This window comes from Alligator mississippiensis, chromosome 11 (assembly GCF_030867095.1).
Source record: "Alligator mississippiensis isolate rAllMis1 chromosome 11, rAllMis1, whole genome shotgun sequence".
NCBI lineage: Eukaryota > Metazoa > Chordata > Crocodylia > Alligatoridae > Alligator > Alligator mississippiensis.
In genome coordinates, this window is record NC_081834.1 from 6323895 (window position 1) to 6445790 (window position 121896).

General features: G+C 49.0%; 5 protein-coding genes and 1 long non-coding RNA gene across 10 annotated transcripts; 3 read left to right on the forward strand and 3 right to left on the reverse strand.

Annotated features, from left to right (window-relative positions):
- The first annotated feature begins 6239 nt into the window (after positions 1–6239).
- On the forward strand, positions 6240–26837 carry CILP (cartilage intermediate layer protein). Of its 3 annotated transcripts, XM_019477896.2 has the most exons (9): positions 6240–6459; positions 9384–9531; positions 14314–14397; positions 16634–16903; positions 18980–19165; positions 20347–20661; positions 20825–20933; positions 21428–21585; positions 22248–26837. In XM_019477896.2, exons 2-9 carry the CDS (start codon positions 9471–9473, stop codon positions 24608–24610), a joined length of 3546 nt encoding a protein of 1181 aa, XP_019333441.1. In that variant the 5' UTR covers positions 6240–6459; positions 9384–9470; the 3' UTR covers positions 24611–26837. The 3 variants fall into 3 exon arrangements, with proteins under 3 accessions (XP_019333441.1, XP_059570536.1, XP_059570538.1); XM_059714553.1 differs by lacking the exon at positions 16634–16903 and having other exon boundaries at positions 6241–6459; XM_059714555.1 differs by lacking the exons at positions 16634–16903; positions 18980–19165 and having other exon boundaries at positions 6241–6459.
- A 12787-nt stretch (positions 26838–39624) lies between these two features.
- Positions 39625–48777, reverse strand: MTFMT (mitochondrial methionyl-tRNA formyltransferase). The gene is made up of 9 exons (XM_006275664.4): positions 48624–48777; positions 48331–48543; positions 46695–46817; positions 45007–45109; positions 44262–44337; positions 43699–43790; positions 42952–43033; positions 42061–42143; positions 39625–40910 (listed from the first exon to the last, which is right to left on the reverse strand). Exons 1-9 carry the CDS (start codon positions 48755–48757, stop codon positions 40710–40712), a joined length of 1107 nt encoding a protein of 368 aa, XP_006275726.1. The 5' UTR covers positions 48758–48777; the 3' UTR covers positions 39625–40709.
- Positions 48778–49456: 679 nt separating this feature from the next.
- On the reverse strand, positions 49457–56239 carry LOC109280683 (uncharacterized). The gene is made up of 3 exons (XR_002087087.2): positions 56150–56239; positions 55663–55756; positions 49457–50686 (listed from the first exon to the last, which is right to left on the reverse strand). It is a non-coding gene; the product is annotated as an uncharacterized LOC109280683 (long non-coding RNA).
- A 2-nt stretch (positions 56240–56241) lies between these two features.
- Positions 56242–70112, forward strand: SLC51B (SLC51 subunit beta). Of its 3 annotated transcripts, none has more exons than XM_014606080.3 (6): positions 56242–56331; positions 61688–61786; positions 65483–65854; positions 66549–66683; positions 66949–67039; positions 69295–70112. In XM_014606080.3, exons 1-6 carry the CDS (start codon positions 56325–56327, stop codon positions 69509–69511), a joined length of 921 nt encoding a protein of 306 aa, XP_014461566.2. In that variant the 5' UTR covers positions 56242–56324; the 3' UTR covers positions 69512–70112. The 3 variants fall into 3 exon arrangements, with proteins under 3 accessions (XP_014461566.2, XP_019333239.2, XP_014461567.2); XM_019477694.2 differs by lacking the exon at positions 56242–56331 and adding an exon at positions 60830–61018; XM_014606081.2 differs by lacking the exon at positions 56242–56331 and adding an exon at positions 60830–60949.
- Positions 70113–70324: 212 nt separating this feature from the next.
- RASL12 (RAS like family 12) lies at positions 70325–97242 on the reverse strand. The gene is made up of 6 exons (XM_006275657.4): positions 96690–97242; positions 95943–96068; positions 91381–91437; positions 83967–84040; positions 80438–80628; positions 70325–72578 (listed from the first exon to the last, which is right to left on the reverse strand). Exons 2-6 carry the CDS (start codon positions 96058–96060, stop codon positions 72194–72196), a joined length of 825 nt encoding a protein of 274 aa, XP_006275719.1. The 5' UTR covers positions 96061–96068; positions 96690–97242; the 3' UTR covers positions 70325–72193.
- A 10460-nt stretch (positions 97243–107702) lies between these two features.
- On the forward strand, positions 107703–112884 carry KBTBD13 (kelch repeat and BTB domain containing 13). The gene has a single exon (XM_019477770.2). It carries the CDS (start codon positions 110845–110847, stop codon positions 112282–112284), a length of 1440 nt encoding a protein of 479 aa, XP_019333315.1. The 5' UTR covers positions 107703–110844; the 3' UTR covers positions 112285–112884.
- Positions 112885–121896: the final 9012 nt, after the last annotated feature.

Consider the following 121896-nt stretch of genomic DNA (forward strand, 5'->3'; position numbering starts at 1 on the left):
AGGTTCGCTGCCGAGCACATGTCCTCCCCCGCCCGTGCTCCTGTGGGGCGCTCCACCTGCCCCAGCATCGCTGCATTCACGAGCCACGCCTGGTACCTCGAGGTATATACAAAAAGCATTTAAAGCTGTGTCTATGGCCAAATTGGGGATTCTCTGAATCAGCATCAAATCTTCAGATTCAGATTCGGCCGAATAGAATTGGGACAGTGATCTGAATCAATTAATTGAATCATTGTCCCCGATTTGGGCTGAATCTAAATCTGAATCGAATACAGCCCACTTCATACACCCCTAATGAAGAGTCATGAGGAGAGGAAAAGAATACAAAAGCAAAGACTTCAGAGCAACGAAGGGTCCCTGTCCCTAAGAGAGGTCCCCGAGAGGGATTCCCCTGAGAGGGGGGCCCCAGGCATGTGGACTGAGGGCATACCACCCCTGCCCATCTCATCCACCCCACTGTGGGAAGGACAGGCCTTGGCCTCTGACTTCTGACATTCAAGAGATAACCTCAGAGTGAAGCTCACGTCCTGGCCAGATGCATCTCGACTCTGATGACAGCCCTAGGACTGGCAGCTATAGAAGTGCTTGTATTATTCTTTTCTGTTATCACTGTGTAAATAAACCTGCCTATTATCGAATGGAAAGGTCATGGTCGGTCTGAGGGTTTGGGGTTTCCCTGGAACAAGGCACCTGGGTCATAATCCAGTGGCAGCGTTAGTGGGCCAGGAGAATGGAGCCAGGAGCACGAGAGCAGATGAGATTCTTTGGTAGTTGTTTGCACTAGAAAGACCTGCACAGAAAATAATAAGTTGTTGGTTAGCCGTGAGTTGAAACCCCATGGACTGAATCCTTTCTTCCTCCTGGGAGCTCTCACGTGTCCTAGCTGGGCCCTGTCCTGTGGTGCTCGTTGCAGAACTGCTATCTTGTTCCCTGTCCTATATCTCTGACAGATACTAACAGAACAACGAAGAATTATACCATCCTAATGGTCATGGTGAAGGAACAGGGAGCATTAGGGTTCAAATGTAAGTCTTTCAAACCAGAACATCGCAGTCCTTTATAAAAGAATATTTCCACTTTACTGTATTTACAATGTTTCCGATGCACTTATATTATAAGAAGGTACTGCTCATGGCAAAATTCAGATAAACAGGCGACTGTTTTCTGATTAATCATAGGCCACATATCAAATCATTGAAGCAATTATGGAAGGAACCATGCAGCCTCCTGAGGGACAATCCACGGTCACAAACAGGATGAGGAATGGATAAGAGCAGGTGACTTGGCATGGGGGCAACTCAGCAAGACAAAGCCTTAAGCCCTGAACGGTCCCTGCGGAGCTCTAGATGCATCATCACTTTGGCTGTAGGAGGATGCCGGCTTTGGACCAAGTGCTGAGTCAGGGTGGGATTACATTTCAATTAACTCCAGCTAGGCGCTTAAAGACTGACAGGTGAAAAGCCTTAAGCAGATTAAAGGGGACAGTAATAAGAACATCCATTACTTTCTGACACATTCCTCCACCTCCTCCATGATCTGAACTTGCCCAGCGTGCCAGGCCTGCCCTGATTTGGGGTTCTTTTCTCAACCGATTGTATGCAGACCCAGTGCAACGTTTGGCTCTGATCAGAGCCCAGCAGCCGGGGTAGCTGGGCTGTCGGCTCCCTCTCTGTTACAGACATAGGAGAAATGCCACAGTGGAGCTCATGCAAAGGAACATGCGTTTGATCTCCCAAGACTTCAGCGAGATGAGTTGAACTGGGGACTGAACCAGCATGCTTGAGGTGCCCTGCTTGCTGACCAGCCTGGCCTTCCTCCCAGGCTGGAGTCTCTAGGTGGTTGGATCCTTGTGCACAGCTCTCTCCAAAGGTACCACTCTCCTCCCTAGTTTCCTCGCCTGGATAGGTAGCTCTTGTGCCACTTTACCGTGTAACAACTGAGCTCCCCTGCCAAACCCACCAGCCCCGATCTTGCAAGCCTTTTTATTCTCCATCCCCCAGGCCTGGCACTGGTTGCAGGGGCTAGAGCAAGGCTAGTCTACAGGCTATCTTTAACCCCTTTCTCACTATGGCAACTCCTGCCCCACTATGGGTCTTTTTGCCCAAATTTGTTCCACTTACATGCACCGTGTTCGGTGCTTCCTCACAAGAACAAAGCAAGCAGAGAGCGATACTTCTCACTTTTATCAAATTTAGAATGAGATTACCAGCTGCTTCGTGTGCAATGGCTTCAGAGCGAATGTTGCCTATGTGAAGAATAAAGGATCAATGCCAGGAGGTCTGAGCAGCAAGGCACCGAGTGCTACCTGCAAAGACCTGAACGCTCTTTTCTGCATCTTGCAAAACCAAGTTCTCTCAATAGTTAAAAATCCCACTAAAGAGCACAGAACACTATAGTTCACCCCAACTTGGCAAGTCACCGAGTCTCTCGGGCTGTCTGTACCAAAGGAACAGACTGAGAGGGGATTTGATAGCAGCCTTCATAGATTCATAGATTGCTAGGGGCTGGAAGGGACCTTGCAGATCATCGGGTCCAGCCCCCTGCTCTAGGCAGGAAGACAACTGGGGTTAGGTGACCCTAGCAAGGTGACTGTCCAGTCTCCTCTTGAAAACCTCCAGGGCAAGTGACTGCACCACCTCTGAAAGGAGTTTATTCCACAGTTTTTCTTGGTATTAAGCCTGAAGCAGCCTTCCAGGAGTTTGTGTCCATTGGTCCTGGTCTTCTCCAGGGGTGCCCTAGTGAACAGCTGTTCACCGAGCTCCTGATGCACTCCTCTGATGTAGCAGTAAACCACTACCAAGTCCCCTCTCAACCTTTTCTTCTTTAGGCTAAAGAGGCCCAGATCCCTCAGCCTCTCCTCATATGGCTTGCCTTGCAAATCCCTGATCATACAGGTGGCTCTTCTCTGGACCCTCTCAAGGTTTTCCACGTCCTTGTTGAAGTGCGGCGCCCAGAACTGGACGCAGTGATCCAGCTGTGGTCTCACCAGTGCTTCACCTCCCTGCTGGGGCTGCAAAGAGGATGGAGCTGGGCTGTTCTCCGTGGGGGCAGACGACAGAACAAGGAGCAATGGGCTCAAGTTGCAGCAAGGGAGGTTTAGGTTGGATATTAGGAAAAACGCTCTCTTTGGGAGGGTGGTGAAGCACTGCAATGTATTACCCAGAGAGGTGGTGGAAGCTCCATCCTTGGAGGTTTTTAAGTCCTCGCTCAACAAAGCCTTGGCTGGGATGATCTAGTTGGGGACGGTCCTGCTTTGATCAGGAGACTGGACTAGATGTGACCTCCTGAGGTCCCTCCCAGCCCTCATTTTCTATGAGTCTATGACCAGCGTACAAAAACCTTCTTAAACCTGGCCAGGCCACCCAACCAAGATGTAGAGTCAAAAATCAGAGCCAAAGTGACCAAAACTTAAAAAGCATTTTCACTCAACTGCCTCTCCTGAGCAAGCCACGTCAGAAAGAGCTTAACAGGCCACAAATGCGGGTAAGAGGAAAGCAGGCTGTAAACATCAATCTCACTGCCACTTTTCCTGGGAAATCTGATCTGCAGTAAGTCTCTCCAGGTACTTACCTTATTTTCCATGCCCTTTTCTGCTCTCCAAGCATCGCAAGGCAAGACACAAGCAGCAGAACAGAAGCCAAGAACAGGAGCTGCTGCTCCGCCACAATTCATCGACTTAGAAACCTTTGGGTGGCTCGTCTGGAACCAAGAAAATACACGTGCTTCCTAGTCTGACTTCCAAAAGAGCTGGCAGCAATACATACGCATATACTATGTACACATCCTGATACCTCAGTTTTATTTCTCCTCACTCAGAGTCTATCTACGCTGCAGTCTAGTGAGGCAACCCCCCCAAACACATATTCTACTAGCTAGTTTTACATTCAGCAGCACCGGGTACAGTGCGAGCAGCCAAATCCAGCTGGGAACCAGGCAATTAGCTCCAGGCTGTGGCAATCTGTTCCTGCTCTGACCCAGGAAGTTGCTAAACACATCCAGAAAGGAGCTCAGCATCCTCTCTCCTTGTCAGCTTCAAACACCAAAGCATCTGGGATCCAAGTGTTGGTTCATTCTGTTGGAGGATGAGGGCTAGCCTTGGAGTTTGCATTTGCACTTCAAGTTCCCAAGACGCCAAGTTTCAGTGTTTTTGGACCCAGAGAGGCTTGTATATCCTTTGCAAACCCAGGCTGAATCATGAGCAAGCCTACAGCTGGATCGATTTATGATTTAGTGTAGGGTGGAAACCACACTAAACTCCACTGTTTGGGCTAAGGCTTCAGGGGACGAGGTCTATTAGACTGAAAACGGAGCCAAATTCACAGAAAAATCACATCGAACCAACCAGATAGAAGTGCTGTTTGCACCCTCACAGTAAAAGCATGGAGCTATATGACGTCCCAGGACCGATCTCTATGGTACGCTAGTGACATTTCAGCAATGATAGAGAGAGGGTGACTGTACGAAGAAAACGTCCGCGCCTGTATTTCAGGTTTGCCACTGAAATTTGGAAAACTAACTCCCCCCGTGGCTTCAAGTAGGCATAGGATAGCACCACACTCAGACACTGTAATGAAGGACATTTGAAAAACCAAACGGATAAGATACATAAAATAAATAGGTCTAAGTCCCTTGTGTGCCTGGCAATGACCAGGGCCTACGTATCACACGGTGCACTTTGCCAAGGGACCAACATTGTTCCTTTGTTATTGCAATAGCTTCTCGGTGATCTCATGTGTTTTTGTTCTTTTACACTGAAGACATAAATCCTGCATAAATGCAGCCTGAGACAGGTTGTTATTTATGTGACCATCCCACAAACATTTTCTCTTCCCTCTGGTCCATCTGGCAGCAGGAACTGGAAGGATTCGGTGAAGGGGCAGCGGTCAATTTAAAACCCCTGCCAAATCGCATGTTCTGCTTCACACTCAAATTAAAACATAGAGAATTAGCCTGTGCCCCAGCTACCACTTCCTGCAATTACAACGGCAATGCTGTATGAAATGATCCCCAGGAAGCTAACTGACAGGCACAGGTGAGGAAGGGGAGCAAGCACCACTTTTCTGGCCTGGCTTTAAACCGAGTGCATCTTGGACACCACCGGACAGTGAATGTCAAAGTCCATCATTGTTCCAATGGTCCAATTTGCCTCTGCTTTAAATAAGGCCTTCACTGAAGTCAGAGTCTGGCTTCAGTTTGCAAGGACTAGCCAAGGGACCACTGTATTTATGGATGTGTTGGAAAAACCATTCTGTTTAGGTCTGGCAATCCCTGGACTCGTTAGCGAGCCTTCCCCAAAGCTCTCCACTAGCTCACCCCAAGCTGCAATGGTCCTACAGCTCTCCGCTTTCCCCAATTATTTAGTAAGCCCTTTAAAGTGACACCAGCCTCAGCTCCCCCTTCATCTCACAGGTGTCTGCACGGACTGCCTTGCTAGATCCCGATAAGAGCATGAGAACAGGCATTTACCGAGTCAGGCCCTAGGTCCATCTAGCACACTGTTTCACGTGCTGGGAGAGTAGATGCTGACGGGGAGGGAGGGTGAGCAGGTCGTGTCCAGAATATGCAACTCCCCGCTCTGCAGCTCCCAGCATTCAGAGCCTACAGCCCTATGTCCGGGGCTCAAGACCTACCGATGGACTTTTTCTCCAAGTTTGTCCAATCCCCTTGTGAACGACACTAAATGAACACGCCTCGGCAGCACTCCAGCCCCCTCACCTCGCTCAGTTGCCTCCTGCAACCAAAGTCTAATTCAAAGAGGAGAAAGGAAGAAGAGAACAGGGTGAAGTAAAAAGAGGAGCAAAATGAAACCATTTCTCACCATTAACAACCAGAGAAGTTTGCACCCTGGGGAAAGCTTGGGAGCAATGAGTGGTGAGGTGGCTCTGGGGTTGCCTATATGGGGCGTACACCAACAGCTTTGAGTGTGAACCTGCCCGATCCCAGCACCTTGGTAACATGCAGAAATGTTAAAGCGTGTTTAAGTCGACAAGGCAGGGGCCTTTTCTATCTATTCACCCCGTTTCTGATTCAGCCCCACAAAGCATCTGAACATCTCCAGGCAGCAAAAGCAACACTGGTATCACTCCTTGTCAGCCAATCTGGTCCACGAGGCTCCTAGGACAGGGCACGAGCAATGAAGAACTCAGATCCCAGTACGTCCGTATTTTACAGGGCAATGTCTACGTCCTCCTTCAACTCCTCCGCTCTCTGGTTACTCCTCTGTGCAGGCGCTGCAGCTGTTCAGTCTGCTGTTGGCTTGCCTTGCGTGTGCCATCACCTTGCTGAGAGATTATTCCAACTACGGTTCCCTCACTCTCCAATCTGTTTTCCTCTGCGTCCTGTGGCTCGGTGCCACTTCTGAAGCTACATGCTGCGCTATATAAGAGACCCTAGCAGCTTCAAGCAGCTGGGAACGCTTGTACTGTGGTCCAACTCAGAAGCAGCGTACAGGAAACTTTGGTAAGCTGCAACTCTCTTTCTCCTTAGTAACGCGCTGTAAATTCCTTAATCCGTGGCTGCTCAGAGAGAAACGAACTTTTGCTTCACTTCTCGTGCCACGGCTTGGCTAACTGCTTTACAACATGCAAGAACGGAATTTTCCTTAATCATTTTAGAGGATTTTATGTAAGTAGTACCACCCCCCCCCCCTTTCTCTAGGGTTTTATCCCCCCTATGCTAAAAGTACTATATAACTTTTAACTTCTGATAAAGACTGAGTAATTGTACTTGACTAATTAAGGCAGAAAGAGCTATTAACTGTAAGAGGAAATCCATTAATGGCATGTAGAGGGAAATATTTCCGGGTGACTGATTTGCTCAAAGGCTCTGAACCTTGTGGAAGTGGGAATATAAGCAACACAACGTAATTTAATGCAAGCATGGGACAGAGCATTAGCCAAGGCAGAAATAAGAGCTGCTCATTTATAGTCTACCTGAATCTGTGCTTTGGAGAAAAGTCTGCTGACCTCTCTGCATGTGGATTTTCATGTTATACAGCCCTTCACATCCTTCAAAGCCCGGGTTTTCTTCTCTAGATTTCAGAAGTGGATGAAAAGCCCAACGTTTGGTAGGTTTCAAATCAGGAAGCCTTTTTTGTTTCTATTGGGCTGTTTGATCTAATGGAAGGGGAGTACGCTTCCGTATCACGAATAGCTCCCGCTTCTGAATCCTCTTTCCAGAAAAAAGGGGGGGGTTGGGATGTGTATTGTGCACAGAGAACTTAACCCTCTCTGGTTTGGTGGAAACTTCAGCTTGAAAACAATCGCTTCTTAACACCCTTCCAAAAACGTAAACTGGTTCCTGGGCTTTGGTCACCTTATGCCAAAGGGGAAAATGTCTTCATTTTTACTGCCTGGGATTTGCATGAAATCCCATTTTTTAACAAGCTACAGCACAGCTACAAAAATAGCCTCCAAATGGGAATAGACTTTTTAATTTGAAGTGATATTTTTCAGCTGCTGCTAGACCCACACTTCCATGTCCTTGCTATAAAGCCACACGGTTATCCCTGCCCTCATGCTTAAACCATGAGATAGGACATATATAATAAATATATTTCTTATCCCTCTATTGCTTTCTCACAGAGACCTCATGAATACTGCTTGCTAACAGCAAGTGATGGTCACTATGAGTTGGCCTCCCCATCCCCATCAGGTAAAGCTAATTCTTATTCTGTACGTGGTAAAGTTAGGCAAAGGGAGGTTAAGGCGACGTTTTCAAGTATGTCCACTAATTCTGAGCACCTAAGATGAGGCAGCTACGCTGCTAGGTGATTCCAATAGGAAACAGTGATGCTCAAATGGATAGCCAAAATCAATAGATGTATGGAAACATCAACCTAAGGGACCCAAAACAACCCAATAATTAGCAGAGCTGCAATTAGAACCCAAAGAGCCCTAATTCCCAATCCATGGGCTGTACCTACTAGTGCTGTTATAAATACTTGGCCAAGGAACAGGACATTATATTTTCAAACCAGTGAGCAAACAACAGCCCTCACAAGATCCCTGCCATGCTTGTGGCAGCATTGGGACTGGAAATCACATCACACCTTATGCTATTCCACTTTGCAAACACAAGACTGATGCCGATACCAGAGGCCCATGACCCACCCAGTGCCTATGTCTCTGGGAGCTTATCCCGATACATGATGCAGTTGCGTTCTGTTTCTGAACCATATTTACTACAGCAATAACTGCTCTCCGTAGTAATCCTGTGGCACTTCTGTCCCTCTTGGAGGAAGGTTTAAGTCTCAGCTGCAACATGGCACTGTGGAGCTTCGCTATTGCAGCAGCCCTGAAACTTCATCACTGTGGAGAAACTTAATCTATTTGAAAGCTCTTTCAGAACAGCATGGTCTGCAGAATAGATTTAGGGGCCTGGCTTGACTGGGCTAGGTGGAAAACTGCAAGGAGAATGTAAATATGATACAGCGTGTGATACACCACTCACAGCTGGATGCAAATCAGGAGGAACCTGGTGAGATGAATGGAAACATACTGGGATGGGAGGAAAATCAGCCCTAGTGTTTGCAATAAGAGGAAGAGGAAGAGCAAGAGCAGGGCAAGTTCCCAGACCTCTGTTAGGCAGAAAGCCAGCTGAACCCAGTTGTCTCCAACCTATGCCTTGCAGAAGACCCTCTGGCATCACCTGCAGGCACTTTTTTGCTTTCCCTCTATGCAGGTTTCTCCAGGTTGACAGGGAGAGCGAAGTCAGATGTTGCCTACCACATGTAACTTGCTCTGTAGTGTTGCCTGTAAACCAGTAAAGGGTGGGAGCTGCGCATCTAGTGGATCATGCTGGTCTTTACTGGTCCTGAAAGCTATGAACCGAGAAGTGATGCAAACAGTGATAAAAGCAACATGTCAGGTCTAAGTGGGTCAAAAACCAGGCGGGAGTAGGTGGGTATAGCAGGGCAGCATATTCTGCTTTAGCAATATTTACACCAAGCTATTGTACTGGGAAGGTCTTAACATTATCAGAGACTATAATATGCAGAGCCATTTACTCAGGGCTGCCTCTGGTCCCCCTCGTTAAAGCTTTGCTTCATGAAGATGGTATAGTCACCTGAAACACAGTCATCGTAACTCAGTCATGCATATTTCTAGCAGACAAGTCTTTATCAGCTACTTGGGGCCTGAGGCTACCACCTTGCATTATGTTAAATGGTAGCCTGTCCTGGGGCCAGCTTTACTGGAAGCAGCTGTGTGCTGGGGCCTGAAAGCAGTCTGCCTCTGCCTGGAGTAATATGCCGCCCAACATGAGCAAGACTGGTGCTCAATGAATTGTCCTCCACGGCTTCATCGAAAGAGCCATCTCCATCCAGGCCTCATTGAACAATGCTCATTGAACCAGGCCTATAACGACTGAAACTCTCTCCACAGGTGACTCCCTTCCAGGGAAGACGGTTATCTCCCCTGCAGGGCAGGGGCTCTGCAAGTGAAGGACAGCACCTGCTCCTGAACCAAACGATGATCCTAGCAGAAGGATGGATCTTTTCTCTTCTCCTCCTTGGAGCCACCTCTGTTTCAGGTGAAGTTGAAATCTTTCTACTTATGGTGGGGTAGGGACTAGAAGCTGCTGCCTTCTGATGGCTCTTTGTGACGTGACTTGTTGGCTTCAAGCCAGTTTCTGGCAGACAAGTGCCCACCTCACAGCAATAATCGGCACTTCCCGCAAACCTCACTGGCTGCCCACCTAGCTCTCCTTATCCGAGGTACTTACAGGGCTCCCTTTACCGCAGTCCCCTTACCACAGTCTTCCACATACAGCAGATCCTGAATTCCTCACCCCGTCACTTTTCTCAGCGTGGGACTGTGGTGGTGCCCCGCCAGTTTCCTGTGGCTGCGACCCCAAAGGGTGCCACTTCTCCGATCAGCTGTTGGGACCATAGCCGAGCACCGGAGAGGGGGTGCCCTTTGAAGTTAAGGCTGCAGCAAACAACGGAGCAGCTCATTCTTCACTGATCTGCAAATGAAGCCGGTTGTGAATCATCTCCACAAGGAAAAACCAGAATTCTACCGTATTTATCGTCATGATGCTTCGGTAAGATGGGGAAGAGCCGCTTTCCCCATTTCACAGATAGAAACACAAAGGGACAATGGTCCAGAGCCTCCACTACATAGGAACGGTGTGTCAAAACATGGAACTGACCCCAGGTCTCCAACATACCTTAGCCAACATCCCACTGAGCCTCCTCCTCCATCCCTTGATAAGGCTCCACAATTGTTACACCCATTGCATTCACCCCACTCAGCTTTAGGGCTAGTCCTACTGGCACTGTGAGCAATGGGCACAGCTCTTTGCCACCCAGCCATCTCTCAGCAGAAAGGCCAAGGAGCACTTTGGTGTGAGTACCCAATTACACCGTCACCCCACAGGCCTCATCTGTTCTGGGGATCTGCCCCCACATGAGCCATCAGCGTCAGGCCAAGCCTGAAGCCTGGTCCCTAGTGTGGACCAGCAAGGCTTTGATATGCACTGATGCAGGTTATGCCAGGTTCAAGCAGGGAGAAGCAGCACTGGAGCAAACTGCGGCTTATACGGTCTGCAATAGGGATTAGCAACAATGCAGTTAAACGAGTGGCCGGTCAGCACCTGGCGCAAGAAGCAACCTGCCTTAGAGATGGTGTCCTCAGAGCAGGGTCAACAGGCGAATGGGACAACCCGGGGAAGGGTTGCTTCTCGTGCAGTAAAGCACAGCAGGTTGCCCCTTTCTTTCAGTACAATGAAGATAGCACTTTCCAGACCTGTCAGTGGAGAGAGGCGGAAAACGAATGCAAATGTGACACTTTGCAGAAAGGGACAGAAATCAGATTTTTGTGAAAATGCCCTGCTTTTGGTTTTTGTTATGGCCAAAATCTTACATGGCACATGGGGTGCATCCCCACAAGCATGCATGTGCATTTCCCTGGGGACAAACAGCAGAGGCACATAGTTGTTCCGCTGCTATTTGTCCCTGGGGAACACCCCTGCAGGAAATTTCCTCGGGGTGGGGTAGGGGAAGCTGGGGCTAGCACCTGGGCCTTACCTAGGGTCCTGGGGGCCTCCTGGGGCTGCAGCAGCAGTGATTTGGGTGGGCAGAGCTTGGCCAGCAGCCGGAGTGTGGCTCTGGCCAGCCAGGCTCCCATTTCAGGCGCTGCACACTGTAGACCCGTGCGCCACCCTGGTTTTTTATTTAAGCATTTTTTTAGATGCTGGGATTTCCTGGTATCTAATTTTGGCCCTGCATTGCAAATATGTAGTGTGGATAACCTTTTCATGTGTGCTGCATGTGTTTTGAGGTGCCTCAAAATCCTTTGAGATGCCACAAAGTGCATGTTCCCACTCACCTGGCCTGGCACAGATGTTATGTTGCAAGCCATTGCTGCCTGCCATTCCTCCGCCTCCTTCTTGCCACACATTAACCAAGAGTCCTGAATTTCATTCCAAGCACAGCTGATCCCCTGTAGCACAACACGGGTAACTGCTCACTCGCTGGTTATCAATCACCTGTACTCAGGATAAACCACTCAGCCTTGAAACTCCTGGTTCATCCATCCAGAAGAGGAACGACTTTGCTGCTCCCTACAGCAGCACAGGACCAAGAATATCCCTTCATGACTGAAATCTCAAACAGGTTCAAATCAGGGCAATGCCAAGGAGTTGCTAACAAGGAGTCTTTCCACTCCCTTCGGTGGGCTTTGGGTAAGGCTGATAGAGAACTGGTGTTTATGGGGGTGTAAAATGGGGGTTTAATTTGCCCTAAATTGAAGTGGTGGGCCGTGTGTAGATTAAACAAGGGGAATGTGTGCACGACGCTTTAAAGCGGGTTAAATGCTTTTGAACCGCTTTAATGGTGTCGGTGTTTGCACGCGGCAGCAGCGTACTGTGCTAGTTACAGCCGCTGGAGCAAATTCGGCGGCGTAACGCGCCTTAAATGAATTGGGGCACAACAAAATAAAACACCTCTGAGGAGTTTTAATATGCTGCCCTACAGCCGCGGAGTGAAGCACCGGGCTGCAGGAAGCCCGTGCAGGCAGCCTGGCAGCAGCCCGGGAAGGCAGGCTCTTTCCAAGAAAAAAAAGCGGCAGTCTTTTTTTTCCCTGGAGCCTGCTTGCCTGCCTGAGCTGCGTGGGGGCCCGGTGCTTCCCTCCACAGCTGCGGTGCCCCCCAGGACCACTGGAGCCAGGTGCCGCTGGGGGGGGCACCACTGCCGCAGAGGGAAGCACCAGCCCCCTGCACAGCCCAGGGACTGCTCCGCCTGCCGGCAGCTCACCCTCTCTCCCCGCTGGAGAGACAGGTGGCTATTCCTACCTTCTTCACTCAGAATGGGATGCCTATGGCCAGGTGCCGCCAGCTGCAGGGAAAGAGCGCAGGGCGCTGGAAGCAATCTGCAGCCTCGAGGGCAGGTTCCCCTTCGTCACATGCATTGGGTTAAGGACACAGGGTGTAATTCTGGCCCCAATGAAGTCACCAGGACATTTGCCTTCAGTGGAGCCAAGATTTCACCCTGAGGTTTAACTAACGTAACAAAACAGCGGTGTGAGCACTGAAAGGCACATGTCGTTTTTGGAGCGGCTTTTGAGCAAGTCGTGTGCGCTGGAAAAAGAGCATCGGGCTAAGCCTCTGGCCATGTTGAACTGGACTTTTGCTGTTGGCTTTGCCGAGAGCAGGTTTTGGCACCGGGGCTGCACAGCAGCTCATTTCATTTCGAATTTCCGCTGTTTTGCAGGCAGGAAGGAAGCAGAGAACATGGAGGGGCAGAGGTTTCATCACTAATGCCCGTGCCAGGTCTCAGATCATAAAGCCATTGTCCAGGCCAGCACCAAGCGAGTGGAGAGCAGGAGGGCTGCCACGACCCACACATACACTGGCAGTCTGTGCAAATGGAAAAAAGTGCACAGCCCACAAAGAAACCCCCTCTTCCAAACGCGCGGGGCAAGCTTCAGGTTTCATTATTCATAATGTAGATTTTATACGTTCCATTTCAATGATTTAGATAGTCCTTAAGGACACCAAGGGACTTTATCTTATGTGGTCCATCCCCAGAAAAATGCAGCGATCTCTGAGCTGGAACACAGCAGTTATGAGACACTGTAACATACCCCTGTACCCAGATGGCAGTGACCAGTGGGTCCCTATTTATCTAAGCACTTCAGCCATACTGTGCTATACTAGACTGTAAGTACAATTTCCCCGGCCATTTCTTCAGCATTCAGTATCATCACCTCCCAATATGACATTGAATCAGTAGCAAAGGCGTAGTCTCTCCATGAAACTGCCACATCTCCATTTGATCCAGTCACTAAACACTACTAGCCTCTTCTCTTGTACATAGCGAATGTGCAGCTTTAAGTAGCTGGTCCTGGTGCTAATAGCAGAACCAGCTCTGGAATAAAGCTGTGTTTTTGGGCTGCCCCATGTTCGCACAGAAGTGCACCATCTGACTCCCGGAAAAGCCGATCTTTGGAGACGCTGAAGCCTGCAGAATTTATAGCAGCTTTAAACTCCTACTCATGTCAAATGCATAAAGCTGGGATGGACACGGAGACCAGAAGCAAAAAAAAGTGTCGAGTAATAAGGCACGGCACACTGGGATATCTGTAGGACAAGCGCTGCCGGTCACTGCTGTGTTCTCCCCTTACGGGGGGTAGCAACATGCAGAGCCCAGCTGTCATCCAGGAAACCATGCTGCAGCCTGGGTCTATCTTAGGGAAGAGCCTGCTACCCTCCAGCTCTCCTGCTCCCCACGGAGACCAGCTATCTTAGGCTTTTGCAACCCGGTCACCTGAGAGTAGGTAGGTGGGATGGGAAGAAAGGATACTAATGATGTTGTTTGGCTGAGAAAGAGGCCAGAAAGCTGGTGAAAGAGGGTCTCGGGCCTGCTGCTTGTGGCCGCGAGGTCTGTGCATCTTTGTAAGCAATTTTGAAACAAAAAATATCCAGAGCCACAGGTTTTAATTTCACCGGGAGGTGCAGACCCTTGCATCTCGGCAGGGCCAAACGGGATCTACATCAGCCTCCCAACAGGCCGCTAAATCTTAGAGTGGCTGAATGCAAATGCAGGGAGCCCAATTCTGCCCTCAGTTACCAAGTTATTGATGGATGCACTTAAGTAACTAAGAGCCGTGCTGAACCCTGGCTCCATCCGCTTTAGAAGGATACCTTTAAAATAGTTATTTCTAGCTGAGCTATGTCAGGTTACCCATCCTTTGGACAGGGCCAGCAGTGCTAACATGGGAGCAGATTAAAGAGTGCCCTTTCTAGGAAGAGCTCTCCCCCTAAAGCGTTATTTTCTACTGTCTTTATTCATTTGGTACCCATCTCCCCCAGGTGAGAGGGCTCTGAAGCAATCCACCAGCAGGATCCGGATGGGTCGGAGACCCCCCAGTGCATTTGCAGGGCACGATGCAACGAGTAAGTCCTTTTCCACTTCTGGTAGCTTTGCCTCGCGGAGACGGAAGACATTTTGTGCCTGTATATTATTTTTTACCCCTTCATTTGTGACAGATCCAACATGTTTGACTAGCTGTGACACTTAGGCAATGGAATAAGCGTTAATCATCGCCACCTCCTGCAGGATTTGGCTATCATTTAAATACACGACTGGCGTCTCGCCTGGAATATTAAAAGGTTGGCTATAGGACCACAGCCCATATCTATCACTGGCGTGGAGCCTCACAGGCTCGACGTAGGCATGAAAGGTTCCTCAGAGAGGAGGGAGGAACAAGGGAGCCTGGACTGGGGAGCAGCTGCAGTAGACCCACTCCTTGCACAGGGAAATGACCTGAGATCAGCCCTGAAAGGGCCTTGATGGACATCGATCTCTTCTGTCTTCTTCCTCCACCTCTTCGACAGCAGTCTCCAAGGAGACAGTTCAGGCAGAAGGAAGGTGCCCTGGTAAAGCTGGGTTGGGCAGAAAAGCAAGTAGCCCCCCAGTCATTGAGGTCCTTTATAGCTTGGCCCCTATAGCCACCACAATGGAAATGCAACCCCCGTGTTCAACACCCAGGGCTGTATTTTCTAGCGTGTCACTGCAAATGCTGGATCAACCTATGTGTGCTCCTGCCATGGGGGCACGTCCAGGTTGCTGGAAGAGGGGAAGTGTAGCCCAGCAGCATCCCCCCATCCTTTCCCCCCCTTCAGTCAGTTTGAGCCCGGAGTCGATGTAATCCACGCTCGGGTCTGTGTGGGGAGGTGGTTGGAGGGCGAGGAGGTGAAGTGCAAAAACCATGTAGACTATAGGTCAGATCTTCAATTCACTGAGGTGAGTTGAACTGCACCAGTTCATACCAGCTGGGGACCTGCCCCCCCCCCAGATGAGCCTCTGAAGCCACAGAGCAAGGATAAGGACTGGTAGACTCCAACTCTTGCTCTCCCTAGCTGTGAGCAGGTATGCTAATAAGCACGCATGTGGAGCCCCTGTTGTGAATCTGGTCCTCTCAAAATGGTAGAAGAGCCAAGGCACTTAACAGATTAGGCTGCCAAACACCAGCCCACCAGAAAGGCCCCTCGGATACTAGCTGACACTGCATTGCCCTGCATACAGCCTCTCCGCTAACATATCCGTCTGCATTTCCAGCATATAGAGCAAGGGCACAGGGCATTTCTTGGGAACGAATGCCCATGCGGAGCTAACAACCCCTTGAGCCAACACTGCCCATCAGCTCTTCCCAGCTGTTTGTTAATCCTCAGGAAATACCCTGATGCCTCAAGCATTATGTTTAACGCTGGCCACCGTCAGCTAGGATTTCAATTCCAGCAGACCCTGAAAGGGATGAACAATTGTGCTGCTATGGCAAAGGGATTACCAGACTTTCACAGCCAGCACGCCGGCCTCCCCATCCCACCTGCACTTCGTTACCAGTTATTAGCAACCAACTTCCAAGGGAAGCGGTGCTTGCTCCTACCTTGGGGGTTTTCAGAAGGAGGCTAGATAATCACCCTAGCTGGGGTCGTTTGATCCCAGCATTCATTCTTGTCCATGGCAGGGGGTCGGACTTGATGATCTGCTCAGGTCCCTTCCGACCCCACCTACTATGAAACTATGAAGCAATGCCTGGCTGTAGGGTGGGGAAGAGCTGTTCACCTGTGATGAGCTAAAAGTCCAGGAAACAGGGACATAATGCCTGCGTTTCCAATAAAGGCATTGGTCTCCTCCATCTGTCAGGACAGTAGCTACTTGTTTCCCACCCCCAGCTAAGTTAAGCCTTTTTAACAAACTAAGGATAGTGATAGCACAGCCATCGGAGGTAACCTATGCTCCTTCAGGAGACGGAGAAAATACAATGCCCCAGATACCGACAAATTTTGAACCTGGGCTTCTAAATGTTATCCCAGACAGTGATGATTTCTTTTACCCAGGGATCCTAAAGCACAGTATAAACATTAAGTATTAAGCATCTCATGAATACCCCGCTCAGGGAGGTAGAATTATGCCCATGTTACAAACCCCGTGACTTACCCGTAGTAACACTGCGGAGCTGTGGGTGGTATCCAGGACCCGCTCTCCCGGCCACCTCCTCTGCCCACGAGTTCAGGCTCCATTCTGGGGAGAGATGGAAAGAAAAGCTATCCCGGCTGAAAGTAGGAAGTGACAGGAGTGACATTGCCTCCCCGCCATCAGTACTGCAGCATCCTTTCTGTTATCCAGATCATGGGGAGTGGACCGCATGGTTCAATGTTGATCATCCTGGTGGCGCCGGGGATTACGAGCGCTTAGAAGCCATCAGGTTTTACTTCAGGGAGAGGGTGTGTCAGAGACCCACGCGAATTGAAGCGCAAACCACAGACTGGGTTCCTGCAGAGCAGACGGGCCAAGTGGTCCACTCTAGCCCACGGGAGGGATTCTGGTGTTTGCATAAGGAGCAGCCTGCAGGAAAAGCCTGCTTGAATTATGCTGTACGCTTCCTGTGCCCTACAGGTAAGTGCGGCGGCCCTCCCCGGGGTGAGCAGTGATATTTGCTTCTTGAGCAGTACAGTTCAACGTGCCATCCAACAAGACTATGCAGATACCAGCCTTGCTTGCAAGACTCTGTATAATCTTGTGCCCTGCCTACATCTCTGCTATTGTTCATGCTCTTAGTTTTTAGGCTCTCACCCCTACCTACCGTACGCTTTCTGCATTTGCCGTGGCGGGACCTTCAACCTCTTCAGTGTAACCATGGGATCTCCCTCTCCACCTTCAAATCTCCCACAAGACCTGCCTACTTTCCTTTTTTCTCAACATCACCTTCATTGCTACCACTATGATGTAGTCCTAGTCCATCATTGCAGCCTCCTTGTCTCTACTTGTGCTTGAACCCACAACATTTTGATGCCTCTAGCCCCAACCCAGTGGAGCCCATGATTTCAATGGGACGACAGGTGTGTTTACAATTAAGTACACCCATAAGCATCTTTTTGGCTTGGGACCAGAGTGCTGCAGGGCTGAGGCCCTGTTATGCTACTTTTCTGGGTCTTGCCTTATGTCCTTATCCATAGAGCTTCTCTCATTGAAGTCAATGGGGGAACTCTCATTGGCTTCAAGAGTACAAAACTGGATGATACTTCTCTAGCTGGTTGTATACATATCATGTATTATATGAATAATGCTTGCTGACTTCCACAGGAGATCTGGGCCCCGTTGTGTTAGACACTGGATGAACACATAGTGACAGGCAGTCTGTCCTGAAGGGTTTCCGATAGGTACTACAGACATGAATAACAGGCACGTGCCTGAAGACAACCCCATTCTTCTAGTCCTGGTCCAAATGAAAAAGCACAGGTCTGCAGGACATGAGTAAAACTGGCCATACATTAGCTTTACATTTGAGGTTAAAGGCAGCTGGGCTGTTGTGAGGGCTCCTCCTTGGGAGATGCATCACCCAGGGCTCCCTAGTGATGGAGCTCTGCTCTGCCCCAGACGTAAAACAGCATCCACCACACAGCCCGCAGGAAAGGCTGTACCTTGTACAGTAGTCCTTCAGGACCATTGCATGTCGGACAAGAGCCCCTGATCAGACAATCAGAAAACAGGATCTGAGATGCCAGCTTGCCAGCAGTTTTAAATTGTCCATTTAAGCAGAGACACTACCTTTCAAAACAGACATTACAGTTCTGGGACTGCTATAATGTAGTTTGTAGTCCCCAACCATAAGAGTCCATTTAAAAGCATCTGTCTTTATAAGACAATTTCATTTTCCAGCACTGCTATTCAAAGTTAGCTGGATGTCTGTCTGCCTTGCTAGCAAATATTCTGATGGTCTGGCTGGTTTATAACAACTCAGATGGAAGACTGCATTTAAAAAACAACAGATTTGTCCATATTTAAGTTAAAAGAATGTTTAATACATATCATATAGTGCCTTTTTTTAAGTGCTCAGCGTTGACCCATGCTTTGTCATTTTGCCAGTCAGGAGTTCCAGTTAATTCCTTCTAATAAGTTTTTAGAGGAAGTCTTAAGTGCCTAATGACACATGAAACCATTACTGCAAACAAGTTGGCCCATGAAAAGCTTTATAAATGTACAAAGTAGTATTGTTCTGTTCTGCTCGCAGTAAAACAGGAGCAACTCTCACAATGAGGGATGTACCTGTTACAGAGAACAATACTCATTTAATTATGATCAGAATGATTAGACTAGGTTGTGCCAACTACCTTTTGTCCTTCCTAATTGGTTTAAATATAATTCTTTTGAAAAACAAAGGCAAGTACGGTACACATCGGCCCACATTTAAATGACAAGGTATGTTTGATCTAATAGGAAACAAAGACATGAGATAAAAACACAGTATGTTGCCTTGAATTTTACTTTAATGACTTTTAATTCATTAGTGCACACAGGTTTAAGGCAGAATCATTCTATGACAATTCTTCACGTGGTTTGTCTCACATCCTTTAACAGCTTTTGGGGGGTTTTAAAATCTAAAGAGTTTAAAAGATCTAAATTCGAGTGCATGAAGGAACATGCAGTATATGTCATGTGCATCTTAGTAACCCGGCAATGATGTTATTCAAGGTACTTTGCTGCAAGATTCAAAAAAGTATTGGTCTCCATGGTCGAAATGGAGTGAGTGCTCAGCAAAGTGTGGCCAAACCGGTGTTCAGAAGCGCGCCAGAACCTGCCTAGCTGAACGCCTCTGGGGCCTGCACTGTAATGACGCGACTGAGGAGGGGCGGCTCTGCATTGGACATGCTTGCTCAGGTGCTCACATAAACTCGATTACGGTGTCCCTGACCTATAGGAAATGATGGCATGGTCTTGTTCCAGCTCCTACTGACCAGGAACCTCCCCCGACCCCCCACCCATAAGTAAGCAGCCACTATGCCTGTGTGACACTCACCTGATGGTGGTCCTGGCGGGTCAGGTTTGAAGCACGGTGATGGGGCTGGATGGGGAGTCAATACTAGCAGCATTTGCTGGTGATCTGCTGGCCGGTTGCATGGTGCTAGCTCTTTCCTTTGCTCATTTGTGGCTGTTCGGTAGGACAGGACGGGACCCCTGGGTCATCAGTTCGAATCATCAGCTACCGTAGGCAACCTCATCAGATAAATTCCTAAACCTATATCAAGCTCTCTCTTAAAACGACTACTTCCCTACCCTTATCAGAGTCGTACTCTTTACTCTTCTCATAGTTGGAGACCATCTTCTGTTTTCCAGCTGACATTTCCAGTAGTCTGGTAATTAAAGTCTCCTAATATTACAAAAGTTGACACTCTGAATGGGGCAAGGACATGGCTTGAGTGACTGTGAATGGATAGAAGGTAGTCCCACAAAACACTTGCACTTTCTCGAACTGAATCACGGCCCATATTAAAGAGGATTGAGCATCACAATTTTGGAGATTGCTTAGGTCTTTCATTATGCATTGGTATCCCCTGATGGTGGCATCTCCTACTACTCCATTAAGGACAGAATTGGAATTAGGGAGTTCGTAGGAGCAGAACATCTTACAGACTGGCCTGGACTGTGACATTCGCACTTCGATCTGTAGCCAACTTTCCACAAAAATTAAGGCATTTGGGTTTGTAACTTCAACTTGTCCTGCTGTACTGCTAGGGCCTGGTTACAAAGTGAGCAGCCTGTTCTGGATCCCAGTTTCTCTGAAGTTTAATGGTAAAAGGGTTGGAGAGGAAATTTCCCTTATTTCGAGGCAGTTAGCTGTGGTTTCCATTGGCAATAATAAGTTTAAAAGCTCTCCAGCCCATCTGCTTCTAGGACACAGATGTTGACCATCAGTAAACATGTGTTTTGGATCAAATTTATTTTGCGTGCAGTATCTGCCTCATTAAATCTAAATGGCAAACAGACCTGGGAACTATAATGTAAGGACTGCCAGGCCAAGCCTCAGTGCTGCAGTTTAACCTGGAATGCTTCTTTTCCAGCCTGCAACATCACTTGCACCATGGGCCAGGTGAATGCTGACTGCGATGCCTGCATGTGTGAGGACCACGTGCTGCACGGGATGGTCTCCCTACCAGATGGTGCGCCGGCCACTGAAGCCACTATCTACCTGCAGTCCAAGAAGATGAAACTCTTAACCAGGTCGGACAGAAAAGGGAAGTTTTGGATTCCTGGAGTGTGCCCGGATGGCAAAAACATTCTTAAAATAAAACAGGCCAAATACGCAACTGCTACGATCACCGTGCCCAAAAGCTCCAAGAGACTCTCAACGATCAACGTGCACCTGAAAAGAGCAGGTAATGAACAACAAAGGCTGAATGCCTGAAAATCCTTCCTTTGGTCTAGCAAATGGCCCCAGTGATAAAGTTTACTGCTGGGATCCATTTGTTGCGAGTGTTCAGCAGTTATAAATGCAATTAAGAAACTGTAAAGAAGAATGGATTTCCTTATCTCCCGCAGGCAAACCATACGTTGTAAAGAATCCGGTGGACAAAGCAAGAAGAGTAGGGCAAAGTGTGGCACTCTGCTGTGACGCTGTTGGGGATCCTTCACCCAATCAATATATTTGGTAAGAAATTAAAGGCAGACCCAAAAGATAGATCCCACTGTAGCATCTGCTAGATTTTTATCTCATTTACCAAGTCATCCATCAATGGCAACACAGATGCAGGCAGATGTTAAAGCTGCAATGTGAATGCTTATTTTAGAAGTATGGAAATAACTAGCATATCATACAGGTCCCTAGCCAGTTGCCAGTGCATCCCTCAGTGCCAGATTTAAATAGCAGTAACATTACCTGGATAAACGCAATACTTTGTTCTACTTCGGTGCCTTTCATCTGGGGGTTTCAAAGTGCATCAGGAAGTTAAAAGTTTGCAAACAACCCAGGAGGTCCTAATATTAGTGCCATATTGCAAATGGAGAAACTGAGAAAGAGAGGTTCGGTGGCTCTTCCAAGGTCACGCTGCAAGCATGGGATAAAGACAGGAGCGTCACCAACAGCCAGCACAGCCTTCCTTTGTTCTATTAATTTGTTGGGTTTTTATGATTTGTTTCTTAAAGGTATCACAATGGGACTTTGCTGGATTCCTCTGTGTATAAATATGATAGTAAGCTGGTGTTAAAGAATGTGAAGGCAAACCAGGCAGGAGAGTATTTCTGCAAAGCTAGCAATGACGCAGGAGCTGTGAAATCCCAACCCGCCAAACTTTCTGTAATAGGTAAGAAAAGTTTCTGTAATAGGTAAGAAATGGATTAAGCAGCTCAGGAGCTGCTGGCACGTAAAAAAATTGCAGCAATTTTGAACAAATGTTGCAGAAATACTATTCATAGGGCATACTATTCCATTAGTAGCACGTTAATGCAAGATAAATTCACTATAAAAGTTGGGGTTTTTCAGGGAAAACTAAAACTTTGTTAGATCACTACCAACGCTAATTTAAACACCGATACAAAACAATTGCTCCGTTCACTTGTTGACATAACACTACAGTAGATCACTGCTTTTAAATACTGGGACACAGGCCCTGATTCAGCAGAACACGTAAGTGCATGCCATAAGTGAGGCATGTGCTAAAGTCCATCTCTGCTCAGCAACACAGCTAAGCAAGGAATGTATTTGATTTCAATGGATGGAAGTATCCATTTCTGCAGAGGAGGGCTGATATAAATCATGTGGTTTAAGTATGAGATTAGCCAAACCAGGGTTAGAGGCATTTAGCGAAACAGAAGCTTACAAGTCTTTTGTTTGGTGGGTTTGTTTTTCTTTTTTCTGAATTTAAAAATGTATTTCTATTGATACAACATTTACCAAACCCCGAGGCATTCACAGAGCACGGCAATGAAGCCGCTCTGTACTCATTAACAAAATCTGTTTTAACAGCAAAACATGAAGCGGCCTGCAATCCCAGACCCCACAGCTACCTCATTCGACTCCCACATGACTGCTTTCAAAACGCGACAAACTCTTTCTACTATGATGTTGGTAAATGTCCAGCAAAGACATGTGCCGGGAAGTTAGAGAAAGGACTCCGATGCAGAGACAGCGTTGCTTACTGCTGCGGGGTCTCTAAAATGGAAATGCGGGAGATTTTGTGCAGTGGCTACACACTTCCTACTAAAGTCGCCATGGAGTGCGACTGCAAAAAATGCACCGAAACCAAGGTGACTGTTCGGGGAAGAGCCATAGCTGCAGATAATGGTGAACCAATGAGATTTGGCCACATATACATGGGGAACACCAGACTCAGCATGACCGGCTACAAGGGAACTTTCTCCATCCACATCCCAGCAGACACTGAGAGACTGGTGCTCACTTTTGTTGACCGCCTCCAAAAATTTGTGAATACAACGAAGGTTCTGCCGTTCAAGGAAAAGGGAGGAGCTGTTTTCCATGAGATCAAGTTGCTCAGAAAGAAAGCCCCCGTTACTCTAGAGTCCGCTGCAACCAACATGATCCCCTTGGGGGACATGGTCGGAGATGATCCAATAGCTGAACTAGAAATTCCTCCCAACACATTTTACAGGCAGAACGGAGAACTCTACACGGGCAAAGTCAAGGCCAGCGTGACGTTCCTTGACCCAAGAAACGTCTCCACCGCCAGCGCGACACAAAGTGACCTGAGCTACATAAACGAGGAAGGTGACATGTTCCCACTGCGCACATATGGCATGTTCTCAGTGGACTTCACTGACGAAAGAGGCACGGAGTCTCTTAATGCAGGTGAAGTAAAGGTCCACCTTGATGCCGCTCAAGTCAAGATGCCAGGGCACCTAAAGAAGATGAAACTGTGGTCACTGAACCCAGAGACGGGATTATGGGAGGAAGAAGGGGACTTCAGACTTGAAAAAAGCAGGCGTCGCAAACGGGAGGAAAGAACATTTTTGGTTGGGAATATGGAAATCAAAGAGAGGCGGCTTTTCAACTTAGATGTGCCAGAGAGCAGGAGGTGCTACGTCAAAGTACGAGCCTATAGAAGTGAAAGGTTTCTGCCAAGTGAGCAGATTGAGGGGGTTGTGGTATCAGTGATCAACATGGAGCCACAGGCAGGTTTTGCAACCAACCCAAGAGCCTGGGGCCGTTTTGACAGTGTGGTCACTGGTCCCAATGGGGCTTGCCTACCAGCTTTCTGTGACGATCAAAACCCAGATGCCTACTCGGCTTACATCTTGGCAAACCTTGGAGGAGAAGAACTTGAAGCTGTGCCCTCTTCCCCTAAACTCAATCCAAATGCCATTGGTGTCCCACAGCCATATCTCAATAAGCTGAACTACCAAAGGACTGACCATGAGGATGCTAATGTTAAGAAAACGGCCTTCAGGATCAGCATGGCCAAACCACAACCAAACACCGCAGATGAGAGCAACGGCCCCATTTATGCCTACACAAACCTCAGAGAATGTGAGGAAGCTCCATATAGCGCAGCCCACTTTCGATTTTACCGAGTTGAAGGAGGCGAGTATGACTACAACACAGTTCCCTTCAATGAAGACGACCCTATGAGTTGGACTGAAGACTACCTGGCTTGGTGGCCTAAACCCACGGAGTTCAGGGCATGTTACATCAAAGTAAAAATAAATGGCCCCCAGGAAGTGAACATCCGATCTCGCAATATGGGCGGCACGCACCCATACACGGTTGGCCAGCTCTATGGCATCAGAGATGTACGCAGCATTCGCGATGTAGACCAGCCCAACCTTTCAACAGCCTGCCTGGAGTTTAAGTGCAGCGGCATGCTCTATGACCAAGACCGTGTGGACCGCACGCTTGTACGAATCAGTCCCCAAGGCAACTGTTACAGAGAAAGTGTCAACAGCATGCTCCACGAGTACCTAGTCAATCATCTTCCCATGGCTGTGAATAACGACTCAAGTGAGTACACCATGGTGGCTCCTCTTGACCCTCTTGGCCATAATTATGGGATCTACACAGTGACAGACCAGGACCCTAGGATAGCCAAGGAAATAGCTCTGGGAAGATGTTTTGATGGCACATCTGATGGCTCTTCTAGAGTGATGAAGAGCAACATAGGCATAGCATTAACTTTCAACTGTGCAGAAAGAAATGCTGCACAGCAAAGCTTATTCCAGTCTCTGAGGAATTCGGCCCAGCAGTCCCCACTAGGTTTGCAAAGAGACCGAGCGAGACTCAGAAGGCAACGAGGAAGCCGCATTGGTCGGGACACAGGGAGAGGAATTAGCCTAATCAGAAGTTCAACAAGAGCTCTGTATTCACCTACACATTAGAAACGCACCAAACCATCAATAAATAACCCATACCTGATACAATATATTCTAAAGATATTATCTACCTGCAAATACGCTCATATAAACATATAAGCTCTAAAGAAGCTAGGCAGCCTTACTGAATTTCTCAAGACATAATAAAGGTGCATACATTTCTGATTTTTACAGTGTGCCCCGAAGAAAAGGCATGAAGCAAAAAAACATTTGAGGCCAGTAGCACTAGAGGCTTAACATCCTTTACTAAATGCAACCATCATAAAATCCTTCTGTCTGATATGAAACAGCTTCACACACTTTAGAATAAAGGGGAAAAAATCCCAAGGTTAAATATTATACATAAAATATTGTCCTGTGTGCTAAAGACTTTGCCAGCCCAGTTCATGGACAGTAGTTGATGACAACTAAAGGACAAAACTGACTTCTTCATCCTGAATTCAACTGCAAGATTTTGTACTTGAAATGTAAATAAGATTTTTTATTTATTTCCCTGCTCATTTTAGACCTACTGTATGTATACATTACTAATCACACAGTGCATTTACTTTAATTCACATAATTTGCAGAATCTGGGAAAAATAAATCAATCACATGGGTTTTTCAGCTACACTTGGCCAAAGCTACAGTTCTATTTTGCTTCTTGCATTATTCAAGATGACTCCCCATTCCACACTAGAGCAGAGTAATAAAAAGATCATTTTTGTATCTCTGATTGTGCTGTTCTGCTTCTGTCTTTGGTGCACCTACATAAGCATTCAAATAGTAGAGCTGAGCAAATAACAAGCAAGGAATAATTTGCTGAATTTCATCTCCCCCCAGCATCAATTGACAAACGCTTCCAAAATTTTCCATTTGAGCCAGATTCTGGCTGTTCCAACAAGGTAGTGTCTAGCTGGGGAAGACTGATCCACGGAGAACATGCTATCTCTGAACTCCAGACAAGTGGCTACCAGCTGGCCCTGCACCCATCAAAAGCAATGGGGAAACACACAGATTCCAGTGAGAGCAAGATAGCACCACTCAGACCCATCAAGCATCCATCATCAAGGATACTACACAGAAAGAAGGGATTTTCTCATTCAATCATAACCCAAATTACTTGGGGCTTATGCAGCCTGACCTCCAGCTGAGCTCAGATCCTGCTGTGGAGTTTGGACTGAAGCACCTTAGGTCATTTATAAAATATTCTGCAGGAAATAGGAAAAAAAGTTATATTTTAAAAAATCCTGCTGTTTGAGCAGGAGTAGCTAAATGCTACAGTTACCAGTGCACTACAAAATGTCACGAGATCTCCTGCTCTGCATGGTACTGCTTTTACTTTCATTCATTAGTCTATAAGGTACAAATCTACCCTGCCTTCTGCCTGATCTCAGACTAACGCAGCTTATTACCTCGCACTGTCTTTACTTGAAATTCAAGATGAGCATGCACAGTCCACTTGCAACACCCCTCCAGAGTCCAAGTACTGCAGCTCCCCTAATGAACTGGCAACTTAGCCCTCAAACTAAGCCTCAGTGGAGGGTGAATGCATATGAGGTTTCTGCAATTTTCCCTGCCCTCTGAAAAGAGAAGAGCTGTTCTGCTTAGCCAGCACTGATTTCTGATTACTCAGGCTGCCTTACTTGACCTCGACACTAGGAACTGAATCATGCTAAGGTGCTTTAGTAAAACCCTGGCACTTTATTCCACACCTCATCAGCGAATGCCCCACTTCCACTGTGTGTGCTCTGCAAAAATAATCACTCCCTCAACACTTACTAGGTTACATCCCCATATACCGAAAGGCTTTCGAAGCACTGCTTTCCGAAACTTGGGCTGAGATCTTTAGAGGTGCCTGGAGAATACAGATACCCAATTCTCATTCATCTCAACCATCCTGCAAAAGACACTGGAGATCTTACAAATCCTCTTTTCTGCCATACAATTATTATAATAAAAGTGATATTTTTTTCTCAGCCAGTGTTGTACCGAGACACTCAACAACTGAGGATTTCCTAACCGTGGCTATAAAAATGTGTTTTTGCATGGGAGAATAATTTAGTAGCCTCGAGCAAAATGGTGTTGGTTAAAAACTAAAATAACAAGCAAAACTGAGTGACATTGGCTACAGCAAAGCTTAAACATTATTCCTGAATTACAATGGTGTATTGATTTATTGAATAGTTATGGTGAGTTTCAATAGAGGCTCAATTGGTCTTTATGTTTAAAAAATATATATTTTTTTTCTGCATCAAGGAGATTATGCTATTTATACACGGCATTAAGAGAGGCAAGGATCAGATGCAGACAGTGCCATCTGCTGGATCCTGAGTGATCTTGAATAACAATTAATGTCACAAGTAAGGAAACGTTTTTTGCTGTAGTTGGGACTGAAATTAGGGCACTTTGCAGGGTTTAATTGCAACAAATCTTAAACAAAGTGTAATCTGAAGGTTTTCTGCTTTACTCCAATACTAAATTCTTGACACAAAAAAATCCCTCTTCCAGGGCTTCACTTCTATGCTAATGCCCGATACAAATATTGTGTCTTCTTTCACAGAGCTATCAGCTGATACCAAACAAATAGCACTGATGCTCTCCGATCTGATGCTCATGCTGTTGTGTTCCTGCATATCACTCTAAAATGTGGCTCATGAAATGACAAGGGGCATGCTCCAATGACTGAGTGGTTCTGCTGGATGAATATTAATATACAGCCAAACACAATGGGATTCATGCTCAGGCTTTAGGGTTGGTACCAAGATGATCTTCTCCCTGCCTTAACCTGCTGAAGGCATCATCTTGCTGTAACGGCGACTTCATAGAGCTGCAGCCAGATCCAAAAGCAAAGACGTTTGAGTACTAAAACCAGGGACATAAGAGGAATTATTTTAAAATCACTTCTGTGACCGAGGCAGATGAACTATATAGGCTGAGGGCCAGAAAACCTTTAATCCCAAATCATCTGAGAGTTCAGCAGTTCATTAATTTAATGGAAGTTATATCTCACCAGGCCTTCTGGCCTATGCTGAACAAGCCCTGACCCATCTTTTTGATCCTTTGGGATCAAAAAACAAAAGTGGGGAAACGCTGGCACTACCCATTCTGTCTGTCTGGAGACTAGAGCGCTTCAGATGTTATCATTCAATCATAATCCCTAGACTACTTCTAAATTAAATCTGCCTCAGTATTCCTCATACTTCTCTCACACAGAGATTTCTATTACTACTTACTTCAAAAGACTCAATTATGACACTCCACCATTGATCAGCTTCTCAAGGATCCTGCAGTGGGCAACTGCTGGTGAAGGACAGCAGGAAAAAGCACTGAAAAACAATAGTCTTAATGGCTAAGCACACATCTTCCCACTGGGAGTGGTACTGAAAAGAAAAAGGAAAAAAAAAAGAGGTCAGAATTGCTGGCCCAATGCAAATTGATATTTTAATATTTTTTTCCAATCCCACATTGTGACTGGAAGAAAATGTCAAAATATTAGACTTTTTTGTGGAACAGAAGAGTTCCAAGAAATTTCAATGCAGAAATAGCAGTCAACCAAGCATGTAGCTTTGGTTTCACAGATCAACTGGAAACACTTCAATTCAGCGAAAAACTCCATGATCTGGCACGGTGACTTATTTATTTCAATTCTATAAGAGTTGTAGTCTCAGTTTCTCATAAACCCATTTTTTCCCTGTAGATTGGCCTCCCAGATAGATTACACTGATTATTTTTAATCTTACTGTAACTTAGAGCCCCTTGCCATGAACCAGGATCTCATGGTACTAGCTACCAGGCAATACACAGAAGAAAGAGATGCCTGACCCAAGGAGTTTACCATCTAACCATAAGACAAGGTGACAGATGGCTACATACAGGCAGTTGGAGAGTACAAAGAAATAAGATAATATTAGTGTATATGACAGGTGATGGTCTCAATATACCACCTACCTAACTGTTGTCAAGTGATTTGTAGGCTCTGTGGCAAAACAGAGGTTGAAGGAGCATTTGGAGGACAACAATGAGGATGTTCACTGTGGGACTTCCAAAGAGTGAAGGCAGCCTAGCAGAAAGCAAAGAGGGGCAATTTAATAATTGAATATTGAGGTTGGAATCATAGACCCTATAATACTGAGTGAGCAGTGATGGATAGGATATGGATAAGCCACAATGGGTCTTGAAAATAAAGACACTTGGTTACATTTGATACAATAGAGAAGGGCTAGAGTCACAAAGAGAGAGGGATATGGTCAGAAGCCATAGGGTAAAGACGATGTTTTTGAAGCAGCCCTTCTGGAAGGAGATGAGCTAGCAAGATGGCATGCATCAAGCCATAAGAGAAAAGTAGTGAAGTAACTAACACACAAGAAGACAAGAGCTAGGACAAATCTTCCAGCCATGCAGGTGAACAGGAAAGGTTGTAATTCAAAGCAGATTCTTTTATTAAGAATGCAAGACTTGGATGTAGTTTGGATCCAAGGTCCCAGGGAGAGATGCCCATTGTTACAAGCCAGAGTGATAGACAGGATGGAAGTGTTGTCCATCCAGAGTGACTGCAAAATAAAGGGAGCAGGGAGGCTTTGGTGTTGGTGGGTAAGGATTAAAAACACTGTTTTAGCCTTGCTGACTTTGAGCTAGACAGCCAGAAATGGGCAAGCTTTTGATTTGGACAGCAGGAGAAGTCTGGAGCAGGGGACAAGCTGGCTGTCTCTAAACACACACCCATGCACTCACGCACGCACGCACGCACGCACGCACGCACGCACACGAGTTATTGTTAATGTGCCATGAGTCCAGGCCCCGGGGTAGAAGAGGTAAATGAGAAAGAGTCACAAGTGAAAGTTCACAAATGAAGCCGTTTAGCTTCAACGAGCAGATGAAAAAAGTAAAGCAGCAGGCAGGACATCTATAATTTAAAACTGCTAAATATTTTCCACCATTTTAACACTTTTGCAATTCATAAGACCAGTCACTTACAGCCCTTGATGCAATGGAGCTATTTAAAGTTGACACAAATTTTCAGCAAGATCCAGGCTTTTACCTTAACATTGTTCCAGGTTTAGATTATGATTCAGAGGTCTGACCTTCTTGGAGGACTGTGTGTTTTGGCAAGCCAGTCAAAAGAGATTGATCGATTTAAAATAAAAATGCTGTGACAGCTACTTTAACAGATGCTTCTTTAAAAACATTTCTCTCCATTACCCAAAGCACTTTAACACATTTTGCTTTCCCTTACCCAATGCATCTCTCTCAGGTATTTCTCCTTCATACCCACACCACTCGGAATGAATTCAGGCATGGTGCTTAATGTTCAATGACATCCCATTCTCCTGCCCATCCTAAAATGTGCATACGCACTGCCCCTGGAAGATTTGAAAGTCGTCAATATGGCAGTCCTAGATGAGGCTACAAGGAACGCATCCAGATGAGCCCGCAGGTGCCTCTTGCAGCGTCTCAAACCCCTTTGAGATCCCTGCCCTGCCCAACCCCAGCCCCCCGCAGCCCGATCCCTGCCCTACCACAATAAAACAAAAAACAAATGGACCCCGGCACTTACCAGCAGTTCTAGCTGCCATGGGGGTCACTGGGGCTCTGCCTGCACAACAGGGCAGGGTGACAGCCCCCCTCTCTGTCACTAATTGCTCCTCCTTGTTCAGTAGGGTCCTATGCTGCTCTGCACCTTCCTTTTAACTCCCTACATACCTAAAAAAAGACTTTTTTGTGTCTTTAATTTGTGTTGCCAGCCTCAGCTCTGTATTTGCTTTGGCTTTTCTAACTGCCTCCCTGCAAGTGTGGGCCAAGTAGGTATACTCCTCTTTGGTAGCTCCCCCGTTTTCACCACCTATATGTCTTCTTTTTTGCCCTTAGGCTCCCCTGGATTTCCCTGTTTAGCCAAGGAAGTTTTTTGGCTCCTTTCCCTTTTCCCTCGTACTGGGATAGTCTCCCTCTGTGCCCAAAGGACCGCTTCCTTTAGGAACGACCACCCTTCCTGGACTCCTTCTCGACAATACTCCTATCCTGCGGTGAATCACTGACTAGACTCCTAAGCACACTGAAGTTAGCCTTCCTAAAGTCAAGCACTTCCACCCTACTAGTTATCTTACCCACCCCATGCAGTATGGTGAATTCAACTGATTGGTGGTCACTGTCCCCAAGGTGACCACGAATCTGCAGCTCCCCTACCAGGTCCTCCCCTCTAGCCAACACCAAGTCCAGTAAGGCATTTCCCCTAGTGGGACCAAATCCCTCCTGCGTTAGGTGAAGGTCCTGTACACAGGTTAAGAATCTACATGAACGGTTGCATCTGGCTGACTGCTCCTCCCAGATGTCCGGGTAGTTTAGGTCCCCCATGACAACCACGTCCCTAGACCATATGGCCTCTGAACGCTGCCTCAAGAACTCCAAGTCTAGCTTTTCCTCTTGGTGTGGTGGTCTGTAGCAGACCCTTACCACCAAGTCCCTTTCCCCTCAACCTTCATGTATCTTAACCCACAATGCCTCAACTCTCTCCTCCTCTGATCCCATTTTGATCAGGGTAGATGTATCCTTTACATAGAGAGCAACCACGTCTCCTTTCCTCCCTACTCTGTCCCTTCTATACAACCTGTAGCCGTCATTGTATACCGCCCAGTCATGGGTAGGGTCCCACCAGGTTTCTGTTAGCCCCACTAAATCGAAGTTATTATCTGCAAGCAAGAGTACGAGTTCTTCCTGCTTGTTGCCCATGCTCCCAGCATTAGTATAGAGGCATTTGAGCCCTCTGAATGGTACCTTTGGGGCCCCCCATTCTGATACCCAAAGGGCCCCTTGGTACTTACCTGGGGTGTACTGCTGCATGTCTCGCAGTCTGTAGGTTCTAGACTCTCTCCATCTCCTGCCTCCCTGACCCCCGTCGTACTTAGTTGAAAGCCCAACATAGGAGGTCAGTCAACCTGTAAGAAAAGAGACTCTTACCTTTTGTGGAGAGATGAAGCCCGTCGCATCCCAGGAGGTCCCTTGCATAGAAGTGCGGATCGTGGCCCAGGAAGCTAAAATCCACATGACAGCACCAACTCCGAAGCCGTGAGTTGACTTCTCTGACAGGCGACGTGATGCCTACTGTGACTGCTGTCCAGGAGGATCGATGAGAAGACCACCTGCGCCCCGTCTTCCTAAACCTGTTCCCCAGAGCCCTGTAGTCACTCATGATATGGTCTGGACTACTATGATGATAGAGACACTGCTAGGTGTCCAAATTGCTTTAACACTGTAGGTATATCAATAAAACATGCCCAACTGATCACTGTCTCTCTACCTCTTACTCTCCCTATATATATAGTGGTCTTTTGTTTTAATCATGGAAGAACATGGATTTCAGGGTATTTTACAGAATGACTTTGGGATTTTTTTTTAATCGGGGTTTTTCAGTTTTCCAATAGGGAACACCAGAATTCCTGCTAGGGAGTCCAGTGGCAGGACCCTGCCTACTTAGAGTTGGCATCTTGGACCTAGATGAAGGTGGCTGACCTCCTGGCCGCTTGGGGCCAGGACATGCTTTGACAGTTCAAAGCAGGCCACCACACTGGGAACATCTTCCAGGTGATAGCTACCTAGATGGCCAGGCAGGGGCACATGTGGCAGTAGTGCTGCACAAAGGCCAACCCTGCAGCCACAGCACACTGGCAGCTGGCCCAAAGGGACAGATGCCTCTACTCACTGTGCAGTCCCCCACTGGGTCTGGCAGGTGCACAGCAGGTCACAGCCAGGCAACAGCCCCCGCTGCCAGACTGCTGCAATGGGTAAAGGGTGTAGGGAAGTCTCATGGCTGCTGCAGCAGTCCAGCTGGCACAAGGGGTAGTGTCCCCAGGTACCAATTGGCCAGGCCCCAGAAGCTCCTGAGAGCAAGTAGCCTTGAGCTATTTGCCAGGGCAGCTTTTTGTACTGATGGAGCCAGGACAGAGCAGCTTTTTATACTGCTAGGAGCAGCACAGGTATTGGCCTTGGGCTCTAGCTCTCCCTGGCTGCAGATCCAGGAGGAGCCAGGCAGGTTTATTTTGCCCCAAGTGACACAATTCGCCCCACACCAAAGTGCATGTCTGGGCACATGCACCGAGGCAAAAAGCCCGAGCTCAAATTTGCACTGCTTCTATTCGAGCTGCTGCAAGCGCCCAAGAGGTTTAACCCTGACCTTCTGGCCTGAGCAGAGCTTGGAACATACCTACTAGGAAAAGAAACTGTACTGAGCGAGCAAGGGAACCCAAGCCATCTACTCCTGCAGAACATATGCAATCTTGTTATTAAAAATCAATTAGCCCTTAGGATTTCAGTAGTAACTTTGCAGATAGGAACTGAATGGAAACAGAAACTGTGTTATCTTTGTGAGCTCACAATGTCGTTCTGCCGTTACTCCAGGTTGCCCCCAAACAGAAGTAAACTGAAATCAAGCCCTCCTCTAGAAGGTTAACAGCTGTTTCCAGGAGCCTGCAGGCAACAGTGAAGCAATCGATCAGTCCATTTCGTGCTGCTTCTGAATGCACCAGCCCTGGGGGATTATTTGTCAGGAAAGTCCCTTTCCTCAGATCAGGCCAAGGAAAATGGTACGGAGTCATAAAGGCATTTTTTGCCTCTCACTAACAGACTTGGAAAGCTAAAGATCAACCCCTTTACAGCAGACTAAAGGCTCTGGGAGAGAGGTACAAAGACGGAAACTTCTGCCACTCCGCACCCAGGAGGTTGTGATGGGAAAAAGGTATGAAATCCTGCTCCCTGCCAGCAGCTTGAGGGTGCTGGACTTGTAGGTCTACTGAACCTCCACAAGCCAGAGGCTGCTCAGATCGATGCTGCACCCCTCATCACAGTAGATGAGGTGGGTTTCTAGACACTGCCCTTAGACCACCGACTGACAGACTGCCCTCCCCAAGATAAAAAATCCAGTACAGTCTTCAAGTCCAGTTGAATAGTCCATGTGCGCTTCTAAACTTTATAGCCATTTCCAGACTTGGATATCTATAAACACCAGAAGACAGTTACTGTATTTTCTCGGGGCCTGTGTGGTGGGCCAGTAGGGGTGCTCCTGCACTGAGCCACCCACCTCGCTGCCCGACCACCTTCCAAGCTACAAGTGCCTCCCTGGGGGTACTGCAAGTCCGGCCGGCCCCCTTCCTGGAGCACACCTGCAAGCCTGGGGGTAATGCCATCACCATCCAGGGTCTGGATTGATCTGTGCCCCCTGGGAAACACAGGCCTAGTAGTCCCTGAGGGGTATTTAACCCACTGCAAGAACTTGGGGTGCTTCCCTCAGTCTGAAGCACAAATAGTGGTCTCCCATAGTCAGCCAAACCAAGGGGACCCCAAGGCATAATCTGAACCCTCTCCCAGTAAGTCTCCTATGCTAGGTACAGAGGAGAACATTATTGGTTACAAGGAGCAGGTTTGGAATAGGGTACAGGGTAGAGCAATATCAGAGAAATACCTTAGAGCAAAGAATGGCATGGTAGCCTTTGATCATGCATCTGAGTTACTGCAAGCAATATATCTAGTTAGATTTCAAGTAGCTTACTCATGAGTATTATCCAGAGGCAGGTGGAGATTCCCCCCCGGAGGCAAGCAGTTCATTGAATAGGAGTTTCAAGAGAGAGAACAAGCTTCAGATGGTCCAGCTTCTGAAAAGCAACAGGATTATGACAACCCAGCTGGCTCCACTAAACAGCTTTAAAGTCACTTTTAGGGAATGAAATTAGTCAGAAACTTGAAAAGTAGCTTGACTTCATGTGTGAAATTTAAAATCGCAGGAAAAAAGGTAGAAAGACTGGCACGCTGAAGGATGACGCACAAAGCACCAAATATTGGTAGTTTGGTCATTACTCTATGATGAATAATGCTTTGCTGGTCTCAATTCTCTTTGCCTCTGGTCAAGAGAACTGCCCTTCTTTTCAAATATTGCCAGAATTGAAAATTGAAATTCATCTATTTTACGTGGCATAAATTTTTTCCTTCAAAGTTTAATTTTAACCTTATGTCAAGCACTAAATTTCTGAAGGAGTTACACAATTCACAAAATATTTGATTCATAACAAATCACTGGCTTCATGCAGTGGGAAATCACATGTCTATGGAAGAATAATGATTTCTACAGTCTTCCAAACATTTTGGAAAGAAGTACCATTTCCTATAATTGAATTGGCAAGTTATAGAGGACCAAGCTAAACACATCGTCAAGGTGTTTGAATGATTACAGAATGGTTCCTTTTTTCAATATAATATATTCCCCTGGCAAAATTTTACTGTAGTTTCTTCTATTACACATTTGCCTCTCCCTTAGATAGGTGTCATCCAGACACTGGCTACAATGGTGTACTAGCCTTGCAGAATACTTTAATCCTAGAATTGAAAAGGGGGCAATAAATAGCAACTAACATGAAAATTAATTCACAAAAAGTTAGTAAGAGTAGCTATAAGGTTCAGAAAAAAACAAACAAAAAATAACTCCAAAAAACCAAGATCTTTGGCTGGCACGGTGACGGTGAGATGTTAAAAATTGCTCCTCAGAAGCCAGAAGCATCCAATAAATATTTGTTTTCTGTATTTGAAAGGAAACAGGACGATGCACTTCTATCACTTAAGAATGGATTACTTCCCAGTCTTTTAAGTAACCAAGGAGGATGTCAAACATCATCTAACTATAAATATTTTTAAATCAGCCTACCCAGATATACGACAAAGAGCCCAAAAACGCTGTTTGAGGAGATCGCTGGCCACAGATGTTTATTTTTAAAAACAATCCTTGAATTCGAAGGAAATTCCAGAAAAGTGAAAGAGCACTAAGAGTGTTCCAACATTCAGAGCATTGCAAACAGGATGACTTGGGTAACTACAGGCCAGTTAGTCAGTCCATACAAAATGGTAGAAAAACTGACATGGGTTTTGATCAATAATATAATTGCTAGCATTCACCATAGCGTCATAGAAAATAGGCCTTGTCAAATAAACTTGATTTCATCCTCTAAGGCTACACGTTTGGATGAATAAAGGTAAATCACAGAGGCATAACCAAATTTGTGAGGTATTCTCCTTAATGTCACATGCCATTGTGATTATAAATCACCATGATATAATATCAATGTCAAATGGACTGAGAACTGATTGTCAGACCAAAAAGTACCCGTCAGCGTGGGATCATCTTTGCACAGGGGGAGTTGTAGGAGGGCTTGCACAGATCACTGCTAGACTTGGGAACATAGGAGAGCAGGGCTGGGAGGGACTTCACAAGGTTAGCAAGTTAACGTGCTTAAGGCAGGATCATCCCTAACTAAACCATGCCAGCCAAGTGTCCATCTAACCTGCTCTAGAAAATGTCCAGGGATGGAGACTCCACAACTTCTCTAGGCAGCTTGTTCCAATGCTTGACCACCCACACAGCCAGAAAGCTTCTTCTGATCTCCAACCTAAGTTTCCTCTGCTGCAGCTTGAGGCCGTTGCTCCTATTCCTATCTCCGACAGCCACAGACAAAAGCCCATCTCCATCCTCTAACTGTCCTTCAAGTCCCTTCTCAGTCTTCTCTCCTCCAGACTAAGTTACCCTAGCTCTTCCAGCCTTTCCTCATCTCATTCAGCCCCTTGCTCTAGGCCGGGTCATCCCTGGCTGGAGGTGTTTAGTCAGGGATGATCCTGCCTTGAGAAGGCTGGACTAGATGACCTTAAGTTCCTTCCAGCCCTACTTTCCTATGATCCTAGAAGTCAAATTTCCCAGGTTCCTAATAATTTTTGTTGTTCTGCACTGGACTTTTTCCAACCTGTCCACATCCTTCTTGAAGTGTGAGGCCCAAAACTGGACACAGGACTCCAGGTGAGGCCTCACTAGTGCAAAATAAGCAGAAGAGTCATTTCCCTGGATTTGCAAGTAACATGCATGTGTTAAAACAACGCAGTATGCCGTTGGCCCATATTCAGCTTATGGTCTATCACCAGGTCCTTCTGATTACTACTGCAGCACTTAGTCATTCCACATTCTGTATGTGTGCGTGCAATTATTTCATCCCAAGTACAAGACTTTGCATTTGTCCTTGCTGAGTTTCTTCTGGTCAATTAAGGCCATTTTCCCAGTGAATCCAGGTTATTTTGGATCCTACCCCTTCCTCAGGGGTCTGCAACTCCACCCAATTTGGTCTCTTTTGCAAATCTGATAAGTATACACTTGATTCCGTTGTCCATTTTGTTAATGAAGATACTAAACATCACCAGATGCAGGACAGATCCCTGGGGATCACCACCGGATACCTCCTCCCAGCTAAAACAGAACCAAGGAGGATTACTCATTGAGCATGATGATCCAACCAGTTATGTATCCACCTAACAGTACTTTTGTCTAGTATTTTCCTAGCTTGTTAATGAGAAGGTTGTGAGAGAGAATGTCAAAAGCCTTGCTCAAGGCAAGGTACATCACATCCACTGCCTTCTCCCCATTCACAGAGCCTGTCACCTTATCTTAGAAGGAAATCAGGTTGGTCAGGCATGACTTGCTCTTGGGGAATCCACCCAGCTGTCTGTGATCACCTTGCTACCTTGCTGTCCTTTGGGTGCTTCTCAATAGATTGCTTGGGGACCTGCTCCATGATCTTTCTGGGTATCAAGGTCACACAAACTGGTCTGTAAATCCCTGGATTCTCCTCCTTCTCTTTCTTAAAGACAGGAACTATATTTGTCCTTTTCTAAGTACCTGGAACTTTCCCAACCTCCACAAGTTCTCAAAGAGGATAGTTAATAGCTCTGGAATTTCCTCGGCCAATTCCTTCAGCACCCTAGGGCACATCCTATCTGGCCCTGCCAACTTGAGAGCATCTTAGATTCATAAATTCTACCTAATTCCTAGCCTGGTTCTGCTATAACCCTTGAAACTATTTTTTATCAATAATCCAGAAAACCCCCCATAAAATCTTCATGCAACTTAGACTGGCAGGATAGCAAATAACAAGGATAAGGTGGTCATACAGAAGAGTCTGGATTACTTGGTAACGTGGGACCATTTGAACAAAAAGCATTTTGATACCAAATGCAAGGTTATAATACTAGAAAAAAGGCACAGAGGCCGGAGGTACAAAAAGTACAACTGAATCCTGGAAAGCAGTCCCTCTGGAAAAGGTATGATTACAGACAATCAACTCCATATGAACTCCCACTGTGATGCCATATCCAGAAAGGGTACTGCAATCCTTGGCTTCAGAAGTAGAAGGAACAAGGTTGTGATTTTTTTTATCTCTTTATATATAGGGTCTGGTATCTACCAGGGCTGTGTGAAGCTTCAGTCCCTGATTCGATTCGGTGGAGATTTGACCTGATTTGGTGGTCAAACCTCTGCCCCAAATCAAATCAGAGGACCCTTTAATTTCTCCGAATCAAATCAGAATCCTCCAAATCGATCCAGAGAGATTCATCGATTCAGACATAGAGACAGCTTTAAATGTTTTTTCTGCATACCTCTAGGTAGCAGGTGGCTCATGGGTGCTGCGATGCTGAGGTGCATGGAGTGTCCCACAGATGCATACGCGGCATGACTGTCCCATAGAAGCATGGGGGGCTCCCCAGCGTGCTCAGCAGCAGACCCCAAAATGGATCAGAAACACTTCCAGTCCACTTCCGGGTCCGTCGGAGAGCACACTGGGGGGCCCCCTCATGCCCCCCCAGCTTGGCAACTGGTGCCTCCTGGGCCTGGGGTGCACTTGGGATTGCGCCGTGGCCGATTGCCGAGCTAGGGGGTGCGGACGGGGGGTGGAGGGGGAAGAAGCCCCACGCACTCCCCAGCAGATCCAGAAGTGTACCAGAAGTACCATCCCTATGGGACACTCCATGCACCCCAGCATCGCAGTGATCACAAGCTGCACATGCTACCTCGAGGCACGTAGAAAAAGTATTTAAAGCTGTGTCTATGTCCAAATTGCCGATTCTCTGAATCAGCATCGAATGTTCAGATTCGGATTCGGTCGAGTTGAATTGGGAACAGTGAACTGAATCAATGAATCGAATCACTGTCCCCAATTCAGGCCGAATCCGAACCCGAATCAAATAGGGCCCAATTCGCAAACCCCTAGTATCCACATTGCAAAAAGAACTTGGAAGATTTGAAGAGGGTACAAAAGAGCAACAGAAAAGTGATCCAAAGGCTGGGAAAAGTGCTTTACAATGAAAAGATGCAAGGGACCCTAGCTTGAGAAAGAGATGATCAAGGGATGACCTGGTTAGACTCAGAGGATTTAAACTTCTCCAGGGGAAGGGAGTAGGAGGTAGAAAGAGATCCTGGGTGTAAACAGACTCTTTAATGAATAAGATTTAAAGAAGAACGAGTGGCTGGAACTCAAACTGGAAATAAGGCATGAAGTTTGACCTTTTCCAAAGATTAAACAGCTTCACCTATGATAGCACTTGGGAGTGGGTTTCACCATCTTTACATGGCTTCAAAAGGCTAGGCATCTTTTTGATGATTTCCTAGCCAAATACAAGTTATTGGGCTCAAGACAGGGATAACAGACTAGAGTTTAAGGGTCATAAGGGGAAAGACTAAATGATCTAATGCTTTCTTTTGGCCTTAACCTCTAGGTCAGTGATTCTCAACTAGGGTGCCCCAGCACTGGTTAGTACTGTTAGGTTTACAAACATGATTCACAAGATAAACTCAGAGACTTCAAAAATAAATCAACGGCTGTGCCCTTTCTGAGTTCTTTGCAACAGAAAGATTGCTCTATTTTTTTTTGCCTACTGAAAAAGAGTGAAAACTAAGAGCTGACAAATTCCAAAGGGTGCCTCGAATCTAAAAAGGTTGAGAAACACTGCTCTAGGTACTATCCAGTTTTTGCTATATCTGAAGGCTGATCTATCCATCTATCTATCTATCTAAAGGGCTTAGTCCGTCTGTCTGTGTGTCTGTCTGTGCGTAACACTCTTTAAATATGAATGGCTTGAAAACTGTAAGAGAGAGAATATTTGTGTCTTCACATAAATGTCTTTGCTAAACTTTGCAGGGGTGTAGGTTGTAGCCGTGTTGGTCTAAGGACATAGGCAGACAAGGTTCCTTGGGTGAATTTGATATCTTTTATTAGACCAACCCAAAACTTTAGCATTTGTTTAGTGACCATGCCAGTATGATCCCAACTTCCAGAACTGAGACAAAAAAGTCAGGAGCCAGGGCTGTTTCTACCGAGCTCCTCCCAGGAGGACACCGGCAGCTCAGCGCAGTGGGGAGGGCAGAGGCGTGAGGCAATGGGCGAGTAGAGGCTGCCCTATCCCGAGCTCTAAGCAAGGCAGGAGGCGCTTGGGGGCAGCATGGAGGAAGCCGTGGGGCATAGGCGGCTGCTGCAAGGTGCGGCGCTTGCCTGCCCTTGCTCTTGGCCCAGCAAAGAGGTGCACAGGTGGCAGCTGCGCCTGCTGGACGAGACCAAGTGCAGGAAGGGATTGGTATCTTCAAACGTTCAGCCTATTTTGTTTAAGATCTATAAATATTTAATGTATTTAATAAATATGAAAAGTAAAACCTGTTTGTTTTTGTTACTGAAATTCATCTGTTGTTCTTGACGGACAATTCGCTAGTTTTAGATAATGGAGGATCATACTAACAATTTCAAGAGAATGGTCATGTACAGAATTTGCTAGCAAATGTCCTGCTAAAGAAATATTACAAAGCTCTGCCTGGTACCACATGGCTACCCTGCATCTTTGCACATATTAATACCTGAATCTAATGGGATTTTAGGAAAATTGGTTTGTTACATAGAAACAGGATCTTGCAACTGGAGGAGTAGTTCAACACCGTTTCCTGCGTGATTTAATGGAAAAATCTGCTCCAAGTATCTCAGAAAGGTGAAATTAACCAAACACCGATTTACCCTTTGAAGTCACGCTAAAAACCCCAAACTTCAACTTTAAAAATTATATATAAAAAGAATTTATTGTCCGAAAGTAAATAAAAAGATCAATTCATAGTCTTCACCATTTACAGACTTACGTTTCTTCTCTCAAGGAAGCAGTACTTTGGAAAACAGTTTCGAGGAAATCTTCACTGCTACCAAGATCAGCTATTCAGCTTCGCTTACAATAATGAAATAAAATATTTAATGTCTCTATTAATTTACAGGTGCCCTGCTCAACAGTTTTCATGCTGTTAGTGTGTTACAGTGTTCACCACCATTTCCTTTCTTTTTGAAGCTTTCGTTGTTGTGTTAAGCTTGAGCGTTTGAAATCTGCAATCCTCAAGAAGCTGTTTTGAATTCCGATGGAACCATGGGTGTAAGTATCCATTATAGAAGTCAATAGCTGTAAGCCTCTTGTTCTTTATGACAGTTTTGACTCCAACCCAGCCTTCCTATGAAGGGAAATAAAAGATGTACACTGTTTCTTCCAAACTACTAAAAGCCAACATATTTAGAAATTTACTAATCTAGGAATGCACTGATTTAAATGTTACAAAACACTGAAGTTGTTCAGTTTAAAAAGCGTACATTATCTGGATCAACCTTTCACTTGTAAATTAAAATCCTGTTACCAGGCACAGCAAAAGTACTTTAATCTACAACGTAAAAAAAGTTTATTTGGCTGTCACGAGGTGAGGTCCCTAGGGACAGCCGTGATGCCCCTAGGGCCCTGTGACCATGCCAGCTTCACCCTATGGGTGCCTTCTATTCTCAGCTGCCACGTCTCGATGGGTAAGATAATAGATGGTAGATAGGGAGGCTGCCCTCAAGGTGCTATGCAGTTACAGTCCAGGTGGACCCCACTAAACCATGTGGGTTCTTAGACCCCTTGCTGGGTCCCTCTCTAAGTAAGTGCCTTGTGGGACACCCCAAGCCTTATGGGCTACATGCGTGGCTCAAAAACCACCCCTTTATCATGCCCCATGCCTAGCAGATGGTATGCAGATGTTGTCTCATGATGAGGCCTCAGCTTAGTTCAGCCTCAGTAACTGCGCCCTCGGGCGCTGGGGTCTCCTCACCCCGTCGCTGGGCTCTCTGGTGCTGGGGCTCCGCACGGTAGTGTGCCCCAATGAGGTCTCCTCCTCCCCAACAGCCTCATCCCAGTCCACCAAATTAAAAGCAGCAACATAAATATGAGCTCCTGAGCTATAACATAACAGCAACCATAACCCTGGATATCTTAGTCTCACCAACAGCAGCACAGGCACCCAGCAGCTGCCAGGGCCCTAACTGCCTTCAGTCCCAGCCCTGGGGCTTATATGGGCCCAGGCCCTGCCATCTCTCAGTCAGCTGACCGGGTACAGCTGCAGGCTAATTCCCTCCTTAGCCTGCTGCCACAGTAACCTGCACCTGTGGGCTCCTAGGGCCCTCTCTCTAGGCAGTTTCTGCCCTTAAAGGAGCAGGCACCTTAGTGCCCTGTGACATTGGCCTAAGCCAACAAAACAGATGCATAAAAAGTTAATACACCAATTACTAAAAATAGCAGAAGCAAGACTAAACATTAACATTCAGAAAAGCAAATGGAAAACAAAGAACAATTACCTTGCAACGAACCACCAGTGTCTGGGAAGGTTTGTGGTATAACACAAAGCCTGGAACTGTTCCGTCTTCATTTAATAAATGATCTGCAAACAAATGGACCACCTTGCATTTTCATGTTACTGAATAAAAGTGAAAATATTAAGCTTATATTTGCGCCTGTCTTTGAAGCACAACAATTATCTAAGAACTAGTAATTGCTCAAAAACACTTTGCTGTGCTTTATCCATTCCTTCATGGCGTACAGCAAAGAACAGCAAGTCACAACAGGTGTGCAAGTGACCCATGAGTGGCAATGGCTCTGTAGTGTCTCATCTTATACAGGGCAAAGCTCCTTCATATTAATAAAAACATACCTGGCCTGTAGGAGATTGAACAGTAAGAAGCCACACTCTGCAGTGTCTCATATTTCCAAGAAAAGGCAGAAATATCAACTCTCCTAACAGACACTATTCATCCCCTCAAGGGACTTGCAAAGAGGGAGAGTCAGGGCAAGACCACAGAGGGGCTAGTCTTCCTTGAAAGACACAAACCAACTTGGGACCCATGTCATTAAAGCAGGATTTCCCTCAATTATCCTCAGGTTTAACAAGGTTCCAGGGCTATGCCTCCTGCTCCCACAATGAAATCATTAAATATATTTTTAATCAGGCACAAATGTAGATGTTCACCTCAATGCACAGGGAGTAAAAATTTATAAATCCCCCTACACAGAGACAAGAAAATGTCTCATTTAGAGGCAAGCCTTCCTTAAATTCCATTCGACATCCAATTTTGAAATCTGCTTCATTTAAATGTCGCCTTGTGCAACTACACATTCACTTGCATTTAAATTAATTCACTGCGCCTGTGTAAATTTTATAGCAAAGGCTATTAACAGATTAAAGTAAATACCAGCAAAGTCAGGGTTGTTATGCACCTCCACAAAATCCAGAAGTCTAACAGGACTACCCTCCCAGAGCGTCTGCAACGGGAACTGGAAACAAGATCACACACAGCACTTTCACAAGAGTCTCAGTTAATCAATATTTATCATCATATGAAAGTTACCTGCAGTAAATAGCATTAGGGCAGAGATTTAGGGACTGTTCCACGTAGGAGTTTATACATCGTAACGTACACAGTGCTTAATTGTTTCTTTGTGCTTTCCTCCTTTATGAGCTATATTAAATTATAAGACTAATTTTGAATAATTTTTGCCAGCCACCAAAATGGGTTTGTATTAATAACTTGACAACTTATCTGCATGCTGTTAATTTTCACTTAATACAAGAAAAATGTGCAGGTACAAGCCTCATATAATTACAGTGAATACTGGAAGAATTTAACTTATATTATATTACTCAGCACTTTATAAATACAGCGTCCCTCCTCCCAACACCTCTGAAGTTCTACTTACATCATTCCTGTTTTACAGATGAAGAAAGTGAAGTGGATTTAATCAATTTATAAATAAAGTAATAGAGAACTGTCATCCGAGCTAGAAATTCTCCCAAGTTATGCCCCCTATTCTCACCCTACTAGCCTGCTGCACCTCTCAAAAGAATCAAACCATCATTTGAAAGGCTAGCAAGTCTAAACACAATAGGGGGTAGAAACACTTTAAAAGGAAGGTTTCTCAGAAGTCCTATTTGCTCTTACTTTAGTTCCTATGGCACGGTGTAGTCGCAGTATCTGCTCAGGAGTTTGTTCTTCCCATTTTATACAACTCACGGCAGCAGTGATCTTAGGAGCTAGGATCAAAGCAGAGCGAGAGCCATTATTTCTTGTTCTGTGTTCATTCACAGCTGAACAATGAGGTGAAGACAAGTGCATAACTCATCTCAAGCAAGGGAAGAACCAGAGGTCCTTGCAAGTTGATGACACTTTTGTGCAAGCCCAGTAGCACATTTCCTAATGTTGCTGATAGGTTTAATCACAAGCAGTGTACCCAAGATTTTCTTTTCCAGTGGGTGTTGGGAAGGCAAATATGGCTTCAATCTGAGGGAAGATCCTGCAGCACTCTTCCCCTTGCTCCAATATGGCTGTGCCACAGAAATCACTAGGAGCTTTGCCTTTGGCTATGAAAGTCAGAGCCAGCCCCGCATGAAAGCCAACATACACCACATCCACCAAGAACACATGATATGGAATCAGGGAACCCAAATTCAACCTCCCCCGGTAATAGAAAACAAAGACAGATTTCATTAATACTCTATACCTACCAAACGTGACTCCCTCCTGCGGTTGCTCCCTTTTATTTTCTAAACTTTCAGGCAAGTTTTTCAAAACGGAAAGAAGCTGCAAAATGAGATTTTGTAAAGGACACGATCAAATGTAAACGGCATATTAGAACTACATTAAGTATACTGCCAGAAACATCCTTCCAAAACAAGAACGCAGCATATATTTTGATCCATGCAATTTTCTATAAAGCTCACAAGAATCTCACTTAATTGTACCTAGAATACACCTGCCTATACTATCCCATCCCCACACCACCCAACCTCCAATTAAAAAGTGAATATTCCTCAACTTTCTGCTGGTACATGGCCTAGCAGCACTGAATCAGTACTGGAACAAGAAGAAAACTTGTTTATAGTCAAAGGAAAAAATTGCTACTGACTTTAGTGGAGGTAGTGTCAGATCCGGTGTTTACATAGTATTCAAAATTTCTTGCATGGCTGTTTAAGCTAGAACACAGGCAGACTGAAACTAGATCTCTCTTTTACACCGTTCTACCAGTACTGCCAACGTCTCTTTTCAGCAAGACAGGATGTTCAGAACTGGCAAATCTCAGACCACCCAAGCTTGTAGTCAAAGCTTGCAGTCAACTTAGACTAGTATCAACAACAGTTCTGTTTATGTACTGGGAACCTACTTTTTCCTCCTCAAGGAGTTTCTTTTGACAATTCAAAACAATAATTGCTTAGAAAAAATATATATGGATAATGAGTTGTATAAATGTACCAAGTTAGCACCCAGTTTTGATAATATTGCTTCTAGCTCCATTGCTGTGCAGTGGGGAGGAACAGCAAGCTTTTCTTGCTTAATAATTGGACCAACATCAAACCTAAAAACAAATACATTTATATTAGTTTCATCCTTTAATAAATTATCACTTCACTCATATGCGAACAAGCATGCGGTTTTGCACAAGGCTTCTGTATTAACTCAAATAATCACTCTCCCTTTCTATTTGAGTAATAACTACTATGTTAAAATTGGCTTCACAAGACAACAGGTAAAAAACAGAGAATAGTATGACACAGCTGAACAAAAAACTAACCAAATACAGGATTTCCAAATCAAAAGGCAATATTTCAAAAGAAAGATGGACTGCAACATTCAGGCCTTTCACACCTTGCTGAGGTCTATTATTGGACAGAAGCCAGCAGGAAGAGTAGACAGTACTTTGAAACCTGACACTAAAAGGGGAGAGCATATACTTTAAAAAAAATACACACTATAGGATGGCACTTCACATGTGTTCATTTTCAGAAGTACACTCTGCACAGACTGGTTAAGTAGTGCACCCAAGATGCTTGCTAGGGCTCAGAAATGTAAGTGCAAACTCCTTCAGACCTATGCTGAAGACTACCCCCAGCTGATCCAAGCATAAGCAGATACCTCATGGTTCAGGCTGAGGAATCAAAGGTGGCCAAAAAGTGATCTATGTCACTTCCTTGTACAGCAACTAGCTATAAGAACTAGTGTGCCTTAACCACACTAGACTCAGGCAAACCACCAATAACTTGTGCATCAACCGTTTACCTAGAGAAGCAAATTATCAGTTTCATCAAACAGCTGCCTAGATCAGTAGTCCTGCAGATTCCAAGACTAGCTTTGGCTTGTACAACAAATCACCAGCATATGACTTTGAAATGGTGGTTCAATGTAATTTGTGTGTTCACTCAAATACAAGATATATAACGAGTCGCAGGTCAGATCAAATTGCTGAACTACTTTCAAGTATTTTAAATATTAAGGATATGGATATGTGCACGCATCCATTTCAATTAAATAAAGTTAACATAGCGCAGTGAATATTCATAAGTTAACTTAACATTGGTGAGGCCGCAGCTGGAATATTGCATCCGGTTTTGGGTGCTGCACTTCAGTAAGGATGTGGATAACCTTGACAGGGTCCAGAGGAGGGCTACTCGTATGGTCAGGGGTCTGCAGGTAAGCCTCTACGAGGAGAGATTGAAGGACCTGGATCTCTCCAGCCTCTGCAAGAGAAGGCTGAGAGGTGATCTTGTAGCCATCTATAAATTCATTGGGGTGGGGGAGCAACAAGGAATAGGAGATGCTCTGTTCACCAGGAAGCCCCTTGGGGTAACTAGAAACAATGACCACAAACTGACAGAGAGCAGATTTAGGTTGGACATCAGAAAGAGCTTCTTTATGGTAAGGGTTACCAGAATCTGGAATAGGCTTCCAGGGGAGGCAGTGCTCTCCCTTACTTTGGAGGTCTTTAAGACAAGAAGCTAGCCCCTTTCCTGCCTGGGGCAGGGAGTTGGACTCGATCTGCTGCAGTCTCTTCCAACCCTAAAAATCTATGAAATCTAAGATTTCTGAGATGCAACAGCATGAGAATGGACTGATTTAAAAAAACAACAAACCCCCCCCCCCCCCCCCCCCAATATTTAGTGTACCTTTTGGGTCTAATCTGCATAATTGTCACTCCAGTTACTGTATCACCATGAAGCACTGTGTGGATAACTGGAGCAGGGCCACGCCACCGTGGGAGACAGCTGGGATGCACATTCAACACGCCACTGAATCAGAATATTTGTAATTAGAACAGAACCAGTAATTCTTTAATATGCTTGAATATGTATTTATGATAACAGCTTTTTTTTTTTTTTTCCTAAAGAAAAAAAAGAGGGCATGTTTCAGGATTTTAGTGCTTCTGAAGAGCTCGTTCTTTACAATGTCGTATTTAAAATGCTAACCCCAATAAAGAAAAAATACACTACAGGCAGTCCTCGACTTACAGTGTTTCAAGTTACAACGTTTCGCACTTGCAACATTTATAAATTGACACCCTGTTTCAACTTTGACATCAGTTTCAATGCCATGCCACGCCACGCCAGCGAACAAGTTCGCTGCGTCGCCCATCTCCCTGGAGAACATCTGTCCAAACTTCCTGGGACGCTTTCTTTAAGAAAGCAGACGAGACTCCAGAAAAACCTGCAGCCAGGACGTCTGAGAAGACTCCAGCCAAGAGCCCTTCAAAACGTCCAGCAAAGTCACCTCAAAGAAGTCTTTCCAAATCAATATGATTGCTATTTACAATATAAATACATTAGTGTAGCTATATTACTTATCTATAATTGATTGAATACAAAATTCTGGGGTATTTTTGTCGAAAATAGGGTATTGGGCTTTGGTTCAGGAACCAACCCCCCATTTATAACATTGTTCCTATGAGGAAATCGGTTCCAAGTTACAACATTTCGACTTAAGCCGCAGTTGTCAGGAATCAACTGTGTCGTAAGTCCAAGGACTGCCTATACTGTCCTCCCTATAGTTACTGTATGCATTTGAAAGCTTTTGCAAACACTCTGTTTCAAAACATTTGCTGCCGACCGCACGCAACATAATCACCCTCTCGGGCAGGCACCTCCCGGCAGAACCAGTAAATGTTCCTTGAAAGCCGAAAGACTTGCCGGGGACTCGCCAGTAGACCTGTGCGAGTCGGCAGCGATCTGATCCGGCTTCGGATCCGGCCGCTTCGGATGGCAGCTATCTGATCCGGATCTCCAGACCGGGTTTCCTCCTCGATCCGGCTGAAGTGGCTCCTAAGCTGCCTCGGAGATCCGGCCGTAGGGTATCGTGGGGGAATCAATGAAATACCTATAACTTTGTTTTTTGTCCGATTTGGATGAAGCTTGCAGGGATGGTGGCCTCTGCTGAGAGCATGAAACCTGCCAAGTTTCAAGAAGATCGGTGCAGGGGTTTGGGGGGAACTGCATCCCAAATTCTTGAAAGCAAGACTCCCGTCACGTCCATGTGTCACAACACAGGGGGGTCGAAACTGCAGGGCTGGTAGCTCTCGTTGAGGCCACAAATCCTGCCAAGTTTCAAGAAGATCGGTGCAGGGGTCAGCTACGTTAGTTAATTAATAGCATAGCTACATTACTGTATTTCTATTGTAGATACATGGGCAGCCCTTCTTCCAACCTACTGTCAAGATACAACCCCCGGGAACCTGAGCGCCGGGGGGGGGGGGGGGGGGGGGGGTTGTTGGGAAGCCTTCGCCGGCCTTCGCAGGATGCTCCGACTTACTACGGGAACTGCCGGATGAGGTCCTCGCTGAGGAGGCGCCCGAACGACGCCACCACCCCGACGTCGAAGCAGCCGCGGGGGCCCGCGAGCGGCCAGCGGTGGAGCGGCAGCCCGCGCTGCGCGGCGCAGGTTTCCACGGGAAGGCTCCTCGCGGAGGACGACGGCAGGGTCACGACCTCGAGCCTGCCCACCAGCGCGTCCTGGCGGGGCTCCCTGGGCCGGGCAGGGGACAGCGGTGAGCGCGGAGGACACGAGCCCGCTGCCTCCCCCGTGGCACCCTCTTACCCCCGCACCTGGCGGCGTCCAGCGCCCTGAGCGACTCAGCGGCGAAGTCGTCGGTGCCGAAGAAGAGCACCCGCCAGCGGGGCCCGGGCTCGGGCTCGGCCCCGCACAGGCCCCGCCAGGCCCTCAGCACCCACTGCCTCATGCCGCTTCCGGCGTCGCACAGCGTGACGTAGCACGCAGCGACGGCGGGTCGCGCGCGCGACGCAGAGTGATGGCGTGTCGCCGCCGCTCCCCCCCCCTCTGCCGAGGCGGGCGGGGCTGCCTCTGACGCATGCGCAGTGTGATGGAGGGGAACGCGCCACGTGGAGGAGGGAGCGTCGGCAGGGGTTGATAGCTGTGCTGACTCTGCAGGGCGAGCAGCTTTATCCCCTGCTCTGTGCAGTTCAGTTAGATGCATAGATATTCATACATTCATGGATATTCATAGATGAATAGATATTAATAGATTCATAGATATTAGGGTCAGAAGGGTCTGACCCCCCAGCTCTGTTCCTCCCCTGCTCAGCCTCAGCCAATGTAGCCCCGTGTCTGGAAGAGCTTGGGTCGCTACGGCGTGGCCTTTACGTCACAGATGAACAAACCCGCTCGCCTACGGGACTGCTTGCCCGTGTGCTCGGGGCGGAGCAGCAAAATGTGTGCGTGCATGCACGCACGTGCAAACATATAGGGTGCCGCCCGGTGATGTACAGGGTCCCTTCCAGCCCCTCACAATCTATGAATGATACCTGTACATGTTGTTATGTCCTACTAGCATGTGTTTAGGGACGAAATTGGGAAATAAAAGTTCTCTAGTCCGTAGGAAGCTGGCACAGATGTTGTCTCCAAAGGACAGTGTGAGTTCGTGCCGGGTGCGCTTTTGCCAATAAACACACAGGGGTGGAGGATCCAACTTAATCTTTGTTGTTTCAAGTCTGCGCAGAGAGGGGTGCTTGGCGATTGTTCGCAAAACAAGCACCCCGGTTTCTACCTTTGGGTACCTTTTATATGTACGTTTTCAAGTGTATCGCTCAGTGATTGGTTACAAGCCACTGACATAAGACGTTCGCTACTGAGCATGTTTCTATACCTATGTTTGAGCCATGTATTTCATTTACATACATATATGTTTCATTAACATACTTTTGCTCTGCCCAGGGGTGTGATTTTTAGCATTATAATGAGACCTTTTTCTGAACTTCTTGCTATCTTACAGGTGTCAGGGAGACATTATCCTGCTGGTGTTAGGGAGGCATTCCAGTTATCCTCCGCATCCCACACGCTGTGCTCTGCAAGCATCTCTTAACACACACATACCACACCCCTCCCAGCACCAGGAAGTTGCCTTAAGTATTCAGTTAGATATAGTTTGCAAAAGCTAGATATACCATAAAAAAGATTACATAAAAAGATTACATCACAGACACTACCAGAGCTACCACTGTCAAAAGACAAGAGTTTGTTGAAGTCCTATAGCTAGACGTACTCTTATTTCCACTCTCTGGATACTGAAATAATGCGAGGAGACCTAATATTTTACATCATATGAATCTTATAGATGCTTCTCTGAGTTGTTATACGGGCAGTCTTTGGACTTACACCACAATTGGTTCCTGAAAACCACGTCTTAAGTCAAAATGTTGTAACTCGGAACTGATTTTCCCATCGGAAACCATGTTATAAATGGGGGATTGGTTCCTGAACCAAGGCCCAATACTGTATTTTCACCAAAAATACCCCAGAATTTTGTACTCAATCAATTATAGATGAGTAATATAGTTACATTGTAGGTATATTATATAAATACAATACATTATTGTATTTATATTGTAATAAGCAAATCATATTGATTTGGAAGGACTTCTTTGAGGTGACTTTGCTGGAGTTTTTGAAGGGCTCTTGGTTGGACTTTTTGAAGGGTCTTGGCTGGAGTCTTCTCAGGAGTCTTGGCTGCAGGTTTTTCTGGAGTCTCGTCTGCTTTCTTAAAGAAAGTGTCCAAGGAAGCCTGGACAGATGTTCTCCAGGGAGATGGGCGATGCAGTGAACGTGTTCACTGGCATGGCATGGCATCGGATCAAGTGTTGTAAAGTCGAAACTGATGTCAGAAAGTTGAAACAGGGTGTCAGTTCATAAACATTGTGTGTGCGAAACGTTGCAACTCGAAGGGTTGTAAGTTGAGGACTGCCTGTATCTTAATCGCAGTGTTCTACCTTTCCAAATGTATGACCGTCACCTTTTACATATATGCTTTATGCCATGTTGTAGACGTGCTACTAGCTTGTTTCTGCTCTGGTAAAATAGCAAAATGTCACATTCTAATCTAGGCCTTAGCAAAATGAATCCTCATGGAAATCTGCAGCTAGCATACAACTTGGTCAACTTAGCTCAAATCTGTATGTGCTCGCTATCTAGGTCTTCAGAGTCAATACCAAAAAAAACAAACCATCTCTCTTGAACACGATTCTGTAACCTTTGACTGCATGATTTAAAGTGGCTGCCTTCAAACATAGTGCAATGTGCAGAGTAAGGGGAAAAAAAATCAGTCAAAGAGGGTGATGACACTGCAGTCACTGACTTCCTGCTGGCTCTGAGCAAAAGAGATTAGAGAGGGAGTAGCTGCTGGGTTTGAAAAGTGAATTTCTCTGGGTGTGTTTGTGACTGTGACATTCTTTGCCTTAATGGCGATCATAACATAAAGAATCTTCTGTACCGAAAACCAGAAGGTCAGGATCAGTGCATCATGAGCTGCCTTCTCCCATAAGAATGAACATATCTTATCCTCTCTACTAAGAACATTCTTCTCTCCATGAGAAAGATAGTTTATATATGTAACTCCCATTAGGCTCACTTTAAACTATGCATGCAAATTCTCTAATGTGTCCTGGTATCTTTGACACTAAAGATTTGTTCCACACAGTATCTAAGAATTTGGAAATACTGGAGATATTCCAGTGGAGATATGTAAGTTAGCTGGAAGGTAGACTACATAATCTTTATACGTACACTTGGGGCAAAGTATCCATAGATGGCATTGCCCAATGCAGGGGTCACAGAACATTTAATTTACTAGTTTCATTTTAAACTGAGTCATATAGGTTCACTCCCCCTTCCACTCCCGTTTTGCCCCAGATTAGTTTTCTTGATAGGTCACTCCTAACTTGGTATAGGATAAACGCTTTATCATTGCCTCCACCCTTTTCAGGGAGAGCAGAGTGGGAAACTGTTTGTCATGTTGTCCTTTCATTGGTATAAAAAGAATGCCACAACAGACATCTTATCTCCTATGTTGGAAAAAACACTTAGGCCATGCGAAAAATGGCACATACGCCATGCGAAAAATGGCATTTATGCCCCATACCCTCAGACAGGAAAAATCTATTAATGGGGCAAAAAGACGTTGCTTTTGTTCCCCTCTTCAGCACTTGCACTTAGAAAAACTATTGCTCCTAAAAGCATCAGTCTTCAATTACTGTACTGAGCCCATAAAATCTAGCCATCATAGTCTCCACATCTACTATACTGAAATGAATGAGGCTGCGTAATGTCTCGCATAATTGACCAGATCAAGAGTGCTCAACCCCCAGCCTGCAAGGGTCCCCATGGGTTGGAAAATTTGGCCGTGAGAAAGTAGTGGCAATTAATACTGCCATCCCTCTCCCACTGCCAAATTACCAAGCCCCACATAGCTGGATCGGGCCCAGGACAGGACCCCTCCCCCCCATAATAAGATTGGGCCTGGGGTGCCCCCCACCAGTAGCCAGATCAGGGCTGGGCCCCACATGCCAGACTGGGTCCCTACCACACTGGCCCTGTGTACTGGATTGAGTCCATGGGCCTGATCTAACCAGGGCTGGGTATAGGCATTGGCAAACTGGGCAGCTGCCTGGACAGAAAGGGGGCTCGAAAATGGTAATTTTTTTTTCTGTTGTCTGATTATTATTATCATTATCTCTGGTGAATGCTAAAAGTTTGCCTAGGGCCACCAGGAGTCTAGGTACGGCACTGGATCTAACCCAAAGACAGACTAGGTACTACCCATCCGGCCCATGGGGTGAAAAGGTTGGGCACCACTAGACCAGATTAATAAATGCCATTCATCTGAGAGGCTGGGTGAAGACCAGGAAAGTCAACAGGAAAAGGAGCCTGGATGGTCTAGATTTGATATGGATGCCACTGAAGAGTTGAGAATTACAACCCTACAGCTTTCTCATGTTACTCAGTATAATTTCTAACACTCACTGCTCAATATGTCAGCTAGTAAGTACCACGTGGCTGCATTTCCTACTGATATATGCAGTGTATTGAAAATGAAGCCCCCTCGCCCCCTTTCTGCTCCTACTCCATAAATTCTAGAAACGAATAAAAATTGATAAATCTTCAAAGAGTAGGAAGGGGAATCGCCCCATGACAGTCTTCCTCTCTGTATTTCTGGGTTTGGAGCCTGAAGACTGGGAGTGGGTGGGCAGACCATACTTTTCAGTGGCTGCCTTGGGGCCAGTGTGAAGCCAGGGTAGTATAAGAAAAAAGTATAAGAAAAAAATATAATAAAATAGCAAATTGAAGCCTCAGAGCTGTATCAGTTCTACTCCTTTCGTCCTGTCCGAAATTATTCTTAAGGAGGCTGGAAATAGTGAAACTGCAGGCTGAATTCTTGCCAGGCTCATTCATAAAATAACAGGTGTTTCATTTGCTGTGATTTCATGGTTTGAACTTCAGTAACACTAAATTTACTCCCAAATAATATCCTGACCACTGTAATGTGAGTGTGTCACATAGATAATGTGACATGTCACATAGATCTTTTATTACAACTTACTGTTCATATTCTGTATCTATTGTAACTAAAAGCCTACCTGGATATAAACTTTACTGCAGAGCTAAAGCAATGGTTTTATTGCTATTTAAATGTAAAGCTCACAGACTTTGCTTTTCTACTGGATTTGAACTCTGCTTTGGTGCATGGCAAAAATATGTTTAGTTATTCTGTAACTAGGCGCTTGGGGTCAAAGACACAGAAGGAATTAGAAAAGGGCTACATGAACTGATAAGCAAGGCTAAAATGCCAAGGACAGAGTCTAGTTTCTTCCTAGAAATGCTGAAGACAAATTTGGGGAGGAGAGAGACCACACAATCAATGCCCCAGCTGTCCCCCTGCTTCCAAACCAAAGACATTGAAAAACATTTCCAAGACATAAAAAGGTATTTTCAGCTGAACAGTGCATGTGCCATCAGCGGGTACATCAAGCAGAACACCTATGGTAGTTGCTAAAAAAGGCAGTGTACATACTTTTTACCCTGGAGAGCATTCAGTCTGGCTTGAGCAAGGAAAGCTGTGGGCTGACAGCATTACCAAGGCATAAGGGCTCCAGATATTTAGTGGGAACCTTTGGTTTAACGTTTACAGACATTGGACCAAGCCCTAACAAACCCTCAGCCAGGCACTCTTCCTTCAAACAGCAGACCTTAGCCCCTTTTCTAGCATCGAGCTGGCACTGGAGCGGTTATGCCGAGTTGTTGAAAACGCAGGAGGAATCTTCTGAGTGCCACGCAGGTGAGTTTCCACCCTTTTTTTTGCAAGCCCCCCTGATGCAAGACACTATCCAAACCTTCATTATGGAGGAATTGTTCTGGCTCCAGGCTCCTTGGGATCTGCGGGAGGTTAGGGCCTCTAATAATCAAGCCTCCTATTTAGATACCTAAATAAGATGCCTCATTTTAGGAGCTCTGGTTTAGCAATGTAGGCAAATAGATCCAAGCCCACCCTGCCTTGGCTTTGAGGCACCCACTGAGGAGTATAGTAGTATTAAAACATCGCTGATGATCAGCTTCATAAAGGAAAGATCTTGGTATTAGCTGCATGCTGCTTTCTCTTGGAGACTGGACTGTGTTTGGGCCAAGATTTCCCCTCACTTCCTCACACCAGTGTTGAATTGAGTAAATAAGGGGTGCACAACAGGACTGGGTCCTCCAACTGGTGAAACGGCTTGTTGAAATTCTAATATACCAATAGACACATCATTTTGGATGAACAGTGACAAGGAAGAGCAACGCTGTACAGCGGCCGCAAGAATGGGGTTAAAGCCGTGGCTGGTATGGCAGGGACTTATTAAATCATCCGATTTGAAAGACGGAAAAATACTACAGGAAGCGTAGGAGAGAGAATACATAAATTGCAGCAAATCCCCTAGCTTCTGGCCCTGGGTCTGTCTCCTCGGACAAAGAGAAGAGCCCTCCATACCCGCAAGGAATGCATTTCAGAATGAAAAACTATAATCCTGTTGCCTGCCAGCCTGAAGCTTAATAGTAAATCATATCTGTTTGGGGAGGCCAAGCGTCTGTTGGATAAGATTTTATTGGGGCAGGCAGGGATCGTTCTGAATTGCAGAGGGGGGCTCAGCAGATTAATTGCTCTAGAGCAGAGCGTTAATGTAAGAGGCTTTAATTCAAACTGGGAAATGCTGAGGACAACGGGAATGTGTGGAGACTGCAACCAGCATCCCCAGATCATATGCTATTAAGTGAGACCTTGGCTGCTAAGAGACTGACAGCTGCTTTGGAATATATTTTTCTTTTGGCACATTGTTCAATTTTGGGCTAAGATACCTAGGTGAGACGAGCAGAAACAAGGCTAATAGGCTTCTGGAGCATTCATCCCTTTTTCTCAAATCTAGTTGTCAAAAATACTCCTTGCTCAGACACTATGCCATTGCAGGCTTTTACTGCTGAAAGTGTTACTGCAAGGGTCCTGCTCTACATAATTGCCATGTTTATACTGCCTTTAGCCCTCCTTTTGTAATACATTGCTGGATGGACTTCAATATGTTATGTAGAGCAAACAGTTCTTGTGACATACCATATTATCCTTTTATGAATAAGTGTTGCCATTCTTTATTTGCGTAACCCACACTATGTGAACATAACTTGGCATAATCAAACTTGATGTTTAGAAAAAGCGGATCAGAAAGGACCACATTTTGCTTGGGAGTTGTAGGCTCCCTAACCCCTCTCAAAACAAGGTTTCTTAATAATGTGTCTATTAATATTTTAGTATTAATTATCCACCTTACTTACACATGGAGATGATAATATTGCATTTCTTCTCATCGGTGCTTTGGGCTTAATTCCTGAGATTATTCACATTCGCAAAACGCTTTGAGATCCTCAGCTGCAAGGAGCAATATAGTAATGATTATCACAGTAATTATTATTGTTGTAGAGATCATTGTAATAATAAGTATAACAATTATATGGACTATAATAACAAGGATGATAATGATAATGATAATAATAGCTTCATGTTACAAAGTCCAAACCAAGAAAATAATATATAGTATGTGTGTGTATATATTTATGACAGATATATCTTTTTAACCACAGAGCACTGTTTCAGAATGGACTTCTATTCGTATTTGCCTTTTGACATGGATTATTTCAACAGGTTAAATAAAGAAACTAATAGTTCTTACGCTTCATCATAGGGAAAAGTTCATTCACCCTGTGTTGCAAGTGGCCCTCCTAAATGTGGGTGTGATTTTACAGAACTTGGACAAAGACGTACCTGTTGGTTTATTGCAAGGAGCTGAATGAATCACTGCATACGACTTGGAGAAAGTTGCAGCAAAGATCGCCTTGCTAAAGGGAAACGCTGAATTGTGCTCCGCAGAGAGAGGAGCCTTCAGACAGCGACGCAGGGCTGAACATGAGACTGTAATTAACTTCTCGAAGAACGGCTTATGTCTGGTGAGTGAACCTTTCACTGTTTCTAAAGGGAAGCGTCCTTAGTTTTCTCAAGGGAGAGTGGAAGGATTCCTTGAGATTTTGTGTCAAAGGTACATGATGGTCTTAAGGAAGGGAGGAATCGCCGGTTACTGTCCGAGAAGAAAACACAACAGGAAAAACACCTTCAAACGTTTAAGTTGAGATATATAGGAATCCTGGAATATATCATGCAAATGAACAAATCTTTAGTGTCAAAGATACCAGGACTAAACTTGTTTAGTATAACTTGGATTTGCTTCTGAAATGTTAACTAGGCAAAAGATATGAAATGGTAACAAAAAAAAAAATGCTTTTTAGAATATTTTAAATATTAAACTTTGCTCTCATGATACTGCAAACTTTGAACTCATCCTACAATTTAACTTCCTTGGACATAAATTAGTGACTCCTGTTTACAAGATATTGCCGGTCTGTCAGTCCAGTACTTGAGTTGGTACGGAGTCTAGACAAGCTGTTTCCAGGTACTATATGTGGAATGACATATTATCCAATTTAACATAATTAAATAACATGCGGCCATCACCGGGAATAGGTTCCAGCTGACCAAAGACAAACAGGGATCCAAACCTGATTATTGTAATTGTATTATCACATTTATCACACTCAGTATGATAGCCCCCACTCCTCCAAAAAACTCCTGCCCAGGCATATGCACTGAAGGTCTGGGTGGCCCTCATGCATACACCATGATCCAGGAGGATTGACGGTTGCCACTTAGTATGATAACTATAGACCAAGGAAACAAGACTGCCATAAATAATGCGTTATCAGATATTGTAAGAGATCGCCTTTCTTGAAGGTTAGACTGAGCATCTGTGACTTGTCTCAACTAGATGAATCGTACATGGAAGCAGAAGACCTTAAGTGAAGACTTCAAGGCTGGCTGGCCAGTTCATTTGATTTGCCATATGTTCCATTTTACAAAGAAATCCACTGGGAAAGAGTTCAGCTTTCCCTCGATGTGATCAGAAAATTGCAGCCGCGGTTATATAAACGTCATTGCATCCAGATTGAGGATGGCATATGTATGCCTTACGGAGCCACTTAAAAAAAATTGATGCGTATTAATCAAGTTGCCTCTCTGCAGAAGGAGGAGATTTGCTAGACTGGATGCTGAGGCTGTATGACGTATGCCCAGTAAAAAGCCACAATTGTAATGTTTTCTTACATCTCATTGTGATTTAATAAAAATGGTGCAATTGGACTAAAAAAAAACCCCCTTCAAAATCCCACAGCTCCTGTTTTTTTGAGCACAAACCTTGAGAATTTGGAAAAGTACATGTAGATGACTTTTTTTTTGGCCAAAATATATAAAAATGTTGCATGTTTCAGTGTGAAAAACCAAATAGGGGGAAGGAACTTTGTAGAAAGGATCAACCCAAAATGGTATGACAAAAAATGTTCACCGAAAGTGATAAACAACTGCCAAAATTTCACTCAAGCCCCAAATAAATCAAAGCTAGGAACATTTGGAAACCAACTTTTTGTTCTTGGAGCTACTCGCATGGTTGCAAGGGAGAGCTCTGCAACCGGAGGGGCTCTTACTGATTATTGGGAGTGCTGGGCGCAGGAGGAAACAGGGAGGAGATTAATGATCTTGGGAGGTGTCACCAGCTGTCCCATACCTTCCTATGAACTAAAAAAGGCAATGATTTGAACCATGAAATTTGGTAATTGAAGACAGTTGGATGAGACAGCTTGAAATACCATGTTTGATTTTAGATACCAGCCTCTCTCGGGACCGGATATCTTATTTTCACAGAACATGTTTGGGTGTAATATAGATAGATGCTTAGAGCTACTGTTAGGGTGCTTGAACATGTGAAGGGGGGTTAGTTCCCTTAAATAGAAAGGGTGGGTTTTAACTTTGTGGATTTTTAATTGTAACCCACCCTTTCAATTTAGGGGCTTCTGTCACAGGGATGGCCCACCATCAGCTCACCTTGCCCCCTGCTCCCGCCAGGGGCAGGCTGTGCTGGAAAAAACCCAACCCAAAATGGCAAGGGGCCTGATCCTCCCCCCCCCAGCACAGCTAGCTCACCTCTCATATGGCAAGGGGAGCGAGCTGCTAGTGGGCCAAGTGGCCCCTGAGCTGCGGTGGGGGCCTGGTCCTTCCCCCCATGGTGGTGGCACCCCCAGGGCCACCCGGGCTGGGTGCTAGGTGCATGGGTGCTGCCCCAGCTCACAGGCAACACCCACTGGATCCAAAGCACACAGGGAGCTGAAAGCCCGGGCATGCTCAGGGAAGCTCAGGCTTGGCGGGCTTCTAGCACCCTGTGCGCCATCCCCACCACCGTCCCACTGCCTGGGACTGCCCGGGAACAGGCTGGCTTGCCCCTGGAGCAGTGCAGGAAGGCGGCAGGAGGGCAGCTGGGTGTGCTGGCAGCCAAAGAAAGTGGTGGGGATGGTGCATGGGGTGCTGGATGCCTGCCAAGCCCGAGCTTCCCCAAGCCCACCTAGGCTTCCAGCACCCCGTGCACCATTCCCGCTGCCTTCTCTGGCTGCCAGGCACGTACACATGCACGATTTTTTTTTTTATCCACAATGGGACAATTTGTCCCAATCAAACTAAAATATATCAGAGGTGGTCTAAGTTACTATGCTGAAATAAATTTTTATGCGGAAAAAATCGTGCATGTGTACATGGTGACACCATTATTTAAGACAAATGACAATTTCTTGGTACTTTTTGTCTTTATAGAATCATAGAAAATGAGGGTTGGAAGGGACCTCAGGAGATCACATCTAGTCCAACCCCCTGCTCAAAGCAGGACCAGCCCCATACATCATCCCAGCCAAGGTTTGTCTAGCTGGGTCTTAAAAACTGCCAAGGTTGGAGATTGCACAACCTCTCTGGGTAGCCTGTTGAAATGTTTTATTACCCTAATAGTGAGAAAATTCTTCCTAATATCTAACCTAAACTTCCCTTGCTGCAACTTGAGCCCATTGCTCCTTGTTCTGTCATCTGCCCCCACTGGGAACAGTCCAGCTCCATCCTCTTTCGAACCCCCCTTCAGGTAGTTGAAGTCTGCTATTAAATACCCCTCAGTCTTCTCTTCTGGGCTAGGGACAGACATTACACACAAACTGGTTTAAGTGATCAGAAACCATGTGCACATGGCTCCACCATCACATGTTCAAGCACCCTTAGGCACCAAAACATTGTGTTTCTAGAGCCACAGACAGAAGAGACAATTTTCACCCAATCTGGCCCCTAAAAGCACTCTATAGCCATGACCTAACACAAGTGCCTGGCTGCAGAGCACTTTAAAAGGGCCCGACCCCACAACAATCAGAACCCTCATTCCGTGGGGGTTCAGATGAAGGCGCTGCAAAGTGGAGCACCTTCATTAACTTGTGTCTGCGCGCACCAGAAGCAAGGCTGGGTTGTCTCAGCCCAGCCCTGCTCCCAGCACTGTTTTCAGAATGGGAGTGGGGGAAGGGAGTGGAGGGAGCTCGTTTTGGGGTTTGCCCAGTTGATGCTGGAGGGTGGAGCCGGTGGATTGGAGCCCCCCCACACCCCAAGGTGGGAGGCTTTAATCTCCCACCACCACCCTCCAACTCCAGGCTGGGCAAACCCCAGAATGGACCTCCCTCCCCTGCCTTTTTCCCCTCCCATCCTGAGACAGCACAGGGGCTGGGGGATGTGAGGGGCAGAGCTAGGGGAAGAAGCTGCAGAGACAGCCTCTCTCCCTGGATCAGCTCCATATTGGAGCTCAGTGCCCCATTCTCACAACCCAACAGTTAACATTTGTTGGGTCAGGAGGATCAGTTTAACTCATGGCGCTTGAGTTAGACCAGGGAACTGCACTTCTGTCTGCATTCATATATGATGAATGATCTATATGCCGTTTTGTCCTTGCTTTCTATAATACAGTGCTATTGTCAAACATGTAAGACCTTACAAAATCATACCTGCACATGTATTTCAAATACCACGCCTTCCTGTCAAGAGGCAACAAGAGGCATGCTTAGCACTAGGTCATTAAATGTGACCTCTGAATTGTACGGAGAGGAAAATCGATGATCTGTGGCAAGAGTGAAAGCATCATTAGGTCTATAACCGAGAGCACAACTGTTTCATTTAATAGTCACGCAAGTCCTTGTTAACATGGAGTCTATGTAATGTCTTAGCAAATAAATTGTGATGAGTAATTTTGGGGGTCAGAGGACAAAATATGAACTGTGGCAAATGAAAATCAGGGTGGAAAATGGATGCACAATTCCATGCTGTTATATAATCATTAATCCAATACAGAGCCAGGGTGAGTCAGTGGTAGGTGATGAGACAGGGTGTCATTCACCCAGAGATTGGTCGTAGTTCAAACCTACCTGGTTGGTCTGTGACTAAGTTTTTACCATCTCAAGGCTGTTCAGTGACCTATGCAAATTCAGCTCCTGTTCTCAGTCAATAAGTACACTTATCTCAGGCACTGGCACTTCCATTTGCCAATAAGGGGAACTTACCAACAGAGTCTCAGCTAAAAGGCTGAGAACTGAAGAAGCCCCAGAGACTGCTCAGCCCTTGGACCAGACGTACCTCTCCTTCCAGGACAGAAGCAGGAGTCAAACAGCGAGAGTCAGCATGCTTGCTGAGGACTTTTTTGCACGGGCTGGGTGGTAGATGCTGCCAGAGGAGAGAGAAGGGGTAGGGGGAGAGATGGCTGTTTCAATCAGCAGTGCAAGGAACGGGAAACACCTTTCCACTTTGTCCAGCACCCTGTCTAGCACTGGGGGAGATCTCTTCCCCTCCACCCCCCGGGTAGCTAAGCTCCCCACTTTCAAGGCCCACTCATTTGCTCTGCTTTCCTTGACTGCCGGCACATGCTCTCCCCTTCTCTCCTCATCTGTGACATACAGTGCTGGAGTGAGTCAGGGGAGCCAGAAAGGGAACTTTTGCCACTTGAGGAAAGTACCCGAGGGAAAGAGCTTTGCTGAGGAAGGAGCTCCAGCAGCCGACCAAGCCCAAGCTCAAGGGATGGCCTCTCCCTGGATGACTCATCCTTGCATCCCACCCAGTTAGCTCAGCCTAGGACAAGGGGGCAAAATGTGGCCCGCGGGCCGAATGCAGCCCACCAGGCCATTCTATCCAGCCTGTGGGGCCCCTAAAAAATTTAGAAAATTAATATTTATCTGCCCCTGGCTGCCTGTCATGCGGCCCTCGATAGCTTGCCAAAACTCATGAGCGGCCCCCCACCCAAAATACTTGCCCACCCCTGGCCTAGGAGGACACAAGCCCCATCATGCTGGCAAACTAGCACAGCACTGGTTCTATCAGGAGAGAATTCATAACTGGTTGGCTCATTCTCTTTTCCAGGTTTCGATATCACTTTCTTTGAAGAAGGCCTTCTTCACTTCAAGACTGCACCTACAAATATGAAGCTGCTCTGGATCATCCTGTTCCTACTAGTGCAAGGTAGAGCTGGCTTTGAGAAAAGACAGTGTGTGTGGAGCAGCTCACATGCACAGAAGTAGGGTCTCCTCTCTACTTCTTACTGCCTTCAGGCTGGGCAGGTGCATCTGTTGCTCAGGATTACAAAATGCATTGCTCCACAGGGCCTATTTTTTTATATGCACAGGGTGTGTCTACACGTGCATTTATGCCAGCTTACATTTCAGTAAGTGGGAATAGGTGGGTATCTAGGGGAGCCCGGGGGGTTCACATGAGCCTCTTGCTGTAATACAAAAGGAAAGATATTCTAGGGGGTAAATTGGTATTTGACTCCCCCTACTGACTTTTGAGAGGAATGACACACGGGGGCTTATCCCACTCGAAAGCGCCGTTCATGCAAACGTGAACGCCGTGTCGTGCAAACAAAAATGCACCGCACCAAAAAAAAGCTGCATTCAAATTTTCAGGTGGTCTACATTAACTCCTATGTCGTCTACACACACCCTATATGTGCAGGCATTAAAGCACATTAACGCTGCGTGTGGACTGACTTGGGACTAAAGTTAGTCCCAACTTTAGTCCCAAGTCAGTCCACACGCAGTGTTACTGTGCAGTAAGGTGTCTACACATGTGTTACTACGTAGTACTTAATTGGGCATAAATTTGATTCATGCATGATGCAGGTATCAAATTCACACTCCAGTTGGCATAAGACATCATATTTACTGTGCAGTATGGGTGTGCACATGTAGAGGTGCGACTGTACTGTGCAGTAATATTGGTTACTGCACAATAAATGTGCATATGTAGACGTGCCCACAGTTGCTCATCCACACTGACACACACTGTGTCTGCAATGGCCATCTTGACATCTAACTGCCCACTGAGAACCTCAGATACCTGTCTGAGCATGCCACAGGTGTGCTATCAAGGCCACGTGTCTAAACGTACAAATGGACCTCTGTCTTTTTGATAATCTGGCTCTGTATTTTCTAACATGTGGGTCAGTTCTTTCCTACATATAGGCATAAATTTGGAGGGGCTTCAGTGAAAGTTAGTTGCAAGTTCTTCTCCGTTAAACAGCTGCAGTCCCACCGATACTGTGACTGGTACATGAGTGACACTAAAGGCAAAATTTGACCCGCTATCATTCTCTGTAACAGTCCAAACTTATATTAGGGGCCTTTCATAGTTTCATAGTAGGTAGGATCGGAAGGGACCTAAGCAGATCATCAAGTCCGACCCCCGGCCATGGGCAGGAAGGGATGCTGGGGTCAAACAACCCTGGCTAGGTGGCTGTCTAGCCTCCTTTTGAAGACCGCCAGGGTAGGAGCCAGCACCACTTCTCTTGGAAGTTGGTTCCAGATCCTAGCTGCCCTGACAGTGAAGTAGCGCCTCCTGATATCTAGCCTGAATCTACTCTCAGTCAACTTATGACCATTGTTCCTTGTTACCCCTGATAGTGCTCAGGGGAACAGGGACTACCCCATTGCCTGCTGGTCCCCCTTGGCAAGTTTATAGGTAGCTACCAGGTCCTCTCTCAGCCTTCTCTTGTGGAGGCTGAACAGGTTCAGGTCCCATAGCCTCTCCTCGTAGGACCTGCCCTGCTGCCCCATGATCATATGAGTGACCTCCTCTGGACCCTCTCCATGCTGTCCACATCCCTTTTGAAGTGTGGCACCCAGAACTGGACACAGTACTCCAACTGTGGTGTGACCGGTGCCGCATAGTGGGGGCGGATCACCTCCTTGGACCTGCTCGAGATGCATCTGTGGATGCACGACAAGGTGTGGTTGGCCTTCCTGACCGTGTCCCCACACTGTCGGCCCATGTTCATTTTGGCATCAATAATGACCCCAAGATCCTTTTCTGTCTCTGCACTGACGAGAAGGGAGTTCCCCAGCCTGTAGGTATGCTGCTGGGTCTTCCCCCCCAGGTGCAGCACCTTGCACTTGTCAGTGTTGAATCCCATCCTGTTCTCATCCGCCCAGCTCTGTAACCTGCCTAGGATTAGTTGTAGCCTATTCCTCCCTTCTAGCGTGCCCACCTTGCCCCAAATCTTGGTGTCATCTGCAAACTTGAACAAGGTACTTTTCACCCCCTCGTCCAAGTCATTGATGAAGGTGTTGAGCAGTGCAGGCCCGAGGACCGAGCCCTGGGGGACCCCATGCCAACGTCCCTCCAGGTTGAATAAGACCCATCCACCACCACTCTCTGGGTGCGGCCCTCCAGCCAATTGGCGACCCATCTGACCGTGTAGGTGTCGACACCACAGTCGCCTAATTTTTTAATGAGGATGGGGTGAGAGACTGTGTCGAAGGCCTTCCTAAAGTCCAAAAAGACTATGTCCACCATGACACCTGCGTCCAAGGATTTTGTGACCTGGTCGTGGAAGACCACCAGGTTGGTCTGACAGGACCTGTCCCTAATGAACCCATGTTGGTTGCCCCTAAGCATAATCTCCCCTGCTGGCCCCTCGCAGATGGGCTCCTGGATAATTTTCTCAAGGAGCTTCCCCAGGACTGAGGTAAGACTAACTGGTGTATAGTTTCCTGGGTCCTCCTTCCTCCCTTTTTTGAAAATGGGAACCACATTGGCCCTTTTCCAGTCCTCTGGCACATCACCACGAGAGCTCGTAAAGCCGTGCCAGGGGTCCCGCAATGACCTCTGCTAATTCCCTCAGCACTCTGGGGTGGAGATCATCAGGACCAGCTGATTTGAACACATCCAGTCCCTCCAGACGTTCCCTGACTAGATCCTCACTGACCCTGGGCTTGTGTGTGCCTCCCCTGGGTCCATCCGGGATCCCGGTAGGGGGATGCCCCGGTCCCTGCTCAAAAAACTGGAAGCAAAGAATTTGTTAAAGAGATTATAGATTCATAGATTCATAGATGTTAGGGTCGGAAGGGACCTCAATAGATCATCGAGTCCGACCCCCTGCATAAGCAGGATAGAGTGCTGGGTCTAAATGACCCCAGCCAGATGCTCATCTAACCTCCTCTTGAAGACCCCCAGGGTAGGGGAGAGCACCACCTCCCTTGGGAGCCCGTTCCAGACCTTGGCCACTCGAACTGTGAAGAAGTTCTTCCTAATGTCCAATCTAAATCTGCTCTCTGCTAGCTTGTGGCCATTGTTTCTTGTAACCCCCGGGGGCGCCTTGGTGAATAAATACTCACCAAATTAGCTTTGTCTCTGGTGCTACCACCAGATTACCAAGCATGTCCTGCAGAGGCCCCACATTACTTGGTACCATCTTTTTACCCCCTATGTATTTAAAAAAGGATCTGCCATTAACAGAGGCATGTTTCGATTGAATTATCCAAGATTAGATAGTGAAACAATATAGGTCTTGTAGCCAAATTTAATGATCTCTCCACAATTATACTAAAAGAGAGCGAGGGAGACAGATCCCAGGCACAGCTCCTAGTCCAAGTAGCAAAATTACAGCCTGGAGACATGCACAGGGATGCAGAGATTCTTTTCCTGCAATGGAGAACAGCAGCTCATAAGGGATTGCCAAGAATTGGGTAAAATCCTGGCAGATTTAATGACTCAGTTCTTCCAAGAGACAAACCCTGAGTTACTTGCATGGTTTCTGCAAAGGATTCCATGGGATTTTCCCTAAACCCAGGGCTTTGATCATGATCTGAACAGTGCTTTGTTGGTAGCTACATATGCCATGCTTCCAGGATGACTGCTACTGCTCTGCTTTCTCTACAGGCACAGATGGTTTTCTGATTAAAAATACTCAAGTCAACCTGTGTCTACAAGCAAGTACAACAGATGAGAACTTACTGTTAGAGGACTGTAATTCTACTTCCAAGTCCCAACACTGGTTTTGGCAAGACAATGCCTTAGTCAATCGTGGCACGAGGAAATGTCTATCTGTGGCTGAGGTCAACAGAGTACAGACGAGTCTCTGTGACAGTGCAGCACTTGTAAACTGGGACTGTTTTAATTTCTGGCTTCAACCTATGGGAATCCAGAAATACCTGGCAGTAAAAAAGAAAAAAGCTGTTCTCACTGATACACAAAGCCCAAACTCCCAGTGGCGAGCCAGAAGGGAGCGGAGTGTATGTGATGAGAGACCAGGTAAGCATTGGGCACCAAAAAAGGCGAGTCACTTATTATGCTTGTGTAACATGAATGCAAATACACCATGACTTCACATACGTCTTTTTGTGTGTGATATGCAGGATTGAAGTCTTTCACCAGGCAATCACAGTATTTCTCTAGCAGGCAGACAGGTTGGGGACCCTGGATGCCATGGTCCAGAGATGCATTAATCACGCTTCTTGATAAAGGCCAGGAGTGCAATGGGGAACCCAGAACAAACATTTCACATGGAATTCACTATAGAAATGGTAGTGGCTCACTTCAGATTACCTGGTACTTTTAGGAAAAGGAAGCTCTAAGTATAAAAGAGCTAGACCCCGTTGCACTGACATCAGGGACAAGAGAGCCAGAGACCTCCATAGGTATAGGATTTGCACTTAAATTAGAGATCCCTTCCAAAAACCACGAAACAGGAGCCATCACAAACATTTTTTCGCAGATTCCCATATCTTGGATATCTTGAATCCACTTTTTAGCTTCAGACTCCACATGCGCATCTTCACTAAGGCCCACAGAACACCATTTTGCCTCCCCCCAAGACTGGCCCTGTGTTAAAGAAATAACATGGCAACCCTGTGAACCAGTAGCAAGGCTCTTCTCTTTTGAGTATTTGCAACAAAAACAAGAGGTGCAATATCTCTTCCTATGTTTCTTGGCTTTTTTCCCCCAGCAAAGACAGAAAGAAGCAGATATACCCCTATGGCTCTTGCAAACACAGGCGAGATGGAGGGCGACACCACCCCTGCAGCGTCTCTGTCTCAAGAACAGCTGAACGATTTGCTGTGGTTTTTCCGGAGAGAAGATTGTAAGTCCCATTGAGAGACATGATATTTGTTGGATGTTTGTCTGCTCATACCTTGTTGGCTGGTGGCAGATGTGCAGAGGAGTTACCCCAGTACTCACTGCCTATCTTATGAGCTCTCTGCTCTTTCCTGGCCCCTCTACACTTGGAGCCAGTGTGCACCAAGCTGCCCCATTAGGCCTATCTTTGCACAAAATATTTGGCTGGGACAAAGTTGCCAGCATGCCTTTGCATGTGCCTTCACTTGTCCATGCTTTTCTTCTTGCAGCGTCAACATGGAATTACTCCATCCTAGCCCTCTCCTTTTTGGTTCTATGTCTGGGTCTTCTCCTCCTGGGGATGAATGTTACAGCCAATAGGTAAGACACCAAACTTTAAGGACTGGCTATGAAACCCACAGGTGGGGCAGGTGGAAGAGCCATGCTGCTAAGACAGCAATGGGGCAGTGTGCACAGGAGTTAACCGTCAAACCTTAGCACACTTTGCACCGTGGGCTCTCAGAAGGGGCAGGACTGCAATTCCCTCAAGGCCTGTGCTTTGTAGAAGTCCACAAAATACTTCAGGCAAAATGTTTTGCAATGCAAAATTCAGATTTTGGTCAACCAAGATAATTTGCAAATTTGTTTGCCCTTCAGCAAACTGTTTCAGTACAAACCAAACCTTTATAAACCCCCCAAATTATAAAGCGTTTCATGGAATTGATATGCTTTGATTTTTCAAATCCAAAGGACATTTTCTTTCAAAATGTACATCGGTTTTCTGTAAAAAGCTGTTTTAAAAACACTTTAAAAGCCCTTACAAACAAAGCATATTGGCTCATTGCTGGCCGGGCAGGATATTTTGTTCAACTTTTGTCCAATTTTCTTGGACTTTGCAATTTTGCAAAAAATTAAAGCAAAAGAAAAAATGATTTTGGATCAGTCTGGAATATTTTATTTGCAATATTCAGTTGAGCAGTGAACTGGAAAACATGAAGGCCGCGTGCCCCCAGAGGCTGGGGGGGCATGGCGAGCTCCCGCAGGCTGCCACAGCGCTGTCGACGACGGTGGGGGGGTGGCAAGTGCTGACCAGCAGGTGCACGTGTCGCCAATGTGTCGCCAATGCTGGAAAATGAGTTATACTTAAAAGCAGCGAGGGGGAAGATACTTATGCACAAACACGCTGGAGGCTGTCTTCATGCCACTCTTCCCTGGCACAGTCACTCAGCCTTTTTTAGCCTTAAGGCACCCCCTCCAAAACTTTTGTGAATTGAGTTGTACCCCATGTCCAAAGCTAATGTATTTATTACAGTGCTTCCCTGCTTGAAGAAGGGCCAGGAAGAAGAAGTAGCCAGCAGGGAAGAACCAGTGAGCAGAGGAGAGCTGCTGAAAGGGAAAAGCCTACCCTTATCTCCTCGAGGGAGTCTGCATTTATCTCACTTACCACCTCCTCCACTTACCTCCTCTCTCCCAGAGGCACCCTTCAAAGGCTGTCCTGGCATCCTGGTTGAAAATCAGCGGCGTAGGGCATAGCTCCTGGATATTTTTGTGAAAACACTGTATTTTAAAAAACAGCATTCCTATTATGATTGGCTTTGAGAAGAAGAGAACACAAATGAATGCTGGTGTGTATCTGCACCAAGTCAGAGCCCCTCTCAAAGCTACCCTATATTTGTCCTTCACCACCCGGTTGGTAGTTTGAAGCTGGTAGGCACCTGTAATGGCTGAAAGTTTTTTTCTGATGGTCACCGAGTGGTCTGTAGAGAAACAATTGGAGCAGTGGGCCAAAAAAGACGTGGCAGTCAAAGAAACCATAATAAGACTTAACGCTTTGCATGTCCACCTTGCTTTATCTGTGTTTCCTAAGTGCTGTTCAAAGGCAAGTGGCTTTGATGATCTCTGCAATTCTGCTCCAACACAGGGCTTCTGAGGACAGAGAGTAAAGAAGGCTGGTGAGGTGTCCATGCAGCAATACCTCTCATTATTGAGGCACATTATAGCTGAGGCCTTACCCACAGCTCGGTGCTCTTATTAATCAGGGCAGGACTCATCCCTCCTAGTCTATGCTCTTCTGCACTGACAGCTCCCACTTCCCTCTGCTGTGCTAGAACATGGGCACCGGATGCGGCCGGCAGGGAAGCAGCCCCAGGCCTTGCACCACGCTCTGTGCTATCCTTCCTTCTCCTCTGCAAAGAAAAAAATCCCATGCTGCAGTATTGCTGTCAACCCCACCGTGTCAAAAATCATGAGACAAACTCTTAAAAATTAAGAGATTTGGAATGTAAATCATGGAATGCTATTTTTGAAGGGGGGGAGGGAGTTATTTGTGAGGTGTGGTGGGCTGTGGGCGTGTATGTGGCATTGGCAATGTATAGCGGGTGTATGCAGGTGCACGTGCACCCCCTGAGTTTGGCCGTGCAGCCCCTGGAAGCGCCAGCCGTGAAACTGGGAACTGGAAGTGGCACCCATTCGCACAACACAATACATCTGGAGTGTCCTATGCTTAATCAACTCATGTTCCCAGACCAGAGGACTTGAAGGAACGCAATGTACCCCTGGTGGAAGTCTTACTGCCACAAAGGGGCTGCCCTGGGCCTCCCATCACCTCTCACGTCTCTTTTATTTCTTCCCCCTAGGAAGAGGAAGATCCTCCTGTATAAAAAAGCTGCAGAAGCCACGCTGTCAGCAGAAACAGGAGTCAAGCAGGTCTTCATGCCTGTGATGGAACAGAGCGACTTGAACCCTTTAACCCAGGATTTGCTTCCAAAAGAGCAGAAGCCTGGAGACGTGCTGGTGCAGTGGAGGGATGGGACGGTTACAGCTCTGTACGCAGACAACTCTGAGGATGTGTGAGAGTGGGCGCAGTCAATGCGGAAACAGCTCAACCCTAGAAGGCCATTTCAGAAGTATCGTGCATCTCAATTGACCTTGAAAGCCAGCACAGTGCATTGAACAGAACAAAACGGAGAGCAGAGGAGGTTCCTTAGCATAACAGCTCTAGGCTCAGATACAGGCTGACCCACACCTTTCCCCCCTGGTTTTGATTGCCATACAGCCTGATCTTTGCTCTCTGTTGTCAGCCGGCTCCAGGGATACTTCAACATGCCAGTTTTGCCCACCCTGTCCCAGCTGTCGCCTACCTCCATTGCATGAAACCAAGCCAGAAAGGGGAGGTGGGAGGCTTTTACTGTAGTCAGCCGAGCAATGTGCCTTTCACAAGAACTCTGGGAAGAATCCCCGAGAAAATGGTGCAGCTAAGCAGAGGAGCTCAAATTATTCAAGTTGCCTTTATCAGCATATTGTCCAAAGGGGTTCACATTGTATAATTGGATATATGCGACTCTACTCTGCAGACGAGTGCAATTCCAGACAGCAGCAGAGCAGTTACTGTCCCAAACTGTATATAAAAATACCCCCCAAAAGTCAATAAAACACACTATCTTTCCTAAGGAAACTGGGCTGTTTACTGTACACGCTGTCCTTCACCAGGATTTATTCACTGTTCTGCACAGATAGCAGGGAAACACCATCCAATAACTTAAGACACATGGTAAATACATTAATCCTATGACCAAAAGCATGAAGTGTCCCGCTCAAGGAGTCTTTTTGTTTTCAAAGTCTTTGCAAAAGAACATTGCATTGTAAAAAAAAACCCACCCTTACAAATTATGTATTTTTGGTACACTTTATTTCAATGTATAGACAACATTTTTATATTATCTGAAGCTTTCTGCTTTCAATACAGTCCAAATCATTTATTTTGCATTGAGATTTTTTTTTTAAACCCTCTTTTGATTTATTGCTTAAGCAGTGAAATGCTGAGGCTGTTCATATGCATGCCACCTTCCTTGTTCGCATCTTGAGTAGGCCGTTGATACACGTCACCCTCTCTAAAGTTTCTGGATTTTAAATCTGAGAAGGAAAAGGGGTTTTTTTGGTAATAACTTTGACTGGAAGTTTGGCAGAGATGCTAGACAAGCTTTCAGGCACAAAGTCATCTGAAGACAGCTGGTCCAATACAAGATATCGCCAACAATTCCTGGCTTCTCGTATTGCCTGGATCATCACAACAACGACTCTCCAAAACTTTGGTTTTAGCTGACAGTCGTGCTTTCCCGGGAACACAGATGAGCCGCCCTGTGCCCCGTTTCCACTAGAGGGCCCTGTGGTCATTACACGACATTTCTCTTCCTGGGGACGCTTGGTATCAACACTTTGCTGGTGTTCGCGGCATGTACTGCAATCGGTACTTTCATCTGCACAAGCACTGCAGCATATTGCCCAATATGGGATTTGGGACTGTCTGAACCAGAGGCATTTTTAGCATTTTTGGTGCCCTGGGCAGAAGAGCAGGGAGTGCCAAGCAGCACAGACTCCCTGGCTGCTGCTGCTGCGACAGCCTTTCTGAATCGGTGCCTGGGGCCGGTGCCTCCCTTACCCGGCTCTGGTTATGCTACTCTCTGAGCCAGGGGCCTGCCCCTGCTCTCACAGAAATCGGGAATTTCTCAGTTGATTCCAATGGAAATCGAACTGGACTGACATCTGACTTTCCATATAAATCCATCCAGCTAAGAGGGAATCAAAGCTGTAAATTGATATGTTAGTAACTTTAGGGGGAAACCCTGCAAAGAATATTGCCATTCATGGAAAAGCTGAAAAATTCCCCATTACAAAAAAGCTTCCAAATCTCCTGCAAAAATCACCCTAATATTGGTAAAGACGGAAACACAGAGTTTGCATACCCGGAGCAAGCTTAACTCCAACTTCCGTCTGCTCGGCCTCCCCCAGATTCCTTCTGCCGGCCCACGGCAAGACTTCAACAGTGACAGCACGAACCAAATGCCACCCTGAATTGCCATGCCACTCGGTTCATCAGCACTAGCACAGACTTTACTCTGGGCTCAGCTATTACATGTGCTGCCCGTTTTAGCTAATCCTCTAGTGTGCATTAACGAGAGCTGATTTTTCAAGACAGTGATAATTTTCTTAAGACGGACAGGATGTGGCTTTGAAAGAGAAAAAGGCAAAATGTATTCAACTCACGGCCAGGGCAAGGATAGTCCACTTCTCATCCTGTAGACAGCGCATATAACATAAGTTTCCAAAATATATAGATATGCATATGTACACACATAAAATACAGACGTCCTGCTTCTGCTATAGCCAATAGCGACACTCACACCCAGTGCAAATGATAGGAGCAGTGTGCAAATGCCATGTCCATAGTAAGCTGCAGGGAATGAACAAACAGGCAGTCGTTCAGAGAGAAAGGACCAAGTTGCAGGGTCTTCTGCACTCCGTCCTGGACCTGAATCATTGCATCCTAAGAAAGTGCTTTGTGTACAACTAAGTCCATGTGTATTGTGGTCAGCCACTAATGCCAGGCAGTCAGCCACTGCTGCTCCAGAACAGCCCCTTGCAGGCTGGTTGAGACGCCGCAGCTGTAGTCGGAGAACAGCTCTCCAGGTCCCCAAACTCCAGTGGCTGCTGCTTTCCCTCAAGCACTGAAGCAGTCAGGGCCAGTAGGGTCAAGCCTTAAAAGATTTTAAAGCCTTTCAATAAGGTCAACGTGGGAGCTTTCCTCTTGCTCTGGGCCCGGGAAGATTTCACCGTGACCAGCTTGGCTTGTGCAACAGAGGGAATCTCTTTGTAGTTGACCGTGGAGAGCGTGTTGAACGTGCAGCTGGCCAGGCCGTGTTTGGAGGCCACGGGCGTTGGTGTCACCATGTGCAGGCACGGCCTCTCCTCGGTGATGAACAGGGGCCGGACCGGCAGGCTCTTCTCCATCTCCCGCCTCATCTCTCGCACGGCTTCGTGGAACACGTGCTGCACAGATTCAAAATCCAGGCAGGCGGAGACTTCATAAAGCAAGCACCCATATTTGGCAGCGAGAGCCTGCCCGTCGGATTTGGTGACCTGTCTGATGAAGGAGAAGAGGACAGGAGGTGAGCAGAGTGTGGGTCGTGAACCGAGGCCGCTGGGAGGCACGGGGAATGTTTCCTCTAGTGGACACTACAGCCCTGAACACCACAATGGCCTGCAAAGTTGGGACGAGGGTTGCCGACTCTGTTGTGGGAGGTTTCATCATGTGACGTAATGACATTAATTACGGTGCACAGACTTTAGGGCAAGAAGGCACGTGCACATTACTATTGCATTTTAAAACCCCACTGGACTACTGTATAAATCAGATGCAATATATATTATTTATTTTAATGCATGCCCTATCATTTATCTCCTGGGTGACTCTCAGCAGTCTCCTAGAGATTTATACCTAATTCCTGGAGACTCCAAGGCAATCCTAGAGGGTTGGCAACCCTAGTTGTGACACTGTTAGCTCAGAAACAGAGGCTTTAGGACCCATACCAAAGCCCACTTATCTCATAGGAAAGACTTCTGTTGACTTGGCTGCACTTTGGATCTGGCCTTAGCTGCTCTATGCCTTGGGTTTCTGTCCCCACACGGCTGTGAGGTCTAGCCGCAATGTGTTGTGCTGGCACTGCTAAGGGAGGGCTCAGACCCCAATTCAGGAATGGGCTTTAGAAGCTGCTCAACTCCAGGGTTGCTCCAAAAGTCTTCAAAGTTCATGGCACAGCTCCTACTGACTGCAAGGATGCAGGGTCAAGTCCTGTATACCTTATAGACCAAACTCCTCTATTACAGGTGGATGAGAAATTGCATATTCAAATACGTCTAGCAGAATATGCAGAAAACTCAGGCACCTTGTGTCACATCGTACAGTAATGCCATACTGTGAATGAGGCAAAATCTCTCTCCCATCTCACATGCAGCCTTCATGAAATAAAGGCCTGGCTCATGGCTGGCTACTTCACCCCATACTGCTGCCCCATGGGATAGCCATCCGTCCACACAGTCACGTGGCTCGCGGAGAGAGCATCACACGGCCTGCAGTCAATCCGAAGGCACAGGGTGATGGATGCTCCAGAGCAAGCGGAGCTGGCTGAGGTGAGGATGATGCCACTGTCCTCTGTCCCAGCAAGAAAAGGAGACGGGGTGAGCATCATTTGTGCTCTCCTGTTAGGAAGACCCCACTCGCTGGTACAGCTGCAGCATAGCAGCACTGTGTTCCTCATTGCAGGACTGCTCATGAGCACTGAATGGGGGAGGCAAAATGGTGACAGAGGGTGCAGAAAAGGCTGAAGTGCTCCATGCTTTTTTTGCCCCAGTCTTCACAGACAAAGTCAGCCCCCAGACTACTGCACCTGGCAGCACAGTATGGGGAGGAAGGGAGCAGCCCTCAGTGGTGAAAGAACAGGTTAAGGACTATTTAGAAAAGGACATGTATAAGTCCATGGGGCTGTATGGGACGCACCCGAGGGTGCTGAGGGAGTTGGCTGATATGGTTGCAGAGCCTCTGGCCATCATCTTTGAAAACTCTTGGTGATCAAGGGAGGTCCCGGATGATTGGAAAAGGGCAAACATAGCGCCCATGCTTAAGAAAGGGAAAAAGGAGGATCCAAGGAACTACAGACCAGTCAGCCTCATCTCGGTCCCTAGAAAAATCATGGAGCAGATCATTAAGGAATCCATTTCTGAGCACTTGGAGGGGAAGAAGGTGATTAGGAGCAGTCGGCATGGATTCACCAAGGGCAAGTCATGCCTGACCAACCTGATCGCCTTCTGCGATGAGGGGACTGGCTCTGTGGATGCGGGGAGACCAGTGGAGGCAGTGTACCTGGATTTTAGCAAGGTTTTTGTTACAGTGTCTCACAACATTGTCACAGGCAAGTTAAGAAAGTACGGGCTGGATGAATGGACTGTAAAGTGGATAGAAAACTGGCTGGAGTGTCGGGCTCAGAGAGCAGTTATCAATGGCTCGATGTCTAGTTGGAAGCCGGTATCAAGTGCAGTGCCCCAGGGGCCAGTTTTGTTCAATGCCTTCATCAGTGACCTGGAAGATGGCACAGAGCGCACCCTCAGCAAGTCTGCAGGTGACACCAAGCTGGGGGGAGTAGTAGATATGCTGGATGGTAGGGCTAGGATTCAGAGAGACCTTGACAAATTGGAGATTGGGCCAAAAGAAATCTCATGAGGGTCAACAAGGACGAGTGCAAAGTCCTGCACTTAGGACAGAACAATCCCCTGCACTGGTGCAGGCTGGGGACGACTGGCTGGGCAGCAGCTCTGCAGAAAAGGACCTGGGGGGACAGGGGACAATAAGATAGATATGAGCCAGCAGTGTGCCCTTGTTGTCAAGAAGGCTAATGGCATAGTGAGCTGCACTGGTAGGTGTGTTGCCAGCAGGTCAAGGGCAGTGATTCTTCCCCTCTATTCAGCACTGGGGAGGCCACATCTAGAGTCCTGTGTCCAGTTTTGGGCCCCCACTATAGAAAGGATGTGGACAAATTGGAGAGAGTCCAGCACAGGGCAACAAAATTGGTTAGGGGGTTGGGGGATGTGACTTGTGAGGAGAGGCCGAGGGAACTGGGCTGATTTAGTCTAGTCTAGAGAAAAGAAGAATGAGAGGAGATATAATTGCAGCCTTCAACTACCTGTTCACCAGGGCAGCCCTGGGGAAAACCAGGAATAATGGCCACAATCTCCTGGAAGACCGTTTCAGGCTTAACACCAGGAAAATCTCCTTCATAGTCAGGGTGTCCAGACTGTGGAATAAGCTCCCTCCAGAGATGCATCACCTACCCTGGAAATCTTCAAGAGGAGACTGGACGGTCACCGCGCCGGGGTCACCTGACCCCAGTTGTCTTTCCTGCCTGGTGCAGGGTGCTGGACTCCATGATCTGTGAGGTCCTTTCCAGTCCCTTACCAATCCAGGTCCTTTCCAGCCCCTTACAATCTACCTGCAGAGGGTTGCAAAGAGGATGGAGCTGAACTGTTCTCCGTGGGGGCAGATGGCAGAGCAAGGAGCAATGGGCTCAAGTTGCAGCAAGGGAAGTTGAAATTAGATATTAGGAAGAACTTTCTTCCTAGGGGGTTAGTAAAACACTGGAACAGGTCACCCAGAAAGACGGTGGGATCTCCATCCTTGGAGGTTTTTAAGACCTGGTTAGACAGCCTTGGCTGGGATGATGTAGTTGGGGCTGGTCCTGCTTTGAGCAGGGGTTTGCACTAGATGTGACCTCCTAAGTTCCCTTTCAACCCTCATCTTCTATGATTGTATGAATTGCCTTTCAAAGCAAACTTACTTCCCAGTCACTCATTGCATTCTCTGCAACTGTGACACGTGAAAGCAAACAGAAGTCCCACAGATCAACTGAGCCTCTCAGTGTCTTTGAATAAAACAGAAAAAAAATAAATCAAGCTGGAGTAAAACTCCCTTGTCCCTGATGAAGAAAGAGTGAACCTCCTGTTCACTTCCCTGACCGCTTGCACAGATGCTCAGGAGAAAAGCCTTGTGCTGCAAGCTGGGGAAGAGGCCAGGAAGAATAGTCCAGCAGACGCAGGCTGAGAACCCGTGGGCCAGGGACGGATGAGCTGGTTTGAAGGACCACCATGGCTGAGTGCACCTGGGGAGTCGCTGCAACCTGAACTGCTGCAAAGATTACAGCCAGCAGGTGACTGGATCTGCCCCTTGGATCACGGCAGCCGTCCTCCGGATTCAAACCCCGCTTCGACTTGCTGTTTCTCAAGTCAGAGCTCCAAACACATCTAGCCTCTCAGACCTGAGCCTCGAAGCAGGGCCACAGCTCACTAAAAGACAGTGTCTGAAGCCTGCAGAAACATGGATCTGTCTCCTGGCACATAAAAGTGGGGAGCAGTGAGGCCACTTACTCCCCGGGGAGGAGAAAATCCCATGCAGGGGAAGCCACTGGAGTCTGCAGGGAGCAAGGATGAATCAGGTGAGGCATCTTTAAAGACAACTGTGAAATAAGGGCCAGCACCTCTGGTTGGTCTCCTGGAGCTCCTGGACTGGGATGCAGGCCCAGCTGCAAGGGGTATGCATCAACACGCTCTGTTCAACTCTCCCCTGCTGGGGCCTGGCCTTCCAGACCGTTCCACCCGAACAACGAGGCTTTTGGATGGAGCCGATGTCCCGCTGAGATAAAAAATCTCCGCTGGCCAGACAACGAGCCGCCGCTAGTGCCAGCGTCCTTGCAGCTGGAGCCTTGGGCGGAGCCCTGTGATGCTGCCTCTCCTTGCAAGTGGAGGTATGCGCCGCTGAAACCCTTCCCAACACTTGTGACATACCAAAAACTAGAACTCTTGGTTTCAAAATGATACCTTTTATTAGACCAATTGGGAAATTGCAAGAGAATTGTCCTTTTCTGCAAGCTTTCGGGATCAAAGTCCTTTCATCAGGCTCTGGGAAAAATATAGATGGTACAAGATGGTCAAAATAGGTAGGAAATAAACTTCATTTTTGCTGAAGATGGAAGGCTGTCTCCCTGGATACTTCTTCCTACACCCTGCCAGGCCATGTGTAGAAACATAACGGGGGTATGGGTATGGGGGAGTCCATTTCCAACTGAACATGGCATTTGGCTCCTTTGGGAGCTTTTTATCACAATGATAAAAGGTTTGGACTTCTTCATACTTTTTTGCAACGAGTGCCGTTCTCATGCCCGGGTTAACCTGGTGCCCAGCAGACCTGCCGGTCCCAGGCCCGGGTTGACTTTTTATCCCAATGATACAAAGGTTTGGACTTCTTCACACTTTTTTGCAACGAGTGCTAGATTTGGCAGGGAGGCTGGGCTCCCCACAAATGGCTTGCCTTGTTGGCAAATAAACTCCCAAACACCTTGCCCTGCTCAGTTCATAAGTCTGGAGCTTGGTTTTTTCACTCGGGCAGCAGAAGCCAGATCCAGAGGTCCCCAGAGATGACCCGGGGAGGAGCATGGTCATGTTGGTGGCAGCAGCAGCGAGGAAACAGTTGATGATCAGGAAGACGGAGGTTACAAAGAGGCAAGAGGGGATGAAGAAAAACTGAGCAGCCCCAGATAATGGAGCAGACAAGGAGAAAGGAGATAAAATGGGACAGGCCACTGTGCAGGACAGTGGGACTGGCGTCCTTCAGTGCCGTACGGAAGCTGACTTGGACAGTGAAAAGGGATGGGAAGTAGCTTCACAAGCTCCAGCTGTGATCCTATGGCCACTACTTAACCTTGGCAAAGAGAGGGATGCCTCCAGAAAGAGCTTTGATTTCCTTCCACGGTCCGCTTTTCAGCTCTCCAAGGGTTTGGAAGTGGGATGGGGGCGGCCCATGCTTCACGTTTCAGAGAGACCCTGCGGCATCCTCATCTTTACTCCACTCGAGAGGAAAGATCTGAACTCCGTGCCCGCCGCACTGCCTCTCGGTGCAGCACGGCCCCCGGGTCAGGATGCGCACAGGGAGCTCTGAGATTTCAAGAAGCAGGACTCCCATATGATCAAAACAAGTCTCCAAACTCTCGGGCCAAAGCAGCACGACAAGCCAAGCAAACACACCAGAGACATCTAGTCCCTGCAGTCAGAACCACACACAGAAACGTCCAGAGAAAAAGGGACACGAGAGACACGCAGCGCAGAGCAAGGAACTGGCCCAGGCTCAAATACCTCCAGGGGACGATCGGATTCTGTTACGACACAGCCAAAAAACCCAGCTAAAATTAGCAGCGACCTCAAAAGCAGCAAAACACCTCCCAGACCGTATGGATATTAGGGGAGAAAGAAGAAAAAAACTTAAGCAGAAGAGGCAACATCAGGCAGCCAGAACAAGCGTCCTCATAGCATGTCTATGGCTGTGAAGGATGTGAAGATAGGATATAAGGATTTGTATTGATATGTCGCCTCCTAGCAATACAGAATAAATAACGGGGCTCAGAACAGGCCTCGCAAGCACTTTCTTATGATGGACAATGTAACACCGGCTGCCACTTGGCAAGGGAAGGTCAAAAGGAGAGAGACAATACAGCAGCGACAGCTGCACAGAGCAGAAAATACCCTGGTGTCATTACTACAGCCCAATCGAGGGAGGGGGTGGAGGGATGGGTGCATGTGTATATATGGAGGGGCACAGGGCCAGGCTGACCTGAGCCTGCTTGTCGCAGAGTAAGTCCTCCAAGAGGACATTACAATAATGCTAGTGATTTTTGTGATGTTAACATCCCCTTCCTGAGTGCTAGTCTGAAACGACATGCTGTCTGCAAAGGCCCTTGACTCGAGACCAGATGGGTGAATGCTCTTATTCAGAAATCAAGTCGATTGTGATAAGAAAGGAAGGTAGGGAAGGGTAGGGATACCTCTGTGTGAATAGCAAGGCCACGATTCAAGTCTGATTTTGATGTGAGATGGTTGCTCTGCAGACAGGGGCTTTTCTTGGTGTTAAGCTTCAGCTTGTTGTTTCTTCTTACTTTTTATCATTAGGAAAAGAAGGCTATGTATCTGTGCCGTCAAGTAGGCATTGAACACAAACTAATGGATATTTGCCATTTGAAAACCAGGTCTGCGTGCAGAAAGGTCAGTTCTCCTTGCATTTAGTAAGGGGAGTGCTCGGCAATGGGCAAGCATCCGCATCCAGGTTAGTGAGCTCCTGGTTGCTCTCAGAAGCAGCTCCGTCGCACCAAGAAGGGCTGTACCATACGGGAATATATTCTTAGGACCATTTCAGTATGGAGGCTCCCAGAGCAAAGATCAGAGGAGCCAAGTATCCCCTTTGCCAGCTGGACTCCCTCCCCCTGCAGCAGCATCTGCCCATTCTTAGTGGAAGACAGTAAGATGCATTTCCTTCAGTTCAGCCAAAGAGAACTTGCATACACCTCTCCGTCAGTCACCTGCCACGTACACAGATACATAGCCCTCTTTTCCTAGAGGTAAAAAAAGAAGAAGAAACAACAAGCTGACACTTAACACCAAGAAAGACCCCTGTCTGCAGAGCAACCTTCTTGCATCAAAATCAGACTTGAATCATGGCCTTGCTATTCACACAGAGTATCCCTATCCTCCCCTACCTTCCTTTCTTATCACAATTGACTTGATTTCTGAATAAAAGCATTCGCCCATTTGGTCTCGGGCCAAGGGCCTTTGCCGACAATAGGTAGTTTCAGGAAGGGGGTGTTAACATTGCAAAAATCAATACCATTATTGTAATATCCTCCTGCTACAGCAAAGAGATCCAGGACTGGATGGTATCCAAACTATCCTAAGCCCTCCAGGCCAGGGCTGACAGTGGAGCTGGGCAAAATTTAGGGGCAAATAATAATTTCACTGACAAATGCCATTTCCACAGGACCAAAATTATTAGTGGAGTTAGGCCAATTATTTTGGTTAAGAAAAACTTGGGGGGAGAGGGAAACACGTGGACACATCAATGAGGTTCATTTTGCCAAAGCGATTAGACTGGATTGGATTCCTTTCAAATGGATGGGCATTATAGGAGGTGGATTGGCTTTTTGCTTGAAACAATGGCTTTGTTTCAAAATTACATTTTTCCAAAAGGGAGGGGAGGAAAGGACTCAAATATTTGAAAACAAAACATTTCACCTTGGTTTGAAATGAAACCTTTTGGGTCAACCCAAGACTTTCATTTCTCTGTGCCCCAAAATATACGACATGTAGGTCCCCTGAATAACCTCAGGGGAAGCTTGCTGCTTAGATTGCATCTGTTCTGTATTTTAATACAGAACATAGATTAATATTATATATTCAGGGATATGATATGATATGATATGAATACAGAACACCAGGGCTAGCAAGCATCCACCTTTTTCCAGCATCAGAAACAACACACACAATAAACCAACAAATTTATACCAGCACAAAGAGCATCTTCATGGGATAGTCTGCATTAAACATCACCATTCGGCATGCATCAGGGATGGTTACCTGTATTGCTCCATATCTAACTTGTTTCCCAGCAGAAGGACAGGATAATTGTGCTGAATGCCTTTCGAGTGAAGGGAAATGATATCCAGGTACTGATGGCAACCTTCAAAGCTCTTTTTGTTGTCAATGCTGTAGACGACCAGGAACACGTTGGCCCAGTGGAGATAACGCTCGCAGTTGAGTGGTGCATCCTACCGCGGTAACAGAGGACAGCATTATCACGGGCCGGTGCCGCCATCACAGTCCGTCTGGGGGCATTCACTCCTTGCGGGCTTTGTACATTGTTTCAAAACTAAGCTCATTTCAAAAGGCTGTTTGACTTTGGACTTGGCTTAGCATCAAAAGGTTCATTGTACAGCAAATCAGTGATGTTAAGCAGATAGCGCTGTCCTGCGCCATAGCAATCAGGAGCTACATAGCATCGGTGTCAGGTTTTCACTCCGCCAGGGGTCCTGAAAGAGGAGCTGTTCAGGCAGCCTCTGCTCAGTTTAATCTGCAGGGTTTTTCCTTTGCAACTAAAAGGACTTCTTTTTGTGGCCTGGAAAGGGAGAGCTAATGAGAAGCCCTTTGGGTTGGAGATCCCTAAGGGGCCTAATTCAAAGCCCACTGAAGTCAGCGGGAGTCTCTGCGAGGAAGGAGGAGCCCCCAGAAAAGAGGCGTGATGTGATGTGAGCAGAATTGAACTAAATCTGCTTCCCACTGTCTCCAGACACAGCTCCACTTCACTTCACTGCGCCATAGGCTGAGCTTGGGATTTAAGTCTAAGGAACCAGAGTCTTGAACTACAGACAAGTCTGCAATGACTAGGGCCATCTTGCCCCACTCCCCATGTACTGGACACCTCCACTTTTCCTGGCTTGCAAACAGCAGGGAAGGAGTGAGCCCTGGTTTATAGCAGGTCTGTAGCACTGTCTTACACCTATGCCTGCACAGATATTAGCAGCTGATCTCAGCCAGATCGAGGGTCACGCTATTAGCAAAACATTTGCTATTTGTGTTACACTGCAGGAAACCGAGATGACACAAAGTCCCCGGGAATCATCAGGAAGAGTGGACCAGACCGTCATGCGGCCCATGGGGAGCAGGGGCTGTGAAAGAGGAGTTGCTCCATGGGATGATTCCGGAATCAACTCTAATGTAATTGTTTCATAGTTGGGAGGGTCGGAAAGGACCTGGGCAGATCATCAAGTCCGACCCCCAAAGCTCCTGAATCTGGGCACACACCCAGGTTTGAACTTGCAACGCTATGGCCCTAGAGGCAGCACACTCCCCTCTAGGCCAAACAGCTAGGCCATTGAAAGCAGTGCATACCCCAAGGCTCAGTCCACTCTGGGTGGACCAAGCACCACTGATACTGTTGTCTTTTCAGGCTAGATCTTTTCAAAGGAGCCCAGAGGGGTGCAGTGCTTGGCTCCTATCACATGACAGTGGGCTTAGGACACTCGTTGCATTGGGCCTCTTTGAAAATCTTTTCAAAGACTTCATAATGGACATGGAGCAAGACATACAAGCCGCTGCCAAGCCACAGGTTCCACAAAGTCTGCAGGAGCTTCATTATTGCTGCTGCTTTTACAGGGGCAAAGCTTGGGTTGGAGAGTGATGGGCAGCAGCATAAACCCTAAAACAGGGAGTCTCAAAAAAACGCATGTACATTTCTGTCATCAGGAATACAGAGACATGGATCAAGGGGGCTGATTCTTGCTCCAGCATCATTGCAAAACTTTCTTTCACTGGTCACTTCCTCTGCACCAGTGGTTTTCAAACTGGGGCATGCAGCACTCTGCCAAGAGGTATGTGCCCAATTTTAAATGGTGGTACTGCTTCTATTTGGTCAACACATGGTAAGGAATGGCATTGCCGTGTGCTGACGTTGGTAGCAATATTCCAAGAATAAACGTGCAGAGATGCATCGGGGGGGAGGGGGGAGGAGCAGCAAGGTTTTGCAGGTAAAGGAGTAAAAAAAATTGGGAAACCATTACCCTATACAGATATCCAACTGAATGGTGGGGTGGGACTGTGGTTCTACCAATATGTCTCTATACCCCTGATGAATGAAGCGGACATATATGTTTTTATGAGATAGCCTGTAAATCGGATAAGCTAGAAATACAGTTTTCTTAGCCAGCTGTTTTGGAGCCTGGCTTCCCTGCTCTTCCTCCCTTTCTCCTCCTTACTTATTAATGATGGCACAGGCAGGTGGTTAAGTGACCACAAAGCACAATGCAATCCAAAGCCTAAGAACTTATCCAGTCCCATGGAGGTGCTCCTGATAGACGCCTCAGGCTGAGCCAGGCTGAAATGCTGCGCAACAGGAAATTGCACCGTATTCAGTGAGGCTGCTCTCCACAATCATGTTGTAGTCATCCCCCGCTTCTACCACAAATACTGCTAATGGCAGAGCCAGCCCATGTTCCCTCTCAAAAACTCCCATTTGGGTTGACTGACATCTTTTGTGACATTGAGGGTGCTGACAGATGTTCAGGCCACCACTCGAACTCATGGTGCTTTACATAAAGCGCCATGAGTTAAAGCATCATCTCCACCCCGCAACCCAACAGACATTCGCCTATTGGGTCAGGAGAGGGGATTGAGCCTGCCTGCAGCTTCTCTCCCCCAGCCCTGCCCCTCCCCTGCCCCCCGTACTGTCTGCAGGAAGGGAGGGAGACAGAGGAGTGGGAGCGAGCTGCTGGCTGGGGTTTGCCCAGCCTGAGCTAGAGGGAGAGGGGCTGGAAGTCGGGCCGCAAGGCAGGGGGGCTCCCCCTCCAGCTCCGCCTGGGCAAGCCCCAGCTGGCAGCACACTCCCCTTTCCCTCTCCCTTGCTGCAGACAGCCCCTATCCCGCCACAAATTAATCCTAGGGAACACAAGTTCCCGAAGGCGCACCAAAGTGGAGCGCCTTCATCTGATCCCTTCTTTGATGAGAGTTCATTTGTCATGTGACTGGACACTTTAAAAGCGCTCTGCAGCCACGCACGTGTGTCACGGCTATAGAGCACTTGCAGGGGGCCAACCATGCAACGCACATAACTCCCGCCTGTGCCCCATGTTTCATAGATGTTGATATCAGCACATCATTTTGGTAACTAAAAAACACAAACCTGCCCCGCAAAAAAGCCCAAAACAAATGAATGTGTTTTATTTTGGCATTTGCAAAAAGAAACACTTTGATTTTTTTTCTGCCCGCCAACTCTGCTTTTAGAAATGTCTGTCGCCTTCTTCTAAATATCGGAAAGCGTTAGGAATAGGAACCCAGCAGGATGCAATGGGATGCTTCATTTGGAGCTTTTCCTTCAGTCTGAAATGAGTTTTACTTCAGGCTTTGCAGTTGTTGAAAATCTTTACAATTTTTCAGTTTGGGGTGACCTAAAACAGAAGCTCTCAGCTTGCTTTGGAAATCCCAGAGACCAGACGGAGCAAGTGCTCCCCCAGCTGCCACCGGACGTGCCCTGGGGGGAGCAGGATCTCGCCAGATTTTCTAAAGACCCAGACAACGACCCCCTCCAAGCGCCTGGCGCAGTCATTCTCATTACCTGGTCAGCTGTATCCATCACTTTTAACAGCACGGGCTGCTGGTCCACGATTTCTTCGGAGGTGTAGGTGTCCTCTGCAACACACAATGAACACATCTGAAGGGGACTGCTTCCCTATCCCGTGCCACATACCCAGCGAAGGGGAAAGTGCCGAACACTGAGCTTCATCCCAAATATTAGCAAAGGGACCCCCAAGACCTTCTGCTGGAGGTGAGAATTACTGACACAGTCACCCTGTAAAGAGCCCGAGGTTGGATCCTATGGTGCCAGGGACACTTTCTGGTGTCTTCTTACAGGTAGATGCTGCCAGAGGACAAGAAGATCACCTCCAGGATGCTTAACCCAGAGCCTGAAGGAACCCAGAGCCAACCACAGACCCCTGCCTGCCCCATGCGGTGTGATCAGGAAGCATCCTCTTTCAGCTGGATCCTTCTGCTAAGCAATCGCCCTTTTAAACCAGAAGCCTAATCCCCTTTCTCGAAAGCAAACACAGCGCATCATTTCCCGCCCTGGAAACGAGGTTTACACTTCAATCATCACCATTTCAACATCCCTCTTAAATTCAGTTGAACAAACAAGCATACAGTAGGAGGGGAACCTATAGGTCATGTTTTGCTGTTAAAACCTCAGCCATCAAAATAAACCCTGCCATAAATGTCTGAGACAGGCATGGGAAAGAGGTTAACCCATTTCCAAATGAATGTGTTCTCACTTGGCAAATCCAGGGGTTTATGTAAGTGAATTCCTCTATAAATTCATTTGGTGAGGTTCATCTGTTGCTCATTAGGAGAGGAATGACACATAGCTGGCACAGGGGCTGCTGCTAAAGCGGAGGCGCTTTGATCGGACTTCACCTGGGTGAGGAGTTCACGTCTCAATTATCTTGAGAAGTTCGGGTTTGAAAAATTAGAGCGAAGGCAAGTGGTTTCTGTGCCCCCATCGGCCCAGAGAAGAAGCTGCAGAGCCCGAGGTACAACCACGACACACGACAAATAAGAAACGGAGCAAACAACAGGAGGGAAGAGAATAAAAGATTCGGTTCAAGGAAGGGAGGGGGCAGTGGCAGGAGGATGCCATCTTGCTGCCCCAGTCTGCAGCGCTCACCCATTCACTTGAGCTCCCCTCGCAGAGTGACTCCAGTGCCTTGCTGCAGCCGTGAAGGCATCAATTCAAGCCTCGCTCTGGGTTTATGCCAAAGACTGCCCCAGTCGACCCAGCTGTAGAGTCAAAGACAAGCTGGACACATCATTTCCCGTGGGTGTTACTGGCTAAGAAACCAGTGTGCCTGAACAGGCTAGTCCCATGGGCCGTTAGGCATGACTGGACCTGGCTGATCCTCATTCCCAGGAATCGGCTCTTGGTAATAACCATCCCAGTGCTTTGCATCTGCACTGTAAGGGGCTGAGCACAGGCCCAGAAGCCAGGAATTGCTCAAGTGTAGTCAAGGCTGAGGCCCCAACCCCTTTCCAAGCTTGGTCACCTTGCTTTTCTCATCTCCCTCTGGAAAATGAATAACACCCTAATGAGTCTGTGGCTACTACACTCCCTTCAGCATGTCACTATGCAGCACAAGGCAGGGTACACATGCACCTTTGTAGACTAAGGGATATACATAAAGCACAAGGTTTCATGAATCCACGTTCAGTTCATCGGAGGCTGCGTGCAGCCACCACTCTGAAATGCACGGAGAAATATGCAAGTCCTCTTGCTCCTAACACACAAGCCCCTATTCACGAACCTCCTTTAGCTCCCAGCAATACAGGCACTATGACACACTGTTGAGCGATGCTGATCCAATCCAGCACAGGGCGTGCTGAGTGGCCAGCCCCTTGCAAGATTTATTTGCTGTCCTTAGAGAGAAATGGGAAAGCTAGTGAGCCTGATTCACTGTTGCTTTACAATATTTGAACCCTGGCAAAACACCAGGGCCTTCCCTTCCATGGCATTAAGCAGGAGTAATGATGGACAAACCTAGCAATGAGTGCAGAGCAGGGTCTCCCAAACCTGCAGCCAAGAGGGATAAAGTGGTGTGTATTTTAGTGCAGACCTATTGCCCAAATGCACCTGGGCATCTTCTGAGAGGGGATAAGACAAGCCAGTTCTACCACCGGTATGTTCAAAAGTGGCCTGATCTACAAAAGGAAGTAAATGATGCTGTAGCAAGAGCAAGCAGCAGCACTGTGCTGTTTTCTATTATGCTGCAGAGGCTGCCTTTGCTCTTGAGCAATGGGAGGAAAGGGGAAAAAATACTTGCTAAGTAATGATTAGGACATTACATCCATAGTCTGCCACTCCCCCACAAAACTTTTTAGATTCGTATTTTTTAGAAGATTTCAACCTTGTCTCCATGCTCTACTAACTCATTTCTCCACAAGACCTTAAGGAAAGATTTTTTTTTTCCAGAGGCTGATTGCTGAGTTATTGGCTCTTCAGTCAGTCCTTGGAAAGCGTCCATATCTTGCTAATGTCCACAATCAATCATTTACAATTCTTCACTGTGTGCTGGATTTTGGCCTATAAAAATAGTTGTTAATTTCTCAAACAGAGATTCAGTGGAAAAAATCCCCAGAACATTCAAGTGTAGTCAGTGCAAAATATAGTTATCTCCAGACTTCTGCATCTGTTGCTCATTTTTTTTTCCTGCGGGGATGAAGTTTGCCTGCCAAGGTGAACGGCGCTCCAGAACGCTGGTTTGCAATTGTGCCTGGCGTTTTGAACACGCTCGACGCTTAATTGCACTCACAGCCTGATCCCAAAGCCTCACAAGCCAGTGAGGATCTTTCCATTGACTTCAACAGGCATTGGATCAGGCCCTGGAAAAGAAAGGAAATGAAAAGATTGGGAGACTTTGTTTCTCTAAGTGATTAAAAGCTGCCGCTGGCCTCTGGCTTTCCATTGACTTTCACGGGCTTTGGAGTAGGGCCGAGTTCACAGTGCGCAAGGCTTCCAAGTGCCAGAGCCAAAATCAGGCCTAGTGAAAGTGGGTGCAACTCCTCCCGTGATGAGGAGAGGAAGGAGCGCCCTGTGCTTTGCCCGCGTTCATGAGCAGAGCCATTCCAAGGGACCTGGGCAATTGGCTCTGGCCCCAAATTTCTTCTCCTGGCTTTGTGGAAATGGTAGAGAATGTCCTTTCCCAGCTGTCACGACCGCAGGGTTGTTCTAGGCTGGCTCTTTGCGGCTGGGGTAGCTCATTAAAACCAACGTCTGTCTTTAGATTTATGCTAGGAGCAAAACAATGAGCCTGGACGGCTTGGTCCAAAGCCTACTGAACCCAAGACTGGCCTCAGAGAGCTGCCTTCAGACCCTCCAACGTAGCTACAGCAGATCATTTGGAAGCATTTTGTTCAGTACTCAATTCTTTATGACAGTTGTGTCTCTTTAGGGTCATGTTCCTGGTTCAACCCAAAACGGTGCTAGGCCAGAGGGCGGTCCTGCACTGACCAACAGATTTGGGAGGTAGCATGCTCCGTTGGTTGTAAAGGAAGCCAAGGAGACGTCTGAGCCCCACCGAGTGGAGCGCCACGCGTCATGGCACATCTGTCTGTGGACAATTTCTAGCTGCAGAAGTTGATCAGATTCTTCTCCGCCCCCTTATACCAGTCTCTAACGTTCATCTCCTCCTGGCTGCGGGGGAGTGGCGAGGATAAAACGAGGTTTTGAATAATTCCAAGCTCATGATTCAATCGGCTCTGCAACAGCAAACCAGCGTGCGTGCATGGGGTGGGGAATGACGAGCCTGTTAAGAGAACAGAGTATACTTGCCGGATTCCAGGAGATTTTTCATGTGCAGCAGAGATAAAAAGGAAAAATGAAACATGGGACATAAATGCTCATGCTTCAAGGCATCAGCCAGCCTCTAATGAATGGGGGTCAGGAGGAAACATCGCCCCGGGGAAAGGTTCTCTCATCATCACCTGGTCTCTGGAATGGGCTCCCGAGGGAGGGGGTGCTCTCCCCCCCCTTGGGGGTCTTCAAGAGGAGGTTGGATAGATATCTGGCTGGGGCATTATGATCCCAGCACTTGTTCCTGCCCAGGGCAGGGGGTCAGACTTGATGATCTGTTCAGGTCCCTTCCAACCCCAGAAACTATGAAACCACCTGTTGCAGGGGACATGCATCTTCCCTTGAAGCAAACTGTTGGCTACTGCCAGAGACAGCATAGGGGCTAGATGGGCCATTGGTCTAACTGAGCCAGGAACTTCCTTTGCTATTGCCTTCAGGAGTGTCTCGTCAGCCCCTTACTCCTGCAGATCGCTGCACCGCTCAACCATAAACCTTTCCATGGTACCAGGAAGGTGTGGAAACTTAAGCTGTTCCTCGGACCTGATTCGCGGGTGGATGGGGACAGATCAGGAAAAAACAAAAACAAGTCGGTTTGCCTCCATTCTCCCCATGGAGGATCGTTCCAGTGTGAAGGAGCAGGCACTCCCGGCAAGTTCCCACGGCCTCTTTTCCTTTATTCTTACCAGGGTGTCAGGGTGGGATGGAGGGACTTGAGCAGTCCACAGTCCTGGTGCTGACTCTCTGGGCAGGGGGGGATTGTACCCCTTTATAAAGGAGCACACGCATCCGGATGCAAGAAAAACGGGAAGGAAAATCCTACCGTCTTTGCTCTGGCAAAACTCCCACCGCTTATGTCAGTGGGAAACATATCTGTGCAAGGACGAAGTACAGAGCGCAGGAAGAATCGCTCTTGTGACCCCTGTCCCCCAGCCCCCTGGAGGTATGGATCAAATCTAGACTCACTTTACTTTCCCCCTCTCAACTCCCTCCCTCCCCACGGCCCCATCTTCCCAGCCACCAACACAGAGCACAAGCATCCCATGCTCCTGCACACTCATCTTTCAGTTCTGTCATTTCTAAATAAAAGCAACTGTGACCCCGCGGAGGAGGGTTTCCTTTTATTTCTCCCCCTCTGGTGTCTGCGAGGCCTGGTTTTGTTTTCATTCTCATCAGCCCCCTGGGACAAGAGCTACAATTGCCGTTCTCTCATCCTTCTTGGTCCATCCATGTCCCCGTGATGTATTTTCTCACGTTGGCGCACAGTTATGTGACTCATACAACAAGGCACCAGATGGACTGTGCGGAGGGAACCAGTCGTAAAGGAACTACACGGCGTGAAATGACAAGCCGAGCCAAGCTGAGAACAGGAAGCCATTTCCTTTTTCTTAACCAAAAAAGGATCCTTGGGGCAAGATCCTATTCCAGCGACTGGGTGTCTAAGTCGACTAAGGCACCTATATGTGATCCTATTCCACCCAGTTCAGGGACCTGAAAATCCACGAGTGCATCCACCTCTGTAAGACACCATCCTCTTACCCTTCAGGCTGGCACAAAAAAAGCAGCGAGGAGGAGGAAGATCCACCCACCGTCCATATTAGCATTTTCGCAGGGACTTGAGCGGAGCGGAACAGGATCACACTTAGGCGAGTAAGTGGGCTTAGCTGCAGAGTCAGCAGAATAAAATATTGCCCGACATCTTGTGTATATTTTGCCTTGGTAAATGCTTCTTGGCAATAGGGCCTCAGTCGTATTCAGTGGAAAGGTCAAATTAATATGAATCGCACGGCAAGATCTTACACCGCTGCACCCCCTTTTCTCTTCTAAGGTCCCCACGGGAATAGACGGTTCCCACCTCTCACTTGTGTGCTGTGAATCTCGCATGCGGCTCTCTCGTGGGAATCCAAGCTCCACTGATTTGACGTGACTTGAGACTGCTCAGATCAAGCGGGAGTTTTGCCATTGACTTCAGCGGGAAGACGGCCTGGCTTCAGATCCTCTAGTCTATGGGACCTGAGGGCACATTGCACGAAAGAACTGCATGGGCACCTGGGGACCGACCGGGGCTTTCTGCTTGGAGGAAGACCAGGGAAGATGTAGCACCACTACAACTGCTCCACACAAGGATCGAGCCAATCATGAGATGCCTAACGAGAATAACGCGTGTTACCTGCTACTGCCTCACAACCAAGGGGCTAGATCAGGCAATTATTTGGGCTGGAGGGCCACGGAGGGAGCTCTGGCGAGCTGTCGCGGGCCAGGTCAGCACTCCCCACCCGCGGCCCGCGAAAACTCACCAAAACTCCCTACGCTCTGGCCCCCACTCGGCCAGGGGGCTGGGGTGGGCAGGGGGCGGCCTTGGGAGTAGGACGGGTGTCAGGGGAGTAGGATGGGCGCCCTGCCTGCAGAACTGGCACCTGTCACAGGGACGTGCGGGCAGCAGGGTGTGGCTGTGCCCTGGGCCCTGGCTCCATACTGTCACTGCCCCACGATCCTGATCCCGATCCCAGCCCCAATCCTGGCCCTGCCCATCTGTCCAACTCCCTGCCCACCTGCAGCCCCATCCCATCTGCCTGGCCTCGCTGTGCACCCTTCCCGTGCGGGTCCTGGGCCGGTCTGCATGGAGAAACAACCCACCCACTCTGTCCAGCACCCCAGCAGTGGGTGCAGGCAGATGGGCCGGGGTGCCCGGGCAGCGGAGCCGGATCCAGCAGCGGTAGCAGAGATTGGCAGCAGCAGCTGGAAGGAGCCATCATTGCCAGGGTTGCCAGGAAGCAAGTCCAGCTGCCGTGCCACTCCAGCCCTGTCACGTGCCCAGGGGCGGCAGGACCAGCCACACATGCCTGGGCCAGGCAGCGGGCCAAGGGACCCACTGCAGACTGGACAAAATCCCTTGGCAGGCCAGATCTGGCTGCAGGCCACATTTTGCCCACCCCTGGGCAGGTGAGTTATTCCGCATTACACTGGAGCACAAAGGGGAGAATCATGCCCACTGTTTCAGCCTGAGACAAGCTGCTGTTGCAGAAGCACAGCTGGAATCACTCTTAACATCAAGACCCAGCTCAACTTGCAAGACCCAGCTCAACTTGCAAGGCTGAAGCAGCCATAGCTGGAAAGACTGAGGAGGAAAGTTCCTTAGACATAAAAAATAAAATCTTGAGCTTTTTACGACTTCTACAAGCACTTATAAATGCAATAAAACAGCAACTAACATCCCCAGCACAGCCCTCAGGCTGAAAAGCTTTCAGATGGTGACATCGGATCATATTTTGGCAACACAGATGTAAAGCGCATAGCAAATGAGATTTAAGGATAAAAAATAAAAATCAATATTCTGCAGGTTAATTTGTGTCAAGGGGATCATATTCTTCAGCTGTTTTCAAAGAAGCATAATTATGGTTCCTTAAATGCCACATTCATGGAAATCTAGGACGACAGAAGAATTGCTCTCCACTTAAAGGAAGAATGTTTTCTCAGTGCTAGAGCGGAGAGCCAACTTGGTGCCAGCCGGGTACAGAAAGCTGCAGGAACTGACTGCTTGGCTTGAAACGAGACCAATAACGGGGCAGGCAGACAAGGGTTGCAGGAAATGGTATCCAGATGAAAAGCAGGGGAAAAGAACTAAATGACTTACCCAAATTAGGATCGTATTCGCTTATAAACCTCTTGGTCAGGAACTTCACCGTTAGCGCTGCAAAAGGTGAAAAGAGGTGTTTAGTCTCCGTTGTGTTTGTACCTACGCACGACTCGCCCCCCATCAGTCGGTGCAGCAAGAACTTCTCGTAGCTTTGTGCCAAGGGAAGCAGACCCGTTCTACATTACTAACCAGTTTGGTGGCCAGTTTAGCTCTACCCATGAAATTAAAACATCTTTAGACCCTTCTTGCTTCCATCTCTTTTACCTCTTTCAGTCTGGAGAGAGACAACCTTGTATGCAGGATACACATGCTTCTATCTTCCTGAACTCTAATTTCATCTTTGCTGACACAGAGGATACTTTCAAGGCCGAAATATTAGACTGAACTAATCACAGTTCTCATAGGATTCCTGAGAGAGGAGGACTGAGCACAGGACTGGGAGCCAGGAGCTCCCCTTCTAAGCCCAGCTCTGACAGTGACTCTTTCTATGGGCTTAGAAAAGTCATCCAACCTCCTTTTGCCCCACTTTCTCTGTAATAACATTATCTACCAACCGGGCTTATTTAGCTCAGACCTGCAAAGTGTTTTGAAGATGCAAACCCCTAGACTGAAGTATGCAGTGATTGCTTGTAGTGGAGCAGGTGATTAGCACTGCAGCGCTCTGGCTGTGTGCTGATTGCTAAGTAAGTAGTCAGTGCAATTGCTGCAGGCTCACAATCCCTAGCTAACCTGTACCGGCACTGGCTGAAGAGAACCCACGGCCCCATCCATGCTGCCAAGGTTTGAACATGTCATCTCTGGGCCTGGAGATGTGGAGGAAGGTCACGCTAAACCTGAAACCAATTACTCTATGACAGGGCCCACACTGACCTTGATAAATGCTGTGCCAGCAGCTGATATATATACTGTATTGCAATTCAGGCAGTAAACAAGGGTTATGATAGGTGAGAAAAGTTGAGTTTCAACACTTGCTTTCAGAATGAAACTGGGACTTTTTGATCTTTATTGTGGGGTGGGAACAAAGAAAGACTCAGCCCAGACCAGCTGCCAGCACTCCCCTGCAGAGAGCCAGGTTCAATCCCTGCACTGCCCGGCTCAGGGACCCAGACTCAGGGGTCCCGTTTCCCTGGGGGGAGCCCTCGCCCGTGGCTCAGTGGCTGTTACGGGTAGGTGGGCCATTCCCACACCAAGCATCATCCTGGCCTGAAGAAAATTTGGTGAGAACCAGTTCATGTTTCTGCAAGTTCCAGTTTCCACAAATCGGCATTAGCTAACAACAAGGCATTTCATCCAGAATCCCCAGCAGCGCCGCTTGTCCTGCCGCGTGCATTCCCGAGAAGGACCGGTTACAACCACGTCCCATAACGAGCAGGAACAGGAGAGCCCAGTCCCTTCCTGTCTCGCTCCCCAACAATACGCGTGTAAGCCACAAAAGAGGAAGGCGACATCCTCAGCTGGTGGAAACGGGCCCGAGATCATCAGAGTCAATGGAGCAACATCGACTGCTACCAGGTGACCAACCTCCCCAGGTCTCCTAGCCACCGAAAAATACCACCCAAAGTTTCTCTCTAGACGGCGTTAAATCCAAACTAGGGACAATTCCAGGTGTATTGTGAGAGCTGACAGCCAGGTCCCCGCTGAACCTGGTCCATTTGGACAGTGCAGATTTCTTGAGACCCAAACGCCTTGTAGAGATCTCTCACATTCAATAGACAGACGATTTCCCAATGGGAACCTAGTTAGTCTCCTTGCCGAGTGCTGGGGACCATCATCCATAGTCCATGGCACCAGAGCCACCTCGACGTGCGGGGGCCTTCCAGGCGCTCCCTCATCCAGCTGGAGCCAGAAAGCCCTGGGGGCCCGGGCTGCGCCGTGGCTTTGGTTCCCAGTTCTGCAGCACGGAGACTGGAAGCCTGGGCAGTGCGAGAGCCAGCCTTGCACCCTCACGGCGCCCACTGAGGTGAGCGCCCAGCGCAAAATCATTCATTAGAAATAATAGGATGATGTGGGTTTACGTGAAGACAAAGGAAGAAAGAGATGGCTGGAACATGGGAGCCGGTGCTTTCCAAATGATGAGCTGTCCCTATCTGGCTGCTCTTTCTGCCCCTCCAAATCTCTGAACATTGGCTGGGGCTTTTAAACCAGCTTTCCCCAGGCACGTCTCCTCTTTCTTTGTGCCCTCCAGGCTACGCTGATCAATTGTCACTGAAGTCAAAGCCCTGTTACAAGAGTGCAACCTTTCATATCCCAGCCCCCTGCCTTGCTTAGCCAGGGCTAGGACAGAAAGCAAAGCACTTGTGCGCATACTAAACGGTGAGTTAAGCGCTGACAGCCTGCTCCTGCATCCCTGACCACCATGGGAGATTCACCGCGGCCTGTGAAGGGCACAGTCTCAAGCACAGAGTCCAGGGCTGAAAGTCAAATACATGCTCACATCTCTTGCTAAGTAGGGGCTATTATCGGTGTTCTCCATGCCTCTGTGTGTCCCACAGCCTTATCCCAGTCAGAAGCACTGCTCAGCCAGCATCCCTTAGAAAAACGCTTAGGACCTGATGTTTCATGGAAGGATATGGGAACTTTCCACCACCAAGGAGCAGGATGAATTTGCGTCTTACCTTGGCCATTGGTGTTAAATGTCTGACCTTTCCTAGAGGCTTTCAGAATATATTTGCTATATTCTCCGCACCTTCAATGGCCGGTACAGTCCGACTCAGAGTAAAGAGGCCCAAACAACACCCCCAATAAAGCCATTGAAAACTCTCCGAACACTTTTCCTGCAATGCAGCCTCGATGCTGGGAGGCAATAGCAAGTGTTTATAGGCTTTCTATGGAGATCAGCTTCATAACTGTCTCACTCCTGAGTAATACAGCTGTCCCATGTGCATGCTGACACTTATGCCACATAGCATTGCCATGAGCACACACAGACAGCGCGGCTCCCTGCAAAGTGCCCTGGCCTCGGGCTCAGAGGACCTAGAGTCACCTCTTGGGTCAGGCCTTGAGCTGCTGGGAGCCACTAACACTATTAGCACTATCATCTTGTGTTCTGCATGACTCATGAGCTGATTGCAACTGGGAGCTGTCGGGACGGTGCTGTCACTGTTTGTACAGCACCTAGCACAATTTGATGGAGGTCTTTATTAGGGCCTGCAGATGCTGCCACTGCTAAGAGTAGCCAGACCTGCATCAGGAGAGCAGGACCAGTCATATAAGGGCCAGGTTTAGTTCAGGGTTGTATTCACTTTAGGGCACCCACAACGATACAAGCTTTTCCCCTGGGAACTTAAGAGAGGTTTTAGAAAGCATCAAGTGGCATGCAGGGAGCACCAGGTTTCTGCAGGAATTGGGTCCCTGGCATCAGCCTGCACGGTGCACACAAAGGGAAGGAAGGAAAATCAGATGCACTGGCGGGTCTCTGGGTGTCAGCGGGGAGGCAGCGATAATCAAATATTACTCACAATGGCTTAACAGCCTCCACGAGGAAACGTCATTCCTGGGACCAGCCATTCCCACCGCACATTCACCTTTCATTCAGTCCCCATCCTGCCTGCCTTGCTCTTGCGTATTGTTTTGAAGGGAAGAGTTGTATAAATATGGGAGCTAGGCGCTGCTCTATAGATAGTCCAGCCATGGCCAGGATAATTGACGTTCCTCTTTAGGGCACAGCACCTATCCTAGCTAGTCTATGGTAACTACAGAGTAATATGGTAATACTTTTGACAGCCAACAGAATCAAAGGGGTTTTGAACCCCGGATGCAGCTGCAAGACACTTCAGTGTGTTGCTGAAGTGTGGGCTTAACCACAGAGGCAGGAGCAGCCCCAGGGCTTTCACTTGGACATTCCCCATGCTTAAGGGTCAGTGCAAGCTTAAGTAGTTTGCTGGCTGGAGCCTCGTCCGCAACTTCCCTCCATGAGGACAGAGAGAACGGATGCCAAGATAGACCCATTTCCCAGATGCAGGTCTCACCCACTGGGAGAGTCGCAGGCCCCGTCTGCACCCAGGGTACGCAGTGCTGCTGCAATCGGTGCTCAGACACCAGGGGTTTCCTACGTGACCAGGGCTGAGCTCATCCTGGTGAATCTCCTGGCAGCTTCCCACAAGGAAGGGCCAAGGAAGTCGTGAGCGTGGGTGGCTGTGGGGAAAGCCAAGCCCATTTGCAAAGGTGACCTGTGGTGCTAGAGGGTCGTGCAATACCCGAGACCCACAGACCCAGTCTACAGTGCTGAGACCGCAGAGCCCATTCGCAGCACGACGGGGAGGGAGGATTTGAACCCGGTTGCTTGGTTGGCAGCAATCGCTGTGCAATCGAGACAGCGCCTCGCTCAGAGCTCTCCACCCACAGATCTCAGCCCGGCGGTCGGGGGCGGACAGGGTTACTCAGGGAGGGCAAGGCCAGTCACCAGGCCGATGGCAGGACTGAGAATCAAACCCCAAGCCCCAGGCCACTGGGCAACACTGCCCAAAACATACGTGAAACGGGTGTGTTTCCCACCCCGATCACTGCTGGCACCCTTCTCCGCGCTCCCCACACTCTCACTCTCGCTCTCTTCCCCTCACCCGACTTGCCAGCTCCTCGGCATCCCAGGATCGCCACGTTGCACTCGGGCACCAGGCTGTGGGGCAGGCGGTCGGCGGCGCTGGGGGCGGCCCGGGGTTTGCCGAACATTGAAGACATTCTCCTGCCTTTCAGAAAGAGCAAGAGGAGAGCATGGCAGCTAGGCACGGGGGTCGCACCGCCCTGCCCTCCCGGGGAGGGACCCGAAGCGCAGCCCGGGTGTCGGAGCAGAGCGTTCCCACCATCCGCGGCGCAGGCCAAGACGTGGAGCCTGGACGGCAGGCTCCAAGGGCAGGGGCAGGAAGGCACCTCCTCCGCTTGCTCTCATGCCCTCCCAGGTCCCTGGCACCAGCTCCTCTCCAGCCCCACTTGTCATCCCGCAGCCGGCTCACCCTGCCCAGCTGCTGCTCCCTGGGACCAGCACCGCAGCGTGGGGCTGGGAGGAGAGTGCCTGCCTCCCCTCATCAGCACAGAGACACCCCCCCTCGCTCAGGGCTAACGACTTATCTTAAATAAGCCTGAGCTTTGCAAAGCGCAGCCTGCAAAACCTCCCCCGGCCTCCTCGAAGCACGCCAGGAAAAGTCCCACTCCCCGGGTCCGCTGCTCCCCTTGCCATCTGCCCCCCGCACCCCAGGCAAGGCGTCCGGCTGTGCCCGGAGAACTCTGGGAGACCCCTTCCCCCCACTCCCGTGCACCCCGCAGTGCCCACCCCATGCCAGGGGAAAGAGGAGAGGAGCAAAAAGTCTCACCTTAAAGCCAGAGCTGGGTTGTCATAAGAGATGCCGGAAGGATGAATTTTCTGGGAAGACTTTCTTGCTCTTATCCACAGAGCCAGGGCTGCCTCTGCACACACGCACATGCACCCACGTCTCCGCCGAGCTGGTCCAGGGGGGCACCCACGCGCCGAGTCCCCGGCAGCTGCCACCCGCCGGGCGCAGACGAGGCGAGCGAGTCACTGGGATCTCGGCGACGGCTCCCACGACTGCCTGCTCCGACCCTGCGCTTCAATGAATGAGGCAGGGAGGGAAGAAAAAAACCTCTGACTCCCTGCAACTTTAGCCACTTGAGCCCCAGCCAAACTCCTTGTAAGGAAAGCTGCTGCCTGTCTCGGGCTCGGCTGGCCCTGGTTTCCCATCCCCGCTGAGGGCTTTCCTCGCTGAACACCAGCAAGCAACAAAACCGGCCCCAGAAGGGCTCCTGGCTGCTCTTGGCTCCTCGCGTGTGGTTCCCCGGGGGGCTTCTGGGTACACAGCACAGCCCCCTGAGGCCCTGAGCTGCGGCCCCGGCTCTAACCACTAGCCCTGCCCTCCGCTCTGCAAGCCAGAGTTGGAGAACAGCCTGCGCGGCTCAGCAGGGAGTGAGCCGGGGGGCAGGGGGCACTTGCCGGAAGAGCCCCCCGGGGCAAGCGAGCGGCAGTGCGAGATGCAGGGGTTGCGAGTACCCAGGGGCAGGGACCAGCCTCTGCGGGCAGCTCTGGGCACAGAGTAAATCAACCGCCGCATCTTCCCAGGGGCCTTGGGAGGGGCGCGGACAGTGGTTTTCCAGCCCCCTGCTCCTCCTCGAAGGTGTTTTGCTAGAGGTCAGCGGAGGCCGTTTTATTTTCCAGAAAGTCGTCGAGCAAAACTGAAGCTCGCAGGCCCGATGCTGCTTACCAGCAGGGGGGCTAAGCCCCGGGGAGCTGCACCCAGCCTCCGTGCTCTAGCCACTAAGCCACGCTGCTTCACTTCAAAGCAGACGGGGATGTGGAGAGTACCTGTTGCTGTAGCAACGAGATGCTACTGTCAGAATTAAGCTGGAGCATCTCAAAGCAGCCCGGCGCCTGGGGGCTTCGAAGCATCCAGCGGCGCTGGCTTCCCAGAGAGTTAGACGGCAGGGAGCAGAGCAGGAAAGCTTACCCAGCGCCAGCGTCAACCAGCACCTCGTGGGAGTCACCGTCGCTCTAGTGACGCAGAGCGGCGTCGGCACGGCCCCGCGCGCTCGGGACCGTGCAGACCGCGTGGGCCGGGGGACCCTCTCTCCAGCTCGTCTGCGTGCGGGTGGGTCTCAGCACGCAGGATGCAGGCCTGGTCTGCCAGGATGAACGCCGCTGCCGAAACGTGAAATACTGCAGGGTTGTTATTGTTGTGCTCCAGTCCAGCAAGGACGGTATTTTTAAACCTTCCCAAAATAGCATCTGATCACAAAGGTCCCTGCAAATCTTGCCTGTTCCTTCGAAAACAGCTCTGGTGACACTATCGGCTGGAGGCATCGAGCGTGCTCCTTTGCCATCCTGGGAATGAAGAGCTGCGGTTGGTCATTTTCCCATCTGACAGCTACTTGGAGAAATATGCTAACGGGTTCTTACTGCAACTCCCGTGCAAAATGCCTTGTTTTTCGGGAAGTTCTTGTGAAAGCCTTATCAGCACCCCCCGTCTCCATCCCATAATATACTGCTGCCATCAGCTGGGACAGTATAGCAACAGCACCAGCTGCAAAGCACATCCCAGGCTCGCTAATACCCTCTGGGCCTGATCCTGCAGCTCTTCCAGACATAGCCCCGTCCAGCGTGCCCCAACCCATGTCTATCAGGAGCCCCTGCCAACACGGGCAGCGCCAAGCAGTTCAGGATCTGGCCTCTTGGGACGGCTCCTCGAGGCAAGTGCTGCTGGGTGGGGGCCAGAAGCCCAGCACGACTTAGAAGGAGCACAACGCAGGCCAAGGACGGCTCTGAGGCTGGACACGTGGTCCCGGCCATTGCTGCAGCCACAGCAACAACCGGCTGCAATGCACGTGCCCTGGGGCACATTGCTGATTTGCAGAGGGTTGAAAAAACAGCTGGGAGGTAAAAGGGGCAAAGCTCAAACACCAGCCCCATGCCCTCGACACCGACTCCTGGTGCAGTCCAGCAGCTCCGGCAGGTGGTCTGAGCACACAACGCCCATGCAGGAGTGATAGTCGCACACTGTGCTTTGAGACAGGCCCTCCGCTAAGGGTCTCAAAGCCATTCCTGGCATCCCGGGGAGGGTGGTGCTGTACCCACCCTAGAGATGGGAGCATTGAGGCACCAAGAGACTTAGCCATTCGCTGCAAGAAGCACAGCACGCTGAGCCCCACCGCCCCTGTGTCTGTCTGCTTCTGGGCAATGAGGCTTGCGCACTCTGGGCTGCCTCAGGGCTGCTGTAGGCAATGCTAGCTGGGGAGTTTGCCAACCTCTGTCTCTGCTCTCTTCCTGCCAGCCTTGCCCCTTGCACTGGGGCTAGGGGTGGAGTGAAGGAACCAGCTCTGGGGACCCCAAACGCCCAGCCCCTGGGCTCTCCTGGTTTGTGGCTGTTTTGTAGCAGCCCAGCACAAAGGGACTGAACGTGGCACAGGGCCCCAAAAGTGTAGGGAGCTCACAAGAGCTGCATCTACCCCAGCCCGCAACCGCACGGGGCATGAGAGTGTGCGCACCGCTTCCCCCCAACCCTGCCTTCGCCAGAGTCTGGGCCCAGCTGTAGGCACATGAATCCAGACTGGGCTTGTTCCTCGGCTGGGGAGAGCAGGACACGGGTCCTAACACCCCTCTGTCCCCGCAGGCTTTCCAGCACAGCTGGCTCCAATCTCCTCCAAGCTAACTCCGCTCCAGGTGCACCGGGGGAATGACATTAGCAGCTCTTCTCTTTCGGAAATGCCATCCCTATGTATTTGCAAGGAAGTGGAGGTCAGAGCTAAGTGTTTTTGCAAGCCTCAGCCTCAGGCGGGTATTTGGAAGGATAAATCATGGTAACAAATGCAAAGAGGACGTGCCTGAGACACTGACGGATTGGAGCGCAGGGTTAATCTTTCCAGCACACAGAGTGGGAAAGCAGCTTTATTAGGCAAAGCAATGTAAATGTTTACACGATCTACTTTCAAAGGCTGCCATAAAACATCCTGCGATTCAGGCCTAAGGTGTGATGGCTGCATCGGTTTACTGTGCTGCTTGCAGCTGCAACTCGCTCGGCGTTTCCCGGAGGGACGCGGGCCCCCGAGAACGCATTTGATTCTGCGGCGCTGATATCAGACGTGGCAGGCAGGGTTTGCAGAAGCAGCCCTTTGCGGCGCATGTCGTGGTACAGATCTTTTGCCAAAGAGCAAGTCTTGCACAATGCGCAGGGAGAGCGGTGTTGTCCGGGATCACACTGCGGGAAAAAGATCCATTCTCCACACCAAATTCACGCTGCCTGGACCCAGCAGAGAAGAGAAGAAAGCTCCTCTCCAAACTGCTCCCTCCCCGTGGCATTCAGGACACCGCACGGCCTAGAAACGATGATGTGTACAGGGCTGGGAGCCAGAAGATCCCACTGCTGCTTAACCTGTTGTGAATTGCTTATATTAGGGCAGTGCCAATCAACCCCAGCAAGTATCAGGACCCTGCTATGCAAAGTTTCCCACTTAGACAAAGCAGATACAGAGGAGGAAAAGAAGCCGAGGGCAGCAACATGCTGCCCAAAGCACACAAAAGAAAGCAGCAGGGCTGGGGAGAAAATCCAGACCCCTAAGTGCTAGTCCAGTGTCCTGCCATTAGAGTAGGTGAGCTCACCTTTCTGCCTTAGTTTGCCCACCTATAAAATAGGCCCAGGGTTTTACCAGGGAAACACTTCCCTACCAACAATCATATAGCAATTACGAAGCACGCTGACCACGTGATGTGCTTGGTAGAGGCCACGTAATGTTATTAAGAATGCTTGGGAAGGATGAGGCACTCAGAGACATGGGACCTGGAAGAGGGGATGGCGTGCACCCCCAGCAAGTTTGCAGATGGCACCAAGCTGTGGGGAGTAGCAGATATGCTGAAGGGTAGGGCTGGGATTCAGAGAGACTGAGACAAATTGGAGGGCTGAAGCAAAAGGAATCTCATGAGGTTCAACAAGGACAAGTGCAAAGTCCTGCCCTTAGGACGGAGCAATCCCATGCACCGGTGCAGGCTGGGGGTGACGGGCTGGGCAGCAGCTCTGCAGAAAAGGACCTGGGGGGGACAGGGGACAAGAAGCTGGATATGAGCCAGCAGTGTGTCCTTGCTGCGGAGAAGGCGAACAGCATCCTGGGCTGCATCGGTAGGAGCATTGCCCGAAGATTAAGGGAAGTGATTCTTCCCCTTTATTCAGCACTGGGGAGGCCACATCTGGAGTCCTGTGCCCAGTGTTGGGCCCCCCACTACAGAAAGGATGTGGACAAATTGGAGAGAGTCCAGTGGAGGGCAACAAAAATGGTTGGGGGGCTGGAGGACAGGACTTATCAGGAAAGGCTGGGGGAACTGGGCTTATTCAGTCTGGAGAAGAGAAGACAAGGGGGATTGAATAGCAACCTTCAGCTCCCTGCAGGGGGTTGCAAAGAGGATGGAGCTGGACGGTTCTCATTGGGGGAAGATGACAGGACAAGGAGCAATGGGCTCAAGTTGCAGCAAGGGAAGTTGAGGTTGGATATTAGGAAGTACCGTCTCACTAAGACGGTGGTGAAGCACTGGAACAGGTTACCCAGAGAGGTTGTGGACTCTCCATCCTTGGAGGTTTTTAAGACGTAGGTAGACAAAGCCTTGGCTGGGATGATATAGTTGGGGCTGGTCCTGCTTTGAGCAGGGGTTGGACTAGATGTGACCTCCTGAGGTCCCTTCCAGCCCTCATTTTCTATAATTCGATGAACCCATCAGGCTGTCATTGCATGAAGGCCTGGGTTCCCACTCAGTCCCCTGAAATCCAGATTGGACCCAACATTTAAGAGGACCTTACACTCAAACTCTGTAGCAATATCCACATAGTTGGGATGCCTCTCCTATCTCTGGCTCCCAGCTCCGGTGACATATGAATTAATTATTCAAAACAAAGACTGCAATTTCCCTGTACAAATATCCAGCCAAGGGGATCACTCAGGCCATATCACACAGCAAAACTAAACCCTGGCTGCAAAATATTCAAAGGAAACCTATAAAGCATCTTATTCCTGAAAAGCAGGTTGATGGACCAAGTTGTCGACCAGTATAAATCAACATCTGTTGAAACCAGGACAGTGCGGCACCTTATAGACTAACTTGTGCCTGAAACCAAGAGATGACCTGATCCCAACTGGGGCATCTATTGAATGCTGTCCCAGAGGAGACACATGGCAAAGATCATCCTTTTTGGTTCCACTTGCAAACTATGGTCCCAGCCTCAGGTATAACACAGCGAGGGAGGGAGCTGCAGCTCCCACGCCTACGTGGTGAAGAGTGCGCAGTACAAGGAGAGGGATCGTGGCAGCTCTGACTGGGAAAGGATGGACTATGTGGGCGGAGGAGAATTCGCACTTCTTCCCTTGTTCTTTCCACGGCATCTGTTTTGCTCTAGTGCCAGATCTCCTTCCTCACTGTGCTGGGTGAGCGAGGCGGCTCGGCACCACACCTGCCATCTCACACTCCTCAAGGGACAAAACCACCTGGCGCCCTGGGGAACGCAGCCGCTCCTTATTCAGCGGTTACTGGGAGAGGTCCTGGATGCGGGGTGGATGTCAGCGGTGGTAGGACAGCAGCTTCTCCTTCACCCTTCAAACTGGAGATCTTGAGTAAATGCATAGGCTGTGATTCTCTGCTGTGGCCAAGCCAAAGGGGGATCTGAACTGCTAAGAAAGAAGCTGATGGGTTTGGCCGTGTTATTCTTCCACCCGGCACCTTGTGTTGTGCTTTATCTTTCAGCAGGAAGGGCCTTTTGCTTCTGCTTGAGCTCTCCCCCGTGCTCTTTCATGGGCATTTGGTTTCGGCAAGCGCACCAGATCCCGATCCTGGGACCAGGGTGAGACGTGCAGTGAGTCACGACTGCTGGAGCTCCATCGCGGAGGTAACGACCAGGACAGGAAGCAGACTGAGGACAAGAAGGGACACAACAGTTAGTATTTTCTTAGGTAGAGACTAGTTGGCTTGTGTGTCTGCAGCGGGTATTTGTTACCTATACACAAGCAGCATGCTACAGGGCAGCCAACGGGCTTGACGACAGAGGGTCCAGGAATACGTTAGCAGCCTCGCAGCACCCCGCTGCACCCACAGACCTCCTTCGAAACGGCTACTGGAGGAGGAAAACTCGACAGCCCGTGGATGGTAGATCCTGACACATCAGAAGGCCTGGCCAAGGGCAGGGGACCAGCTGTAAGTGTGCTGAATGTATTCATTTAAACGCCCACTCTTATTTAGTAGGGTCTCTCTCCTGCAAAACCCCATCTCCCCCAAAGTGACGTAAAGGCTGGGGCAGGGAGGATGTGTTATCCTCTTGGCACTGGAAAGGAAAGGGAGAATTGAGGAGGTGGAGAGACAGAAAAAGCCACTTGCAGATGGCTCAGAGGAGACTGCCTTTGTGCTGGCCCGGAGCAGGGGTAGGGTTTGAGCACAGCTGCCCTGTAAACCTGGGAGTTGTTCTTGCAAGATTTTGTCTCAGCGTTAGGGAAGTCCCGTGGGAAGAGCAGATCCTGGGCGAGTCCTGCCTGACCCAATGATGTCAAACTCCTACAGGAGTTTTCCATTGTCCTGAGCCCTTTTGGTAGCTACCGAGTGTGAACCAGGAAAGCCGATCCCTTTGACCCTGAGTCCTTCCAGGATGTCTAGCAGAGGCCTTAAGACCCAGATTTTTGGACTGGAGACCCTGGATTCAGATATCCCAATTCCTGCACCAAAGCTTTGTGAGGACCAAGTTGGGCGCCCCTAGCCCAGTGCTTCATCCAGATAGCATTTCCGCCCCTCTCCCCCAAGCAAAACAGATTTGCCTGCCATTGTGCGTCCTGCAAAGAATGCAGCAGAACAAACCGGGCATGAGAGTATCAGAGCCTGGGCTGAAAACAGGTCCATGGTGACCATTTTGGTTTAAACCAGCTGTACATGGTAGATCTTGCATGCACTGGATTCTGCAGCAGCACAGAGCTTTGAAGAAGGAGACAGACGTCTTAGTCCATGGGGAGTCTACCCCCCACGTCCTCCAAGGACAGCGGGATTGTGAGAAGAAGCTGCTCACATTCCCTCTCACGTCATGGCATCCTTCAAAAGATCTGGCACCACCCCAGGGTATCCCAGACCCCCAGCTGAGAATCGCTGGATTAAACAGTTGCATCTCCCTTGGGCCCAGAGCTCTCCAGCTGAGACAGACCTTCCTTCCTCTTCCTCAGCTGAAGCCAATTCAGAGCAATGCTTGTCACCACTAAGCAGTGAGCTGGCTCTGCTGCTGGGGTTGTAGCTGTGAGGCTGAGTAAGGAGGGAAATCCCAGCTGTGCCTAGCCTTGAACAGCTGTTTCAAAGGGAAGGGCTTTAGTTGTATTTGCTCCAGAACTGCCCAGGAAGGTGTCCTTGAGTGAGCCCCTTTGCATAAGGCAGGCAAATTCTTCAGGTCCATGTGATCTCTTTTATTAGACCAACTAAATCGTTGGAAAAAAGTTGTTTTTTTTTTATAACAAAGCTCCCTTTGTGCTACTGCAGAGAGGTGCCAATGATGCCAGATACTCCAGAAGTCATCTGGGATTCATCTCTGCTAAGCCTCTCGCAGACTGCAGCCCGCAGGGCAGCCTGCTGACTTACCAACCTCCTCTGCCTCCGCTTCACTCCGGTCTTCAGTGCAATTGCAGCCGACAACTTTGCTCGCCTCCATGCTCGTATTCTGGGACTTGCTGCCATGAGACAATCAATCCAGCTGCTCTTAACTGCTAACCGCTGCTTGTCACCGTGCCCCGGGTCTGATTTTCCAGGGAATGTTCAAAAAAGCACTTTCCTCTCTCCTTGATGTCACCCTTCGGGGTCAACAGGCCTGCCCCAGCACCGTCCCCTAGCCGCAAGGACACAGCGGCAGCTTCAGACCTGGGTACTTAATGGAGAGTGGAGCTGAGAATCCAGATGCATGGACTGGCCTCAGGACTCCCAAATCTGCTGGTCAGGGATCTGGCAGCCTCACCCTGGCCCCGTGGGGAGGGAAGTCATTCTAGCTGCCCGTTCACATGCGCTTCCCCCATGTATTCGGGATGCTGGGGCTAGTTGGTGGCCTGCTTAGACTCCAGCATAAGCTAGAGCAGCCCTTGACTTTGTGGTAAAGCGTCTTCTCCTTGGCACATCACTGGCAGGCACTGGAGGGCACCCCACGCGCCTCCCCTGCATCTCTGGCACAGACCCAGGCCCACCCCAATGTGCCAGACTGATGGGGCCATGCAGGGGCCTGGCACCAAGCTGCAATGCCAGTTCTGCAGCAGCTGGGGAGACTCCGGCCTGCTGTACTGCCTGAGGTCTCTCTCTGCCCACTGGTTTTTCTGTTTTGCACCAATGCAGCAGCAAAAAGCAGGTGCAAGGAGACAAAAAGCAACCATAGAAGAGCTGAGGCTAGAGCCCTCCTTTGAAAACCTGGCCCAGGATCATCTCCAACATTTCTCCAGGAGAAATGCATGCATCCATCGCAATGCTAGGCTCAAATTCAGGAGTAGCGCAGCACAACGAAGGATGCTGGGCTTGTTCGCTATTCAGGCCAGGGTAGAAGGGCTGGGGAACACGGGACTCGTTCAAGCTGGGATTTGTTTTCCCCTTATAGCAATGATGGGAGCCGTTGGCAGCTGCCTCCTTGTGCAGGTGTTAACCCGTCTGCTGCATCCTTTTGCTCCCTGCTCCATGGGGACCTTTGCAAAGCAGAGACATGTCTGGAGGACAGATGAGAAGGGTGTTATTTTCTATGTGCCAAGTCTCTGCTGGCCAGGAACCGCTGGGTGTCAAGATGCTCAAAACACGTGGCTAAGAGGCACCCACCAGATGTACAAAACTGTCTGGCAGCAGCCACGGCCACCCGAGACCTGTCCAGTTTGGCTTGCTGCAGCCTGCATGCACAGAGGGCCACGAGCCTCTTCTCTCCCTCACGTTTTTGGGGCCGGAAAAATGAACATCCTATTTGTGCCTCTTGCCTGATTTGAGGGAAGGGAACATCTGCCGCGAGTGGTGTGAGATCTGCTGGCCCCCGTCCACCACGGGGACAGTCGCGTTCTCCTGGATCGCGTCCCACCCTAGGGAGAGGGAGTTCCTGCGAGGACACACTGGAGGAGGGTGCAGGGATCACGCCTGCTCGTGCCCCAGCCGGCCCGTTTCCTTTCCAAGATGGAACGCTGTTGGAAGTTCTGGCCTATCAGATGGTAGGTCTCAGTGGGTGGAGCCAAGCAACGGCAGAAACCCCGCCTCCTCTGATGTGGGAGGGGCCAGGGAGCCTCGACATCAGCCAAGTCACGGGACCAGAGAGGGCAAATTGTAGGGTCAGGATGAAGGAACCAGAAGGAAATGTCGGTGGCGATGTACGTATCCCACCAGCCTCGGGCAAGCCGCCCCCTTAACCCCCCCAGAGTTGGGGTCCAAGAAGCAGCCGCAACAACTGCCAAATGTCACATCTGGGTCCTGCGTTCGCACCGCACAGCGGGGTGCTTGCATGCCTAGGAGCAAGGGGGCAGGTTGCAATTGCTCCTCTGGGCATTAGCAGTCTCCACGTCTCGTTTTTGCAGGGCGCCCTCCTGTCACTCCTCCTCTCTCGCTGCTCTCCTTCGGGATCCGGGCAGCAGCGGGTGGAGTTGGAAAAGCTGCTGGGAGAGGCGAGCGCATTGAGAGGTGTCAGCGGACCTGCCGTCCCTCGGAGCACGCGGTCCCCTGGGAACCGGCACGAGGTCCCGGGACGTAGGGACACGGGAACGGAGCTGCCATGACCGTCGTCACCCCTTCACCTTTTGCTGCGGGGTTTAGCCGCAGATTTTCGTCCAGCTGGTTTCTGGTTTGCAGGATGCACCGAAAGCAAAAGTTTCTTTAAAAAAAAAAATAGGCTGAAACAGAAGCAAAATGTTTCAATCCAGCTCCCTCCCCCCCAAATTTGGAAGAGTTTTGGGTTTTTTTTCATTTTCTTTCACAGAGAATTTCAAAAGTCTTCCACATCTGGGCTAGTTTGAAATGAACCCAGTCAGCAAGGTCTTGAAATCCTTCTGCGGAGGAAAGTCTGTCCCCTGCATATCTCTCTGTGATGGGCTGAGAATAAACCCCCAGGCGCCAGCTGCCTACCCGCCAGCCCCAGCCACAATACCCCAGTGCTCAGCCACTCCAGAGATGCTCCACACCCCTTGCATAAACCAGAACCCCGCAGCACCTAAGCCAGGGGTGGGCATAATGTGGCCCGTGGGCCAGATGTGGCCCACCAGGCCATGCTATCCGGCCCACCGGGCCCCTAAAAAATTTAGAGAATTAATATTTATCTGCCCCAGCTGCCTGTCATGCGGCCCTCGATGGCTTGCCAAAACTCGGTAAGAGGCCCTCCACCCAAAATAATTGCCCGCCCCTGATGTAAGCTCTGTGTTGCCCTACCTTCTGCTATGGCTACTCCTGGGACGGCGTGCATTGAGCGCCAGCTGAAACGTAAAGCTAAACACACCAGTGATTTATGTGGCTGCTAATTAGCTCCTTAAATAAACGACATGAAACGTCCCACATGGCAGCACCAACTGACCGGCTCTGCAGCTCGGGGAATTCAGGAGGCAGACGGACCGTGGCTGGGAGCCAGGAGAACCTGATCCCTTTGCGGCTGGACACAGCCCTCTCCGGGGGAGCAACGCCAGCTGCAAATCCAGGTGCTGAGAGCCAGAGGCTGTTGCTTAGGAGAAAGGCCAAAAGGAAAGAAAATAAAAAGGGGAAAGGAAAAGTGCACATGTGTGCGTGTGCTTGTACATGTGTGTGTGCATGCACGGCTGGAGTGAAGGGTAAGAGGGGGGCAGGAGAAAGACCCCGAAGTCCCAGCCAAAGCTAAGAGGTCGGGGTACTTGTGAAGAGCTCCGTGCAGGAACAACCTCCTGTGTGCCCTGTGCCAGAGGTAATGCTCCTTCCCGCCCATTGCCATACCAAGCTGCTCTTTCCCCAGATACTATTTCTGTCTCTCTCTCTACCCCACACCCTGCACAGGCGGAGGCTCCCAAGCTCATCATGCCTGCTCTCAGACTGTTTCAACCTATTTTTTAAAAAACAAACCTTTGCTTTCGGTGTATGCTGCAGACTCAGCCTCTAACCCATCCCCGTCCCTGCAGGTTGGCACTAGCTAGACGGGGGAGAGGGTGAGCTGCAGGCCTGGGGGAAGCGGGTCGGGTCTGTCCCTGCTCCCATGGGTCTCTGCACGCAGAAGGCAGAAGAGCAGCTCACTGAAGCCTGCCACGGCTCGTCAGACTAGCCAGCAGGAAAGCTGTAGAGCAGCGGCTGCCAGCCAAGGTGGTGCCCGCGTGGGTACCTCCAGGCGAAGCTCCCCGCCTTTAGCCTGCGCCCAGCCTGGAAGTGTCCCTGCCTGTGGGCTGGCGCACACTCCCCAGCAGCTCTCCTCCAAACCCTCTCAAGTGCGAGCGTGGAGCAACCCTCTCCGTTGCCAGATGGAGACGAGAGGAAGCCAACGGCGCCCCGGTGCTCCAGCTAGCAGCCCATCCCGAGGAGCTGCACGGGTATCCCTCACGGCTGGACGCCGCTGCAGAGTGATGCTGCCCTCACTCCTCTGACCAGGAGCAGCCAGTCCCCAGGCCTGGACCAGGACACAAGCCCTGCCAGCCTCTCCGCTCTGCCTGTCACTGAACCGGCAGCCCGGGCTTAGGGGCAGCTGCCGCCGGGCTAGACCGCGATCAGCGGGAAGGTATCAACTGGATAAACACATCACTGAGGAGGGACAGACATTTCCATTTAAATTCCCCCCTCTGAATGGTAACCTCCTAAACTTGGGCAGCAAGCCCACCTCCACCATGGCAGGGCAAGGAGCCCGGTGCCCCGCTCAGGCTAGGAAATGCTCCACCTCCCTCGTGGTGCTTGGACCAGGGCTCAAATTGCGCTGATTCTTGCGGGGGTCTGCAAAAAAAGTTAAACTGGTTTATTGATTGACAAGTCCACCTAAGTGAAGGAGCAATCTGATCAGAGACCCCCCCACCACCACCGCCACCAGGTTATGCTTTTCAAATCCTACAGGAGGGCTCTCATCTCTTATGGAGGGGCTCATCCCTTAATTTGCACCCTGACCCGGACCAGGAAGGACGCCCGGGAAGACTCCACGTGGAAGCAGGCAGATGCTGCATGGGGGGGCTCAGCCCTGCTCTAATCCAAGCTCCTGCAATGGCAGAAATCAGCGTTTGGCACTGTCATCGCAGCGCGAAAACTTCCCGTCTGACCTGTCATCTGACTGCCCCCAAACCGCACCTCGGGCTGTTCTAGAGATGCCAGCTGCGTACCCCAGACCTGCCAGTGTGCCGCTTACTCCCCACCCTGCAGCACGTGTGGTTCGTGGTGCAGGCGAACATCCATTGCAACAACCCGGGCTGGAAGCCTCGGAGATTTGCTGAAGCATGTTCTCTAATCGCACTTGTAAAACTTTTATGAGAAAGCAAACAAACAGAGGAATCCAGGCTCCGTCCAGCCATGCAAAAAGCCACAGCGGGGGATTGAAAGACAGTGAACAGAAGCCAGCAGGAGATTGTGGTCCTCTGCCTCGGGCTCCAACTCTACCCACGGACAACTTGTTCTTGAACCTGAAAGTGCCCAGCAGCAAAACGGCCGGAGCAGAGCACATCTCGTGTCACGACACCCACCTCTGGATAGAGAGGTTTCCTTACAGATGCCACCTCCTCCCTCGGCACTTGCACGATCTTCTCTGGGCCAGCTCACATGCCCGTCACCTCCCAGTGGCAGTGACAGCAACCGCTGACCTAGAAAAGCAATAATGTTAGGAAAGCACTACATGGATTCTAGCCTCTTTTGAGGGATCTGAACATCTGGAAGTAAGGAGGAAGAGCCAGTGCCATGAGACTAGCTAGCTCTTCAAGGCCTGTCGGCCACTGCTGGGAGGGTCACAGACTGGAAACCTCCGTACCTCTCCGAGAAAGAGATGGTCTTGCCATGAAGGTGGGGAATCAGGAGCTATGGCCATTTCCATCTCGGACCTGGCTCACTCTAGGCAACATCCAACATCTGCAAAATGGAGCCCTCAGAGGATCATCGAGTCCAGCCCCCTGCCCCAGCGGCAGGAAGTCAGCTGGGGTCATAGGATCCCAGCAAGATAAGCATCCAAATGTTACTTGGGTTAAATTCTGGAATCAGGACAGGATGGCCAAGAGCAGCATAACCAAGAGCAGAGTTAGCTGGGTACCGGCAGCAGTACCACTGCATCAGCGCTGCACTCTTCCCCGGCTAATGCAGCCCTCCTCGCAGCAGGGCTGAGGCCACGTGCCTTGCAATGCAGCCAGTTTGCTTCTGGCACCTTCAGAGCCGGCTCGGGGATCTCCACAGCTGTGCATTGATAGACCCAAATTGCCTATAGGAGCCCACCAGGAAACCTGGGACAGATACCAGCTGAGCTCGTCAGAAGTGGCTGGTGTTTCTGGGCATCCCAGTTTGTGCACGCTCGACCTCAGAGGTCTTCCGCGGTTCCTATAGTTGAGAAAGTGCCGAGCCCCCAGCTCCTCCCGAAGCCGGGCTCTTGATCGTGGGACACGTAAACCCTGAGACAAAAAAGATCACCGGTCACCTTTAGAAATCTTGACCTTCCTGCCTCACCCAGAGCCCTTTCAAAGCTATTTTCAGGCCCCAGCCTGAACATTTCTGATCTCTCCAGTACAATGTACACTTTGATCTGATGAACGCCTCTGCTGCATCCCGTCGGCCCCTTCACAGTCCCGTGGATTTGCTCAGGACAAACGCTGCCGCTATCAGTTAGCAAGTGCACTCCAAGGATGCCGTCTGAAAGGCATCCGCTTGCTCTCGTTGCTGGCAGCTCTGATCACATGGGCCGCGGCTATCTTTAGCCAGAGGTCTTCATATTACAAGCGAGCGGTTCGGAGCGGCTGGGAAGGCACAGAAAGCTATCAAACCATCGAGAAAGAGATAGGAATTGCACTGGCTGCACGCTGGAAGGCGCCTTGGGTACCACTCCTGGCGTGCGGATGCATTACGAGGCACCGCCAAGTGCATGCTTGCTGAGTCACCTCTCCGGCAGCCGGAGCATGACTCAGCACCAGAGCGGGCCGACGTCTGCGGCGGAGAGAGTCCGGATCAACGTGGAAGAGGCGTTTTTCGCCGTGGACAAGGCTCTGCTGGTGGAGCACAGCGACTACTTCTGCGCCCTCTTCCGCTCTGGCATGAGGGAAAGCACGCAGGACGAAATCCAGCTCCAGGACCTGAGTGCCAAGGGGTTCTTCATCATGCTCCAAGTCCTGGCTGGGGAGAGACCCATGCTGAGCTGCGAGGAGAACTTCAAGGCGGTCGAATGCGCGGCTTTTCTGCACGTGAAGCCGCTGGCCAAGTACCTGATCAATTCGATCAACTCCGACAACTGCATCATCTTGTACCAAGCTGCCGCCATTTTTGGCTTGCTGGACCTTTTCCACAGCGCCGCCCTGTATATCCGGGACAGCTACTCTGAGCTAGAGCAGTACTTGGACTGTCTTTCCCCCGACCTGCTGGACTACATCGACTCTCTCGTGCCCAGCACGTTTGTCGCGGTGGGGGCACATACGCCCACCTTTGAGTTCCTAGAGGACCTTTCGAGGACCATTTGCTACCTGGACGAGGAGAACAACACGTGGAAGACGCTCTCCTGCTTACCGCTGGCGGCCAGCACGTTCCTAGCCGGCATGGCGACACTGGAGAACAAGATCTATATCGTGGGGGGCGTCTACGGGGCTAGCAAGCAAGTCGTAGACAGCAGCTTTTGCTACGACGCCGACACGAACAGCTGGAGCGAGTTCCCCAGCCCTAAGCAGCGCCGGTATGACGCCACGCTGACGGGCCACGAAGGTTGCCTGTACGCCATCGGAGGAGAGTACGAGAAGGTCTCGCTCAAATCCGTGGAGAAATACGACGTGTCCTCCAACACCTGGACTCTCCTGTCCGACCTGCCCCAGCCCACAGCCGGGGCCCCCTGCGCCCAGGCGATGGGGAGGATATTTGTTTGCTTGTGGAAACCACTGGACACCACTATCATCTACGAGTACGAGACCCAGAAGGACGAGTGGCTTCCCATCGCGGACCTGAAGAGGCCTCAGAGCTACGGTCACTGCATGGTGGCCCACCGAGACAACCTCTACGTCATGAGGAACGGGCCCTCGGACGACTTCTTGCGGTGCGTGATAGACTGCTTCAACCTCAGCACCCGGCAGTGGGTGGCCTTACCCGGGCAGTTCGTCAACAGCAAGGGAGCGCTCTTCACGGCCGTGATCAGAGGGGACACCGTGTACACCGTCAACAGGATGCTCACCCTCCTCTACTCCATCGAAGAGGGCAGCTGGCGGTTCAAGAAGGAGAAGGCCGGGTTCCCGAGGACTGGTTCCCTGCAGACCTTTCTGCTCAGGCTACCGAGGAGAGACCATAGTATTGCCACCTAGTCGCCGCCGTGCAGGGCACTCCGGCATACGAGGGAGCTGAATGAAATGACATCCCCTTCCGGATCCTCATCTCTGCCTTGCTTTCCAGCAGCTGCTGCTCTGGGGAGTCCCAGGTGCAAGGCTACAAGGACTCTGCTCTCACCTGCTGCGTTTGCCCTTCCAAGTAGCCGGAGCCAGGGCGAGGGGTGCAATTCAGCTGCCTTGCCGGTGGTTGCCCTCTGCTCATGGTCGCGGTGGATCAAGACCTCTGTTCCATGCAAAGCCCCCGGCGCTGTCTTCCGGACGCGGGGCTGGGAGAGTCGTTGGAGACCTGCAAAGGAAAGACACTTCAGAAATGCAAAGTAATACCAGCTCTCGTGTGTTTTGACTGAATTCTGGAAACGTGCATCAAACCACCGACCTAGCTTTGGGTGGGGGGAGCCGTCAGTGTATCTTTGGATTACGAGGAAAAGAGTTTTCAATACAAAAATCTTAAGCGTGTGTTAACGATGGTTTCTTCTTTCAAGGACACTAAGCAGAGTGCCTGTCACACTGCACAGGCATCGGGCGCGGGGGGCAGACTTTAGGCTCGTGCAGCTTCTATGTCAAAAATTAAAGAGACAAAACAAACCCATGGGTCTCGACCTTGTTTTCAGGCTCCAGCAAAATGCCAGCTCTTCACTTTCATGGGGGTTTTTTGAGGTTTGGTTTTTTACTATGGAAAAATAACAGAACAGTTTTTCTGTTGCAAACTGCTCAGCAAGCCCACAGCAGGTCAGGAGAGTTTTAGCACCAGGGATTCGCATGCGAAATCTCCGAGTTTCGTTTGGGACTCGTGTGTCTGTGCTTGCCCACCTACCAGTGCTAATATTGCCTCGAGGCACCCTTGAAAGGATCTCATGGCATCCGGGGTGCTACAACACCCCCGCTGAGAATTGCTGGCTTAGGGTTATATTCCCTACACAGCTATTCAGGGTTATATTCCCTACACAGCTATTCAGGAATATAGCTAAGGGCCGGTTTCCCATTTCAAGGGACAGCGGGAGGTAGACCCGGGTATTTGGCCCGAGGGAGGGTGGAGGTGCGGTCTGGGGGGTTCTGCGGTGGGGACGCGGGCTGGAAGGGAAAACACTGCCGTCCTGGGCCGAGCGCAGGTGGCTCTGGCACAGCCCGAGGCAGAGGTGGGCTCAGGGTTGGCCCTTTAGGATCTGAGGCTGCAGCTTCAGCCTAAAGCTGGGTCCAGATTTGACACTGCTCAAATCCCAAGACGTGATAACATCCGATTTTGGCTCACAGCAGACACACTGATCCGGCAGCCTTCACGCTGCTTCCACCCTGGACAGAAAATAGCCCGCTCCCAGCTTGGACTCTGGGAGATCTTAGGCCTGGGTGACCTGGGTTTGTCACATCCTGCAAACTAGGAGCGGGGCTTCGGCACCCCCTGAGCCAGCACAGTCCACGGTCCCATCGACCCCTGGCTCCAGTATCCAGGCTGGAAGGGAGAGCTGTCCTCGTTCACAACTCCATGCCCTGCTAAGGCATTAAAGCACAAAGCTGCGTCCTGCGTGGAAACCGCCGGGGAAGCCCAGTGCACCGTGCTGTAGCCATGTGAACGCTGTCCCCAGCAGCCGGGGCCTTCTCGAATGGTTTAGCTCCGGGACTGGCAAAGCAGTCTCAGCTAGCGCTGGCTGGCTAATCCCGCGGCACTGGTATGAACCACGCCGCTGCTGGGAGCGATGGGCAAGCAACGGGCTGGCCAGCCTCCCCGGCAGAAGAGTCCTGATATCAGTTGAGCTACATTAAAGGTGAATACGGCCCGGTTTGCAGCTGTGGGATGTGCAGAACATATTGGGCTGGATATTTCCATCCTGCTGGCCGCTCTCCTCCTCGGTGCATTCGCTCCAGACGTGGGATGCACAGCTCTGATGTAGGTACTGGGATTAGGAATGAGGGCCACTGGAGAGGTGCAGGTGAGCATGGATAGCTGGGCCCTGCGAGGCTTTTGCAGCTGGAGTATGTCCCAGCAAGTGGAGCGGGAGGATGGCCAGGTGGGGAGGCAGGGCATGGCTCCTGGCAGCACAGAGCTGATGAGGCGCTGGACTGGATGACCTGTTGGGTCCCTTCCTCTACGCTTTCTATGCCTGTTCGTGATCCCAGGTGCAGACTGGAGACTTGCTCACACCGAGATTGAGCCTGGCATGTCGTACCGGCTGAGTGCAGGGAAGGCACCAGACATCCAGGTGTTTGAATCATCATCTCACGTCAGCCTGCCCTGAGCAGGGGCAAATATCCTGGGGGTTAAACAGCCAGCGGTGCCTGGAGCCCCATCTGCAGAGACACAAACGGTTTGGGGAAGCTGCTCCAGCAGGCACAACCCGCAGCCCTCACACAGCAAATGGGAAGAGAGCCACACGTGCAGCGGCTGCTGGATGCAGGGAATGACCTGGCCTACACCAGTCGCTAGCAAGGAGCCACGAGAAACACTTATTGCCTCTGGCGGCCTGCAGCTCCCGTGCAAACACCGAGGACGCCCACTGCAGAGGAAGAGCACTAGCACACTCGATTTTTCCTTCTGCCTGAAGAGCTGGCTTCTCTTCCCCCCTTAATCCCTTTGCGTAACGATGAGCAGCTTGTGCTCTTTCCACACAGGCCATCTGAAGCGGACCGGGCTGGGAGAAGCAGCCCCCGCCACTCTCCTGGCGCTGCGTGAAGAGCAGGGACGGCTCAGAGAGCGCGCACGGCGAGAGGAGGACACAAATGCAGTTGTGCCCAGCAAAGGCCGTCAGAGCAGGGGGATTAGCAAAGCGCGGCATGGGCAACACCTTCACCTGACTGCCCTGCAGCGCCTGCTAGCCCTGATTCCCATTAGCCCTGTGTGTTGGTCCCACTGCTCTGCTTACGTCTAGCTAAAAGATAGGACTATTTCCACAGGATGTTGCAAGGTCTGGGTCTAACCGGCTTTTCCTAGCATATTGCCGTTTAAACCAGGCTGCCTTAGCAATGCTGTAACATGGGCATTTTCCTTTGACCCACATTGAATTCCCATGATCCTTTGCCCTCCAGGTGCTTCCCAAAATCCCACAGAGTACCTCCCCAGCTTGGCATCTGTGGCAGCCCTGGCTGAGTCCTTCCGAGTCGGTTGGTTGGTTTTGGGGCCAAAGGACACTGATAAGACCACCAGAAATAATTTAAATGCCCTCTACAGCAATAAAAGAAACCCCATGACAGGAGGGGAGAGGATGCACAACACACGACGTGGAAGAGCTCTTAGCCATGCTGTTTCGTGCGCCGCTTGGGCTAGAGCGCAGCCTGGAGAACGGTGCAAGAACCCACCCAGCATGCAGTAGACTTCGCATATATAAACTGTGGACTAGGGGGCCTTTCGGCCACCGAACAAAGCAGGGTTGTTATCACTATCCCCATTTCGCAGAGGGAAACACTGAGGTCAGAAGGATGAATGAAGGCCCAGCATCACTGTGGAGTCAGGAATGAGGTGGGACCCCTCGAGCCTGTTGGACTCGCGTGGTTAAGGCACACGGGCTTCCCTAGCCAAAGGCACGTGGGGCAGCATCGCATCCAGCCATCTCCGACCGCCAACAGATCAGGCCAACCCAGCTGGAAATGGGTTCACCAGGCAGCCTCCAAAGCAAGTTCAAACAGGGTTCAGCACCCACCTCTAGAGCCCCTTCAGCCCCTCTGCCCCCCGCAGCCCACCCTGACAACAGCAACGCCCAGGCTTCTCGTGCCAGGATCCCCCCTCCAGCAACTACACGGCCTTGCTCCAAGGAAACTGGATGGAAACACACGTGCACACATGCACATGCACACGCTTGTCATTTTGAGACCGGGAGAGGACCCATCGCAGCCAGTGCATCGGAGCAGAACATTTTCTCTCTGTCGACACAAGAAAACAAGCAAGCACCGTCCCTGGCTACCCACTGACCTGCTGCTGCCCAAAAACCTTTAAGACAGAGGAAAGCATGCATTTCCTGTTTAGATCTGGAGCCTGAGTGAAGAGGTCAGCGAGGCCGAGAGCTCTCCCGGGAAGCCGCGCGCACCTCGGTGCAACTACAGAGCTATTTAAAAATGATCAGAGTGCCAGAGACATGGGAAAATACAGGCGTGCAGCTGGGATCACTTATGAGGATCTGCCCAGAGCCTGGGAAGAAAGCACCCATCCCACTGATGGCAGCCCAGTAAGTCCTTTGGAGCTGGGAGCCCACTGGCAAAGGATGGTGACCCTTTGAGCGGTTACTGTTAGCTGGGCTCCTGGTCTGCAAGGAGAGTGAAGAGGGGAAACCTCCCTGGCTTCCTTAGTGACGAAGCCAGAGCTCGAGTAGACCATGAAGGCAGATTTACCCTAACCACCAGCTGTTGTTGGCCAAAGTACCCACAGCTGCCATGACTCCCGCTCCATTTTGGGCGCCCCTCACTCCCCAAAACCGGACCTTAGTTGTATTAGAATAGCTTGTCTATCCATCCCAGCAAAGCTCAAGGCCAGGTTGCACTGAGGGCTGTGCAAACACGTAGGCAGAGGCAATCCCAGCCTGAAGAGCATGGGGTTAGATAGATGAGGAAGGCAAAGGGTGAGAAAGGAAGGTGTGTGTTGTCTGGTTTACAAAGGGAAAAACCGAGGCCTGAAGAGACTAAGGGTATAATTTTCAAGCCTTCTGGCTCTAAGTGAGACTCAGGCTTTTTACGCTTTAAGTGAGACTTGGATTCTGATAGTGAAACTTCTGCTTTCAAGGCCCTGAAGGTCCTAAATGCCAAGCAGAGAGTTGGTAGCAAAACCGGCATTTGAAGCCAGCAGTTCGAGCCAGTACCTTCCCTATAAGCCATCTATCCTCAGTCAATACTCACTGGGAACCTTCCTGGCCATCTCAATCCAGAGAGGCCTTACTGAGTACACCGGAGAGATAGAGATGCCCTCTCATAAAGGAAACCTTTGGCCAAAATTTGCCTTTCAAAGTCCACTGAGACAAGAGATCAATTTTGTCCCAAATTCCCACAAGTTATGCAGCTGCACATCCCAACCTTTTCTCCCGCCCTGTTGGCATCTCGCTCCTTTATGCATTTTTCCGGCATAACAGCTGCTCTTCTTTCACAAACAACCCCTCATATCCTAATGGAAGATGAAAGCGGAGCTTCGGAGAAGCTTGTTTTGGCTCTGCTTAGTCGCCAGGAAGGAGAGGAGGAATTGGGGAGGCAGCTCCTTTGGCTGCAGCACAAGGAAATCTATTAGGGAGTCTGTAGTTGCCTGGGATCGCTGGGTTGGACGGAAGAGTGGACACCTCGCAAGGCACTGCCCAGGCAACCTCGCCGCCCCTAATGTCGAAGGGCTCGGACAGAGCTACGTAAGCAGGGTGGGCAATTTTCCAGTGCTCCTGTTAGAAGCTGATCAGCCATCAAAGATGTGACACTCCCAAGGCGATCTCTGCCGAGCACACGCACACTTGTCCCCGACGGCTCTCTGGTGCCGAAGCAGGTACCGAAGTACCCAGATTAGTTGAGATCCCTTTGGAAATCAGACCCATACCGACCAAACCTGCACCCGTTTGTTATTGCCCTTTCCCTGCCGTACCAGCTGCAGGACAGCCAAAGCCAAGGACGTTAGCAGAGTGGCAATGCTATCCATTTCCAGAACATTTTTTTAGTCAATAAGGATCACGTTCAGGGCTTAATCTGCCTGGCCAGAGAGCGGCTGCTGAAAGGAAGAGAACAGGGAAGGTATCGGGGCAAGGCCGCCTGCATTCACCTTGGAGATCTCGCGTGTCTGGTGTTGGCGAAGCAGCTGTTGTTTCCATCGCTGACCTTTTTTTGGAGACGTGCTGTGCAGTTTTCACTCTGCTTATGGTTTCACCAGGGAGCGCGCTGAACACTGGGCTCTTAATTTCCTCCCATCGTTTCCTCCTTTCTTGGATCCTGAGGGTCGGATCTGGGAAAATCGTGATCTTTTAATACCCGATTTATTTGCTTTTGCTTTCAGGCTGTTTGGAGAACTCCTACCCACTCTGTCATTTCTAAGGCTTAAGCTCAGTATCTCCTGAAGGGCTTGCTTGGGGCTGGACTGGAGCAGAGATTATGCCTATCGGTGCATCCGAGGTTGTGAAGAACACGCCAAGCCAAAATATTATGCAACCATTTTCCCATAACTTGAGTAGGCTCCTACCTCTCCGTGTCTCCAGAACCTAAATAGAGCAGAAGAGGACGCCAGCTCAGATGCTTCGAATTCTTATATTTCTGGCTCTGGCCAAGTCCTTGGCATTTTCCAATAAGCAGCCATGCAGCTCTGGGGCTGCCTTTTATTTTAATTTTTTTTTTTTTTAAGAAAACAAGCCTTTGCCCATGTTCATTTCTAAAAATATTAGTCTGGTTCCTCTTGTCCTCTGCCACTGGTCTAGGCCCCTGATGTCGTATCCCCAGATTACATTTCTCTGAAGCTGTTTCCACTGTTTCCACTGTTGCTACTAATGATTATAAAATGCCCTACTCTTCAGTCCAAGGATGCTCAATCTTCCCTCAGACCCCTGCTATGACTGCCCTTGAACCCAATCTTTGACTTCAAAGGAGTTAGGTCTGCATGGTCGGTTGGGTATTGTGCCCAGAGAACCAGATGTGTGGGGCAGAATGGTGGAGAGCAAGGGCCTTTACCATGTACAGGGCCCAGTGAGTGTTGGAAAACCCCAATATTACATAGAGGTTCACTGTCTTCAGCAATGCTCTATCAGCAGAGGTTCACTACTGAGACTTTGGCCAGATTTTTTTTGCTTCCTATCCTGGAAATTGGTCCCTGTCTTCAGGCTTTTTCAATGTCTTGGTGTAGGAGTGTAGGAACATAAGCCCTTAGAAGTGAGACAAACAGACCATCCAGGCAGGGCCCCAGCATGGGCGCATGAGGATCCTGAGGCAGGCAGGTTAGTGCTCTCCTCCCTGAGGACCTCTGCCTGTCTGCCAAGGCCTTTGCTTTTGGCTGTGACAGGCTCACACCCAGTGCCACTGCCAACGTGCCACAGGTGTGTCCTGCACCTCTGGGGCCACATCACACCTGGCTCACTTTCCTGCCACGACTTGATGTTCAAGTAGGTGAACCTGTACTTGGCCTGGAGGTGCTACCATGGTTCTCTGAGAGTTATGGGGTGATCATGGTGGTGTGTCTCCTGTGGGGCTCCTCCTCCCCTATAGCCCACCCATTTCCATTTGGGTGTTGTTGCCACTCTTGTTGATACGTCAAGTATGGTGCAGTCTGATCTTCTCCATAGGGAGTCTGATGGGGCTTGAATCCACGTGTATCCAATCACTGCTTTTGGCTTTTCAAAAAAGGAAGATTAAACAGGTAACGTGAACTCAAATGGCTTGGACCTGGAGGCAAGGCAGGGCAATGATGCCTCACTGCTCTGAGTTTCCCCCCTTTCTGGGGCATGGGTTGCTTTGGGGCCTTGTGTATCCCTGTTGTCACCACTATTGGGCCCCTTGTGCCTCTTGGTGAGATGACCTCTCTGTGCAGGACTTCCCTGTTTTGGTGCTGGGCCAGATCTGTGTTTGTGGTATGGCAGTCACTGCCATACCCATGCAAGGCCAGTGCTCCCAACAGCTACTGACTGGTGCATTCCCTGTCTGCATATGCCCCGTTGGGCCCATGCTATTGGGAGGCCTCTTCAGGGAAGTTCTCCGTTTCCCCCTGCAGGCTTCCTCGGTTCATCTATCCACAGCCCCACTGGGCTTGGGTCCCTTGGCGTGGGCTCCTGGGTGAGCACTCAGTCCCTGCCCTGCTGCAATAGGGGAAATGCTCAGCTCCACCTGCCAGGAGCATCTCGCAGCACCACTGGGGTGCTCATGGAGGGGAAAGCATCTATGGTTCCTCCGGGCATCCCGGCCAAGAGACAGCCGGTTTTCCCTCTGCCACCCAGAGGGCAGCCAGCTGCCTACTTGCTGCTGGGGGAGTATCCAGCACCTCTTCATGCCCCTTAACAGCAGGGAGCACATCTGGCTCTTCCCTGGGCAGGCTGGCAGGGGTGAAAATGGCTGGACCTGCTTCTGGCTTTCCCCTTGCTCCGGTCTCTGGCATGCTTTTGGCCTACCACCCCAGGGCTCCAGGCCAATCGGCAGATCACTTCTGGTAGACTCAGGGTGAGCTTAGTTCCCAATGCATGGGTTTTTTCATGCTCTATCAAAAAGAAGGGAGACATGGTGGATATAAAAGAATGTATATAAATCCCATTGAAAAGACAATGGTGCCAATGCTTAGCTCATCACTAGGTCATGTCATCTGAAACAGTGTCCAGGGACTGAAGTTGCCAGAGAAAACCCCACTGTATCCCACTGAAGTCTGCTCTCATCCTAAGTGCCTTCATCAGAAGCAAGAAATGGAAAAAGAGGCTTCACAGCATCAGCTGCCAGAAGCGTTCAAATTTCATGGTTTAGCTTCAACTTCCCTATACTTGAAACAAGGTCCACATCAGACCTGTGAACTTTTTCCCTTTTTAAATATTGCCTTAAAGTCAGCCAGGCCCTCCCTAAGAAAATTCCCAGACCTCAGTGAAGTACTTCCAGGGGCGCTGTTTCAAACAGCAAAGAGGTTGCTGAATCAGTCAAAAGACTGCCTTTTAAAAAAGGTTTAAAAATGAAGATGCCCAAATACTGCGGATGATGAGAAAATGCGTGGCGTATTGACTGACTCCCTGTACGACAGGCCCCAGACAGGGCTGAAGCCCCATTATACAGGGCAACAGGACAAGCCTTGAAGAGCATTTGCTTGCACTGGTTATCCTAACCCCCGAACGCTAGCAGAGGTCTCAGCAGGACCGCAAGGGAAACGTGAAATCTGAACAGTTGTTTGGTCCAGACAAATCAGATCAGGCATTTTCTGGACTCGTTTTAAAAGCATTCCTGTTCCGTACAAGACAAAGACTCCAAAAATGCTTGATTTGCTGCCTCTGTCTGAACACTTAATGTGTCTCCATTAAAACTGTAATAGATATTGTCCCAGGCTTGAGCTGGAGACTGAATTTTAAACTTGCAGAGGTCATAGTGCTCTTTGGTAAAAAGGTTTATTATGGATGCTTGGGAGAGACGAAGAGTTATTGAGCCGCAGCTGTGACTTTAAACATCTATGTCAACCCTAAAACTGAGAAGTACCGCACTATTAATTACCCTCCTCGGTATATCGAAGGTTCACTGAGTTTTTATGGGTCCAATATAGGCTAAACAAAGGTCTTTCCATTCACCGTAATGGCTTCAGTTGCCTTAGACTTCCAACTGTTATTGTACTTGCAAAACTCCTACTGACGTCAGTGGAAATTAGTAAGCACAGGGTTTGAGAGATCAGGTCAAGGCATCTTTCATTTGCCTCTGCCCCTGTGTGAGCTTCCTCGGTGTCCTCAAAATAGCCGATTGCTCTGGAAACGCTCCAGTCCCTTTGCGGGGAACAAGTCAAATATCTGCACTTCACATTTCCAGTGCACTTGTGAATCTGCAGAAGACGTTCACTTTCATAAACACTTCATTTGTTATATGCTTTTATCTTCAGGCTCCCCCGGGCCGCCCCTCCCTTGGCTCAGTTGCTTTCTATTAAAAATCAGGATCAGCTTGGCCTTTATAATATCAAAATCTCTTTATTTTGAAACAAGAACAACC

Excerpts from the sequence above, each read along its gene's own strand:
- MTFMT (XM_006275664.4), bottom strand. The coding sequence starts at position 48,757 with ATGAGGCAGTGGGTGCTGAGGGCCTGGCGGGGCCTGTGCGGGGCCGAG. Across the intron at positions 48,544-48,623 it reads AGGGCGCTGGACGCCGCCAG|GGAGCCCCGCCAGGACGCGC; the intron begins GTGCGGGGGTAA and ends TGCCCGGCCCAG. Across the intron at positions 43,034-43,698 it reads ACCGTGCCATAGGAACTAAA|TTCCCGTTGCAGACGCTCTG; the intron begins GTAAGAGCAAAT and ends TCTTGTTTCCAG.
- KBTBD13 (XM_019477770.2), top strand. The coding sequence starts at position 110,845 with ATGCATTACGAGGCACCGCCAAGTGCATGCTTGCTGAGTCACCTCTCC.
- SLC51B (XM_014606080.3), top strand. Across the intron at positions 61,787-65,482 it reads CCTGTTCCTACTAGTGCAAG|GCACAGATGGTTTTCTGATT; the intron begins GTAGAGCTGGCT and ends CTTTCTCTACAG. Across the intron at positions 66,684-66,948 it reads GTTTTTCCGGAGAGAAGATT|CGTCAACATGGAATTACTCC; the intron begins GTAAGTCCCATT and ends TTCTTCTTGCAG.
- RASL12 (XM_006275657.4), bottom strand. The coding sequence starts at position 96,060 with ATGTCTTCAATGTTCGGCAAACCCCGGGCCGCCCCCAGCGCCGCCGAC. Across the intron at positions 91,438-95,942 it reads CCGAGGAGCTGGCAAGTCGG|CGCTAACGGTGAAGTTCCTG; the intron begins GTGAGGGGAAGA and ends CACCTTTTGCAG. Across the intron at positions 80,629-83,966 it reads TGATGGATACAGCTGACCAG|GATGCACCACTCAACTGCGA; the intron begins GTAATGAGAATG and ends TTACCGCGGTAG.
- CILP (XM_019477896.2), top strand. The coding sequence starts at position 9,471 with ATGATCCTAGCAGAAGGATGGATCTTTTCTCTTCTCCTCCTTGGAGCC. Across the intron at positions 9,532-14,313 it reads TGGAGCCACCTCTGTTTCAG|GTGAGAGGGCTCTGAAGCAA; the intron begins GTGAAGTTGAAA and ends CATCTCCCCCAG. Across the intron at positions 20,934-21,427 it reads TCACCCAATCAATATATTTG|GTATCACAATGGGACTTTGC; the intron begins GTAAGAAATTAA and ends TGTTTCTTAAAG.